This window comes from Hippopotamus amphibius, chromosome 3 (genome assembly GCF_030028045.1).
Source record: "Hippopotamus amphibius kiboko isolate mHipAmp2 chromosome 3, mHipAmp2.hap2, whole genome shotgun sequence".
NCBI classification, from domain to species: Eukaryota; Metazoa; Chordata; class Mammalia; order Artiodactyla; family Hippopotamidae; genus Hippopotamus; species Hippopotamus amphibius.
This window is the reverse complement of record NC_080188.1, coordinates 69,184,189-69,328,367: the sequence shown is the minus strand read 5'-3', so window position 1 is coordinate 69,328,367 and position 144,179 is coordinate 69,184,189. Positions and strand designations below refer to the sequence as shown.

At 36.7% G+C, this 144,179-nt stretch overlaps 1 protein-coding gene and 1 non-coding gene across 6 annotated transcripts; both read left to right on the top strand.

Annotated features, from left to right (window-relative positions):
- Positions 1-33,547: 33,547 nt before the first annotated feature.
- EMCN (endomucin) lies at positions 33,548-140,912 on the top strand. 5 transcript variants are annotated; one of them, XR_009052825.1, is made up of 12 exons: positions 33,551-33,775; positions 81,959-82,021; positions 93,155-93,265; positions 106,050-106,088; positions 117,480-117,563; positions 118,017-118,070; positions 119,917-120,012; positions 124,029-124,053; positions 125,600-125,661; positions 132,786-132,859; positions 133,418-133,729; positions 140,114-140,910. XR_009052825.1 is itself a non-coding variant. In XM_057729334.1 (11 exons), exons 1-10 carry the CDS (start codon positions 33,706-33,708, stop codon positions 132,818-132,820), a joined length of 639 nt encoding a protein of 212 aa, XP_057585317.1. In that variant the 5' UTR covers positions 33,552-33,705; the 3' UTR covers positions 132,821-132,859; positions 140,114-140,906. The 5 variants fall into 5 exon arrangements, 1 of the variants encoding a protein (XP_057585317.1); XR_009052824.1 differs by having other exon boundaries at positions 33,552-33,775; positions 133,494-133,729; positions 140,114-140,905; XR_009052826.1 differs by lacking the exon at positions 93,155-93,265 and having other exon boundaries at positions 33,548-33,775; positions 133,494-133,729; positions 140,114-140,912.
- LOC130850640 (U1 spliceosomal RNA) lies at positions 101,790-101,946 on the top strand. The gene has a single exon (XR_009052999.1). It is a non-coding gene; the product is annotated as a U1 spliceosomal RNA (small nuclear RNA).
- Positions 140,913-144,179: the final 3,267 nt, after the last annotated feature.

Here is a 144,179-nt window from a genome sequence, read left to right as displayed (position 1 = left end):
TGTTATATGGTATAGTTATCTGTTTACACATTTGTCTCTCCAACTTCACTGAAAACTTCTAAAAGCAGGTACTGTGCCCTGTTCATTTTTCCATCTTCATCATTTTAGTACAGCATCTGTTAGCAAATGTTTGTTGAATTGATTGATGAGCATTTCTTTTGCTTCATAAAGTGATCACTACTGTATGCTAAGAGGTATTGAAGCAATTCTTTTGATGATAGCAATGAAATAAAGGCTAAAAATAATGTTTTAAAATAATTAATTAATTAATGATTGTGTTGGATCTTCCTTTCTGCGCTCAGGCTTTCTCTAGTTGCAGTAAGCAAGGGCTACTCTTTGTTTCAGTGCATGGGCTTCTCATTGTGGTGGTTTCTCTTGTTGCAGAGCGTGGGCTCCAGGCACATGGGCTCAGTAGTTGTGGCTTGTGGGCTCTAGAGGTCAGGCTCAGTAGTTGTGGTACAATGGCTTAAATTCTCCGTGGCATGTGGGATCTTCCTGGACCAGGGATCGAACCTGTGTCTCCTGCATTGGCAGGTGGATTCTTAACTACTGCACCATCAGGAAAATCCTAAAAATAATAAGTTTGAACAGTAGGTATATAATAGTAGAGTAATAGAGAATATTCTAGTTATCAGAAAATAAATATGTTTTAAAATCAGATCAGATCTTTCAGCATCCTTCTATAAAGTCCTCACCAATCCACTCCAAAAACAAAAAATGCTACATGTAGAATATGATACTGGGTTTTAACAGGGAGGATTCCACACTTTATTCATGCATTTTAATCAACAAATATTTTTTGAAATTGATATGATCAGCACTTTTTTAGGTGCCTGGGATCTTATGGTGGATCAGAAGGAAAGAGTCTGTGCCCCCACAAAGCTCAGAGCCCCCTGGGGAAGTGGGGCATATGGAAAAGTTACTGACGATTACAGCCTGCAGTGAAGGCTGTGATCAGCTAGCAGAGGGAGCTGGCATAGCATCGGGAAGGCCACCCCTGCCTTCTAGAAGCTCTAGCAGTCACCGCAGTTCACTGTGACACTTGACTCCTCTCAAAGTGGGATCTTATTGCTTGTAATTTCCTCTTTCAGTCAAAATAATCCATCTTCGCTCTGAATTATGTTTTATGAAATTGAAGGCATGTTGGGGGGTTCTATTTTATTTAGATTACTGATTTACTGATTACTCAATTATCAACTGAAAAAAGTAACATTCTTTGAACTGAAGATGGTCTAACCACTAAGTCCAATGTTCTTTAGATGAAGCATTTTAGAGCTAACCCTGAATCACTTTTAGGACTAGTGAACTACAAAATTAAGAAACTTCACAAGGCAATAAAGAAAAAAATCCAACCACATTTTTACACAAATCAGAGAGATTTCCCATTAGAAGTGTTTGCAGCAGACACCCGTCCACCATCTTCCTTTAATTTGATGAGACTTTATCCTCTTAACACCTTCGGCAATAGAGAGCTCACGCTTGGAATTGCTATCATTCCATTTTTGGATACCTCTACTCATTTTAAAGATTTCATTTTATCACATTAAAAAAACATGTTTAACTTCCTTTGAAACTATCAGATAAACAATCTCATCTATCTTTTACATGATAGAACCTCCTTTACTTACAGGCAGCTGTTATCACTCTTTTAAATCTTTTTTCTTTAGAGGAAACTTTTCAGTTCCTTTATCTATGCCCCATGTTACACAGTGTCCATGATTTGCCAATTCAATGCATATTTACTGAGTACAAGTTTTGCTCCAGACCCACAGCTAAGCAGTAGAGATATGGGAGCAGTTAAAATATTCATTGATCTTTCCAGTCTTTGTATCTACCTCTTTTGGGTGAACTTTATTATGGCAATGTCTCACTTAAAATATACTTTGTGTGGTCGTGCCAATGAATAGAAATGGGGCTGAGATGGATCTGTCTACACGAAAAGCCATTTTATACTGTTGTCTACAATTGGATTTGTAATAATAAAAACTTCTAGGACATTTTTTCATATGATGAAATGTTAAGCCACAAATCTTCCCTTTGTTAACACTGAATATTTTAAACTCAGTGTAAAACTTCATATTTCCTTGTTAAATTTCATGTTGTTTATTTGACCTATCAAAATTTGGTCCCATTTTTATTTGGAACCCTATATGTTAGCTGTTCTTCACCATTTTCTGCATCTAAAATTTTTCTAAATATACCTTATGCCTTCATTTCTCATAGATTAAAATATATTAAAAGAGGGTCAGCAACAGAGCCCTATGGCATATCACTAAAAACTTTTTTTCCAGTAATCTTTTGAGATAATTTTCAAGCAGCAGCACATAAATCTACTTATATCATTAAACATTAAGACATCAGAAATACTTGTGTTGAAATATTTGAGATGTGTGGTCAAATACTTTCCTGAAATCATAATCATTGTTTTGCAAATTAAATATGATATGTATGTCTGGAAATCACACAACCTCTTCATGATTACTACTTATTTTTAAGTGTCCATATATCACTGGTGAAAAATCTGTTCTTAAATCTACATTGCATTTGTCTATTTGTAGTTTCTGAAATATATATACATATATAGTCCCCCCTTGAAATAATCAAGTATTTGTACTTTTGTAGTATCTTAGGACTTGCTATATTTCCAATTTTGTAGAATGACAACTGATATTCTACAACTCTACCTGCCATTACTTTTGCACCCTAGGCTGTAACTCATATGAACTTTTATTCTCTACTTACGAGAGAGTCACTGAATAGAAAGGAGAATATACACGGCTTCTAATGTCAGGCAGGGTTAGATCCCCATTCCAGTCTTTCTGTTAAATATGAGTTACATCTGTGGGCAGCTTAATGAACTTCTCTTAGCCTTGATTTCCTCTTCTGTAAAAGTAATGATACCTCTTAAATTCCTAGGAATGCATGAGATTGTGTATAAAATTTCACTGGTGATCAAAGCTTTTGAACTCATGTATCTAATTTACTCATTGCTATACTCCCAGAGAATGTGTAGTAAATTTCCAAAAAAGTAATCTTTGAATAAATGTATGGCACTGGGTAGTTGTCAGTTAACATAGGTTTAATTTCTTCTTCTTCGCCTACCTTGAGCCTAACTTCTTCTTAGCAAAGTTCTACCCTATACAATTTGAAGATCATTGTCTTTCATATGGAAAGTAGAGGTAAAACAAATGTGAACTTGTTCTCTTTTCTCCCTTTTAACATCACAGCATCATGGCCAAGACTAATCTTTCCTTTATGGTCTTTTTTCATATAAAATAGAAAAATAGACATTTTTGTTTTCCTCGTTATGTTTCACAAACCGTAACTTATTCTGGGTTTTAATATGTTTGTGATGAATTTTCTAGCTAGAATATTTCTTTATATTTTTCCTTTGAAATGTGTCTCTTCCAGGATGTTGCATTCTTAGATAACTCTCTGTAGAGCTACACTGATTTCTTTAGAAGTCACCTCCTTTTCCTTATTTAGGGGATTATTTATGTTTGAATTGTCAGAATTTATTTTCTTAGAGATTCTTATCCTTTTTGAATGACCCTCTTCTTTTAAGTTCCTAAACACAGACTCATATTTTTTGTGAATATTTTGAAGCTGCTTTTCTAAAGGCCAGTGCACACATCAGACCATACCCTGTATGTATTCTTGCTTTGATTTTATGCCAATATTTATACACCAAAAATCAGCTCTTCATTTTTTTTTTTGCAATAATTTTTAAAGTAGCAATCCCCATAGTTGCTTCCATCACCTTCTCAAAAATGAATCTATTAGTGAGAAGAGTCAATAATGTATCAGGTTTTCTACTTTCAATGGAATGAGGCTTCCAAGACATCTTTATATATAAGGGCTTCAATACACTTCTGTATCTTTTATATGTTAGTAACACCTCTGTATCCCTGTATTTTGATTGCATTATCCAACTTAGCCAACTCGTCTAATATGTTAGCTTCTAAAATAGCAACTGCTAGTGCTTTTCTCTTCTGTCCTTTATTTTTCACTCAAATACCTTCCAAATTCATACTACCACAATAACTTCATGATTTCCCCTACAGTTGAATGCTACAAATAACCTGAATGAAACTTAGTTGTGAGCTATGTGAGGTCCTTATGCAAAAATGTCAGCAGGAAGAAGCTGGGCCAGGCTGAAGTGACATTGACAAGGCATAATCCACCCAAATTTTAGGGCTGGCCCTCAGGTAGGGATGACACAAGCAACTGAAATTCATTACATAGTTTTTCTTGTAATAAACCAAGCTAGATTTCATCTGGTGGTGAAAATACTGCAGCAGTAATTTCAGACTATAGGTTGAAACTGGAAGTCAGGTGGACAGAACAGAGCCCTTAAGTCTATGACAACATTAACTGCTGCTGAGCAAAGGCGGGAAAAGCAGAGGCAAATATACCTTCTTAGATATGCAAGCATGCCACCCTTTCTAATCAGCTCAGCTCCAGAAATAAAGCTTTCTTTTCTGGTGTCCCTTGTGCACTGTTGGTGGAATTGTAAATTGATGCAGCCACTATGGAAAATAGTATGGAGGTTTCTCAAAAAATTAAAAATAAAACTGCCATACAATTCAGTAATTCTGCTTCTGGGAATATATCCAAAGGAAATGAAAACACTAACTTGAAAAGATATCTGCACCCCTATGTTTATAGCAGCACTATTTACAGTAGCCAAGACATGGAAATAACCTAAGTGTCCATCAATATTGGATAAAGAAGATGTAGTATCTATATCTATCTATCATCTATCTATCTATCTATCTATCTATCCATACATATATTATTCACTTTTATCTTATTTTTTGTTTATCTAAATTATTTTTTCCAGTTTATTGAGATGCATTTGACATACAGCGCTGCATAAGTTTAAGATATACAGCCTAATGAGATGATGACCACAATACGTTTAGTGAACTTTTATCTTCACATGCAGATACAAAATAAAAGGAAAAGAAAATGTATTTTCCTTGTGATGAGAACTCATGATTTACTCTCTTAACAACTTTCATATATAACATCCAGCAGTGTTAATTTTATTTATCAGGTTGCATATTACACCCCCAGTACTTATTTATCTTATGACTGAAAGTTTGTACCTTTTCACTGCCTTCATCCAATCCCTCACCCCACCCCAATCCTTCACCTCTGGTAACCACAAATCTGATCTCTTTTTCTATAAGTTTGTTTGCTTGTTTTTGAAGTGTAATTGACCTACAACGCTAAGTTAATTTTTGGTACACAACCTAGTGATTCAATATTTCTAGTTATCATCTGTCACCATACGAAGCTATTACATTATTACCGACTATTTTTCCCACACTCTACATTTCATACCTGTGACTCATTTATTTTGTAACTGAAAATTTATACCTCTTAATCTCCCTCACATATTTCTTTCTTAGAAATATCTCTCATAGGAAATATCTGCTTATTTATTGAGAAATAGGCATTGGATATAAATTCTAATTTATAATGTGTACTTCTTTGAACATAATCCTAATTGAAACAATAAAACATATTTTGCTTTTCTCTCCATTTTTATACCTGAAGAGAAAATGATGAAAATCTGTGGGCATTATCTTATAGCCAACTTTTGAAGCATTTTTCAGAGGTCTGACTCTATTGCTAATTAACTATTCTTTAGCATTTATGTCACATGTTGACTTGAAATTTTGGTTATGCCATCAAAAATGTGTGCAATAAATCATTTTAGTTATGTGAATACTAATTTTACATACGAAAACTTTTTACATTTAAATACTATAGCTTTAATATTATAATCATATTTATTTTACATTGACATTCATTTGTCCAGTTATTTGGAGTAAGTCTGCTGTGCTAATTAGAGGAACTTAAAAGAATTTGCATGTAGAGAGAGTCACAGGCAGTATACTTTTATAATCTAAGTTATCATCTCATTATTCCTACTCACTATTAATAAAGAAGGAAAACATGCCAGTGAAATTTACACAATGATCTCCACCATGAATTAAAGCTGACAGAAGAGAGAATAAATGTAGAGTGAATGCTGAAATACACTTGGGATATCACCTTCCTCCACTGCCCATTAAAGCTGACATAGGCCCAGAAGAATGAGCTCCTCTTGATCAGAGGAAAAGGGAGACAAGATTTGTGTCTGGGTAGATAGTGATTGCATTTTTCAGTCTTTTGGAAAATTAAAGCCTGACCCAAACATACACTTCTGTTTTGTTTCCTTTGAGACAGCCAAGAGTATGAGATAATAATTCCAAGCATTTCAAATACCAAGAGATGCCAAGACTGATGCATTGTTTCCTATTTCATGAGCTCAGGACAGGATGCTCAGCTCATAAACACATTTAGGGAGCTTTATGGGACACAGAATCACTTACACAGCACTATGAGTCTCAATTTTTAATTCCTCTCCAAATTAATTTTTACGACTTCTCAGGGAATCTTTTCAATTCCCTACACAGGTCATGAAATTTTGATTAAACATTTAATGAGATTCTTTGCATAGATCTGTCTTATTTCCCAAGCTTCTTCATTCTACCATGTCTATCCAATTCAGTGGCCCATCTCTAAAGTAAACTATTAAAAGAAACTCATTATCCCTCCATAGTTTTACAGCATACAGTTTTTCACCCGGCCTCCATAATTATAAGTTTTTTAAAAATATGTTTTTATCTACTGATTGTTGGGAGCATACTGTGTGCTAGTCACTGTGCTGGATGGTAAAAAAAGGGGAGATGAATAAGAATGGTGATTTCTTTTCTCAAATAATTCACAATATATTTGGAGATGTCAAAAAAGGTATTTGCAGTATGAAGGTGAGATGCACACAAATTGCTATGAAATACCTGGTGCACGGTACTTTCTGGCACATCATTTTTTTTTGCAGTATGGTGTATAAACTCACTCAGAAATTTATCTAGATTTATCTGTTCAGTGCAAACAATAAAATTAGTCAGTGCATGGTCTAACTATCTTGACTCTTCTACCAATAAATGTGCAGCATATCACATATACAAATATAAAAAAACTTTATTTTGTATTATTATGGTGATAGTTATTAATGTGTGTCTGGTGTTCAATGTTTCAAGCATATAGTACAGATTTTGATGTAAAAATAAGGTAAAATAATGATGGGAGAAGAAATTAAAGCCTTGCTGATGTAAGAATTGTAAGAAGAGAGAACAGAGAATAGTGAGGAGGAAGCAACTAACTCTGCCTGAGGCTGAGGAGTTAGGCAAGGCTTGACAAGGGAATCACATTGATATTTAGATTCAAAGAAGAGACATATAGATAGACATATAGCTAGCAAGTTAGCTAGATGATTAGATAGGTGATAGATAGATAGATGATGATAGATGATAGATAGATAGATAGATAGATAGATAGATAGATAGATAGATAGATAATAGAGGTAGGAGTTTATGGTCAGGAAGAGATTGGACAGAGAACACCCTGTTCAGTAAGAAGAGTAAGTGTATGAAAGTGTGATAGATGCCAGGGCAAATTTTGGGTATGATGAAAATTGATTTCTGCCAAACTAAGATTCTTTATCATGCAGACAGTGGAGAGTTGAGAACGTGACCTTTTTTCTCTTCTTTTGTCAGAGTTGAAAAAGGATTTATAGATTTGATTGAACATTGTTGAACGACTCTGGTTGTCACTGTGATTTTTGAAGGAGACAATGGCTGAAAGTAGAAGACCAATTACAACACCCTTGCAAAATACTTCACAACCAAGAAGGTGAGGTCTAATGTTTTGGAGAAGGAGGAATGGGTTCAAGAACTATTTGAAATAGAAGGGAAAAAATTTGGCAACTAATTAGATAGGAGGAATAAATAAGAAACAAAAAGTAAGACTTAGTGGGTGGAGATTCTTGGTTTATTTATTCAAAGTAAGGAATAAAGGGACTTCCTAGGTAGCACAATGCTTAAGAATCTGCCTGCCAATGCAGGGGACACAGGTTCGATCCCTGCTCCAGTAAGATCACACATGCCACAGAGCAACTAAGCCTGTGCACCACAGCTATTGAGCTTGTGCTTTAGAGCCCATGAGCCACAACTATTGAGCCCGTGGGCCACAACTACTGAAGGCCCGAGCTCCGCAACAAGAGAAGCCACCACAATGAGGACCTTGCGCACCACAACGAAGAGTAGCCCCCACTCGCCACAACTAGAGAAAGCCCGTGTGCAGCAACGAAGACCCAACACAGCCAATAAATAAATAAATAAATTTATTAAAAAATAAAACAAAACAAAACAACAAAGTAAGGAATCAAAAGAGATTTTATGGACAAAATGAGATTTAAAAATATAACTATTTATAATGCCTACAATGCATCTAAATGGGAATATCCAAAAAGATATAATAAATATAAACTGGAGCTCAAAAGATAGATTGAGGTTAAATATAATGGCTATTTTGCCTTACTAACAGTAAGCATTATAGTTGATGCTGAAGAGAGAAGGCTGATAATAGATCACAAAGCATTTTTTCACTGACCTATTCTATGTTTATTGTTTTAGGCCAAAATCACTTTTCATAAATCAAATTGTTTTAGTCATCTTATTCAAATAACACAGTATTAAAAGCTAGAAGACTGTTGTTTGAAGATTAGTTCAGATCTTTAAATTTTCTCCATCTCAGTTTCCCCCTTCAAAAAATGTTTATAATAATATTTGTTTTACTGAGGTATTCAAATATTCAAGAAAATACAAAATGAGAAAAAAATTACCTAACTAAAATGTCTGCAAGAGATCCATTTTAAATTTAAAATCTAGATATATTGAAAATAAAAAGATGGAAAATGATACACTATGTAAACAGTAAGCATATAAAAGCTGGAGTGGTTATATTAATACCAGACAAAATAAATGCAAGGGAAAGATATCATAAATAAACAGATATTAAATTATAATAAAATGATAAATTTTCATGAAGACATTGCAATCTTATGTACATGCAAAAACTGACATAAGTAAAGAGAAAATGCAAATAAATTCAAAATCATAGATAAAGATTTCAATACTCAACTCTCATTAATTATTAGGACAAGAAAAAAAATCAGGAACAATATAGAAGTTTTGATAACACTACCAACTATTTCGAACTAATTGACATTTATAGAACAACATTTCATCCCCAAACCATGGAGCAAACATTATTTTTAAGTGGACATAAATTGTTCCCAAATAAAATTATATACTAGGCCATAAAAAAATTAATACATTTCAAACTAACGAAAGCATTAAGAATGTGCTTTCTCCCAACATAGCAAAATTAAACTAAAATCCAGTAATAATATTATTAAAATTTAAAAATATAAGATATTTAAACACTCCCCCAAGTATTTTGAATTTAAATAACATATTTCTCAGTAATTCAAGGGTCAAATAAGAAATCACAAAGAATTTGAAAATATTGTTAAATGGGTGATAATAAAATATAATATATCAAAGTATATTACGGGTGCAGCATTAGAAAAGAAGGAAAGTTTAAAATCAGTGTGGTACTTACACTTAAGTGTCCATCTTAAGAAGTGAGAAATGGAAAAGTAAATCAAACAAAACTAAGAAGAAAGGAAATAATAGAAGAAACTAATGACTCATAAAGAAGAAAACTGGTTCTTTGAGAAGATCAAAAACATTGAAAAAAACACTAACAGGGTGATTGAGAAGAGAAAAAAAAAGAAAAACACAAATTACCCATATGAATTACTGATGAAGGAGAGGTTGTCCCTATAGGTCCTACAGATATTAAACAAATAATAAATATTGTGAATAACTTAGGTCAATAAATTTGACCACCTAGATAAAATAAACAATTCCTCTAAAAACCACAACTTTTCAAGATTGATAAAAGGAAAAATAAAAAATGTAAACAGCTTGATACATCTACTGATAAGATTAAATGTTATCAAAAATCTTACCATAAAAAAATTCAGATCCAGATAAATTAATTGGTGTTTCTTACCAAACGTTTAATGAAGAAATAAAAGCAATGTTATCCAAACTGTTGGAAAATATATGAGAAGGGAACATATTCAAAATTGTTTAATGAGGCATGCTTATCTCTATTACCAAAACTTGACAAATACACTGGAAAAACTAAAGTCCGTTATACCTCCATGAACATAGTGACAAATATCATTAACAGTAGCAAAAATAATTCAGCAATACATAAAATAAATAATTCATTATTCAGGGATGCAAGTCAAAAATCAGTCAATGTAACTCACCATATTAAAAAGAATAAAGGGAAAAATACCTAAATAAATGCAGCAAAAACATTGGACACAATTTGAAACATAGTCTTCAAAGTTGGAATCAACAGAAATTTCCTCAATCTGATATAGAGCATCTACAGCAAATACCTATAGCACGTCATATTTAATAGTAGAAAAAGAATGTTTTCCCATGAAGGTTGAAAAAAGAGAAAAGTGTCTGCTCTTACCATTTCATTCAACATTGTATCAGAGGTCAAAATCAATGCAATAAAGTAAGATAAAGAAATAATAGCCATAACATTTAAAAGAAAGAGTTAAAACTCTTTAACAGGTACCAAAACTGTTTACATATAAAATCTTCAAAAATTTTTTAAAAACAAGCTTATAGAACTCAGAAATAAGTTTAACAAAGTCACAGGATATAAAGTCAATATGCAAAATCAACTGTAATTTGTAATGCTAGAGGCAATAAACTGGAAAGGAAAATTTAAAACCCCATTTACAGTAACATAAAATATGTAAAATACTTAGGATTAAATTTAATGAAAGATGTTAAACCACTGCACATTGAAAACCATAAAACATTTATGAGAAAAAATGGAGAGATGAACCATGGTCAGGGATTGAAAAACTGTTGATAGCAATTCTCTCCATTGATCTATAGATGCAACTCAGTCCCAGTCAACATCCCAAGAGACTCTTTTGTAGAAATTTAACAATTGGTTGTAAATTTGTGGAAACACAAAAGATCTGGGATAACCAAAATAATTTTTAATAAGAACCAAATTGGAAGAACTTCATTATCTGGCTTCAAGACTTTCTACCATGCTACTTTAATCATGCTAACATGAAAAGAAAGTGATCAGTGAAACAGAGAGAGTTATTTGTTTTTTAACAAAGGTGCCAAGGTAATTCAATTGGGGTAGAAAAATCTTTTTAACAAAATTTGCTGAAACAGCTAGCTAATAGAAATACAAACAAACACTTGTTTCACACCACACACACATACGTGCAAAATTGGATGGATCACAGACTTAAATGTAAAAGTTAAAACTACTAAGCTTCTTGAAAAAAAACAATAAAAATACTTCATGAACTTTGAGTAGGCACAAGATGACAAAGAAACACTACTACTAAAAGAAAAAAAATAAATTGTACTACATTAAAATTAAAACCTTCTGCTTGATCGAATAGCATTAAAAGAAAAGGGAAGTCATAGACCAGGAAAAGATATTTTTAGTACATACATCTGAAGAAGTCTTGTATCCTGAATATGTAAAAAAACTTCTATAAACCAATTTGTAAAACAACAAGCAATTCAATTAAAAATGAGCAAAATACTTTGTTCCAGTTTTTCTATCACTGAGTAATGAGCCACTCCAAGCTTAATGACTTGAAACAAAAACTATCATTTACTAGGCTCACAAATCTGCAATTTGAGCAAGACTCAGAAGGGATAGCATATAACTGCTTTATATGGCCAGAGCTCAAATGGCATGAAGCCTGAGGGTAACTCAACGCTTGGAGGTTGGAATGAATCATCTGAAAGCTTACTTATTTACATATCTGGAAGTTGTTTTTGGATGGAGATGGTACCTCATCAGGGACTGTTGTGCCTAGCACACTGCACATGTCCTGCCCATGTGGCTGCTTGGCTTCCTCATAGCAGAGCAGTTGGGTTCCAAGAGTAAGCATCCCAAGAGAACATGGAAGCTTCAGGTTATTAAGGTCTACTCAGAAACTGGCACTGTTGAGCAAGTGGCATCTGTTGCCTATTATCAGGAGTAGAAGTTTGAACACGTCTGCCCACCACATCTTGGTATTGAAATTTGCAAGGAAAACACAAAAGAGTCAAGCACTCGTATAGAGAAGAGATAGAGCTTGCTTCAGTAGTGGGTGTCTGTCTCTCATAGCTTGTGGGTTCCTCCTTGCATCCTATGCAGGGCAATTAGCCTGCACACATCCTTCTTACGCTGCAGCAGTAGGATCCCATGCCCTTCCTACAGGTGACAGATATTGCGGTGGAGCTGGCCAAGTGCTGTATGACATGTTTAAGCAGAACAAAGGAGTACACATTGAGTCTCAAACAGGGAAAGATATTTTCACACAAGTTGAAAAGTCCAGCACTAGCTATAAGGAAGGAAGTATTTGGTGAGGAAGGTTTTGGCCCCAAGGCCCGTTCTTATGTGACTAAGTAGTGGTTGGAAGACTGCAGGCAAAAGACTCTCCCAAATGTCACAATGCTTTTTCTGCCTTATAAGATTGATCAAACTGTCACAGAGCCTAGATACAATGGAAGAAGCTATAGAACCTAATGGAAGAAGTGTCAGTGAATTCTGGGACCATGTTTTAAAACTGCCACAGTCTACCCTCTAGCCACAAATTACTAGTATTCCTTCCACAACTGAAATACAATCATCCCTATTTAAAAAACCCTTAAAAACATACCTCATCCATTACTTCATCAGGTTCAACTTTTGTCATCTAAATGAGATATTGGTGAAGACAAGGTGAATTTGTTTTAACTTTTAAATGTGTTTTTTTTTTAAGCTCTTTATTGGAATATAATTGCTTTACACTCTTGTACCAGCTTTTGAGGTACACCAAAGTGAATCAGCTGTATTTATACATATATCCCCATATCCCCTCCCTCCTGTGACTCCCCCAACCACCCCCACCCCCCCGTCCTGGCCCTCTAAGGCATCACTCATCATTGAGTTGATCTCCCTTTGTTATACAGCAACTTCTCCCTAGCTAACTATTTTACAGTTGGTAGTGTAAATATGTCTATGCTACACTCTCACTTCCTCCCAGCTTCCACTTCTCCCTCCGCCCCCCCAACCCCGTGTCCTCCAGTATGTTCTCTGCATCTGCATCCTCATTCTTGCCCTGTCACTGAGTTCATCAGTACCTTTTTTTTTTTTTTTTTTTAAGATTCCGTATATATGCGTTAGCATATAGTATTTGTTTTTCTCTTTCTGGCTTACTTTGCTCTGTATGACAGACTCAAGGTCTCTCCACCTCATTACATACAGCTCCATTTCGTTTCTTTTTATGGCTGAGTAATATTCCATTGTATATATGTGCCACATCTTCTTTATCCATTCATCTGTTGATGGGCATTTAGGTTGCTTCCATGTCCTGGCTATTGTAAATGGTGCTGCAAAGAACATTACAGTACATGTTTCTTTTGGATTATGGTTTTCTCAGGGTATATGCCCAGTAGTGGGATTACTGGATCATGTGGTAGTTCTATTTTTAGTTTTTTAAGGCACCTCCAAACTGTTTTCCATAGTGGCTGTACCAACTTACATTCCCACCAACAGTGCAGGAGAGTTCCCTTTTCTCCACAGCCTCTCCAACATTTATTGTTTCTAGATTTTTTGATGATGGCCATTCTGGTGCATTTCAATATGAAGATCTGTAAACTAAAGAAACGAGTTATCCATCCTGTCCCCCCAAACCCTCCATCCAACGTATACTGGTGAAAGACGCAGAAAGTAACTGAATAACTGCTATGGACACATTCTAATGGAGGGAGAATTGGAGATGCATATCAGTTACCAGTCAGTAGCAATTTGGAGATCCAGCTGGGCATATGTTGTCACTTTCTTGATTAGGGTCAAATACTGCTCCCTGAAAATGATTTTCTGTAACTCCTGGCTTTTTTTTTTTTTTTTCTACTGAAAAGATTTTGTGAAGCATCACCTTAGATCTTTCTGAGCTCTTAACAATGGATCTTAAGGTATCACCCTAGATTGAATCTTTGAAACTTTTTCTTTGAGAATTTCCTGTCATCTTGGAGAGGCTGAGAATGAGGAACAGTTTTATTTTTAAATCCAGAAAGTCTGGGCTTCTTTAAATTTAAGCAGTCATTCTTAAACTCATCTATCTCCTCTTACATTTAATCACAAACAAAAATACATGAGGCAGACATTTCAGTATCCTACCTGGATATCTCTTTAGCGATATGAGGGCAGACTATGTCCTGCAAGATGATATCTATTCTTGTAAACAAAGTTTTACTGCAACACAGTGATGTACATTCGTTTATGTATTTTGTGCTTCTTTTCTCACAACAATGGCATAGTTTTGACAGAGATCGTACAGCCAGATAGCCCAAAATATTTACTTTCTGGCCCTTTAAGAAAAAGTTTGCTGACCACAGACAAACTGATCATGGAGTTCATTTGATAAATTTGGCCAATTTCCTATTTTCCATGTACCCTCAGATGCCAGTATTGCCACATATCTCACCAATAAATTACAAGGGTCCCCTTTCCTCCTGGTTCCAATATTTTCTTCACGTAACTTTAAACCTTCATTGCCAGCTTCTCTTAAGCTTCTGCTTAATGTCTTTAGGATTTTACTAATGTCCTTTGGTCTTCTCTCACCATTTAATCACAAAGCGATTGTCACGTTTTGGTTTTTGTTATAAAGCAACCAAAGTGTATTCTCATGTGGCATAGCAAACCATCCTATAACTAAGTGTCCCCAAACAAAAACAGTCATTTGTTTTTCTCATCAATCTGCCATCTGAGTAGATCTCAGTGGGGACGGCTTGTCTCTGTTCCACTTGGTATCAGCTAAGGCAGTTCAAATGGGGCTGAAGGAACCACTTCCAGGATGGCACACGCACACAATGCAAGTTGGTACTGGTTGTGTCTTCCAATCCACAGGGGTCTCTCCACAAGGCGGCATGGGTTTTCAAACTGCATGATGGCTGGGTTTCAAGAGAGAGCATCCACCAAAAACCAGGTAAGGTGTATAGCCTTTTATCATCTAACCTCTGAAGTTGAAAAGCAAGACTTACACTGTTTCACCTGCTTTTAAGATGAAGTGACATACACCCCTAGTGGCAGGAATGTCAAGATAGCATCGTATGAGAAACATATGTTATGGGAGATAATACTGTGGCTATTTTTATTATCATTATTTTGGAAAATGTATCTGCAACAGATTTCAACAGATCCTTCACAAAAGAAGTTAAATAGATGAGGGGTAAGCCCACACAGAAGGAGATGCTCAATATCATTTGTCAACAGGGAAAAGCATATAAAACTAAACAAGACACCATTTCACAGCTACAACCATTTCATGTGATTAAAATTAAAAAGACTGGTAACACCACACTAAACACTGGCAAAGATATGGAGCAATTGGAACTTTCATATGTTGCTGGTGAAGACATAATACAGTACAGCCACTTTGGAAAACTGGCACTTTCTCAGAAAGTTAATAACAATTCCACACCTACATATTTACTCAAGAGAAAGGAAACATTGTCCAGAAAAGCCTTAGGTAACAATTGTTATAGCTGCTTTATTTATAAAAGCCAAAATACAAGATACAACCCAACTGTCCATCAATAGGAGAATGGATGAGTCAATGTGGTATATTCATACAGGGATGAGAAATAAAAAGTAGTAAATGATTGATATGTGCAACAGTATGAGGTGACTCTCAAAAGCATTATGTTAAGGCAAAGGGTCTAGATACAAAAAAAGTACATAATAATACTTAATATATTCTATGTAATTAAGAACAAGGAAAACTATCTATGGTGATAGAAATTAGAACAGTAGTTTCCTTTGGGGATGAAAATTAATTTGGGGTGATGAATATGGATCTATATCCTGGTCAGAGTGGTAATTGCCTGGGTATATGTATACATTTATCAAAAGTTATCATGAATTTTTTTGCATATAAATACCTCATTAAAATAGTTTTAAAACTCATTGAGTTGTACATGTGATTTGTGCATTTTCCTTTACATTATAGTAAAAACGGTTCAAAGAGAATTTAAGATACATCTGTGAGATTTTTTAAGAAAAATGTGTATAAGGTATGTGTCCTGCCTATGACCCTGATCACCTCTGCCCCCTCTTTAAGAGCTGTGTGGATGCTCCTGAGTTATTCTTGGCAGTTTTATATAATTTGAACTTGCTTTTGAATTCCCAGTCTCTGTGTGATTCTGAACTCTGAACTTTAAGATTTTCAACATCAACTACATCCCTTGACACTGAAATCCCAGCTCTCGCTAGTGTAACACTTTTCAAACTTTATTGTGCTCAGGAATCTTGTCAAACTGCAGATTTTGACTTCGGAGGTCAGGGGTGGGATTTGAGAGTCTGTACTTCTAACAAGCTCCCAGGTGACAGCAGCTGCTGTCCAGAACCTGCCCGTGCGCACTAGTGTGGCTTTCCTCTCTGACTCTCACTGCCCTTAGTGGCCTCAGGCAGGAATCTTCCCCAGTTTCTGGCACCGTAAATACAAATTACCCGCCAGACCACTTCCTATGCCAGGTTAGCCCCAGGTCTAATACAAGGGCATTATTTCACTACTGTCCACATGGAAAGTATATAAGTATCTCACTTATCAGGGTATAAAATTTTCTGTTAATTTTCCAAATAACTGAAATTTACTCTAATCTACATGCAATATTATTTTTGTGCATCTAATTCTTTGAAAGACTCATTACATTTCCCTGAAGTCATATTCAGAGAATACTAAAAATGATTGAATCTTTCATTAGTCAGGGACAATACTAGTCTGAAATGCAGTCATACCGTCTGGAGCTTTTGAAATCTGTTTATCCCTACTTAAGGACATCCTAGACTGCCATTCTTTCTGGGCTTTTGTGCACTTTTGGAAATAGTTTTTTTTTCCCTAATTCCCCAACAGACTCTCAGCTGTTAGTTCTTATTATTAGACTTAAGCTTGCCTGGCTCTATCAGGCATCTTTCCCTCTTCTAATTGCTGTTTTGATTCAATTATAAAATTAAAATAAATGATCAAGCAATGGTATTATTCATTTGCCTAAAATAAAAGTAAAAAGACTCTTAATGAGGACATAAAGTTTCCTCCTGTTGGAAGATGCTGGAGCTTTAGTGTCTAACTTTCACCAGTTTGGTAACTTAGAAGCTAATTTTGCCTTCTTTTTATTATGGGCTATGTTCTACAACAATGTTTGTATTTGGTTTATAGACAACATACAATAGAATCAGCTGTGGCACTTACATAAAATTAAGACTCTAGGGCCCAGCCTTAGAGATGTTACCCACTAGACCCTGAGATGGACCCAGGAGTCTGTGTTTAGCAAACAGCTTGGAGGCTTCCTATGCACAGCAAATTTGAAAAATCACTGTTCCTGTTTAAGTGCCACTACTCAGTTGACTTGTTTGTCACAATTAGGAAGTTTCTTATCACTTAATGACTCAATCTTTTCCATTTCTTGGGAGTGGAAAATCAGAAGGCAATGTACTAACTTACATATCAGTCCTCCACGCCTGGTCTGTGACCCTCCAAACTTAAATGCTGACTGGGTAGAGCATCTAAGCTGCAAATTCACAGATATGCCAACAAATACAAGCTTTTCCTAGATAAAAACAAAACCAAAAACAGATGTACAACTTAAGGTTTAAACTGAAGCTCACCTTGTGGATGTGGAAACAATTCCCTCTATTCAAGATATTTATCATACATTCAACAATTAATAACTCTTGTCTGAATTTTAAGAAGTCCTCTAAAAGTGGCTCATCTTTCATTCTTGTCTGTCTAAAGTTGCATGAGACATAAAAGGAAATCCAAGATTTTGTCTAAGGTAGAAAACGAGAGAAAAGACATCTCTGAGACAGATTCTGGGGGAAGAAAAGCCCTCTCTCTCCCTGTCTCTCTGTGCGTGTCTCCCAGCAATTGACAGCTGTAGAAGGAAATCACATACTCATGGTCACCACCCTCAATTTTGTTCCTTAGTAAGTTGTAATAAACACCTGACTCTCCACTCTCTATAAAAATTCATTTATTCCACAAGTATATATTGAGCATCTATGAGCCAGGAACTGTGCTAGCTGCTAGGGATAGAGGAGCAAAAAAGCAGATGAAAAGCTCTGCTTTCCTTACTTTTACATCATAGTGGGAAAGGTAAACAATAAACAAGACAAAAAATTAAGTATATAATATGATAGGTAATTAATTATAAGTGCTAAGGCAAAAATAATAAAGAAGGGATGGAAATGAGATGTTGGCAGGACAGCTGACATCTTAGTGTGGCCAGGAAAGGCTTCTCTGAGAGGCAATTTTGGGGCAAATCCTGAAAGATGCAAAGAAAGTAGCCACTTGGATGTCTGGAGAAAGAGAATCCCAGGTAGAGGAACTGGTCAGTGCAAAAGTCCTGCACTGAGATCATGGCTAGTGTTTTCACGGAAGGTGGAGCTGAGTGAATAAGGGAGAGAGGAGTAGGAGGAAATCTGGCAGGGAGACCGGGAGGGACAGAAGCGAATGATGTGTTGCACAGCAGGTCTTTATTGCCTGGTTCTTCATCTGAACCAGACAAATCATTGGCGGGTTTGATCAGAGAGATATGATCTGAATTGAGTTTAACAGGATCACTCTGCTGCTACACTGAGAACAAATTGGAGACAGATGAAGGTAGAAGCAGTATGAATGGACTAGAGGTTATTGCAATAACCTGGGCTAGGGATGAAATGATTTCTAATTTTCTGTACTGGTATCAAATTCCCAACATACGCTTTCCCTGCTCACCTTAGTTGATGGTGCTGTCCACTGAGAAGTGTGGCGCAATCTGATGGGAAGTGCCTCACCTTTCCACCATGAACATCTTCATATCTGCAACTGTGGTGAACCTCTCCTCCTTTCTTCTAATCACAATGGAGGAAATTACCTTCTTCTAATAAAAGATAACTGATAAAATACACTGAGTGAATACCAGCTCTGGAAATAGATGCTTGAAATATAATTTTGTCTCCTCCCCTTAAATTCTCTGTGACTTGGGAAAATTCCCTGTAGTTCTGTGCCTTAGTTTCTTCATGTGCAATATGAGGACGATGGTGAAAATTACTTCAACAGATCGTGTGAGAACGAGAAAAATAATAATAGTATATTCCTGTCATCGAGAAGGGAGCCTGGATCATAATTAGAGCTCAGAAAAACTCAGTTTCACTTTCCATGCTCTGGAGCCCCTCTTGCCTCTGTTCTTGAAAACCACACCCCAAAGTTGAATCTCTCTTTCTCCTGCATTTTCAACATTTTCTTCCTGACAAGACCCTTTTCTTCAGTGATTAAATATGCTCAGGTCTCCCCAATCTTAAGAAAAGAAAAAGGCTCCCTGGACTTTTGTATTAGCTCAGGTTTACTGTTAACTAGGGAGCCTGTTACAAAAATTGAAGCACGAATGCCATATTTGAAAGGAAAAGAAAAGGGAGGCAGGGAAGGCATAAAGCAGCATAAAATGAGGGGTTATCAAACAGCTACCCCCTCACTATTAGCTCTGAAGTATGCAGAAGGTTATTCAGCAGATAGGACTGCTTGACTCTTGCACTTTGTCTGGAAAAACTGCGAGAAGAACATGTGTCCCTAGCAGTACTGGGAGGAAGCAAGGGGAGGGACTCGATTTGCCCACCTCTTGTCCGGCTCTCGTTTCCCAGAGGGCAATTCATGGCCGTGGAGGAGGGAATTTCTCTGCCCTTTGGAGTGTGTGGTCTGGTTCTCTGGGATGCCAGAATCCACACTGGAATCTGTGAGTGTGGCTGCGGTTGTGATTCATCCGAGTTCAGAAGTGACAGGAGAAGCCAGAAAATCTGGTGGTGCAGCTGGTCAGCTTGGCTGCCTAAAGTAGCCGAGAGAGAGAGAAAGAGAGAGAGACTGGTGCTTTTAAGGCAAGGGACTGGTCAGGCCCAGACAAGGAACCTGTGTTGGTCAGAGCTATTTAGCTTCCACTGAAGCTGAGCATTTGAAGGGCAGGCAATGCCAAAGGAATATGAGTCACAAAGTATGTATGGCTGATACAGCCTCGTAGCAGCTCACGTTTACTCCTGCCTTCTCAACTCTTTACAAACCTCCTGAAATAGCCGTCCATACACTCTGTCTCTTCTTTCCATCCTATTAGCTCTGAAGTTGGTTTTCACGCTAACCCTAACCGTGTATTCAAATGGCTCCCAGTATAGCCATCAATGACCTCTACAACCCTAAATCCAAATAACGTTTTTCAATCTTTATCTTATTTGATTTTTCAGCATCATTTGCTGCAAATTGATAATTTTCTTCTCTAGTCATTCTGTGCCCTTGGCTTCCAAGACAAGGACCTCTTCTAGATTTCCTCCTATCTTTCTGCTTGCTGCTTTCCTTCTCCTCTACTGCGATTCTTTTAAGTGCTAGAGTTCCTCAGGGTTGCATTCCAGATTGTCGTCTCTCCTCTCTCCACATGCTCTCCCTTAATATCGCATCCGTTCCATGGCTTTATTTACCACATAGAATCCAGAGCTGCCTCCTACAAAACTATACCTTTGGCCCAGTCTTCTCTTCTGAGCCCCAATCTAACTTCTGTTTATTTTTCTTTGGTGTTTTTATAGACATCTCAAACTTTGAGTATGAGATGTCTCATACTCAAAATTTAATGCTCGATGTGGGAACCATCCTTGACTCCTCCGTCTCCCTCTCTCCCTGTGTACAAATAATCACCAAGTCCTGCGAATTTTACTTTCAAAACCTTTCTTGAATTCGTCTAGTTCGGCCCATTTCTTTCCTAGGTCAAGCTGTCTTTTGGCTGTATGGAAACAATGACCTTATCTTTAGTTTCCTCTCATGAGCCACTCCAATCTATTTGCCACACTGCTGTATAAGTGATCTTTTCAAAACTATTTCCTAGGCCCTACACCCACCCCCCAATAATAACTTCCCTTTCCTCTCTTCTTCTCAGCAGAGCAGAAAAATGTGTCATATGTACTTGCAATCTATACTTCCTGTTTCCCAACTCCTAATCATAATTGGCACACTCCGAAAGAGTTTCCATCTCCTAGTAATTCCCTCTCTCTTCTCCAATTCTTCCCAGTTAAACTAAAAAAAAAAAAATTGCTCTTATAATTGCTGTCTACATTTTCTCAGGATAGTTCTCAGTCTTCTAATCATGCATTAAACTGTTCCAAGGTGGCTTCCATCCACATTACTTGCTGAGATGTTGCTAAATCCACAGGGGCAGTTTAAAGCCCTCATCTTACTTAACCTTGTAGTAGTACTCCAGAGTGTGGGTCTCTCTACTTTTCTTGAGACATTCTTCTTTTTTCTCTGTCAGGAGGTTTTAATCTTATCTTTTGGATGTTCCTTTTGTCCTCAGACTCCTCATCATTCATTCGACAATTATAAGTTAGAATTACTGTAGACCCTTTCTTCCTTTTCAATTTTATCCATTGCATTTATTTTAAATGACAATGTGTACATCACATACACTGAATTCACATCTCTAGCTCATGCATTTTCTCTTATCTTCAGATAGATATATGTGTGTGGCTCCTTATACCTCTTTTGAGTATCTCATGAGAACCTAAAACTCAACATCTTCAAAACTAAACTTAGGAGCTCCCTCCTGAAAACTGGTGCATTTTTATGGTTCTTTGTCACTGTGAATGGCATCACTGGTCTTTGAGTTTTGCAAGTCAGAATCTTAGCAACATTTTACTGTCCTCAGTTGTTAATTCAATCCTGCATCAGGTCATCTCAATATGACCTTCTACACATCTCCTTAAATAATATTTTCTTTCACACGGCATCGGACACTCACTCCCCTGCCCAGAATAATCCCCTGAAAACTTTTGACACTTATGGATAAAGTTCAATATCCTTATCAAGGCAGGCTTTTGCATGACCTGGCTCTTGCCCATCTTTCTGATCTAATATTGTATTACCTCCCTCTTGCTCATTTCTCTGTAACCACAATGACCTCTTTGCCTCTGCCTTGAATGAACAAGGTTTTTCAGTTTCTGGGCTTTCATAATTTCCCAACAAGGTCTCTCTTTGCATATCTAAGACTCACTCATCTTCTAGATCTTGAGTTAGTGTCTAGTCCTCAGAGAATTCTAAATTACTAGAATAGAGTTTCTTTGTTATGTATTTTCATTGCGTAATTTACATTTCTTTTGTAACTCTCATTACAACTTTAATTAAATGATGATTTTAATAACTAAATATTTATAATTGTTTTTATATTTTTAATTAAATAAGTGCTATGGACTGAATCACATCCCCTTTCCCCAAATTCATTTGCTGAAGCCTTAATCCTCAATGTGACGGTATTTGGAGATAGGGCCTTTGGGAAATAATTATGTTTAGATAAGATCATAAGGTTGGGCCCTCATGATGCAATTCATGCTCTTAGAAGAAAAGGCACCAGAGAGCTGGCCATTTCTCTCTTGCCATGTGAGGATGTAGTAAGAAGGAGGCCCTCTGCAAGCCAGGAAGAGGACTATCACCAGGAACCCAATCTGCAGCATCTTGATTCAGTGTCAAGAACTTCCAGCCTCCACAACTGTGAGAAGTAAATTTCTATTGTTTAAGCCACCAGTCTGTGGTCTTTTGTTATGGCCATTCAAGCAAACTAATACAATAAATCATTAAATATTATTAATTAACTAAAAAATAAGATTTGCTTTCCCATTATAGATACCACGAGGGCAAGGACTATATCTGTCCTGTTTATTGTTTTATACCTGGTCCCTATACCAGTGATGAGCTCGTAATAGGTACTCAATATAATTTGCTGAACAAATGATGCTTTCATCTTTATAAACTGTTGCATTTCATTTGCTTGATTCTAGTTATTCTGAGAATTCCAAAATTGTCCACAAGTCTTGAACTCCAACTAGTTTTTAAGCCCTGGGTTTATTTTGTGATGCTGAACCTTAATCCATTGCTATTTTAGACCTACTCTCTCTTGCTGGAGTTCCGGACAGAGAATAGAAATGTAACCAGAAAGCACTGGACCAAGAGCAGGGAGGCTGGTTCAGAGCCTGACACTGACCTGGTTAGCTTCTGAGACTTTAGTATGAGTGTTATACTACATGAGGACCTCTCAAATTTATTAGCACAAACTCACCCAGATGAATGTTTTTCTTTTCCTTCAAAGACTTTGTACAAAAAAAAAAAAAAAATCCAGTCACTAGTTTTGTAGATTTTGTTATCTGATCTATTCATTTCATCAAGGAGCATCTTCCTTCTGGTTTTCCCAGAGAAAGCAGAGCCTTTCTTCTGCATGATTTTGAGTTGTGTTCCTAGTCAGCATCTGCAGCATAAATTACCAAGGACAACTGCTCAGAAATATAAGAGGAGTTTAAAGATTTATAAAAAAGTGATAGTCATTTTTAAGAAAAATGTATAAGGTATGAAGGCAATTATTCATTTAGAATAAGAGGAAAAAAGCACAACAGAAGATGTATTTTAAAAGCCAACAAATATCACAAATGTCACAAGAAACAGTTCTGTAATACTTATTTTCTACATATTTTGGCTTTGTAATATTTGATCACTTCTTCATACGACAAAACATTTGTAAAATCATTTTCTACAGGGAGAAGAGAAAGATAATCAGTCTTTCTCCAGCTGGGTTGAACAAAATTTGTTCTAGGTGATTTATAGTTGAGATGCCTGAACCTGTGACTGCACACACATATATACTTGCTACTTGTATTACCAATCTGAGAAATACTGGCAACCTGATAAGTTCTATTTCTCATGAATCCTATCAAAAAAAGAAAAAAATTACATTGCATTTTTAAGTGAATATATGGCATTTATTGTTTTCCTGGCAGAAGGGTACAAAAGGGACCATACGTTCAGCATGTAATTTGATGCATTTCATGATTAGAATTATTCACAAACTACCATTTGACTCCACACCTTTCAAATATTATTTTGCTTCCACAGTCCACAAAATTCCAGTACCAAGAACTATCACATGCATTCCTATCATAATCAGACATATGCCTATCTATGCACAGTACAAACCTGTCAGTGCAGTGACTAGTGAAGACATTCCTGAAAGTCAGCAGTGCATTGAAGCAACTAGCCATAACTTCATTGTACGTAGAAGTGACTGCAAACCACAAAAAATACATACCACCAAATCCTAATCAAATTCCCAACTCAATTTCCCCTAAGCCATATCCTCATAATATCCATTCCAATGCTACCCAGCAGGAGGGGAAAGGAGACAAGGGAAAGACAGACAATAATCCTAACTGATTTCAGTTAGAGCATCTTCCTTTCATAAATTTTACAGCAAAAACATATAACTACATGAAAACTTTGCTAGGTCCCAACCAGATAACTTTGGAATTAGTATATGCAAATGAAAGTCTCTGAAGCATACATTTCATTAGCTTTGTGATAAATCTGCTTCTGGCAGATTTATCTGTCTCTGGTGGAAGTGTCATCCATCTAACTATGGTGTTTCATGCAGAACGAAGACTGTCGGAAGGGCAGTTAGGTAGAGAGGAAGTCTGGCCTCCTGTAGAGTAGAGGTTCCACATGGCCTCTTAAAGGGCCCTTAGTCCTGAGCCTCATATTTTATCTTCTACATCTTTGTCTCCTGGAACATCAAGGGGGAGAAATATGTTTAGTATAGCAGGTGCTTCCATTTTTCATTATTTTCATCATGAAGAAAATCAACAAAAGGAATAGGCACTGCTCTTTCAGTGGTGCCAGGCAGGAGTCTCATAGAGGAAATACGTAATTGGGCCACAATGGATCAGCATCTAGCATTCAGTTTTGTAGACCCAGGAACTCAGATTTGTCAGTTCTGGAGAATTAAACCAAGCTAGTTATAGAAAAACACAAATGCTAAATTTACTAATTTAATAGAACATAATTACTGCTAAGGAGCTGTGACACTTGCCTTATGGGTCAACATCGTTTTTGGTTGTTTTCGTTTTTGTTTTTTTCCCCCAAAAGAATTCTACTTGGGTGGCAAAGGTGTAGTTAGAAGATTTTTTAGGTAGTATAAAAAAACATGGTATTATTAAACTGATTAGAAGGAATGCCATTCTAATGGAATCACACCTTGGTCACAATGTCTCTAATTTGAGTGTTCACAAAAACACCTCAACCAAATAAAAAGGAAAAAAAATCTGAAACCACTTTGAATATAACCATTACTTCAAGAGCTGGTGATATTTTATTCTTGTTCTATAAACCAGGATGCAAATACAATGAGATTTAAAAGGGGATTCATGAACAATTATTCAAGGCAGTTTGGAATGTTTGGGATTTAAGGTCTCAAAATCATAAAAACTAAATATGTCTTTCCATAGACTGGACCCATTGCCACTTGAAAAGATCAAGACAGGCTTAATTAGCTGTGAGTTTGACAATATAAATGGAATCAATGGAGTTTATATTTTAATTTAAAGCAAGAAAAATTCTGTAAAAGTGAGTTTTTGAGATACTGTTGCTGCTTTTCATTTATTTTATTTTATTTATTTATTTATTTTGACTGTCTTGGGTCTTCCTTACTGCGCACAGTTTCTCTAGTTGTGGCAAGCGGGGGCTCCTCTTCATTGCGGTGTACGGGCTTCTCATTGCGGTAGCTTCTCTTTTTGCAGAGCATGGGCTCTAGGCATGCGGGCTTTGATAGTTGTGGCCTGCGGGCTTAGTTGCTGCAAGGCATGTAGGACCTTCCTGGACCAGGGATTGAACCTATGTTCCCTCCTTGGCAGGCGGATTCTTAACAACTGCGCCACCAGGGAAGTCCTGTTGCTGCTTTTTAAATCTTTGTTTTACTGATGTTGAAATGGCCTGCTAAGAGTCAAGTAGAAACACTTACAGATTCTTAAAGCGAAGACTTTTGGAATGGACGCCGAGAGTGAAGACTAGGAAATGTAGCTGCTTCCTTTTAAATAACAGCAAAGATATATTCTTTTAAATCTTTTTTTATAATGACCTAAATCAGTAATGATTAACTGAGGGTAACCATCAGAATCAACAGTATACATATATATATATTTTTCTCATATGTATGTCTGGTCCCCACACTGGACTTCCTAAATAAAAATTTTATGGTTGAGGCTTAAACATATATGTTTTTAAAAAATTCCATAGAGTGATTCTGATATTAAGATTCATGGATAAACATGGGCAAAACTGCCAGTGGTATACTGTCAGGCCAGTCCAGGATATAAGAATCTAAAACCTCCTATGGCAGGAAATTTGGATTCTATGTTTGGAAACGTGCTCAGATGCACCACTCGTCTGCTTGTGAAAGTCATTACTATGTCATTTCCTCCGACCAAAGTCTGGATTTGAAAGAGTGGGTCGAATTATGTCCAGCTTTATTGTTCATCCAAGATATTTTTATCTTTAGTTATACAGGATGGGAAAATAGTAAGCTAGTGCTAGTTTAATGAAGTTGAAAACATTTACAAACAATGTTATTTGGTGATGAAATAGAAATTATTTATTTTGAGATGCTTGGTGCAAACATCATTTGCATTTTGCTAAAAATGTTTGCATTCTGACAAGGCAAGGCATCTAATAACGGCCATGTTCTTAATTATTAACACCATATTCCTAAAATTATTTGCATTACTTTATGAAACATATTCTTAATTTTCAGAAAGCTTAAAAAAATTGTATCTTACTTTCATATAGAAATGAATAGGTTTTAAAATACTTTCATTCAAATCATCTTTAATTTTTGAAATAATACTATCAACTGGGTAATTTCAGAACTAAGAACCATCATTATCGTTTTATATATGAGTAAACTAAGACTCGAAGAAAAATTTATTTCTATCCTAGTGTCATGTGACAGGACTGGGTGTGAGGAGTATCAGCTGTTTTGGGTCATTTACATATGTAAATATCATGTATTACTTTGACAACCCCAGGAAAAAATTATTTTTTCTACATTTTAAGGATGGGAAAATGAGGATTAGAGGGCTTTATTAGCTTGCCCTTAGTCACATGAGAAAATAACAGAGCTAAGACTGTCTGCTCCCCAAAGCCCATGTTCTAATGATATACTAACTCCTTTCAGTAAAATGAGGAAACCTACATAATCTCTAAACCTATCATGACCTCCTCCCTCCCCACACACTTCTCGGGGCAATCAAAGAATCTTCAGTTGGCTCAAGAAAGATTCCATTGCATTTGATTGCTGAAGGAAAAATGGAGAAGATAAATGTGGAGGAGAAAATAGGACTCAATACAAGGCCTTCCTAATAGGTTAGGATCAAAGCTGAGAAATCGATCTAGTTGATACAAAAATTTAATCATCTTGCATCAGGCACTGTGTTAAACTATAGGGACAGATGACCAAGACACATGCTGTGCCATTGAGAAGTTTACTATCTACTGTGGGAGGTTAATGATGTCTGAAAAGTGTGACCAGTTTGGTCTTAATTCTATCAAATCAAGATTTTCAAGAGAAGGTAATAAATAGAATCCTCTGTTCAGAATAAGCTTCAGTAACAAAAGAAACTTGAAATCTCAGAGGCTTAATACGATAAATGTTTATGCGCTGCTCGTGCAAATTCAGAACAGGTCTTTGGTGTTGGAGGTGGAAGTCTCTGCTCTGCACAGTCACCCAGGAACCCACACTGCTCCACCAGGGATACATGGTGTTAAAGGTTGCCATGGAAGGGAGATAAAAACATAGAGGACTCATACCTGCTCTTCTATGCATTGTCCTGGAAGTGTCACATGTTACTTCCCCTTAAAGCCTCTGGTCAGAAATGGTCACATGAACCTACCTAATACAGGGATCTGGACTTTCATTAAGCAATAAAATCTTGGCTACAAATTTTAGCCAGTTTTGACAAGAGTCAGGGTGGGGTGTATAGAACATCATAATCTGGGAAATCTCTCCACAGGTTAGTAAAATGTTGATCTGAGATACAGCATCTAAGGGGAAACCAAACCGAAATACCAGTAGGTACAGGCCATTATGAAGGGGGTCTTCTTTGGTCATTCCTGGGAGGGAAATGACCAAAGAAAACTGGGAACAAAATAGACAAAGAGCAAACAGCAGTTTCTTAATCTCTGGGGAATAGCCCAGGAGCCGTTAGTAAAGTAATTCTTTTACCGAGTTATGTGTAAAGAGTAGTTTATTAAGAAGAATGAACCAGTACAGACACTCCACTTCTGACCTTAAGTTTATATGTTTCTATGAATACCAGAAAGCTGTGCCTGCAGTTGGCTTTCTTTATTTGGAAAAAAGAGAGAAAAAACAACCCAGGTTTTGGAGAATTAACTTCAACTTCCATTTGTCTGGAAGTTTGGAAGGGAGAAATAAATAAATCACCTCATCATGCTTTTAAATTGCTTCAGATCTGGTCCTGTGAAAGATTCCTTTGAGTATTACGAAATGACCACAGAGATGAACAATGCAAAAAGGGTTTTTGGAAACTGAGAATAGGAACTAAAATGGGTAGAAAAAAGAAGTAAAATCTGAATAGGTAAATTAGCTAAGCTGGATGGAGCACGTAGAAACAGCGAAAGCACTTAGATGCCATTCACTTATGTCACACTTTTGTATGAACATATCTGTAAAAAATCTCTGGCATATACTACTCACTCAATTTTTATTAGGTGTCATTTGACATAAAAAAAGAAATTTCCCTAAGATTCTATTTCTAGCACACCAAAAATAAGACATCAGAGCAGAAATCTTGGACATGGGGTAACAGTTGAGCTAAATGGAAAGTTGAGTAAATAATGAAGTACAAATATTTGCCTATTTATTAATATTTCTGAGTTCATTTACATATTCCAGGATTCCAAGGATGTAATCATACCTGTGCTTCATTAGATATAATTAAATGAATTACATTTCATCCTATTCCCCAAAAGTTCTTATAAAAATCTCATTTTCTTATTAATATGATTAATGGAAAAAACCCTTAAGTTCAGTTTTGTACACAAAAAAATCAGTTTATGACAATGATTTCCAAAGCTTCTTAAGGCAGATAAGGATGAGAAATAATGATTGAACTTTTTAACAAAAAGAGTGGTCCAAAAGGAGAACTGCCTTGCAGAACAATGAGCTCCAATCATTTCAACTGTTGGCATGCAAGCTTATTTACCATTTGTTAAGGGGATTCCTGGCAAATGATAGTGTTACCTAAGATTTTGTACTAAGGTAACTTTTTTGTATATCTTATTTACGAGCTATTGTGCTTTTATGATTTTCTCCTATTGATATCCTTATATGTGGAAACTCAAGAGCTTGAACCCTATCAAGTTAGGGAGTTGGTGTGAGGTTGAGAGAATTGTCTTTATATATTGAGGTGTAAAATTATAATGGACCATTGCAGAATGTAAAAGGTAAGCTCTTTGGAAACTTCAAAAATCAGCTTACTACATCTTCTTCTAATCTGAGCAAGAATGAAATAGCACTGGCCCTGGGCAACTGGGAGCTGATTCCTAGAAATACAGTAAGTGAGGAAGATATTTTACTGGCACAAGTTTGGCCTAATGGCTGGGCCCACCCACCATTGATCCTCATATCCATTTTGGCTTTGCAGGAGGGGGACTTAATATCTCCAGTACCATGAACTTCTTTGTCTTCAGCTCTGTTCCCAACACCTTCAGGAGATTCCCCAATTCCTATTTCAGGTAGACAAGTAACAAAAGTGATCTGTTAGGTTCTATCTCCACTGAAGAAAGGACCTGATATTTAAAGAAACTTAAAAGTGGAGCATGGAATAAATAAGAGTTGGGAGTCTGTTTAATCTGCTCTCAGTATTATTTGGGCACTCTTATCATCTGAATACTTCTTAGGAAGCTAGTTAATCACTCTGGAATAACATGGTTTATTTAAAATCCTAACAACCTGAAAGCATACCATGGAACTAAGACTATGTATTTTAGCCTAAACTACAAGTTTAAGGTTTGTTTGTTTGAATATACAATTTTGGAAGACTCTCTGGAATCTCACTTAATTCTCTAAAAACATTTGAAGTTTCCATGGTGATTATCCCCTTTTTTTCATGGGGAAACCAAGGCATAAAGAGGCCAAGTAGTTCAGTCGAACCACGAAGGACCAAAGGAAGGAGCTAGGATTTAAGCATAGAGTTCAAGCTCTTTGCCAGTTCATGATCAACTTTTGGCCTTCCTACCATTTTAGGTGATTTTATTCAGTGACAAGCTGGCAGAGAGCTAGAAGGCAAGTTTAATTTGGGGGCTCAATACTGGTACCACCTGAATAATCTTCTCAGCATCACACAAGTTAATAAATACTCATCAGTGTTGGCATCTTCCTTATACAATTTATTCAGTGTCAAAGATGTCAATGGCAAACCTTGAGATGTGCTGGGAAAGAATTCTGAGATTGCTCTTGCATGACCTCACAGCAGCTAATCTCTCAGATTCAACAAGGAACACAGGACGAATTGTGAAGAAAACAAACGCAAAAATATGTTTTCATTTCTCAGGTTAGGGTAGCTTAATTCTCTTCACAGGTTTTCTTTTATTAAAGTGCTCTTAAATCACACACTGCCAAATAATTAAAACATTCAAGTAGGTTAGAATACAAAATGTTTGTAAAAGTATTCCCTAAAAATATTAAATTAAACAAAAAGTACCAGGTCAAACAAAAGTTTTGTTTCATTTTAACATAGAAATAATATGTTTTACTCTGAAAATGTTTTTTCAGAAAAATAAACAAATACAAGATAAAAACCCTCCACAATCCACTACCAGGAGATAAGCTCTGTTAACATTTTCTATTTTATATATATGTATATGTTCACATATATGTATATATGCATATGTACATATAAATGCATAGGTACATGCAACAAAATATCATGAAGGTGTTTCCACATCCATAAAAATTTCTTTAATACTATTTTGTGGCATAAATACTAAAATTTCCTTAATACTACTTTAATACTATTCCATCTTATTCCCCAATAATTAATGTTGTTGACAAGTGTTTGTAATAACATAAACTTTAATGAGCATCTTCATTTTTAGAATAAGTTCTTATATATATCATTGCAAGTGCAAAGAGTATGGTTCTTTAACATAGATGTATACTGTTTCGATATATCAATAACTTTGATGTATATTGTTAGGTCACACCCCCTGAAAGGTCATACCCCAAGAATAAGACAGTGACTTTCCTGAACATTAATTAAAACTGGGTATTGTCAGAAAATATACCTAATTATATTGCAAAGGGAAAAAAATGCTGTTATCTCAGTTCTTGAATATCCATTTCTTTGATTTATACTAAGATAAATATACTTTTCCATTTTCTTGGCCTTCTGTTTCTTCTACGATGATGTTGTTTTCGGGTGCAGAGTCGTTTTATTATTGATTAGCAAAAGGTCTTTACATAGGAAGAATATCAAATCTGTATTATGCATAATTCTTTCATGAGTTTTTAAATTTGCCTTTTCATCTTGTGGTGTGTTGAGCCAAAAACCTTTTAATTTCTATGTAAGAAAAAAGATCAAGTCTTTCTTTTGTGTACTCTGCTTTTGGTGTTATGCATAAAATGTCCTTTCTACCCCGGTTACATCCAAATAGTCACCCATGTTCTCTTTTAGAATGTTGTAATTTTGTTTTTTACATTTAAATCTTTAACATAAGAAATTTATTTTGATATTTGAAGTAAATACCTAACTTTAATTTTTTTAAGATGGTTAAAAACTTGTCAAAAATCACCGATTAAATAATACATTCTACTCATCACATTTACTATATGTTGAATTCACCTATATCTAATCTCTCCACACACAGATATGGGCAAATATATCTATGTATATTTGTAGATAGCTATATGTATTTCTGTGTCTGTACTTTCTATTTTATGCCATTGATCTCTCTGTCTCTTCTTGCAATCACCACTGTTTTAATGAATTATTTTACCTTAAAAATACCTTCTGATCTATTAAGATAAAGCTGATCCACTGTATTACTCCTATTTTCCCAATTTTTTTTTTTTTGCCTACCCATTTAAAAATGCATTTCTTAGATTTTGTTTTTATTTTTTTAACCTACAGGTCTTATATTTAAATAGACATAATATTCTTTTATCAAGCATTCTTGATAGGCATCTAATTTTTTTCATTGAAATACCTAGCAGGCAGGCATCAAAATCAAAGAAATCAAAATGCTATTGAATCCCTGAAGCAATTCTTGTGACCAACGTCAGGAGTGACCATGTGTGCTGAAAACTCCCGAGTTAAAGCAGAACAAGGAGCAGGAAGTGAGGTAATGTGACTGCTCCACTGTGAGTTCATGGCCACACCCCAATTTATTTCTGGAAAGTGCATGTGACATCTATTCACATACATTGCTATCTTTATACTCTCCAGGATATGCCAAATAAAGTAACAACTCCAAAGAGCAGTCTGTTTTAGAAAATTACTAAGCAGAGAGAGTAAAATTAGATTTTATACACAAAATAGACACTTAGAGGCTCTTCTGAGACTTGGTATAACTTAGGATAAAACAGGCTAGTTTTGAGGGTGTTTTGATCAATCAGCTTGCTCTAACCACTCTTAGAATAAGTCCTTCCCAACACTGTGCAGCAGTGAGATGTGTGTCCTCCTTATAAACGGGTAAAGTTATAATTTTGGAATAGTTTTCTTGGTGGAGCAGATGAATTAATATTGACGCATTGACACTCTTTGTCCAGGTGGCTTCTTGCCTAAAGGTATATGAAAGGACAATTGGCTGAGATTAGATGCACAGCCTGTGGCTGGGGAGAAGTGTAGAATTACCTGGCATACCCAGTGATTTTAGTCAGTGCTGTGGCTGCATTACCACCATGTTTTAATCAATTGCTGCTAACATCAAAGAGATCCCTAATACACAGTGTCTTGACTGATTGGCATTCTGGTCCAAAGATCCCGTCTCTGCCTACCTCACTGATTTGTTACAGAGCATTCCACCCCAGTGCCATTCCAATCACGTTTCCTAGAGAAGAGTATTCACAGGGTATTGTAAGTAATTTTTCCTTTTGCTTCATTGAATTCCAACAATAAGACCTGGAATGACGAGTGAGCATTCACAAATCTTTGCTTAATTCTGTTAGAAATATCCTGAAAACCCTCCATGGCCATTCCATAAGAAGTCTTTTCACTGACTCAAGTCAGAGCATGATCTACTTAATAAACTTGTGCACTCATCTCCAGAAGGTGGTCTTTGCTAATCTGGCTTTCAGGTCTGAAAGAGAGAAGAAAAGCCGATTCTTTGTGGATTCTGCTCTAAAATTTAACCCTCAGGCAGTTAAAGCCTCTTTATCCAAACCAAGTCACTGTTTCATCAGGCCCCTTTATAATCGCTCCAAAACACACTTTCAAAACAAAAGTTGGAAAGCCTGTATGATCCATTCTCAAGAAAGATCTCTTTCTGTTCAAAACCCGTCCTGACCTTTTTGTTGAAGAAGAAGAAAATAATGTAGTAACAAAAACACAAGTGGCTGCCAAAGGAAGAAAAAAAAAAGTTCCTGTAAGGGACTGAAACAATAAATCTCCTCTCTGCTGAACTCCCAAAGGGAGTGTGTGCATTTCCTCCTGTTCTTTATCAGAGCCCCCAAAATAAGTAGGCATGGGCAGTGGCCATTCACATGCAGCACACCTTTTCCATTTGCTAAGAAGACCCTGCCAGGCTGGGAGGGAGTCGTCCCTGCCTGACTCTGGAGAGAGGAGCCACTGTGACGATCCCCAGGCACCATGAAACTGCTTCAAGGGACATTCCTTTGTCTTCTTCTGTCCAGTCTTCGTAGCGGTGTGAAAAACGCAGGTACCGTTTTTCTCATTATTCTGACAGTGCGGATCAGAAATCACTCGTGGGCGGCTCTGAGCCTCAGTTTACCTTCAGGGAGCTTCCCCTGAAACGTAGATGCAGCAGTGCATTTGCTGAGCTGAGTGTGTGTGGGTGGACGGGGAGTGCATGGAGATGGCTCCACAGAGAGGATGTTTGTTTTCACTGAAGGAAAGTGTTTGCTGCTGCAGCGGCCTTGAAGTGTGTTCCATGGCGTTGTAAAGGTACTGGGAATATACAACAGCTTTTTTGGAGAGTAAAAATCTGGCGAGCAAATGCTGGCTGAAAAATGGACCATGTCTCAAAAATGTGCTCTTTTCAGACATAAGTCTAGAAATAACAAGATTGTTATGTATGGGTGAAAGGCTGTAATCAGAAACATTGCTCTGCAGATGCTGGCCTATATTTGTCCCAACTATCTTTTGGCTCTGATAAATTGAGAGGTTGGATAAAGCTGCCTAGGGAAGTGAATCTTCATATCTTGAGCAGGGTGGGTGAGAATGGAGGAGAGTCACTTGATTAAAGTTTATAGATGCTTGCTCTAGAAATAAGCACAGATCTACACATATACATGCAACATTTTGTATAACATTTAAGGGAATTTATAGACATAACAACCCTACCCATTGACTGCAGGTTCTGAAACTTAGATAAAGGATATATATGCACCTACATAAGCCCTGACTATATTAATGACCAGCTGCAAGAAATGATTACATTTGACTTTTAACCCTTCTGGAGGGATTTACTGTAAGCAATTAAATTTAATCAATATTTATTAGGCTCCCACCATGTATTCAGCTGTGCAAAGAATACCAAAACGAGGAAGGCATTGTCCTTGCCCACAGTGGTAAATGCACTATTGGGGGAAATAAGCATGTAATTCTAATGTAAGACAGATTTAATAGGTGGGAATACTAGAGTACAAACTATCATAAAAGAACACAGTTGGGACACATTGATTCTGACTCTGAGGAGCCCTAGAAAAAACTGACAATTCTATTTTCCATGTGCTCTTTTCAAAAGTTTGCTGCTTACAAAATTCCAATTTGCAGTGATTATGTAGGGAAACAATAAGCACAGTCCTTCTTGAACAATATTTATCATTAACTTCTCAAAATAAGGATATAAATTTAGGACAAATACCCAAACACTACAAAATCACATACGATTGATTGCAAGCCATCTGGGAGTTTCCAGGGTTAAGCTGCCATGGGTATCAAGACCAGAAAATTTAACTTAGATCAGTTACAAAGTTTTGATTTTTTTTTAGAATAAAGAATATTTATAGGTGACACAGAAACCAATGCACTAGCTTATAAGTAACTCTTCAGTTTGCATGGGAGAGATTGGTAGGAATCCTGATGCTATGAAAAATATTGCTCAGAAACACATGTCTGGTCAGTATAAATTCTGAACGTCTGGGTTCAGCTGCTCGCCATCCCAGGTCTGCAAACATCAGTAAGTACACTACTTCCCGGCATTGTTAAACTCTGAATGGATTACGTGCACTTCTGAAAGCAAAGTGGAATAGAATCAATAGAAGCAGCCTGCAAAACCTGACCTTAAGGAAGATGGAAATGTGAAGGATAACCTGGCAGATTTTTCTATTATGATAATTTTAGGAAAAATACCAACGTCCTTTAGCTAGAGATCATCTGGCAGATTTTTCTATTATGATAATTTTAGGAAAAATACCAACGTCCTTTAGCTCACTGGTAATGAGCCCTCTCTGTTAATAGTGGCTTCTTTCTAATGAACTATTAATCCAAGTAAGATAATTTCTCATTTGAGCAGAGACAATAGTTACGTAATGACTATCTCCTTCAACCTCTGCCAATGAACCTTTGTTCGTTTAAGGCAAGTGCCTGTAAAATCTACCCCATTTATCCTAGAAAAAGAAGTGCTAGCTCAGGAACATAAATTGGCCATCTGAGTGAGACCTATAAGGAATTGGAAGAGATTTTCCCTTCCACGTGTATGGTGTATGATTTTGTTGCACCTGGTTCTGCCTGTTTTATATTTTCCTTCCCAGATATGGTTCAGGAAATGAAGCATTTCCTAAGCTGATTAATTAAGTTCTTTTCCTAACCCCCTGTACCGGAAACACATTGATTTCAAAGCTTTCTGTGTTCCCCAAGCTTAGAATGCTTAACATATTTCATCAGCAGAGCTGATTATAGGGGTACAGAGGAAGGCATTTCACCCACCTTAAATTCACAAGTTGTCAAGAAGATCCATGCTTTTTTGCATAGTAATTTATTTGTAAATAATGATCTTTAGAGAAATTGACTACTTTTCTTTTTCTTTCTGACTTTTTTGTCAGTTTTAGATTTAAATAAATACAATATAATCTTTTGTGCTCTTTGTGAAAACCAAGGAAATCTCTCTGCATGGCAGTGAGTGACTTTTTCTATTACTTGGTTAGTGGTATAATATTTTACAATTTCCAATTTGGAAAGCTGTTCTATTGAAATATGCATGGGAGGTTCTTGAAAAGGAACTCATTCTTTCCAAACGTTTTCTAAATTGTATTGAAAACTGAACAGACCCCTACAGTGGCTTTTAAGCTCCTTTGGCTTTTAAGTCTAGATCGATGAGCTTTTGACTGTCAGGACTGAGAAAAGTTACATGAAGAAGGATTCCAAGAAAAAGGAGGCCCTGGAAGCAATTTACTTTTCAAGTGCCATTTTCTTTTTGAACTTTACATTAATTTAGGAAAGTTTAAAATGTTTTAAGCATCTGCAGGCAGGAACAAATGTCATTTTATTGGTATCTGAGGAAGAATTTAATTGCTTGTTGAAATTCATTCGTTAGTGATTGAACATTCAATTTCATGGAAGAAAAAAAGGATTGAACACATTATAAGACAGACACTATGCCAGACACTGGAGGTTTATAGAGATCAATAAGATTCAGCCCTTGCCCTAGAAGTGGGGGAAAGAGGAGGAGGAGCCAAATAATTACAGGTTTGATTCTATTGTAAGTCTTAAGTGGTAAATAAAGAATGTTATGGAGAATTCACAACTAGCTTGGTTTCGGGTGTAGGAACATCAGAAAGGTCTTCATATGAAAGTGGAAATTATGATAAACTTTGAAACTTGAAAAACAGGTTGGATGGATGGAATTTCTTGAGTAGGAACTTTAAAACATCCGTATGTTCTAGTCTAGAAATGTAAGGAGTTCACAGGTTGGACATAGGTTAAGTGTTGGAAATATAGCCTCAGGATATGTTGAATACTGGGGTGAGAAATATTGACTCAGATAGTTAATTATTTTGGAGACTCAATGTGTTTGAGCATGGGAATTATAGGATTGGGACTATAAATTGAGAAGATTAATCTGTCGACAGGATATAGATTAGACTATTGCAGTCAGGAGAGATAAAAGCTAAAGAAAATGGTTCAAATGTTATTGCAAGTCAAAGAGTCTGTCAATAAAATGAAAAAAAGGGTCTAGAGAAGAGCTTTAAGGAAGTAGAAAGTTTGTGGTTTGATATATTATTGATTGGCTGTGAGAGAGAAAGTGACTGAGATGTAGAGTGCTATTTGAATAACAGAGGTAGGAAAATGGATTGGGACCAGAGGTAGGGAAAGATTGGAGGAGATGGTTTAGGGAGGAAATGATGAATTGGATTTTGGACATGGTGAGTTTCAAATCTTAGTAAGATATTCAAATAGGTATGTCCAATGGTAGATTACAATTGTCTGGTGGGCAGTGGAATGCCCCTGGAGGTGATGGTGAGGGGATGAGCATTCTTCACACTTTTCTCCCAAGAGTTTTTAGTCCTGTCTGCCCACTGGAAGATTAATAACATAGAGAAACAATTTATTTCTCTTCTGGATGCCCACACTTACTACTCTCTTATGGCACTTATTTTCCAACTTTATCATAGTTATTTGTGCGCATATCTTATCTCCTCTACCAGACTATAAGTACCTTGAAACTGGGCTCATATTTATTATAGTTTGTCTAGTAACAGTTCTAAACACATAATAAGGATATAATAACCTGAATGAATGCATAAATTAATGCTATAATTGCCTATTCATTTTTTTTTTTTTCGTTTTTCATTTCTTCCTCTAATAATCACTTTTTGTTTACTAGCTTATCCTTGTGAAAAGGTTATGGACAGGTATGAATCATAGAACATAACATGAAAACATGTGGATTATTTTTATTCCTGGTCATGAAAGTGAGCACCAAATATATGGAAAGGGGCTTATCAAAGTAAGTCAATTTACATAAAGTATTTGATACCAGCAGAGGAGACGTTGATTGGGATAGGTGGACAATCTAGTACCAGGTGACAGTAATTTACAGCAAATCTGGAAGAATAAACTACTCTGACTATGATCATTAGAAGGAAGACTGTCTAAATAGAATTGATTCTACTTCTCCTCTTTGGATACCAAATACTTTATGTAAAATCTTCTTATGGTTATAAATATTCAAGGAGAAACCTTATTACCAACCAGCTTCTCAAAAATACAAAATGACCTTTTTTCTAAAAGCGAAGTTCATATAAGAGAAGTTGGTGACGCAGTGGTTAAGAATCCGCCCGCCAATGCAGGGGACACGGGTTCCATACCTGGTCCAGGAAGATCCCACATGTTGCAGAGCACCTAAGCCCGTGAGCCACAACTACTGAGCCCTCATGCCACAGTTACTGAAGCCTGTGTGCCTAGAGCCCGTGCTCCACAACAAGAGAAGCCACTGCATTGAGAAGCCTGCGCATTGCAGCTAAGAGTAGCCCCTGCTCGCCACAACTAGAGAAAGACTGCCCATAGCAACGAAGACTCAACGTAGCCACTAAATAAATAAATAAATAAATTTATAGAAAGAAAAGAGAGAAGTTGGAGAAAATTAAATAAATATCATACACCATTAATTCATGGGTTATTTTAGGTAACATGTGAGTTGCTTCATAGCAAATTGTCTTACTTATTACTTCCTTTCAGATTAGTCATTATCAATAGATATTACCTGAAGTGGGTGATCTATTACAGGAAGAGTGAACCAATGTGGAAACAAATTTAATGGGGAAAGTATTCAGTTTCCAAGCCATTTATTTAGCATCCTTTCTTCACCACTCTTTTTTTTCTCTTTGGTGATCACTATCTAAAAGTAGAAGTGATCATTCTAGAATTTTATTTTTTAGGAGATTCATAACAGTTATCACCAGCAAATTGCCTGGCAATTTTATCTTGCTGATTGTAATTATTCAGATATTGAGAAAAAAAGATGAACATTTGAAGGGTTTCAGAACGCTTCTAATTTACTGGATAATTGCCCATCCTTTCCTTTTCATTGGTGACATTATATTTCAAGCTTCATGTAAATATTTTAACTTGTGAATAATTATCTAACCCAAGTTCCTTATATTCTTTTCTTCTTAGTCATCACTTTCCAACTTCCTCTTCACAATTTGAGAACAATTTGAGATGTGTTTTTCTAAACATTGAATGTCAAAGCAGGAATTTACTCAAAACGACATTCCATTCAATTCCTGTGAGGTGTCTCCTTTCCTGTTACTGAATTCCTGTGGGTCATTATAGCTCTATCAGGTTAGGATAATAATGCCTATTGAGTGTTAAAAGAAGCTCTTTCAGTTAACAAGATCCTTTTTCTACTGTTGCACACAATATCAGCAGTAGCATGGGAAATATCTGTGGTGTCAATCATAGCTAGAAAGGCCACTATATGATTCCCAAATTTTGGTAACCATAAAAAATAGTTCTCTAAACTTGAATAGAGGTTTTGTGTCTTGTAGAATGGCATATCCGTAGAGATTATCATAACTAGTCTCTAAATAGAAGCAGCCACCTACATCCTCTCTGGATGTGTTTAGTCTAACCATTGCTATGGCAACCTGTCAGGTATAGCTTGACAATATCTTGTCTTACATGAATATCTCCTGCTTTCCTGTCTGCTGTTGTTCTGATAGTAAGGCGTGCTTCACCTACAGAACCCCACCTGGCACTGTTGTGTATCTGAGCTAGAAGTGCAGGAGCCTTAGCCGTCTATGAGACAGCCTTTGCCCAAAAGAAGAATGGGGCTAGTAAATAAATTCTTTCCTCTTCTATTGCTGCTCCAGTTTCACTATTTTAGTTCTCTACTCCTTTTCTTGAGATGACTTTCCTTTACAAACTGCACACAAACCCTTTTCTCAGGCTCTGCTTTTTGGAGAAATCTAGGATTTATTATTTTCTTAATGGGAACATTTTGATTTGGATGATAATGTATATACATTATACCAGAGTTTCTCTGATACTCTAATTGGTATGCACTACCTTTCTTCCTCTTCACTTCAAAAAAAAAAAAAAGAACTTCTAAAAAGCTTTTGTTGAATAAGTTAAACAGTATTCTAAGCAGGTCCTTTTCTAAGGCAATCATTTGTCTGTATAGAGTCAATAATGAATTATATTGTGAGGCTGGTAGTGAAAAAATGTCAGTGTCATTGATTTTACTCTTAGTGTGCTGCTCATCTGAAATGTAAACTGATTTTTGTTCTGCTTAATCAGTCATATTCTGGCCTAAACTTAAATTAGTTGGGTCAAAAAACAGAGAATGGAGACTTCCCTGGCAGTCCAGTGTTTAAGACTCCACACTTCCACTGCAGGGGGTGTGGGTTTGATCTGGCTGGGGAACTAAGACCCCACATGATGCAAGGTGCGGCCAAAAAAAACCTAAAAACAAAAGTGAAAAAAACAAAACCAACCAACTGACTGACCAAGCAAATAAAAAAACCCAGAGAATGGAGATCACACCTGGGTCTGGTCCAAGTCAACCCAGGTAAATATCGTCACAACATCTACTGACATCTACCATTTGTTGTGCCAGGCATTTTATATATTACTTCCATCACAACATTTCAAGGTCAACTTTATCATTCCCACTTTACTGATTAGGACACTGAGGCTTGGAGATAGTATAAAGTTATGCTAGAGTGATAGTGCTTAAAATCAAATCATAGAATATTATTCTTCAGAATCTTCCCTTCTAGCTTGCTATCTTCCAATGTAGTACAACTGCAGCATGTTGAGTTTTTCTGATGGAAAAGAATAAGGGTAGAGAGCCACTTGAGTAGTTTAGAAGCCCTGCTACCTCTCATAGCACCTTTGACACCTCTAAACTGCAAACTAAGACCACAGTGTTATGAATGAATTTCTACTTAGTGATAATTAGCCACTTAATATCCAGGATTCAATTAATTATTAGGGAATGGGTTGAAAGGAGATATAGGCATTTCCCTACCTACTCACTGTTACGTTGGTTGGAAAAAAAAATGTTCTTGACTCTAATATAAATGTCAGTGCAGCTAATATGGGACCTAAAAGAGAAGGAAAGAAGCAAAGGGGAAATAACTATTAGTGAATTAATTACTTAGTGTCACATTTATAATTCTCCTGGAGCCAGACTGTCTGGGTTCAAATTCCAGCTCTGCCACTTACTATCTGTGTGAACTTCGGCAAGTTACTTAACCTTCAGCTTTCTCAGCTATAAAATAGGGGTGAGTACAGTCTTACCTCATAGGGATATTGGGAGGATTGTGTGAGGTTAATATACATAAACACTGAGAACAGTGTGCAGCCTATAGTGACTCTATGTTTTGCTCAGTTTGGGAACTCCGAATCCTACAGTTTATCATATCCCATTCCTTAGACAAATTTCTTTATCTCCAAGTTGATTGCAATCTAGAATCAACAAATATTTTAAATTACAATGTTGATTCTCATGTAGAGAAAAACCAGCACGTGAAAAATTTTCACAATAGAATTGATGTAAGATTGAAATATGTTTGCCAATTATGTTCTTAATCATAATACATTGACGTATAAAGACTGATATATTATCTGGGATGCCTTTCAGATTTGTAAGTTATTTAACTCACTGTATAAACTAATCACTCAAATTAATAAGCAAAATTGTATTTGTGTTTAATGAACATTCTAACTTTTTAGTCTGAGAGTTGTCAACATCCTCAAATATTATTTCCTATCCTAAAGTATTGAGCATTGCTTACTCTGAGAGGTGGGATACATTAGTGGAAGGAACTTTGGTCTAAATGTGAGAACTAACTTAGGATCCAGTTTCTTAGTATGCTGAAGCTGGCCAAGACACTAAATGCTTGTTACCCTCAGTTTCTTTATCTAAAAAATGAGAAAAATGATAGTTGTTGACACAATATTGATGTTGGATGATAATTGGAAAACCTATTTTAAATGCTCTGTAAGTCATAAGTCACTTGTCAACTACAAATTGGCACTTGCCATCTACCTCTACAAGGATTAAATCATGTGCTGCTGCAGCTGCTGAGATTTTCAACACCCCCTGAAAGGAGTTCAGGGTGGAGAGCAGAAATGAGGCCCTCTGTGCTCTGGGAAAAACTGGCAAAACAGGTCTTCAGATAGGTGTTTTCAGGAGCCGATTTTATGAACCCAATTCTTGTATCTCCTCAAATCTAGAAAAGCACTAAAATCCTTCATGGTGACAACTGCCCCTTGTGACTAGCAGTAACCTGCATGAGACTAGAAGGAACCTTCCACAAAAATATGTGCTTAAGTGTATGTATTCCCCCTTCACCAAAATCACATATATGCTGACCTGCCCCCCCACCACTCTGGAGCAGTTTCTCAGAGCTATCTGAAATGCTGTCTCCCGGGCTATAGTCCTCATTCTGTCCCAAATAAAACTCATAACTCTCACATTGTTCATTTTTTTAAGTCTACACACTATTACAATTTAGTGATTAACATGCAACCTAACATTTAACTCACAGAATCAACAGATAAAGAGGAATGCACTTCATAAATTTGAGAATTCTTCCTTACTGACTGGACCTTTAACTGCCAATCCAGCATTACTCTTTTAGTCATATACCTTTACGTCACTTTTATGGCTGCTACACATTCGAATTGCCATGTGTTGAAATTACACCCAAGTTATAAAAATCACACACACAAAACACAGAAAATCAATTGCATCACACATGAACTTATTTTTAACTGAAGTGGGAAAAGAAATTTGTGTGTGTGTGTGTGTGTGTGTTGTATGAACTGTGAAATCGTCCTCCTAGGGCATTCAGCAAGTATGAGGACGTAAACACTGAACTCTCAGACACTTACCCTAGGGAACAGAGGCCACTCCTGCATTTGTCAGCTCAAGACTATTTTGACAACTCCTCTGTCTAACAATGAGACATCCTCAATTATCTCTCCCACTGCAAATCCAATTTTAAAAAGTGAGAATCAACTTTTTAAATGCACAGAATTAACTAATTTAAAGATGTATTAATAGTAATTGCACTATTGGGATTAAGATAATTAAATTATATGAATCAATACACTTTTTTTCTTTTCTTCTTTCTTTTTCATTTTCTGACAGCTTCCTTTGTTGGGTACAAGTTTTACACCAATTAAAGTTTAAAACTCTATAGATTTGCAAAAGAGAAGAAAAAAAATGACAATGCTGTCAATCATTTAAAAACCTGTTTTTAGAGTCCATTACAACCTAACTGAATATAAATCTCTTGGAAGCAAGGACAATGTCTAATTGATCATTTTTTCCCCAAGACCTATCTTTGAACACATAGGTGATGCTTACCAACTGGCTGTTGCTTTAATTTGGGGAACTGTGTTTTTTCAAAAGTCAGCAGAGTTGAAAACACCCAAGGCATTCTTGGCTTTGTTTTCAGTGACTTGAGGACAATATTTTCCTTGGCCTGGGTTGTGGAGACGCTGTGAGTGTCATTTTGGAATATTCTCTTGCTTGGCTGAACTTATTTGATTTGCTTTATGAAGTTGATCTGCTGTCTTATTGTATAAATAGCAGAAAATGCCTGCCTTTAGTTTATATCAACTGTCCAACTGTGATTATCCGAATATAAGTGTTGAATCATTCCTGTGTCTTTCTCACAAGAGAAAATTGGTATCCTGTTATTTTTGACACCATTCATCAGGTAATCCTGAACCATTTAGGTCAGACTAATCCTCACCCCTACTAAAATAAAATGTAAAATTATGGTAATTCAAGACACACTGATTACAGATTTTACCTCTCCATCTCTGAAGTCTTGGTTCAGAATATTGAATAATAACTTTATCCTAACTAATCCTGTTCAGAAGTAAAGGCATCCAATAATTCAGTTATTCCCAGGTTTTAATATTGTCACTGATCACTAAATAATCAAAAAATGCCCTGAGGGCACTTGACATGAGACTAATAGCTTTTTACTTTGTTAAGTAAAGACACAAAAGTCCTACAATGTATGTGTTTTATGTAATATTTATGAGCATATTACATAAAAGAAAAGCTACTTTAGCTCTCTCCATATATTTGGAATGTAACGACGTTCTTATCTTTTTTCTCATTGATCTCTGGCTCATGTCACAGGCCAACTCTGTGCAGTCGTGGAAGGTGCACTGTCCTCTAAGACATTTGGTTTTAGTCACCAGTGACCACAAGCTCACTGTGTGACTGAGCCAAGTAAATTTTTTTTTAACTTCTCAAGGCTTTAATTTCTCCACCTATAAAATGATGTGGTTTGACTAAATGATATTGAAGTTTTCTTCCAGATCTACAATTGCATGATCTCACTGTAACAAGCAGTTTCTGTACATTTAGCCTCAAGTTATCTTGCTTCATTTCATCCTGTTATTCCTAGATATGTTCATTCTGGAGGAAGATGTTTAATTCTATTCCCTAATGTTTACCTCCTTTGGGCATTTTCAGATAGGGCTATTAGAACGGATCTGCTTTGCATGTGAAAAGCCAATTCTCTGCCATGAGCAACATTTCTCGGAGTATATACCAATAAAAGCTACTTTTTTCCATTTTTCTACATGGCCTTATTTGTATTTGGTTTGGCTGAGGGAGGGATAGAAAAAAGGACTGAGAGAGGGAGGAGGAGATTCATGACATCAGAAAAACATTGAGAGTAAAAATGAGGTTAAAAGAGATGGAGAAAGTGATTGAGACTGGGAGAGAGGGAGGCTCTCTGAAAGGGTTGAGATGGAGAAAGGTCACGAGTGTAAAGTGGCGGGACGCTGTTAGAGAGATGGGGAGACATTCTAAATGCTCTAATGATGCGGAAGGAGCTCTCCCCATTGGCCCTCTAGCCACTTTTACAGATCTAATACCTTATAGAGTTTTTTCTTATCATTAAATCTCATGCCAGTTCTTAATTCCTCCATCCATCGCTTTTGCTGAATGCTGAATTTTTCAAAGCACTTTCATTGACCAAATATCTCATTTAATCCTTGCCATTACCCGGGGGATTGGGCAAGCTGCTGTTATTTGTGCTCATTATCAGAAGAGAAGAGCCCAAGGACGTACACTTTGGACTCAGATCAGTAGCCCTCAGCATTAAAATCTCTGTTAAAGTGTTCTTTCCCAGTGCTCACTCCCAGTGATCTCCAGGTCACTCCCTTTCAGCAAAACCCAGAAAACTATGTTTCCAGCAATTACTGCCGATAATTTTTGTACACACGTACATTGACACACACTCTGAGAAACCCTGGACTGGACTCAAGTTTGCGACTAGTCATCTGAGCTCTCTTGACTGTCCCATACCCACAAGATAATCGGAGATGTTTATCTTTCAGAAAACAGCTAGGGTATAGTGACTTCAGGGCAAATTTTGGTATTAATTCAGTATAATCTAATTTCTTTTCTTTTCCTTTTTTTTTTTTTTTTTTTTTTTTTTTTTTTGCTTACACTAGTTTAGGATAATAGGAAACTAGATTTGGCCAAGACAAATATAAGTGGAAATGTTGAAATCTCCCTAGTCATATAGGCTTAAATTCCAGCTTTTTTGACCGTCTCTTTATAAGGAGATACTCTTTACTCCCTACTCATTGTAAGATCTTATTGATTGCTTTCCATTCTACTATTACTCTCTCTTCTGTTTTCATTAACACCAAAAGACCACGAGGCTCTGCTGTATAGGCGGCTCAAGAAAATTAGCCACCGTGAATAATGGTTTGATTAGGGAAACAGCTACAGTGTTCCCATCAAAGTTTCAAGTGGGGTCAGGATGTGTTTGATAATCCAAACACAAGTATTTCCGGTTCCCAGAGAACTGTTAAGAGCCAGTGGAGTCTGAGAAAGTAGGAAAGATTAAATGATTAGCATTTAAGCATGAAGAGAAATTGAGAAGCTGTCAGGTTATGAATCAGGGCTATATATACAGGAAAACTTCTAGTATTAGAAAATTAGATCTGTAAACTGGTCATTACCCTGCTGTTTCTTAATAAACCAGGATAAGATAAGTTATAGAAAGACGTCAACCGCCTCTCTTCCAGAGTTTTACAAACCAGAAACCGCTGATATCTAACCAGCAGGTGTGTGTTGTTTGGCCACCCAATGTTTTATGACTACAAGGTACTATTTAAAAATCAGCAAGTTTCACAAACCAACAACGGCAACAAAGAAAGAAAGAGAAAATCTTATTTTCAGGTCTTTTGGCAGCTCTGGGTCTCATATTTCCTCACAGTAGCATTCAGTTAAACCTGAGTTATAAGTGCCCCCTTTAAATTGGGGAATGCTCTCATTCCTACAAGTGTATGTGCACTCACACCCAATCTGAGTCCTTCATTTACTGCTCTGCCAAACCCCTGTGGGCATTGGGTTAATCCCTTCACCTGTTTCATAAACCTGTAGGATTTCATCTAAGCACTAGGTATGCAATTTGCAAAGCTATCACCATGTGTATGGTGATTCAATGGATTTTAAAAGGACAGGGTTCTGGGACAATCTTCTACAACTAACTAAGCTTCCCAACTCGGTCAGAATTTTAAAGATGTTCCAGTCTTTTTTTCTTTTCATAAAGATTAATGCTTTTATTAAAATATGCTATAAATAATTAACTTAGCCCTGATTATTCTTCTTGTTTCATAGTGTTTAGAAAGCATAAAACAGAAAATAATTTAAAGCATTTAGAAACCACAAATCATAGAATGTGATTAAGATGCTACTTTATTTTGCTTTCCCATCACTTCTTTACAATTTATTTGGTGAACATAAACTTCCATCTCTTGATAAAAATATTGAAAGCCAATGACTTTTTTGCTCACTCTTAAGAAATGGACATTTCTGTGGATAATTATATTTACAGAGTGTGTCAATTTAAAATTAGAATATATGATCCAAAATTATAACTGAAAATTCTTTCCTGTAGCTCATACCAGTGTGGGATGGAATTCTACAAGTGGCTTCTTTACAAGTTCTCTATTTTCTGGTTCCCTGTTCCCTCTTCAGCCCCTTTCTGATCACTGCACATTGGAAGCAGGGTAAGAGAGGACTGAGACAGTTGAATGAAACTGATTACTTGACCTCACACCATATGTAGTGCCCAGAGCCTGGAAGATGGTTAAAGCCAACAGCAGAATGGTGCATTTTCATGGCTTCCACAAAGGTGTGTTTTGGACATGTCTCCCCTGCAGCATCTTGGTTCATGAGGATGGATCCTAGTCTGGGAATTCAGTGGTTACTCCTTGCATAGCACTGGTAATCCTGTGTTAACTTCATGATGCTAGTGTCCAACTCTCCACATAGCCCTAAAGAACAGGACTCAGAACAGCTCTAAGCCCATTCTCATTCTCGCTCTTCATTTGGTCCACAGGAAAAGTCATATCTCTTTTTTTAATATTCCCTGCCCATGTAGGCTTATTCTCAACACAGTAATAACCCTCCTGGTCCTACACCAAAGCAGCTAGGCAGCAATCCTTCATTCTTTTGATTTCCCAGGGTAAGTCAGATCCAAGGCCACTATGCCTTTCAGCCATAGAGACCACATAGTAAGGTAGATTTGAATTGCAGGGGGACGGACAAGCCTGGCTCTTTAAGGGTGAAGGAAGTTGGAATGGGGTTCAAAAGAAATATTCTACAAAGAAGACCTCCTCTCAAATAATATCTATATATCTCTCTTGACACTTTTATTCTTTTTATGTTATAAAGTAGGTAAAATTCAAAGGTCCACAGATAGGTTTTGGATATTTTATTTGAAATTCTGCATACAATGACTTATCCCACCCCTTTGTAACTTCACATATTTTGGTTCCTGGTTAAAACTTTAATGTTCACATTTTGCACCAGATGTCTTACACCAGCATTTCCTTTGAAACAGCTAAAGACCTGGAAGTGTATTTTCTCTTGTTTATTGTAATTATGCTATAAACCAATATTATAATCAGAACAATGAAATCTCTGTATGTTTAGAAATGAAGATATTCATTTATATATATAAAAAAAAGACCTAGGGATACAGAAAAAAGAATCATGATAGAGATTAGAAGAATATGTTGAATATGAAGGAAAATAAAATATATTATAACAATATGTATGATATAGCTAAACCAGTGATTAGAGGTAACTTTATAGTCCTAAATGCATACATTGGAAAGAAAATAATTTTTAAAAGACTAAAATAAACTCACATAGAGTATAGGGAAAAAATAATAATAAAAGCAAAAATTAATGAAATAGAAAATATATAATGCAAAGAATTCATGTATATATTAATAAGATTGCTAAACCTCTGTCAGTATTAATCAAGAAAAAGGAGAGAAGAAACAAATCAATAAAAATGAAAAAAGAAACAACACTATAGATGCTGCTAAAAATCTAAGTTTAATAGATGTATATTATGAAAAGCTTTATGTCAATAATTTTGGAAATTTACATAAAATGAATATATTTCTAGAAAAATATAGTCTATCAAAACTAACTCAAGAAGAAATCAAAACTTTGGTAGGCCTTTAACTATTAAAGAAATTGAATCAGCAATTGATAATCTTCCCAAATACAAAAATTTTCAGTGCAGTTGGTGTCACCAGAAAATTATACTAATCATTCAAATAATAAATAAATCCAGTTTTACATAAACTCTTCCAGAATAGAAATAAAGGTTTTACTCCCCAGCTTACTTTATGAGGCAAGCATATAGCTGAAATCAAAACCTATCAGGAATATAATAAGAAAGGAATACTATAGGCCAATTTCATTATTTAAAAAAAGATTTAAAAATCTAGTAAAATATTTTAAAAAGGCCCTTAATTGTCCCCAAATTGGGATGATAGTAGCAGTATGAAGTTGGTTTAACACTAGGACATCAATCAACATAATTCCCTACACTGATAGAATATGAAGAAAAATATATGATCATCTGAACAAATGCAGGAAAGGCAATTTTAAGAATTCAATATTTATACTTGATAAAAAAAAAATTAGGAAACAAGCCTATAGGGGATTTTCTTAATCTACTAGGGTGGCTTCAAAAACTACTGCAGTCATCATGCATAATTGAGAAATGTTAGCTTCCCTTCAGGAATGAGAATGAAACAATCTTGCCCAGCAATGCTACTTTTATAAAACATTGTACTAAATATGGTACCTAGTGCAGTAAAACAAGAAACATAAATAAGCAATAATTAGAAAGAAAAAAAATATATATATCTGAATCACTTTGCTGTGATTCAGATTTACAACATTGTAAATCAACTATATTTCAATTTAAAAAAATAAATAAAAGAATGACCATCCTTTGTAAGGCATTCTTTCAAATAAAAATGGTATTCTTTAGGAAAAAACAGAAAGTTCAGTTTGTAACTCAAACTGAACAAGTACTTTTCCTCTAGACACTGTTGTACTTGGTGTGCTACAGAAGTGTCTTATGAATACTTCTCATTTTGTTACAGATAAAAATAAAAAGATGTGCATTCAAGTAATAAATAACTTTTACTGTTCATTAAAGAGACTCTTATGTGAAAAAAAAAAAAAAAAGGAGAAAACCTTAAGAAATGCCAAGAAAAGAAAGCTATGGAGAGAACTGTCAGCAACCTTCTGAAGCATTTTGTGACAAGAACAATGTCGTTTTGGGGAATAAATCTCTATTGTCATTAATCGTACACCGTTTGTGGGTTCTCCATTTCTCCCGCAACTCTGGAACAAATCCCTTATGAAGAGGGAAGACAATGTACACTTTTTAAAGTTTTAATTTAGCTGTTATTGATTTCCTCTCGGTCTCAGTCTGTTCTTTTCTTGCAGGTTGTCATTCACCTTTACTTATTCAGGGTCAGAGACCCTCCATGTAAGACTTGCCTTTCCTCAGGTTTGTCCTCTTACATTGAGGTAGCTTTTTGTAAGATGTTTCTACCTGGAATTATTTAGTAATCAGAGGCATTCACCACATTTAGTTTAATATGAGTAGTTAATTTGTAAATCTTCCCCACTACATCAGTGCTGAAGGCTGACCCTTACATCAGTGCACTTCAAGATCTCTGGTCTCCACCAGGTCCTCTTTGTGAGGCTAGGACCAATCTTCTGAAGTCTAGATTGAAGCTTGTTTTGTATGCTTCGTGGTGTTTCAGACAGGCTGTCATGAGAAGGAACAGTGCTTAATCCTCTTTGGGACTTTAATTTCATTCAAATTTGACTTTCTCCTATCTCCATCTAATTCAGGGTAAGAGAAATACTTTAAAAAAATTTTAGCCATTCTTAAAAACTAATAAAACATTTATTAAAGTACTTAAGAGCAAAGCCATGTGCTTTGTTTTCTATAAAATCATTTCAACACGGTAGCACGTCTGACTTTATAATTTAACAACAATGATACCATATTTGCTTATTAATTGAGATTTTACAGAGTATTTTTACATACATTATCTCTACAAAATCCAAGCAAGCAAACTGGTGTATGTTAACTATTTTCAATTTATGAATAGAGTTTTAAATGCTTAAGGGAGTATAATTAACCAAATGCATAAATGTGATTAAATGTTGAAGAGACCCTAAAGTGATTGCTAAGCTTGCTACATTAATAAATAGAATAATAACATTTGTAAATTGAACTTAAAAGCTTAAGAGAGAAATAGGCTTTTTATTCTGTGAATTAAAAAAAAAAAACCTGAATATTAACTTCCAAAACCAAATTAACCTCTGAAAAGCTTTTCTGCACACAAAATATGTACTTGAGGACCTTTAAAAAACAAACAAACTTACATTTGACAACTTGAAGACTATACTTGCAAAACATTAAATATCAACATCGTAAATATAAGATATATAAGTGAATTCTCTGGATTGGTAAGGGAAATAAATAATTTTATGCCATCACCTAGCACAGCTCTAGAACATAGTAGGCATTCAGTTATCGTCTGTTAGATGAATGAAAAGGGATTCATTAAATATTTGATTGTGTGATTTAAGAATTGCATATTTAGAAATTCTGAGCAAAGGATAGTCACTGTAAATGAAACTAATAAATAAGGATTCATGCAGATAGTACAAATTCAGTTGAGCTTTAAAGAAAAAATTATTTATGTTGTATAAAATTTTATCAAACAAAAGAGGGAGGAATAATGAACAAAGCTACAGAGCAGGAAATAAAAATTCCATGTTTAAGGGATAACAAAGAAACCAGATTATCTACTGGGGAGCAATGGGAAATTTGAGTGTGTAGGTTTAGATTTTTTAAAAAAATTTTGAAGTCTTTTCCAGAATAAATAACATTTTTAAAAATCAAATCATCTTTGTACTTGAAAGTAATCCAACAAATTGTGAGTGATGTGGTAGTCCGTCTCCAAGATGGCCTCCAGTGATCCTTTCCTCTTGGTATTCAAGCAATGTGGGTGGACCGTTCTCACACTTGGTTAGTGCTGAATTGTGTGAGTCTTGGAAGTCTGTGGAAGTGATGTGTAATTTCCAAAGCTAGGTAGTAAAAGACATGGCTTCTACCAAGGTCTCTCAGATTGCTCTCTCTTGGGGAAGCCAGCCACTGTGCTGTGTTGTGAGAACAGCCAGGCAAAGAGACACAGTGGAGAACAACTGAGGCCTTCCTCTGACAGCCAGCACGGGCTTGCCATCAATGGGAGGGAGCCGCCTTGTAAATGGGTCTTCCAGACCCACTGAGCCCTGAGCTGATTGCAGAAACTTTGAGAAATAATAAATGTTATCTTAAGACATGTGCTTAGGAATAATTTATTGTGCAGCAATAGATATCTAATGCAAGGTCATCAAATAAAATTTGTAATACATTTGAGTTTTTGACACGAATTTAATTGATATTCAGATGAACAGAATGAACACCCTGTATCAAGAAAATTTTTCTAGATCACAAGGTAAATTCTTTTCTCTTAAGCTATATCCACAGTAAATGTTAGGTTAATATTGGCTGAATTTATATAATTGATCAATTATTTTCTTGTTCCATAAAGCCAAAACATCTTTAGGATTATACGCCTTGCCTATTAAATTCATAAAGTTTAGAGCTTTAATTTACCATTCAAGAACTGGTGCAGATAGAATTAGAATGATGCTTTATTACCTTTTTGTAATACTATATTACTACTACTAATAGTAATAGTAATAAATTTTATAAGCATATAGGTTTTTCTATTCTTCCAACATAGATAATTAAAAAGTTATACATTCTAAATAGGGAAGTTATCTTGTTATTTTCATGGCAGATATATTTTACTAATTAATTTGGTTTGTACTTTATCATTTGCATTTCTTGATGTGCTTACATGAAAATTAATTTAATGAACTGTATTTGTACATTTATTTTCTCTGGACATTAGTGAACTAGTTACTGATTTTTTTCAACTAGTGAAACAAAAAGGTGAAGTTTTAGGGTGAAATTCTTTTAACTTTCATTCACATTTTGGGAAATTAAGTAAAGAGACAATCGATATTAAAGAAACACATTTGGAAAGGATTAGTTTCAGATATTGTTTGCTCGGATTAAGGAGTAAATCATTCCAACTCCTTTTTCTTCTCCTCCTGGAATTCAATTTACCTCTTTACAAAGTTTCTGTTCTTTGACAATTTTGCCCCTACTTATTTAAACTACAGAGATGGAAGTTGAATTCATGTTGTAATAAGAGTCTGACCACTACTGAGCAAAACAGCAATAGTTTGTTGTATAGCATGATCTCATCATACAGTTCCATTTGCAAGTATAATTTTAAGATAAAATACATTAATTATTCATTTCTTGCTTGGGGTTTCCTTTGCCTTTATACCTTTACCTGATGTGTTTATTCTTATACTGCTTTACTAAATTTGCACATTTTTTGCTTTTGCTCTTTCATTGTTTACTTTATATTTATTCCTACTAAACTTTGTCCTGTAAATGAATACTTTATCTAATTATTTGTATATTGTAAATTTCCTTACTATTATCCAAGATATTAAAAATGCAGCTCAATGCACTATCCTTTAAAAACCTGATTTAGATTCTAACTGGATTATTGCAGGTCATATGGCTCCTTTTTTATATACAGCTGATCCTTGAATAATGCATTTGAACTGTGTGGGTCCACATGTATGCAGATTTTTTTAACAGTAAATACTACAGAATTGCATAACTGGAAGCTGGTTGAATGCATGGATGCCTCAACTACAGAGGTTAAGGAGGAATTGTGGATAAGGAGGGCAGATTATAAATCATGTGCAGCCTTCACGGAGGGCCAGCCCCCCACCCCCACCAGCCCCCCTATTGTTCAAGGATCAACTGTACAGCATTTTCTCCCCATAGGTATTTGAGATGTTAAATAATTACTGATCACCTATTCAGCCCTTAGTTTGTACCTATGTTATCAGTCCCTTAAACAATACTGAGCTTTGGGCCCCTTTGACCCTGATTCTTAAAGAAAGATGGAAATAATGCATGGCAGTATGAGATAAAAAAAAGGAAGGATAAAAATGGAGTTGGGACTGACTTTCTATTATATGGAGATGCTAAAATTTAGTACATTACAAGGTACAATAAGACTTATTGAATGGCCTTAAAAGGCTTGCACCTAGAGCAGTATTTCCAGAGTGTGTAATGGGTACTACTGGTGGTACTTGAGATAATTTTAGGCATAAATGGAATTAAACAACATTTATTCAATCTCTATGATACAGTTATCTAAGTGTATGTTTGGTGTTATGTCTTTACTACGCTGTAACCCTCCCTAATTTCACTTTTCAACATAGGGAGAGCAGGACCCAAGCATGGAACCATCATGGTCAATGATATCTTTATAGAATATGAATTTTGTCAGTGTATTTATTTTTATAGTTAATTTTTAAGTGACTTGATTTTAAGAAAAAGAGTAAGGAACTAATAGATAATAAAGAACATGAATAAGCTCATAAAAGTGGTACAGAAGTGAATGAAATTTTGGACACACTTTACTAGAGATTAAACCTTAGGAGGCTGCTATAGCCAAAATGGCACTTCCTTTTGCCAGCTTTTTTTCCTCACCAGGAAGGTGCTAAAATGGGCAGAGTTTTAAAGACACTTTGATAGTTGGTAAGTGACTGTTCTGAATTTAGCAAACACATTTCACTTCAACCTTTATCACCCAGGAGAATAGGAAGTGTAATGCTTTCAAATGTTACAGAAGTCTCACCGGAAATAAAAAAAATGCCAATAACATAGAAAGTGCCCCATAAATTCTTCCCAGATTTTAAAATGACCCTATATCAGAAAAAAAATCATAAATCCAAGTTTATGCAGCATTAAACACTGTTGCATTCAGAAAGAAAGCAGAGAAATGTTTACAAATAGTAATAAAGCATAAAGGAATAATGACTCACTAACAAATTTAAACAGAAATTTTATTGCAGTATGAAGTTTCAATAGTACATCTCATATGTTCAATACAAATTCAACACGTTTTTACTTTCTATTTTTAGCTAGTAGTAATTCTATTTAAAGTGATACATATAAATATTAATTATAATATTTTGAAGATTTGGGCTATTCAAGTAAAACCTACTTATATTTAGCATATAATAAACAGCCTATTGTCAAGCACTAGTATTGGGAGATACACAGATAAATGTTAATGCCATTTATTAGAATGGTTTGAAAATGGATTATTCTGGTGCATTTTACATAATGATTCTAAACCAATAAAAATGTTTAGTTATACAGAGCACCATATTTCTTAGGCGTCCTGGAAAAAAGAGACTAATTATATACTGATGATAATGCAAGATTACATATATTGGTTTTCTCTTACTAATATCGCTGCTAGGAAAGTAAATTTAATTGTTCTGGCATGAATTCATCTTCAATACCAGAAAAAATCAGATTACAAATAAATGTTAATTGTGATCTGATGGTAACCCTCACACTTAAAAAGCACTTTATTACTTAATACTGGTGTTATCTCAGATTTAACTAATTATCGCTGCTGCATTGAAGTACCTATTCTATAGCTTCATAGTTTATTTGTTCTCATTATCCATTCTGCCATATTTGGGAAGCAAACAATTTATAGCCAACTCTAGAATAATTTGCTATGGAACAAATTTACAATTAACTTCTGCAGCAAACACATAATTGTGACTCAGCAAATTTGATTCTAAGTCTAGTAAACATCGTTTAATAAAATAAGAATAATTTTGTACTCGCATAACTCAGATGGCTCCTGGCTACCTCCACCTTTAATATAAAAACATGTTCAGACTGTAGACTTGCTCGCTGCTCTGGGAAAAAGCCCAATGCCCCACATTTCCACAAATCTTTCGCGGTGGAGGGAGGATTAAGTTCTCACGTTCACCTTCCTTTCCACCTTCCTGCATCCTTCAAATTTTGTACTCCATTTGGTTTCTTGTGACATTTTCTTTAACTTTTCATGGGCAACAACCAAAATGTAGCTCCCCTTTCTTTCCTGCATGGCCAGAAATATCCACTTAACTGAAGTCATGCTGGGTATTTGCAGACTACATGTGGAACAGGTGACTGTACTGAAGGAAGGGAGGTTTTACAACAGAGTGGTGCAAAGTTAAGGATGAGTTTTAGGTATCTCCGTTCTTAAAAGTCTTTTAGATGCTTTACCTTCTTTCTTGGCCTATTCTCTCTCTTCTTCCCCCATATCTTCTGCTCTCTAACCCTCAACGGTAAAAAATAACAAATCGTTTCCATTTTCTTGGGCACAGCAATTCTATTCTCTCTAGCTCTTTCTCTTACATTTCTTACAGTTTTGGACGTCATTTTGAATTTCCAAAATCACTTCTTACAAGTGTACACATGACTGTTCTTAGATAAGAACAAATTTTCTATCCTAGTCTTCATCTTGGCATTTGGGAAGGGATTTTGGAGTGGTTCATTCTTCTAGTTAAATTTGAATGATCTTATGCAAGAGGGCACCGCTTTTAAATAATTAGGCAAATTTGAATTGACCGAGAAATAAAAGCATACAGTTTACTTCTTGCTCTCCTTGTCTTTAAAAATGGATTTCCTAATTTGTTCCCCTGTCAGCAGAGCAGATACTTTCCAACCAGGCTTTGAAAACATATTCTGTAAATATGTGTTGCCTGCTATTAAATAACAAAAATCTGTTGCAGTGTTCAGTGTAAGCTCTTTCTTTTTCCAAAAAAGGCTGCATCTGTCCCACAACGTGCAGAGTTATTTTTAAATGGGTTAGATTTAATTAACCCACCACAAGTGACTCCTTTGATGGCATCTTAAGGGAACGTTCAAAATATTTTTAATTTGGAAAATATATCATATAAAAACTAGTCTCCAAAATCAGAACCTAGATACCTTGACTTCTTCTCTGTTCTTATATAAATACATGATGGGCTTCTGCTGGGCATGTGGTTCAATCTGAGCAAAACTGAGCAGTTTTTCCATCTCCAGTGTGGAGAAACCATGGAGAAACCGATTCACAGGAAGAAAATGTATGTTTTTATTCTAGCACTTAGAACCGGCACATATTGGAAACAAAGAGCTATAAATCCCCTGCTCTGTAAGTCTTTGCTTGTTTGCATCTAATTAAAAAGTATGAGTCATGGGTGTTTAAAGACTGACCCTATTTGCAGGGAGTGGGTAAGACGAGATACAAAATTCTGGCTCAGTTTGTGATGCTATATAAAAAACCTTCAGTCAAGTGAACAAAATTGTACTGTTATTGTTATACTAAGATCCACAAAGAAGTGGTCCCCCAACGTTTTGAAGATAAGTACCTCATTTACATGAAAATTGTGAACGCCTTTCCCAGTAAGATAATAACTGCACCCACTAATGGAGAAAACAGAATGCTGCTAAATATTTAGCAATTTTTAAAAATTTGTATTTCGTTAATCACAATAGAAACGATATAAGTTTTAAAATGGTAGCATATATGTGTGAATCATTTTTTCAATATGCAGACAATATTTACTTTGAATATAGATTCAACAATCCCTGGCTGAAACTCTGTAGATGCCAACAGTACCATGCCCACAGCATGGTAGCAACCGTGAACCTATGGAACTGCAACATGGAAAACCTCTTCCTTCTACTACATAAAACCAACTTCCAAGTTTTCTTCATTCTATCTGCAATCTTTCTGCTCTGTTATTATAATCATAGTTTCTTAAAAGAAATGGTATAAGGATATTAGAAAAAAGATAATACTAAAAGTAATTTATAAAATCTGGCAAAGTGGTTGTCAAAGTTAGGACAATTGGGAGAATCAGGTTATGATTTAAGGAGGAGCTTAAGGTTATTTAGAAAGACTTTACTAGCTTGAACCTACTGACTACGGTGGACACGGCTCTGTAAGTAGTTAATCAAGTATTTAGGGGAAGTATAAGCAAGAAACATCAGTTTTTCTGACCTAATGGTAGAACTCTAAAATGTATCTCATGTCATTGTTTTCAATAAGGATAAATTCAAGTATAACCTAGATGTTAGCTGCAGCTCTCATGTTTTTATATGTATTAATGTTTTGCCCTGCATAGAAACCCTATAGGGTATGTTTCTATAATTTTAAAAACAGAAGCTAAAGAAATTAGATAATTTGGATAAGGTCACATAGCTGGTAAATTGTGGGGCCTGCACTCAAACTGGGTGAAATGACCCAAGGGACATGTGGTCACTTACTCCCTACACTACACTGCCCCTTGCTTTATTCCTTGCCAAGATATTGTTTTGCTTATTTAGTGTCTTTTCTTGCATTCACAGGAGACACTGAATGTATATGCTAAAAAATAATTTGATTCAAAAGAAATAAAGAGAGCAAAATAGTTCTTTGATATGATTAAGGTAAAGTAATTGGTGATTTTGCTATAAAAGTGAGACTGAACAATCATATATTTACTATATCACAGTTGCTTTACCCCAAAACAAGAAAAAAAAAAAAAAGATTTTGTACATTGCCCTAAATCCAGAACAAGTAACAAAATGAAAAGGACACTAAAAAAAATCATATCTTAGAAAGCCCTTCATAAATTTTCTATTTGATATTACAATAAAAGTTAACTTTCTTATTTAAAAATTTTTAGTAAAACTGTTTCACACTAATATTCTAATGACAAACAAGATATCACCTTGAGTGAAGAGATTTTGTTCTGTTTTGATTTACTTAATAATCCCTAATGGATGAGGTGACTGGTCAACAAAAAGCAACCGAGGTACTACTGATGATCAATGCTTTTTCCTTTCAATATTTTATATACCTTAATTAGTCACATTTATTTTCATAAATATTAGCAACAATATGAGAAAAAATTATGCTCTGAAGTACTCTAAATAATACTGAAGTATTAGCACAGAAATACTGCAACCAGAAATATGACATTACAGTTCTAAGACTAGCCAACATAGAGGAAAAGAACATAAGGAATTAGAACATCTGAGTATAAACAAGCCTCTGATACCTTCCACTCTGAGTCTTGACAAGTCACAATTGGACCTCTTCATCTATAAAATGGAGATAACAGTAATGTCTGTTCTACTGTTCTACAAAATTGTTAAAATCAAATGATGTAAGTGAAAGCAATTATTGTTACACATGCTGGCATTCTTGGAATGTCTATCATTTAAAGTTTTTTGTCCCTTCAAATAATTATTTTTAAGGCAAGAAAAGACTGTCTTTGACTTTCCAAAAGATAAAAATAATTTTTTGTCCTTTTACCGCTTAATAACTGAAATTACAGTCTTTCAACACATACAAATTAGAAAGCATTTTAAATCAGCTAGAGAGTTTTTGCTTACATTTAGAGAAAACAACCATAAGAGCAGATGAAGTGATAAATATGACATCTCAAATCCAGCCACATATCATTTTCTAGCTTCAAGTGCAATATTGTAGACTTTTTACAAACAGTTTCATGTAGACATGAAAACACACACACACAGACCTACACACACGCATTGCTGAGGAGTTGTCTAGCTTTTTATATGAGCTCTATTCATTCACGTAGATATTAGTTTACCTATATAAAATATTTCATCATTTGCTCTTCCGTTTTAAAAAGAAAATTCCAACACAAAGTATTCCAAATATCTATTTCAAATTCTGTCTTTTACATTTTCTCACTTCCAGGTAGACTAACACCTAAAGGGAAATACATTTTGTTCAGGTAACATTATCAGATTGCAAATAAAGGTAGTCATCTTTGTGCCTTGTAATACAGGATTCCTTTCAGGGCTTAGATTTCTCCCAGGTGATGAATTTGTAACTCTATAGAGCCTTTGTGTATAACTGCTAAAGTACAGACCTCCTTCGTGGTATGTAGAAGTGCAACTTATACTTCATTATTTGCCATAATAGATATTTATGTTGTGATTTAATCTTAGAGTAATATAATTTTATAGTTGAAGAGACTTTGTTCAACAGACACTTTTCATAGGAAACCAAGGCCCAAAGTGGTGAAGTGGCTCACACAATTACATAATTAGCTGATATCACACTTTGCCAAGGCTGTGTGTCCGTCCACCTCCCAAGGTGTCTTTTCATGTGTGTAAGTCACTCTTCTAAAGTAATGTCACCTGCTGGAGGAAAGTGTCTAGTGACACCTTCCCTGTTCCTGCAGAAATGCCCGGAGAGCCAGTAGTGAAGACCCAGGATTTCAAGTGGCAACACTCTGAACTCAGAGGAAGGCTGAGGGCGCCATTAGAGAGAGAACAGGACCACGCTCTCCTTGGTTATCACTACCCCTACATGGAGCCCAGGGAAGGGACAGAGCAGCGCTGCTCCTCCCAGGACTGAGAGGGCTCTTGGTTGACCCCCTTCCTGAGACAAGCCCAAGAAATGTGCTTGTAAAGTTTGCTGGTGCCCACAAGAATCCGCAAAGCCTAAACATCTTGTTTCCTGGGAAGCTGCTTTTTGGAGCCACAGAACCACAGATCCTCTCAGGGGTCAGAGCAGAGCATGGCGGGAGAGATCTGGGGATGGTGGTCTGAGAGCCCAGAAGTATAGCCAGGTCACTCCTTTCCCTTAGTACTCCCACTCCTATAAATATTAAATGTAACCTTTGCCTTTTTGTACCTCAAGAGCTGAAACTTCCCAAACCTGCTACAGTATAAAAAAGTCCTCTTATAATAGAGTCCACAATCGCAAATATCTCGTTATTATGGAAACTGATTTTTAAAGAATCACCATTATTTTGTGAAGGAAAAATACCTGCATTGGCCCATAATTTCAAACCTGACACCTGGGTGAGTGGAGGAAATTTGCCTTGGGAACGTCCATCCGTTTGTCAGCCAAAACACCTTGAATTCTCAGGTTCATTTTGCAGATATTGTTGTTTTCTGTTTAAGAAACTCACCAATGTAATGCTGCCTTCCTGTTCTCCCCAGAGGGGCCAGGTGGCTGAGACACCTGTCCGTGCTCGAGCCTGCCAGGCCTGGCGCTCCCTGCCCACCTCACAGATGGCTGGCAACCCGAAGAGAGTCCTCTTTCGGGCATAGCTCTCTCCCACTTACCTGCATAGTTTCCTCTTTGTGAGAGATGAGCGTTTCTTCTAACTTATCCCCCAAATTCATTCCACTTAGGAAAGGTAAGCATTCTCAAACCTTTTGTGCTCGTTACAGTGTTTTGTTAGCCTTAATTGAAAAAGTACTCTACACTTCAAATCCTTTTTCTTTGAGTTGCCACTAGCTCTGATGTTTTCATTGAAAATGAAATTTTTCTGTTTTCCTCTCCCAAAAGATTCTGCTTTTACGTGTCTAATATCCTCCAGGCCCTGTTTCAGGCCTTATGTTATACAGCCTCTGTTTTACTTGGCACTATTGACTTTCCCCTTCTGTTTGAATATCCTTTCTTCTTTTTTTACCATGAAATATTTTTTTTTCTTTCCTTCTTGTGCTCAATTATCTGATTCCTCTTCAAATCTGTTCCACCGAGAAAGTGATTCTCATTAACTTAGACACACAGAGAGACATCACCTTACTTTGATTTCACTTAACTTGTATAGAACCAACTATGCATAGTATTAATTATATAGCACCATGTTTAATGGCTACTTAGCATACGTTATAGTTGTTTCATGCAGGTATAGCTTAAGTATCAAAACAAAGTCTAAGTTCCTCTAAGAAAAATATATTTTAAATTTTTGCTTAGCTCCTACTAAATAGATGCTTAATAAATTTTTATTGAGGTAGTGGCTTACTTATGCATTTCATCTAGGATATCATGAAATTTTTAGATCAGTGCAAATAGAAGTCATCAGGAATATATAATCACATAATAATTTCTTTTCTTTTAATGGAGGAAAAAACTTAGCTTCATTTAATTTGGTTGGCAATGAACCAAAGTGACCTTTGCTGTATCAAAGGCAAGGATCACCATTAATGGAAAAACGTGTTGATATGACACTGCTAATCAAAAGGAGTTGGTGCCTTGTCTTTCACTAAGGCTCTGTTTTGATGGGCATATAGAAAGTGGTATCATATTTCACTTATTTATTTTTACTATATTAATATATAAATATATTTTACTTATATATGTTTTTGTATACTATACTATATAATTAACTTTTTAATATATTTTTAATGTGCGAGGGAAAATTGAAATTTTGCACTTAAACTTTGCTAATTTTTTGCTACTTCTTTTCTGACAAATAAGATATAGGGTATATGTTAAACAAAAATTATAATGCTAGCAATTACTGACAAAGAAGTGAATCTATATTCATTATAAGCTGAGATACTAGGGGAGAAGCATCCACAAATGATAACTGAAAATTGGCAGTTACTTTATTTCAAGATAAAATCTGTATAAAGTTTCTAAAAGCCTACGGGGTGGCATATGTAGGAGATGGCATGCATGAAGACAATATGAAATAGAAATATGTTGTAAGCTATTGAAATATAAAATTATCTAGTTTACCTTCAATTCTGTAGCGCAGTTGATCTAGGTTATGAAATTATTACTTAATAATGGTACTTTGACGTTTTAGCAGGCCATTTAGCAGTTAGCATTTTGAATTTAATGTAATTATGTATTTCTAAAGAAACCATTCTTCTGTTTCCTTAAAGAACATAAAACTTTCTTCTGAAGTTGTGTTTATGGTTAAAACTGGCAAAATAAATATTTTCTCAGATAGTTCAAAGGGAAACTTCAGCACTGGCTGTGCCACAATTGCATTCCACATAACCAAATAGTAGAATTAGAAAAAAAATTTAACTTTTTACTAATTGGTGCTATGATCTTTTGAAACGACCTTAAACCCATACATTTTCTAAGCTAAAATAATGTAGGGATTCTATTACATTAGGATATTTTTGAAAAGTTCTTTCCAGATCACAAGTTTTAGAATTCTAAGTTACTGTCATTCAGTGTTTGTGTTGATCTAGAAGAAGCAAGATCAATCTTCTTTAGTAGTGGATTTTCAGTGGACTTTAGATGCAGACTTGGTGGGGAAAAAGATAGCTGGAGAAGCAGCTGCTCATTGTGAGGATGGATGAAATTCTAACACTTAGAGATTATTTGTGAGCTACCTCTAAATGTAATTACAAAGTATGTCTAAGAAGATTGGATTTGATCCCTTGATCATTTGAAAACAGGAGAAAGTATGATACTTGGTTTCTATCCATAAACTGAATTCTCAAAGTTCTTTTGATTTTTATAATTAGTTATTTTATTAAAATCCCAATAATGCACGTCATCCTTTCAATAGAGTAGGAAACTGGTGCTATGGCATCCCTTGTGCTCTCTCAGCTGGAGTGTGTGGGTATAGGGTAGAATCAGGATGAAATGCCATCTGTTTCTCCCAAGAGCAGCACTATCTGGTTTGGCACAAGCAAAGCTGTGAAGCACAGGTCTCCTTGTTAAATTCATCTTTAATCACTTCAGAGATAAAGAGAGGAAGAATGCTACCTTACCATGTCCCATGAACAGAAAAGTACTTCAAAGTTAACCATTTTTCTCAATGGTTTATTATAAGATCAAATCAGACCTAGAAGAGATTTACAAATAATACAGTAAAAGCTTAACTAATGGTTACTTGTACCCTGGTCAATAAAACCTTCAACAGTGGTGGTTAGAGGGAATAATTCTTTTCTACCATATGAGGAGAGAAGGTTTCTATCTGCAGAATTTTTTTAAGCTGAGTAAATCTCTATTTTTATTTTTCAATTATAAATAGTTTTAAAAGATTGGAAATATCTCTAAAGCTTTCAGTCTAATATGGAAACATTTTATATGTGTGTTTATGTATATGTACATGACAGTATGAATGCTTGTTATTTTAAAAAAGTGACATTTTTTTTCTATTTCCTCATCCTAGGCACATAGGGGCAAAACATTGGTGCATCTAGTCACTTCCACCCTTTCACTATCACACCCTGTCAAAGACAGAAAGTAGGTGGAGCAGGAGTATGTGGCTTGGCGTGAAGCCACCTTCCCATGGCCAGATGCGTGATGCTTAAGGGCAGCTTCTCTGGAGTCAAGACGGTCTGGCTTCAAATTCCAACTGTATTACTTCCTAGGGTATAATTTGGGCAAGCTGCTTCCTGGTTTTCATCCTCATCTGTAGAATGGTGGTCTAAGAGTACGAGCCTTGTAGGGTCTTAGAATTAAATGAGATAATCCACAGAAAGTACTCACATGTTACCCGGCACGGAGTGACGCTCAGTATTTTTAGGGGTTGTTTGTCAGTCCTTGCCAGAAGAGGGAATACTCCCAGTTGAACAATCTGGAGCACTGGTAACGAAGGCATTAATGAGTGCTTATGGATTCAGGTTTTACTCAGGGAAATCTGTGGCCAAATGTGTAGAAGGAAGGTGAGGAGGAAAAGCCTCACAGCACATCTCAGTCTTACCATGTTAAGTAGCTAGAAATGTGTCTTCTTGTGGTTTGCCTCAAGTCACTGTACGGGAGAGAACCCACGGATCTCACGTGCTGACTTCAAGAGGGCTGACCATACTGGTGAACATAAAAATGGGGGCTGGCGGGGCTTCCTAGGTGGCGCAGTGGTTAAGAATCCGCCTGCCAATGCAGAGGTCATGGGTTCGATCCCAGCTCCAGGAAGATCCCACATGCCACGGAGCAACTAAGCCTGTGTGCCAAAAAAAAAAAAAAAAATGGGGGCTGGCAATTCAGTTCCATGGGTGTCTTCACAGCCTCTGCCCCACTTATTTCCTCATTTTGGGTTTCCTATGGTTGAATTTCCACTTGGTCACTTCCCATGGCTCCTCACAGACTCATAGGTAAAGTCCCAGGTCTCTAGCTTGGTGTCCAAAGTTGACAATCTGGTCTCCAGAATTTAAAATCTGGTCTCCAGAATTTTACCAGACACATCCACCGTGTCCTGTCATAGCACACAGCAATCCAGCCAAACAGAGCTCTTTGCAGGGCCCTCAGATACCTCTTACTCCCCCACTTTAGACCTTCCCTCATGCTCTCTCCTCTTCCCACGTGAACATATGACTCACGCATCAAGCTCCAGCTCCTATATCAACTCTCTCATGCTCATGCCAGCAGGGTGGTCATTTTTTATCTTATAAATTCTTGCCCCAATTTCTTCTTGTCCCACAGTTTTCAAATTTTTAGCTGGAATCACAGTAAGAAATATGTTTTGCACTGACACACATTTCATTCAAATACACACACACACACACACACACAGTCCTAAACAAAAGCTTCATGAAATAATCCTTACCCTCATTATTTGCAATATTAATCTAATATTGTCTCTTTTCTCTTTCATTTGGGAAAAAAAGCTCCAACTGCAAGGTATTAAATAGATTTAAATTACTCTTTAATTATATCATAATCTGAAGTTTGAAAAACACTGGTCTACACAACTAGTACAGAATATTCTTTATTATTTATTGTATATAGGCATTATGTTCGGTACCAGATTAAAGGCTACTCAAGGATGATACTATGTGGTACAACATAGAGTTTTTGCAGTATCTAATCATGCTTTTTCATATTAGTTACCCAATAAGTGTGTGTGTGAGCAAAGAAGGAAAGAAGGAAGGAAAGAAAAAAAGTAAGGGAGGAATGCAAGAAATATGAAAAATATCTCTGGAGTTGCTGATTATACTCAGACATTAAGGTTTTTGCTATTTAGCAAGTCAACAGAGAGATCGTTCAAGTTATTTACAGGTGAGGAATTTCCCTGGTGGCGCAGTGGTTAAGAATCCACCTGCCAATGCTGGGGACATGGGTTCGAGCCCTGGTCCAGGAAGATCCCACATGCCGCAGAGCAGCTAAGCCCAGGCGCCACAACTACTGAGCCTGTGCTCTAGAGCCTGTGAGCCACAGCTACTGAGCCTGCATGCCACAACTACTGAAGCTCACGCACTTAGAGCCCTTGCTCCGCAGCAAGAGAAGCCACCTCAATGAGAAGCCTGTGCACCGCAACAAAGAGTAGCCCCCATTTGCCATAACTAGAGAAAGCCCGTGAGCAGCCAGTAAATAAATTAATTTAAAAAAAGTTATTTACAGGTGAAATTTCCAGTCCTTGTGGTATATACTTCTTCGAATAACCTCTTCCTCAATCTCAATTTAAACTTAGAAATGTGTTACATCATGGACTCTAGGACAGAAGGAAAGACAGCAAGAACAAAATGACTAATAGAGAAAAGATAACCCCATACAGGCTGTGTTCCTTTTCTCTGCTGAATATTTCGGGGGAGGAGGGGATGGGAGTAAGACCAAGGGTCTGAAGCATATCTCCAGAGGTGAAAAAAGCTTTTGACTTGATTTCTGTAAAGGCTGTGAAAAGCACAGGCTTTTTTTCCTGTTATTCCTGTATGAACACATCGATTTTGTGCTGAATACGTCAAGCAATTTCTGTGTGCTGTCTGTAAACAAAGTCAATGCTAAGCACTAACACTCCCAATCTTCTCAAGTCTATAAAATAAAACAGAAAGTACACTCTATCTCATGACATCTCAAATATTGCTTTTCACTGACTTGCAGGAGTACTGTTATTTTTCTCAGATTCAAAGAGGAAAATTATGGATGAAATTTAAATTTGAGAAGTCACACAAATGACATACAATTACTGTAATGACATACTCAGTTTGACTGGGATTTGAACATAAGTCTTTGTTAGTCAAAGTCCATCTTCTTAATTAACCTGTCGTACTGGCTGTATATACAATTAACCCTTAAACAACATGAGTTTGTACTGCTTGGGTCCACTTATCCGCCAATTTTTTTCAGTAGTAAATACTACAGTGCTACAATCAGAAGTTGGTTGAATCTCTGGATGTAGAAAAAACCTCAGATAGGAAGGGCCACATATAAGTTATACTTGGATTTAGTAGGTGCCCCTAATCCCCAGGTTATTCAAGGGTTAACTGTTCTGTGTACAGACAAAGTAACAACATGAAAATAGTGCTTTCCATGAACAGGAATATTTTTTTCTACATCCTTGGTAAACATTTGTTTGCTGTTTTTTGATCTTCAACATAACAGTAAGTATACAGAGACAAGTCGAACAAATAAGGATTAAAAAAGTATATAAATGCCAATAAATTACAATAACATTATGTGAAACAAATCTTTCCATAGATCACTGAGAATCAAGTCCTGCATACTTCACTTTTAAAAAATAATATTGTAATGGAAGTTTTAAGAATTATTGTAAGATATTGGCTTTCTATTGCCAAAAAATAAAGATTAAAAATAAATATATAACATACATACCAATGTATTGTCTTCACTTCTGTGCCGTTGATTATTACAATTGAGAGAAATAAGTCATTTGAAAAGGCAGATTTATAGTGGCTCTATTGCCAAGAATGTAGTCTTGTTGAAATTGTTGAATTTCTTTAAAATTTATTGTGTCTTTGGAATATGTATATGTAGTATATGGAGAAAGAGAGAGAGAGAGAGAGGGAAGAATGTTATGTACCAAGAAGTGCATTAATACTGAGATTTTAGTATTTAGTAACTTTAACACACTATAAAAACATTCAGTAAAATATCCACTGCCCAGAGAGTGTCTATTTAATTATTTCATCGGACAATGTTAGTTTAGTTGGCAAAAAATATTGTTTCAAACTTATAAATTTATTCCTCACTAGTTTTATCAGATATTATTTTGTTTTAGAACCACAGACTGCTTCTGCCAACCATCTTAAAAATTCATGCCATTGGTGAGAAGCAGATGGAGTTAATGAGTGAATACTTAAATCAAGGCTGAATTCATTACAATTAGAAAATTAATTCCAAAACCATACCCGCTGCAACAGTATACATACAGTTTGCTTTGTTTAAATATACTAGGCTGTTGATTGGCAAAATAAATGTAAATTTTAATACAACTACTTTAACACAATTTACTTTTTTCTGAATGCAAATGTGAAGTCACTTCTGGATCACCATCAACTTCTGCAACAAAATCAACCTTACCAAAAGCAGACGCACTGTCATCACCAAATGTTGCTGAGAACTCAACAGTTGGAGTGACTACTAAAGATAGGATGAACTCTTCCTGAAATTTATTCTAACTTTAGCAAATAAAATTAGTACACCCATATACTTTAATCATAGGAAAATAATTTGGGAATCTTATATCCATGTTATGAAGGTCTGGGTTATTTCACTATTTTGAAACTCATTGTTATTTTGGATTGAATACAGAACCTTGAGATTACAATGGACTTCTTTGATGACATCACTTTGGGTCACTTCCTATTTGAGAATCCTATTATGAAGGTTACATATACAAAGTTTACTTTTAGAAAAGAAAAAATTGTCATTTCTCAGTCATAAAAATATCTTTCTAAATATTCCCCCATTGGATATGTGTATAAAAACAGATGATTGAACCTGGTGTACCCCCAAAAAATAAAAAATAAAAAAAAATAAATTAAAAAAAAATATTCCCCCATTTAAGCAGCACAGCTAACAAGGCGCAACTGTATTGATTTTATTAGTTACACTGGGCTGATAATAGATTAACTTTATAAATTTCAGTAGCAGTGTCATCATTATTGTTACTGGACTGAGTGACAACTGTATCATGTTTTATGGCTCTTGGTATTAAAGGGATTTCCCTTACCATCCATCAAAAGTAAAATGAGCCAGTAGGATCATTCAGTTAAAAATTCAAGAGGTTATCAACCCAGCACATAATGCATTGTCCATCCTGAAACACATGTAAAATGAGACATATCATTCAGGCCCAAGAATCAATGGAGCAGGGGAAATAGAAGTGTTTGTTGATTGCCTATGGGCAGAAATCAGGTTAGCATGCTCAGGTCACAGAAAGACCTGGAAATCATAAACCCTAATGAACTGACATTCCCACTGCTATATTTCTTGCCTCTCTATTCCTCATTTAACTTTCATTCTAAGACACGCAGAAGACTCTTAAGGGTTAGTTCACTAGACTTGAATGGGATGGTGATTCTCAGAGAAAAAGGATATTATGAATATAATTCATTATTTCTGAAATGCTTAATTCTAATGTGAAACCAAACCAAAGGAGAAGCTCTCCTTAGAACTTCTCTACCAAACCAGGAGAAAGCACCACACAGTAAGGGCAGCACAGGGGATTTTATTCTCAGAATGTGATGCAACCTTTATTGCCAACCAAGGGAAACTCCAAATAACACAATCAGGAAGCCAGGGACCATGAGGCCTCTAGCCATGAGGCGTCTGAATTTATTTTGTTTTATTTTATTATTTTATTTTATTTTTAAAATGTTTCTCTGTTGTATGTTCCTACAGTTTAACTGGTGGTATTCTAACACTTTTACAAAGTGTAAATATTTGCTGCTTCTCTCTCTCTCCGTATATATAAATGTATATAAATGTACGCATATACATATATATGAGTGTTAGTCAAAAATTATCCGCACTCTGGCTGTAGAATTTATTTTAATTAACATTTAGAAAAGACAAATACATCATATTTTGATATAATCTCCTTGCTTTTCAATACACTTTGTCCATCTGTCAACAAGCTCTCATATTCCCTCATTAAAAAATGTTTTAGGCTGATTTGCGAGCCACGAATGCACCACTGTCTTCACTTCATCAGAAGAAACTTCATCCTCGTAGGGTTGCATTTCAGAGGACCAAATAGGTGAAAGTCTGATGGAGCAAGATCAGGACTATAGGGAGGATGCTTTAACACCTCAAAACAAAGTTTCTGCAGAGTGGGCAGAAGTGTGCAGACATGCATACCCTCAGACCACAAAAAACGAATCACTGCACACTGCTCTTCTTTTGTGCAAATCACAAGTGGGGCATCCATTTTTCCTCGCACCACAGTTACAAATGAACTGATGTGACATGTTCACACCTGCACAGCAGTGACTGGGGAGACAGTAGCCTTGAACGGAAAGTGCTGATAAGACAGTGCCGCCAACAGAAGTTTTAATATAACTTGAGTGTGGATAATTTTTGACTCACCCTTGTATATATGTATATGTATTATAAGTATATATTATCTCTATCTCTGTCTCTATTTCTCTCCCTCTCTCTCTGTGAGTTGCCAGCTGAGTCCTTGGCATAAAATTTTACTAATTTGGTAAAAGCATATTACTTTTGCAATCAATCATATCACCACAAAAGAACCAATGCAGAAAAGGAAGGTGCTGACGTTGCATGAAGACCCAGAGTTGAAGTTCCACAATTTTTATGTTAACTACTTGGAACGTATGCTTTCTCAGTGGGAAGATCCCTAGCCTGCCTACAATGATCTATGATGAATAGCACTGTCCAAATAATAACACAGGTCCTAACCACTCTGGTAAGTGATCGTGAAAGGGCGGAGGTGGTGGGCTTAGTGAAAGAATCCAGAACTGTAATTTGTGATACCGGGAATGCATCTTACCTTTTTGACTTGGAAGGGAAACTCTATACCTAATCATGTAAAGCATTACTGGGGAGACTTTTATATCAACTTTACCATTGGTGGCTCATATGGAGGGACACGATAGAACGTTTGAAATCATATGTACTCACACACACACAAATTTTCCCTAATTCCTTTTGAGGGGCGCTTTTACTGCTTTATAGTACTCATTTAATAAAAACTAAACTCTAATCTGTCTGTGTTCTTCAAAAGTTTTCCAGATGAGTTTCAAATTATTCACATCCAATTATAAAAACTGTAATAGACCAGAGCAACTTTTCAAAAAATTTTTATTATAAAAATGTCCATATGTACCCACAAATGGAGAGTACTATGATTCATCTCCAGTTCTATCTCTTAGAATCAATAATTATCAGGCTTTTACCCCATTTGCTTCATTTTTCTTTTTCTTTCTTCTTTTCTTCTTTTCTTCCTCCCTTCTTTCCTTCCTCCCTCCCTCCATCCCTTCCTTCCTCTTTTCCTCCTTTTCTTTCTTCCTCCCTCCTCTTTTCTTTCCTTCCCTCCTTGCTTCCATTTTTACCTTTCTTTTCTCTGTTTTTATTTGGTTTTCAGATAGTTTGAAGGGTATTCAGACTTTATGCCATTTTACCATTGCACATTAAATGTGCATCACAGAAAAATAAGGACGATTTATTACAAAGCTACAATGTCATGATCAAATCTCCCAAATTAAGAGTAATACATTAGTATTATCTAAAATCCATTTCAAAGGGTTTTCAAGGTTAAAATCTAGTAACTATGAACATAGCAGTGGGAGAAAGAAGGAAATGAGTACATTCTGGGGTCTCTTAGGAAACCAGCTGAGAGAGTGATGGTGGAGAAGAGATGAGGAAGGAAAAGCAGACTCTGATATCCACAACCTACTGCGATCCAGGATAAGAAACAGGAAGTCTGGCATGGTGGAAGGGGCGGGTGGAGCCTCAGGCAGCTGGGGGGTCTACTGTGCTTGTAGGAAGATGAGGGAACAACGGTAGAGAAGAGAAAGGAACTCCTTTTTGCCTGGGTTACTTGATCACCATTTGTGTATTAAGGGTGTAGGTGGGTTGGGCTTTATATACTGATATTGCCCATGTTCCAAAGACAATATAATTAATACACAGAAAAGGAAGACTATGGAAAATTTGCCTCAAATTCTCATATTCTAATCAGTATATCAGGATATATGGCTTTCTGACTTCAGACTTGTGAGGAGTTTTATATATTGTCTCATCCTCCAAAATAACCATTTTTAGATTATACAATGATATCATAAAAACTATATCTATAGTAAAATGATTCTTTATTCCCCCTTCCTCATGGCCACCATGGTCAATTTAGACACAAAGGATTTGCCACCAAAAAAAAAAAAGAAATACAACATGGAGAAGCGTCTTTATTTTCATTTTAAGATTTCCCAATCAGAGTTTCTTCTTAAAGAAAAATCACATTTGATTTAATAGTGCTTATGTCTGTCTAAAACGTGCGTTTTCTTTCTTCTGACAATGGCATAAATTCTGTCATCAGAAAAATGGAAAATGTGCAACCAAGATGGTTGCAGCAACATATCACGGTGACAGAGGTGACTGGTAGAGCTTTGCCCAGAAAGCAGTGGTTGTTTTCAAAGGTTTACCCAATTAGAGGGATGGGACTTTATCTATTTCTAGATGTGTATCAACTACTCAGACCATTTAGTTCAAAGGCCAAGTAGCCAGAGTTAAAAAATCAACATTTGGCTGACATTGAACATCGTCATTATAAAAGGAACTTCTAAGATTTAAAAATAAACCTGAATTTTTTTTTGTTAAAATGTAACTATTTACTTAACTCAGTATGACAATCTCTAGGTCCATCCATATTGCTGCAAATGGCATTATTTCATTCTTTTTTAATGATTGAGTAATAGTCCACTGTATACATGTACCACATCTTTTTTATCCGTTCCTCTGTTGATGGACATTTAGGATGCTTCCATGTCTTGGCTATTGTAAACAGTGCTGCAATGAACATTGGGGTGCATGTATCCTTTCAGACTATGTTTTTCTCTGGATACATGCTCAGGAGTGGGATTGCAGGGTCATATGGCAGCAGGGAACTCTGCTCAATGTTATGTGGCAGCCTGGATGGGAGGGGAGTTTAAGGGAGAATGGATACATGTATATGTATGGCTGAGTCGATTTGCTGTGCACCTGAAACTATCACAACATTGTTAATCAGCTATACTCCAATATAAAATACAAAGTTAAAAAAAGTAACTATTATTCAGCTTGATTTTTAAAACATTTAATAGTCAAATATTTTAATGAGCTGAATTATAATGCAGATATAAAAATTTCTCAGCACTGATACTTCAATTTTTTGATACTAAATAGACATTTGACTTCAACTGAAGTCAGTAGAGGGTCCAGAGATTTTTGGCCATCTGTTCCCTATAGGACACCTGTTATGGTGATGTGTAAGATGCACGTCTTCTATGGAAACTAAGATAAAACTACAAAGAACAGACTCTTAAAAGGCATTCTTGTAAATTTCCTTGTATGATTAATGGGGAAAAACAGGTTTGGGGACCTCATTTTTCTCCATATCTTTCTTCTTTTATCCATTATCTTTATATTCCTTGTTAAGGAATTTGAATTGAAGATGAACTACCTGGGATATCTTTGTATGTGATTTAAAAATTTTTCCTTTTCTTAAAATTTTGAAGTGGTAAAGGTGACATTTTGCTTTTAGTTTATCTTCACAAGGTATGAAATGTTCCCAAATTAGACACTTTCCTAAAACACTTGTGTCCTGAATGGAATTAAACGCAACTCTAAAAGATTATTTTGGAAAATGTTATGAAAGGTAGTTTACTAAACCATTTTACACAGAGTAGAATTATGATATTCTTACAATTTAATCTTTTATAAACGTTTGTTGATTCAATGATGTATCTCTAGGAGATATATATAGCTATAGTATTCTTTTATTGTTCATATTAAATTCAGCCTATTTCTTTTAACTATTTTATAGTTTTAATCAGTTTTGTGCATAAAATTAACAGAAATCACAATCCTCATTAGTTATTGCAACATTTTAATTTTGCAATAATAAGGATGCATTTATACCTCAGAATTTTAACATTTTAGCACATAAGGAACCCAGGAGCAACCAGATAGGACCTGGGGGAAGTCAGGGGGGTGGGGAAGGGGAAGCCGGAAGGGACCAGCGCCCCTGGTGGCTGGGTGAGGGGGGAGGTTCCTGCCTGGAGGGACGGTTGGGGACTGGGGAGATCTGGAAACCGCAGCTAGGTTTCTCCCACCAGGGAGGCCAAGAGGCCTGCTGAGCTCCTGGGCTTGGGGGGCCTGCTGGGCTCCCCAGAGGGGTCCTCCACCCTCCAAGGGCCCCTCCAGGCTGCCTGGGTCCTGGGGCTGTAGGAAGGAGGGAGGAGGGGTGAAGAGGTGGAGAGGCAGACAGATGGGGATGGGGGCTCTGAGATTGGGGGACGGGGAGGCAAGAGGGCGTTTCACCTGCCATCTTGGCCAGGGAGGCCAACTGGGCTCCTGGTCCTGGCCCTTCACTCTCCGGGCTACCCTCTGGCACGAGGGTCCTGGGGGCATGGGGGAGAGGGGGTGGGAGAGAGGCAGACAGTGGGGGTGGGAAGGGATCTCTCTTTGTCAGAAGAATAGAGGAGGCACCACCAGGTATTTCTTCTGGGTGGGTCCTCCAACTCCCAAGGCTTCCCTCAGCTGTTGGTCCTAGAAGTACAGGAGGGAAGTGGTGGGGGGAAAAGAAGAGAGGCAGAAGGGGGGAGGGACCCTCTGGGATCAGAGGATCGGGGGAAGAGCGGAAGGCATTTCCTCTGCACACTGGCCGGGGAAGCCTGCTGGGCTCCTGGGCCTGGTCTCCAACTCTCCAGGGTCCCCTCCCAGATGCATTGATCTGGGGACACTAGAGCATGGCAGGGGAAGAGGAAGAGAGGCAGACAGGTGGTGGGATGTTCCAGGAGCAGAAGACCAGGGGAGGTATGGAGGACCTTTCCCCTGCCCACTTGGGCCCGGCGGGCCTGCTGGGCTCCTGAGTCTGGTCCCTCGGTCTCTCCAGCTGAGTGGGTTGTACAGGCGTGGGAGGGAGGGAGGAGAGGAGAAGAGGAAGAGAGGCAGACAGCAGTGTGGGGGGGGTGCCTTGCAGGACCGGAGGAACAGGGGGGACGCTGCAGGAAATCTCCCTACCACTTGGCACCGGGAGGCCTGTTGCACCCCCAGGCCTGGTCTTTGGTCCTCCAGGGGCCCCTCTAGGTCTCACTGGTCCTAGGGGTGTAGAAGGAAAGCAGGGGAGAAGAGGAGAGGCGGGCACGGAAAGGTACCTTCTGGGATTGGAGGATCAAGAGAGGCAGAGAAGGTATTTTCCCTGCCCACTAGCTTTGGGAAGCCTGCAAGGCCCATGGACCTGGTCTTTCACACTCCAGGGCCCCCTCCAGCTGCTTGGGACCTAGGAGAGTGGGGTGTGGGGGAGAAGAAGAGAGGCAGACAGGGACCCTATGAGACTGGGAGATCTGGGGAAGTGCCGCAGGCGTTACCCTAGCCCAGTTGGCCCTGGGAAGCCTGTTGGGAGTCAGAGTCTGGTCTCCTGCCTTCCAGTGCCCCCTGCAGCTGTGAGGGTCCTAGGGGAATAGGAGGGAGGGGGTGGGGAAGAAGAGAACCCAAGGGGGAGGGACCCTCCGAGATTGGAGGACTAGGGGAGGTGCCAAGCATTTCTCCCACCAACTCAGGCCCAGGGAGCCTGTGGGGTACCTTAACCTGGTCCTTTGCCACCAGGACTGGAGGCATTCCTGGGCCCCTCTGCCCATTGGGCCTAAGCGCCATTCCCCACCACCCCCAGGGCCTTTTCTAAGTGTAGGCCCTGCCCATTGCCTAATTCCCCCTCCCACCCTCCCACTCCCACCCTTGTCAAAGCCCTGCCCCCACAGCCAAGGCCTTTTCTGGCTTTTTTTTCCCTTTTCTTTTCTTTTCTTTTCTTTTTTTCTTTTCTTTTCTTTCTTTTCTTTTCTTTTCTTCTCACCTCCTCACTTAGGCTATTGCAGTTGTTTTACCTTTCAGTTGTTGCTCCACCTTTTTATAAAAAATTTTTTCTGATACATCTGTTAGTTTCCTATTATTGTATTTTTTATCTTGCTATTGTTCTGCTGTTCTCCTACTTTTTTTTTCATTTTCCTGCTCCACAAGACCTGTGGGATCTTAAGTCACAAGCCCAGGGTCAGGCCTGAGCTCCTGAGGTGGGAGCTCTGAGTCCAAAACATTGGACTAACAGGGAAACCCAGTTCCCAGGGAATACTCATCACAGTGAGGTCTCCCAGAGATTCTCATCTCAACACCAAGACCCAGCTATACTTAACAGCCTATAAACTCCAGTGCTTGAAACCTCAGGCCAAACACCCAGTGGGACAGGAACACACCCTGTCCATCCAAAGTGGGGGGAAAAGGAGATGACAAAAAAAATGTCATAGATGAAGGAACAAGGTAAAAATATACAAGACCAAATAAATGAAGAAGAAATAGGAAAATTGCCTGAAAAAGAATTCAGAGTAGTGATAGTAAAGATGATCCAAAATATCAATAACAAGATAGAGAAAAAACAAAAAACAGTTAATAAGGACTCAAGAACTAAAGAGCAAACAAACAGTAATAGATAACAAAATAATTGAAATTAAAAATACTCTAGATGGTATAAACAGCAGAATAACTGAGGCAGAAGAACGAATAAGTGAGTTGGAAGATAGAATGGGAGAAATAACTGCCACAGAGCAGGAAAGAGAAAAAAGAATAAAAAGAATGGAAGACAGTCTCAGAGACCTTGGTGACAACATTAAGCATACCAACATTCAAATCATAGGCATCCCAGAAGAAGAAGAAAAAAAGAAAGGGTCTGAGAAAATATTTCAAGAGGTTATAGTGGAAAACTTCCCCAACATGGAAAAGGAAATAATTAATCAAGTCCAAGAAGCACAGAGAGTCCCATACAGAATAAACCCAAGGAGAAATACACCGGGGCACATATTAATCAAATTAATGAAAATTAAACACAAAGAAAAAAATATTAAAATCAGCAAAAAAAAAGCAACAAATAACATATAAGGGAAAACCCATAAGGATAACAGTGATCTTTCTGCAGAAATTCTGCAGGCCGGAAGGGAGTGGCAGGATATACTGAAAGTCCTGAGAGAGGAAAACCTACAGCCAAGAATACTCTACCCAGCAAGAATCTCATTCAGATTTGAGGGAGAAATCAAAAGCTTTTCAGACAAGCAAAAGTTAAGAGAATTCAGCACCACCAAACCAGGCCTTACAACAACTGCTAAAGGAACTTCTCTGAGTAGGAAACACAAGAGAAGGAAAAGACCTACAGAAACAAACCCAAAACAATTAAGAAAATGGTAATAGGAACATACATGTCGAAAATCACCTTAAATGTAAATGGATTAAATGCTCCCCCACCCCCCCCCCAAAAAAACAGACTGGCTGAATGGATACAAAATGGATACAAAAACAAGACTCTTATGTATGCTGTCTACAAGAAACACACTTCAGACCAAGGGAACACATATAGACTGAAAGTAAAGGGATGGAAAAAGACATTCCATGCAAATGGAAGTCAAAAGAAAGCTGGAGTAACAATACTCATATCAGACAAATTAGACTTTAAAGTAAAGACTATTGCAAGAGACAAGGAAGGACACTACATAATGGTCAAGGGATCCATCCAAGAAGAAGATATAATAATCATAAATATCTACACACCCAACATAGGAGCACCTCAATACATAAGGCAAATACTAACAGCCATAAAAGGGGAAATCGACAGTAACACAATAATAGCAGGACACTTTAACACCCCACTTACATCAATGGACAGATCATCCAAAGAGAAAATAAATAAGGACACACAAGCTTTAAATGACACATAAGACCATCTCAACTTAGTTGATATTTATAGGACATTCCATCCAAAAACTACAGAATACACTTTCTTCTCAAGTGCACACGGAACATTCTCCAGGATAGATCACATCTTGGGTCACAAATCAAGCCTTGGTAAATTCAAAAAAACTGAAATCATATCAAGCATTTTCTCTGACCACAATGCCATGAGACTAGATATCAATCACCTGAAAAAAACTGTAAAAAATACAAACACATGGAGACTAAACAATATGCTATTAAACAACCAAGAAATCACTAAAGAAATCAAAGAGGAAACAAAAAAATACCTGGAAACAAATGACAGTGAAAACACAATGACCCAAAACCTATGGGACACAGCAAAAGCAGTTCTAAGAGGGAAGTTTATAGCAATACATTCCTACCTCAAGAAACAAAAAAAATCAAATAAACAACCTAACTTTACACCTAAACAATTAGAGAAAGAAGAACAAAAAACTACGAAGTGAGCAGAAGGAAAGAAATCATAAAGATCAGATCAGAAATAAATGAAAAAGAAATGAAGGAAACAATAGCAAAAATTAATAAAACTAAAAGCTGGTTCTTTGAGAAGCTAAACAAAATTGATAAACCATTAGCCAAACTTATCAGGAAAAAAAGGGAGAAGATGCAAATCAACAGAATTAGAAATGAAAATGGAGAAGTAACAACGGACACTGCAGAAATACAAAAGACCATGAGAGACTACTACAAGCAACTCTATACCAATCAACTGGATAACCTGGAAGAAATGGATAAATTCTTAAAAAAGTACAATCTTCCAAGACTGAACCAGGAAGAAATAGAAACTATGAACAGACCAATCACAAGTATGGAAATTGAAACTGTGATTAAAAATCTCCCAACAAACAAAAGCCCAGGGCCAGATGGCTTCACAGGCGAATTCTATCAAACATTTCGAGATGAGCTAACATCTATCCTTCACAAACTCTTCCAAAATATAGCAGAAGGAGGATCACTCCCAAACTCATTCTACAAGGCCGCAATCACCCTGATACCAAAACCAGGCAAAGATGTCACAAAAAAAAGAAAATTACAGGCCAATATCACTGATGAATATAGATGCAAAAATCCTCAACATAATACTAGCTAACAGAATCCAACAGCACATTAAAAAGATCATACACCATGATCAAGTGGGGTTTATCCCTGGAATGCAAGGATTCTTCAATATACACAAATCAATTAATGTGATACACCATATTAACAAATTGAAGGATAAAAAACCATATGATAATCTCAATAGATGCAGAGAAAGCTTTTGGCAAAATGCAACATCCATTTCTGATAAAAAACTCTCCAGAAAGTGGGCATACAAGGAAGTTACTTCAACATAATAAAAGCCATATATGACAAACCAACAGCCGACATTGTTCTAAATGGTGAAAAACTGAAAGCATTCCCTCTAAGGACAGGAACAAGACAAGGGTGTCCACTCTCACCATTATTATTCAACATAGTTTTGGAAGTTTTAGCCACAGCAATCAGAGAAGAAAATGAAATGAAATAAAAGGAATCCAAATTGGAAAAGAAGAAGTAAAATTATCACTCTTTGCAGATGACATGATATATACATAGAAAACCCTAAAGATTCTACCAGAAAACTGCTAGCACTAATTGATGAATTTAGTAAAGTAGCAGGATATAAAACTAATGCACAGAAATCTCTTGCATTTCTATGCACTAACAACGGAAGAGCAGAAAGAGAAATTAAGGAAACTCTCCCATTCACCATTGCAACAAAAAGAAGAAAATACCTGGCAATAAACCTGCCTCATGAAGCAAAAGACCTACATGCAGAAAACTATAAGACACTGCGGAAAGAAATCAAAGACGATACAAACAGATGGAGGGACATACCATGTTCTTGGATTGGAAGAATCAATATTGTGAAAATGACTACCTTACCCAAAGCAATTTACAGATTCAACGCAATCCCTATGAAATTATGAATGGCATTTTTCACAAAACTAGAACAAGAAATCTTACTATTTGTATGGAAATGCAAAAGACCCTGAATAGCCAAAGCAATCTTGAGAAGGAAAGACAGAGTTGGTGGAATTAGGCTTCCTGACTTCAAACTATACGACAAGGCCACAGTGATCAAGACAGTATGGTACTGGCACAAAAATAGAAAGGTAGATCAATGGAACAGAATAGAGAACTCAAAGATAAACCCAAGCACATATGGGCAGCTTATCTTTGACAAAGGAGGCAAGAATATACAATGGAAAAAAGACAGCCTCTTCAATAAGTGGTGCTGGGAAAATTGGACAGCAACATGTAAAAGAATGAAATTAGAACACTTCTTAACACCATATACAAAAATAAGCTCAAAATGGATTAAAGACCTACATGTAAGGCCAGACACTATAAAAATCCTAGAGGAAAACATAAGCAGAACACTCTATGACATCCATCAAAGCAACATCCTTTTTGACCCACCTCCTAGAATCATGGAAATAAAATCAAGAATAAACAAATGGGACCTCATGAAACTGAAAAGCTTTTGCACAGCGAAAGAAACCATAAACAAGACAAGAAGGCAACCCTCAGAATAGGAGAAAATACTTGCCAACGAAGCAACAGACAAAGGGTTAATCTCCAAAATATATAAGCAGTTCATGCAGCTTAATTCTAATAAAGCAAATAACCCAATCCACAAATGGATGGAAGACCTAAATAGACATTTCTCCAAAGAAGACATACAGGTGGCCAACAAACACATGAAAAGATGCTCAACATCACTAATCATTAGAGAAATGCAAGTCAAAGCCACAATGAGGTATCACCTCACACCAGTCAGAATGGCCATCATCAAAACATCTAGAAACAATAAATGTTGGAGAGGGTGCAGAGAAAAGGGAACTCTCCTGCACTGTTGGTGGGAATGTAAGTTGGTACAGCCACTATGGAAAACAGTTCGGAGGTTCCTTAAAAAACTAAAAATGGAACTACCACATGACCCAGAAATCCCACTACTGGGCATATACCCAGAGAAAACCATAACCCCAAAAGAAACATGTACCATAATGTTTATTGCAGCACTATTTACAATAGCCAGCAACCTAAATGCCCAGCAACAGATGAATGGATAAAGAAGATGTGGCACATATATACAATGGAATATTACACAGCCATAAAAAGGAGTGAAATGGAGCTATATGTAATGAGGTGGATAGACCTAGAGACTGTCATACAGAGTGAAGTAAGCCAGAAAGAGAAACACGAATACTGTATGCTAACTCATATATATGGAATCTGAAGAAATGGTACTGATGAACCCAGTGACAGGGCAAGAGTGGAGATGTAGATGTAGAGAATGGACTTGAGGACACAGGGCTGGGGTGGGGGGGCGAAGGGGAAGCTGGGACGAAGTGAGAGTAGCATAGACATATATACACTACCAACTGTAAAATAGATAGCTAGTGGGACGTTGCTGTGTAACAAAGGGAGATCAACTCGATGATGGGTGATGCCTTAGAGGGCCAGGGCAGGGAGGGAGGGAGGGAGTCACGGGAGGGAGGGGATATGGGGATATATGTATAAATATAGCTGATTCACTTTGGTGTACCTCAAAAACTGGTACAAGAGTTTAATGCAAATATATTCCAATAAAGAGCCTAAAAAAAATTCAATAAAACCTATTATTGGTAACAAGATTTCCAAGAATAGTGATGAAGTGAAAACAAAGGTACCACATCTGGCTGGAGGGGACACTTCATTTATATTATTAACATCTTTACCTTAAAAAATAAACAAGTAGACAAAGAAAAACAATCTCTGTCTTAAGGTGTTGGGATCATGTGGGTGGGCAGTGCAAAATCTCAAACCTGACTCTTAGGGATTATGTTTCCTTTGTTGGTTTCTTCCTTTAGAATATAATCACATATGAGTGTAGAAAACTTTAAGCAAGTCTCAAATGCTCTCCACATTATAATTCACAGAATCTGCCTATTACAGCCACTTTCCATTGCTAGAATAACCTATATCCCCCAGGAAGCAGTGAAGACAGAGGAGTGAGCAGTAGACAAAAGCTTCACCACCTGCTTAGAGGTGCTTGTCCTCAGCAATCCTCCAAAGGTCTTATCTTCCTCTTATGGTTTCCTAGTATATTCCAATACACAGCTCCATCCAGCTTACCCTTGTAAACTTTCCTGTGAACTAGGGTTTTAAAGAATTGAGTAAACCGTGCAGAGCCAAATAGTTCCTCTCTTAAACACAGCGTGAACATATATATATATAAGAACCAAGATTTTATAAATGTGACATAGTAAAAATAGAACCTTTGCCCTAATCACAAAAGGATATTCTAACATGTTTTAAGAAAAAAAGGGAATACTATTATGTGTAGCAAATCAGGAAGTTGTATTCACTATTTAAAGCAGATCTTTATCCCTTTGTTAGTCCCCCTGTCCTGTATGAGTGCCATCATATATGAAACAATATTTACTACATGCCCACTCTATGCCAGGAATTATTCTTCATACTACGAAGATTAAAAAGATGACTAAGGGCAGTCAGAGCGTGAGGGAGCTGCAGGGAGCGGGAGGAGGGGCATGGGGAAAAACAGATGATTAAGAGATAACTGCGCTCAGAAGCCTAGGAGAGGGCCTCGTACAGAGTGGGAACTCAATTAATTGTTTTGCAAATGAAAAAAATTAATTAGTTACAGGAGTTTGCAAGTTCCTTTATTATTTCTGTTTATTGGAAGTTTCAAAGTCACAACAAAGTCAACAAAATGAAATTTTTTTTTTGGGAAAAAAAGACACATTACTCCTAGGTCCTATTGACTAGGTAATTTTTCCCACTAGGAAAAATAAAATGATTTTAAGTCATTCACTTTTAAAGAGACCCAAGTAACAATCTGCAGTAGAAATTTGCATTGGGGGCCTAGCATACAAAAATGTGTGTGTGTGTGTGTGTGTGTGTGTGTGTGTTTAACAGGCCACCCAAGCACTCAGCACTTACATTCCTCATCTTGAACAAAAGAAGCTGAAAAATGGAAACATTAAAGATAGGAAAAGGTTTACCCAGTATCAATAGAAGGATTTTAGTTCCCTTTCAGATTTGACTTACTTTTGTTTACTCCTTGACAGGCGAGATGATATTATAATTAATAATAATGTCATCTATCTTATCAAACTAGAAACCTCACAAACGACTCCGCTGTCAACACAGTCTTCAGTAATCACACCAGCTAAAGGTGAAGGTGAGTAATGGGTCTGTTTTACCACCTTTTTTCTTTTATGTATATCATTCACGTACCATAATAGTCATGCTTTTAAAGTATTCAATTAAGTGGGTCGGAGTATATTCACAAGCTTGTGCAACTATCTGGAACATTTTCATCACCCCAAAAAGAAACCTTACATCTATTACCAATCACTCCCCATTCCACCCTTCCCTTAGCCCCTGGCAACCACTACTTTCTGTTTCTATAGATTTACCTATTCTAGAAATTTCATATAAATGGAATCATATGATAGATGATCTTTTGTGTCTGGCTTCTTTCACTTAGCATAATGTTTAAGGTTCATCCATGCTGTAACATGTATCTGTGGTTTATTCTTTTTTATAACTAAATGATATTTCATTGTGTAGATAGACCACATTTTGTTTATGTATTTATCAGTTGGTGGGCATTTGGGTTGTTTCTACTTTTTGCCTATTGTAAATAATGATGCTAAGGACATGTATGTACATTTTTGGGGGGGACCATTTGTTTTCATTTATCTTGGGTACTGTCAAAAATTAATAAACAGGAACCTCAATATTTTAAATAGAGTTAATGAGCCAGAAGAGGGAGGTCTCACACTCTGGGATAATAGCAGAGCCCTACAGGAAGAAGGAAGACTCCTCTTCTTTCCTGTCAAGGACTCAATCAATGAAAAGCCATGGACTCTGTTTACTATAGCCCTTCCCACTTCTTTTTCCCCTCTATGAAAATGTTCTTCCCTTGCCATGTGGGAACTTGCATGTGATTCGTCATGATTGCTGATCCTGAATTGCAGTTCTCTTCTGATCCCAAATAAATGCAACTTTGCTGGAGAAATATCTGGCAGTCCATTGGTTTCAGGTCAACAGTGAATACCTTGAAGTGGAATTGTGGAGTCATATGGTAACTCTATGTTTAACTTCCTGAGGAACTGATTTCCAAAGCAACTGCACTATATTACATTCCCACCAGAAATGTATAAGGGTACCAATTCTTTATTTTCTAGCCAATACTTGTTGTTGTCTGTCTTTTCTGTCATAGCCATTCTAGTGTGTATGGAATGGTATCTCACTGAGAGGTCATGATTCACATTTTCCTAAGGACTAATAGTGTTGAGCGTCTTTATAGATGCTAATAGAACATTTGTATATCTTCTTTGGAGAAATGTCAATTCAAATTATTACCAAAAAAAATTGGGCTATTTCGTTTGTTACTGTTGAGCTGTAAGAGTTTTTATTTAATGTATTTTAGAGACTAGACCTTTTTTGGATAGATAATTTGCAAATATTTTCTCCCATTCTGTAGGCTGTCTTTTAATTTTCTTTAAGGTATACTTTGAAGCACTAAAATCTCTAATTTTGATAAAGTAAAATTTACTTGTGTTTTCTTTTGTCATGTAGAGGAGGCAATACTTTACCTCTACCGATCCTAGGTTTCAGATGGGAATTTTGAAGAAAAAGACTAACTAACAAGAGAAAAACAGTTTATTAACACATATAGTGCATATCACTTAAAAAACTTAAAACACAGAGTAAGTCAAAAGAGTGGCATAAAATTTCAGTTTACATAGCATCTTCAATAAAAATTGTAAATTTGCAAAAATAAGACAAGCCAAAGGAAAGCAGTTTAGGCTTCCAAGGTGGCAAACTAAGGGAAGGTCAATATATGGAAGGAAACTAAAAAGTAAGGTTTGTTTGCTGATTCCTCTGTTGCCTTCTCTGCACTGTCTGTCTCTAGTAAAAGGAAAATTCATATCCTGCCTTTTTCTGCATTTGCTACTTCTTAATTGCATTCAGTTGAAAATAACTTTTATATCAAATATGCATATTTTGGGGTGACATGTTATGCTTTCCTTCAGTAGTTTGTGCAGTGGATCAAATCAGAGAAATAATTGCTCGATTCAAGATCACAAAGATTTAGACCAATGTTTTCTTCTGTTTTATTCACTCTATTGCTAGTGTAAATGGAATCATTTTCCTCAATTCTAGGTCATTTGAATTTCAACAATCCACTCATAGGGGTTTGGTTAAGTAAATTATAATACATGGATTAAAAAGAAGGAAGGTAGCTCTAAAATACACCATCATAAAAATATGTCTAATGTATGAAGTGTTTAATGCACTTTGCACAATCATACCTCAATAAAGTGTTTTTAAAAAAATAAGTAAATAAAAATGAGTCTATTTTGTCTGTTATGAGTATTGCTACCCCATCTTTCTTTTCATTTTCATTTGCATAGAATACACTTATCCAGTGTCACTTTCAGTCTGTGTATGTCTTTAGATCTGAAGTGAGTCTCCTATAGGCAGCATATATGTGGGTCTTTTTTTTTTGTTTTCTGTTTTTGTTTCTTGGGTTTTTTTTTAAAGCTCTTTATTGGAATATAATTGCTTTACACTGCTGTACCAGTTTTTGCTGTACAACAAAGTAAATCAGCTGTATTTATACATATATCCCCATATCCCTTCCCTCCTGCGACTCCTTCCCACCTTCCCTGTTCCAACCCTCTAAGTCATCACCCATCATTGAGTTGATCTCCCTGTGTTATGCAGCAGCTTCCCACTAGCTATCTATTTTACATTTGGTAGTGTATATATGTCTATGCTACTCTCTCACTTCGTCCCAGCTTCCCCTTCGTCCCCACCCCAACCCCGCCGCATGTCCTCAAGTCCATTCTCTACATCTGCATCTTTATTCTTGCCCTGTCACTGGGTTCTTCAGTAACATTTTTTTAGATTCCATGTATATGAGTGTATATACGGTATTTGTTTTTCTCTTTCTGGCTTACTTTGCTCTGTATGACAGACTGTAGGTCCATCCACCTCCCTACAAATAACTAGTTTTATTCCTTTTTATGGCTGAGTAATATTTCCATTATATATTTTGTTTTGTTTTTTTAATCCATTCAGCCACTCTATGTCTTTTGATTGGAAGCTTTAATTCATTTACATTTAAAGTAATTATTGATAGATATGTATTTATTTTCATTTTGTTAATAGTTTTCTGGTTGTTTTGTACTTCATTTTTTCCTTTCTTCTTCTTTTGCTCTCTTATGATTTGATGACAATCTTTAGTGTTATGTTTGGATTTCTATTTTTTGTGTGTCTCTATTACAGATTTTTGGTTTGTGGTTATCATGAGGTTTATATATAACTTTTTCTCTCTATATATATGTTTAATATTTTTGACATCAACTTTTTTGTTTTAGGTATCTCTTAAATACTTACTGTTGATATAGATGATTTTACTGATTTGTCTTTTAACTTTCCTACTAGCTTTATAAGTGGTTGGTCTACTACCTTTACTGTATGTTTTCTTTTACCAATGAGATTTTTACTTTTATAATTTCCATATTTCTAGTTGTGGTCTCTCCTACTTCACTTAGGGACGTCACTTTGACATTTCTTGTAGAGCTGGTTTAGTGGTGCTGAACTCTTTTAGCTTTTGCTTGTCTGTAAAACTCTCTCTTCTTCAAAACTGAATGATATGTTTTCCAGTTAGATTATTCTTGTTGTAGGTTTTTTCCTTTCATTACCTTGAATATATCATGCCACTTCCTTCTGACCTACAAAGATTCTGCTGAAAAGTCAGCTCATAATCTTATGGGAGTTCTCTTCTATGTAACTAGTTGCTTTTCTCTTGATGCTTTTAAGTTTTTCTCCTTATCTTTAACATGTCATTTTAATTATAATGTTTCTTGCTGTGAACAACTTTGGGTTCATCTTATTTGGAACTCTCTGTACTTCCCAGACCTGAATACTTGTTTCCTTTCCTGGGTTAAGGGAGTTTTCAGCTATTACTTCTTCAAATATGTTCTCTGCTTCTTTCTCTCATTTTTCTCTTTCTAGGACACCCTATAATGTGAATGTTAGTATGCTTGATCTTGTCCCAGAGGTCTCTTAAACTGTCCTAATTTTTAAAAATTCTTTTGTTCTTTTTTATGTTCAGCTTCAGTGATTTTTCACTACTCGGTTTCACTGATCGGTCCTCTGTATCATCTAATCTCCTGTTGATTCCTTCTAGTGTATTTTTTATTTCAGTTATTACATTCTCCAGCTCTGTTTGGTTCTTCTTTATACTGTCTTTTTATTAAACTTCTTACTAGGATCATTCATTCTTCTCCCAAGTTCATTGAACATCTTCAAGACCATTACCTCGAGCTCTTTATCATGTAGATTGCTTAACTCTATTTCACTTAGTTCTTCTTCGTGGGTTTTGTCTTATTCCTTCATGTGGAACACATGCCTTTGTCTCTTCATTTTGTCTAATTCGATATGTTTATTTCCATGTATTATGGAGGTTGGTTATATTTTCCAATCTTTGAGAAGTGGCCTTACGTAGGAGACATCCTATGGGGCTCAGCAGCACACTCCCTTCTGGTCACCAGAGCGATATGTTCTAGGGGTGCTCCCTGTGTTGACTGTGTGGGCCCTTCTGCTGCGGTGGAGCCAACTACTGTAAACACACTGGTAGGCAGGGCTGGTCTCCAGGCCAGTTGGCTGCCAAGCTGAAACTCATGTGGTGGCTGCCAGCCCACTGGTAGGTAGGGCCAGGATCTGGCATGGCTGGCTGTGTGACCCAGGAGGTCCCAAGGCTGGTACCTGCCTGCTGGTAGACAGGACCAGGTCCCAGTGTGGCTGGCTGTGCAACCTGGGGAGTCCCAGGGCTGGTGACAGCCTGTTGGTAGGTGGGGTTGGCTCCCGGAGCAGCTGGCTGCAGGGCTCCAGGGCTCTTGGAGCTGGTGCCTGCCCGCCAGTGAGTGGGTGAGCCCTTGGCACTTAAAGGCTGAAGGGAGGACTCCAAAACTGTGCTTGTCAGCACCAGCATCCTCATGGTAGAACAAGCTCCCCGGAATGTTTGCTGCAGCATCTGTGTTCCTAAGGGGAGTCCTAGTTGCTTCCTGCCTCTCTGTGGGGCTCTTTAAGATCAGCAAATGAATCTAACCCAGGCTCCTTTCAGATTACTGCCTCTGTACTGGAACTCGGAGCATGTGAAATTTTGCGTGAGCTCTTTAAGAGTGGAGTCTCTGTTTCCTATAGCTCTTGGCTCTCCATACACAAGCCCTGCTGGCCTTCAAAGCCAGATGTTCTGCGCACTACTCATTTTTCTGGGAGTGCAAGACCTGCAGGCGACAGAGCCCAGTGTGGAACTCAGACCCCTTGCTCCTGGGGAGAACCTCTGCAGATGAGATAATCCTCCTGCTTGTGTGTCACCTCTCTGTGGGTGCGGGTCTTGCCTACACTACATCTCCACCTCTACTACCTGTCTTGTTGTGGTTCCTTCTTTGTCTCTTTAGTTGTGGAAAATCTTTCCTGCTGTTCTTCAGGTCACTTTCATAGATAGTTGCTCTGTAAATAGTTGTAATTTTGCTGTACCTGCAGGCAGAGGTGAGCAGGATCTTTCTATGTCATCATCTTGCCAACACTTCGGGATGTATTATCATTTTTTAAAGATTATTTTTAAATTATTATTTAAAACCAAAAAAAAAACCCCCCTGAGTTTCAGAAAGGTTACATGACAACAAAAAAAAGCACAAAATTCATAATAACAATTTGGAATTTGAAAGTTGGTCTTTTAATTTCAAATGTTTCTCTCCATTGAACTAATTCATAATCAACTATTACTTAATGAATATTATTATTTTAATCTCAGTTATTTACAGTTGGCTATTAAATAGTGAGCCCCTCAGGTATTAACAGTGCTTATACAGCATCTTTCCTTCCTACACAAAGTAGTCACAGAATTCTGTAACTTTTTGCCTTTCTTTTCTCTTTTTGGTGTATGCTCTGGTTCTTCCTCTGCTTTTAGGCTTTGGGTAGGATTTCCAGCCTGTTATTTCTTTTATGTTGCTCCTTGAAGTGAAAAACATATACACACAAATGTAAACACACACAACAAACTTGTTAGCATTGTGTTTAAAAAGAGAGTAAATAAGTCCAAGTGAAAGGTGATATTCTTGAACATAGTCTAGAAACATTATTAGCACATGAATTTCACAATAACAAAAATTCTTGTTATTTCTGCCTACCCTGATGTTGTTCATCTTACTTTCAGACAAGGTCTGATTTTAGGACCCTCATTATTAAGGCACTGAATTGCCTAAAATTGTTTGTAATTAGCAGAAAAGTTTCCTCATAAAATCTTTTGAGGAAGTCCAAAATGTGAATCTATCAGACAAATAGAAGTTGAAACGCCCAGTTTACAGTAGTGTAGTGGTGGTATATGTAGTGTGGGATGTTAGCCATTTCTCTCTCTTACCACCAAAGACAGCCTGTGACGCTTCCCCACTGAGCCCTTAGGGCTTTAGTAGTACAGTTAAAATTTACTGAGATAAGTCATTTTTTTGTTTATTTAAATTCTATTCATAATAAAATTAAAAAAGAGCATGTATCCTACAACTGGAAAACAAACAAAGCAACTTTCTATCACCTACCACCTGAGCTGGGAATAACCCCATTGGTAATTGTGAACTACAGTTTTCAAAAGGGTCAGCTCACATGTTTGAGAAGCTTTTACTGTCCTCATAAGCATTGTGGCTGGATTTTCACATGTAAGACCTTATGGATAAATACGGTCAATAGATATGAGAAAATAAAGAAGATGCTCCTACCAGTATTTGCTCTGGCTCCAAGAAACATTATTAAAATAGAGTTTAAAGAAATAGAAAGTCAGTATCTATTCATTAGTGAAGTTGCTAAAAAAGAAGGAAGGGATTAAAATATTACTACATTGCTCCGAGGTCAGCAAATACCCTGACCCACTTGATTTGGGGGATATATAATGCAAAAAGCCACTCTAAGTACAGATGTAAGATTATCAATGACCTAGGATCAGTCGCAAGTTCCTATATGAGCTTACCTTGGTAAATTGGGTTAGAAAATCAGTAGATCTGGAGACACCTAAACACCCTATCAGGGCAGGCTTAAGCAGCAGGGAGCTCTCAGTGGTCCCCTCTGACCTACTTTCCTGGGGTTATACTTCATGGTATTTGATGGTTTTGCAAGAGGTAGGACAACGCCAAACACGCAATTCCAAAGGACCCTTCCTTAATCTACCCTCTAAATAATATGGAAAAGAAAAAGGTAATAGAAAATTTACATAGAGATAAAACTTTGCCCTCTTCTTGTCTGCCACTGAAAACTATAGTCCTACTTCACCGTCACCATTTTGTGCTTCTCCAGAACCTCTGGGGACCCAGTACAATCTGGTTTCATGATGAGCCCCTCTTTCTCAGGACTGAGTACTGGCGGAAATGCCATCTTACAATCTCCTTGAATTGTTGAGGTGTTTGGCGAACACTCCCTCACATCATCCCCCTTGGCCTTAGCCTTTTAACTTATTTACATTCTGAGGTAATCCTTTCCACTCCAAGGGAGGTGTTCAGAAGAATCCAAGCAAAATCCCTTATGAAGCTTCTTTTCTAGTCTTTGCCACTGTTTTGACACATCTCCCTAGGACCATTGGTATAAATATTTAGGGTCCTCACAATCTTTCTTTGGACTCTTTAATATTACCTCAAAAATCATTTAAATGAATCAGGACATTAATTAAGTTTATCCCAGCTACCCTCATTGTTATAGGTACATAATTTCTATGAAGCACTAGTCCATAAAATGATCCCTGAAAATGGAGCTACTTGGGCAATTGTTTTCGAAAATACTACCCTCCTGGGGTTTTACAGTGCACAATAACATTTTAAAAAATTCTCAGTAATCCTAACACAAAGACATTCAATTGGTGTTTTTTAAAAATCTATGCAGCTCCAAATAATTTGACTATAAAAGCATTTTTTAACATAAACAAAATAACATGCCAGAGTACCAGTATTCTATAGCACATGTTTTAGTAAATGTTACCTTTGTCAAAAATTCACTTATCCCATATTCTATTTCTGCAGATAAAGTGACCACACAAGAAGCTTTTGTTATGTGCATTGGATAAAACAATACTGCAAGTCAAATTATGTAATTTCAAAGGAATAAAGCTGCTTAATCCCCTTTCCTGCACAATTTAACTCCATAAATCCTCCCCTTCAAGTTAGTCTGTTGTAAACACACCTTAAATTCTTAGTATAATTAATGTCCACATTTGTTGCTTACTCCCAAAACTTTAATCTCCCAAAACATACAAAAGGAATCTCACATTGATAATACCAAGACAGATTATAAAACAGCCCAGGGCTTCCTAGGTGGCGCAGTGGTTAAGAATCCGCCTGCCAATGCAGAGGTCATGGGTTCGATCCCAGCTCCAGGAAGATCCCACATGCCACGGAGCAACTAAGCCCGTGTGCCAAAAAAAAAAAATAAAATAAAATAAAATAAAAAAAAAAAAAAAAAAAAAAAAAACAGCCCATGTTCCTCACACTCAATCTGCTTAGTTGTAGCCGCTGGTTCTAACTTAAGGCTCTGGTTGGAGTCAGATTCTCTTCTCCGCACTTATACTCTGGTATTGATAAGATTTTCTCAAGCATCTCTTGTATTAGATTCTCTTTATTCCAAGTTAAATATGGTTTGAAAATTCCTTATATTTTGTCTTTCATGCATTCCACTTATACCAGTTCTAAGATCTAAAAGAACATAAATTTTGAAAACACAAGTCCTAAAAGGAAAGCCACTATTATCTTGATGTTGTTATTTAAATTAGTATTTCTCAAGTAAAATAATGTTTGTCAAATCTAACACATGTATTATTACCTAGACTTACAGTGTGATTAACACCTGTAGACCACAGCTGATACATAGTGTTTTCTGGGGGAAAATATCCAGACAGAAAAACTGAAAGAGAGCAAACCCTATAAGTTTAAAGAACAGCTTTGAGATTGGTTTCCTTTTGCTCTGAGGGGTCAATCACTTCTTGGCAGAAGTGCAGAATCTACTACCTATGAACCTGAATGCAGTTGGGAACATTTTCCCAAGAAGATGTTAATACTAGACTTGATTCTCATATTTTAATAAATGTCAGTTACCCGTTTTCTTTTCTTCTGAGATTGGGACTTGAAACATTTAGTACACCAGTAAAATTTGAAAATTTATGGCTGTGGCAGCATTAGTCTGCACATTTTTCATTCTATTAACTTTTCATTCAATTCATCTTTCATTCTATTCTATTTTCATAGTCCACCATGGATATTTCTAAATATTTTGATTACTTTCAAAGCATTCCTGTCTCCTTCCATTGCCTAACTGACATTGTGTAATTGACAACCTGTCCTGCATTGAGTGTGGGCTCTAGTTCTACTCTCATTTGTAAAGTATATTCCAGATTAATAATAGGCAATTCTCTCAGTAAAATTTTTGGCATTGTATCCCCAGCTATTCCATTATCCTGCTCTTCTCTTTTTATTTTCGTAGATTGGCAGCTCCTCGCATCTTCCTTAGCTATATATTCTTTTTTTTCCCATCACCAAGCCTGTTGAGTCTGCTTTATACTAGGGAATTCTTCAGGCCATCAGGATAGCTTTTCCATGGTTTCCAATTTTAGCTCAGCAGAAGAATTCTTCTCTGAAGATTTCTGAAGTACTCCTGTTCTGATGTTTTCCAAGCATATGTTCTTGGAGTTCCAGTCAGAAGCAAAATCTTTATCCCCACATTCCTCCATCCTCAAGTGTTGAGCTTTTGTACCTTTCCCACTTCCATACAAAGATCAATTTCTGCTTTCCTGCTATAACAAGACATTTCTTTACTTCCTCAAATATCTCCCTCTCAATTTAATACTGCAAGATTCCTCTGAAGTTTGTGCCCATTTTCACTCATTCTTTCTCATATGCAGTGTTAATGCTATAGCCTATATTCAAATTTATTCACTTTCTTTGACATACATTTCCTAAAGGATTTTGCCTGAAGACATATTTACCCACTGCCTATGAGGTCTTCCTGCAAACTATCAACTTCTCCAGCATGAATCTCTCAATTACACTAAGAATTTGCATTACACCATAGATGCTTATTGCCATAGAATGAAAGCTGATTGGCACTTCTGGAAGGCATCAGCAATTCAGGCTTCCAGACCTCTTTGTGGTGGAAATCTATTAAACTACCTTCTCCCCTCCCCCACCCCCCAGAAGCTGGGACGAAGTGAGAGAGTAGCATTGACATATAAACACTACCAAATGTAAAATGGGTGGCTAGTGGCAAGCTGCTGCATAGCACAGGGAGATCAATTCAAAGCTTTGTGACTACCTAGAGGGATGGGATAGGGAGGGTGGGAGGGAGTCTCAAGAGGGAGGTGATATGGGGATATATGTAAACATATAGCTGATTCACTTTGTTGTACAGGAGAAACTAACACAACACTGTAAAGTGATTATACTCCAATAAAGATCTGAAAAAAAAAATGAAAAAAACTACCTTCCCCCTCATCTCCAGCCAACATCATATCTAGCTAACACTAAGCGTGTGTTAACCGGCATGCCTGTCTTTTGTTTAATAACTCAGTGTTCTCCATGCTAGACTTTGAAAATACTGAAGGTCATCAGTCATTTTGTTTTATAATATTTGTGCAAATATAGATTATTTAAAGTAATCTTATTCCAATGTTTTTTTTTTTTGAAAACTCAGCTTAGTTTTTCTTTGTTGTTAAAATTCCTTCCCCACCCCCACCCACCAAATGAACTAAATATGATTAAAAGTTTATTCTGTTTACTTACTGTTATCTCTCTCCTCCTGGCTATTCCATCTAGCTGAAAATTCTCTCCTAGACTGCATGGGAACCATGGTACCATTATCAACTACTTTTACTGCCTTATCACCCCCTTTCTAGGGTAGCTGAGCAACTAAGTTTTACATCAGAAAGATTTGGCTCTCTGTGACTGTGGGAAAATTATATAACTTTTCTGAGTCATACATAAAGCTGTGATCATAATTACTACTTAATTCATAAATTACACTTATGATCAAATGAAATAACCTATTTTAGACATATAGGAGAGAAATGTTCCTCCACTTTTAAAAATGTAGTTAACTGACTCATCAAAAGGCAGACATTAAAACACTGGACTTCTATATCTTGATCAGAAGACTTTAAGTAACAAATTTTCAAGTTGTAACTGGATGTTTATATTAATATTAATGATACTATCTAGTGATTGGTTATACCCCTGATGGCTACTCCTTCTTTTCACATAATTAGGATCTATAACCAAAGGTGTCACAAAGACTGAGTTCATCACTACAACAATAACAGTGACAAATTCTTCAGTTTCAAATGCTGTTTCAACATTACGAAATTCCCAATCCACGGGTAAGTACAAGAATTTGTGCTGAAATGTATTGGATAGAACTAAACTCAGAATGTTTTCCAGCCCACAGCTACCAAAAACCATACCTCACTTATATTCTCTCCTAGTCTCTACCAGATGGGACAACCATTTGGCAAGTTTGCTTTATACAGTGATACTTATTCCTCCATAGCCACAAATGAGTGGATGCCAAGGAAGATCAGTTCAAGCCTGGGCAATAATCTATGATATCACCTGGCACAAAAGGCTGAGCTTGGCCAAAAAACTAGACAACTTCAATGAAATGGAATAATTCTTAGAAAGAAACAAATTGCTAAAACTGACTCAAGAAGATAGGAAGATTAAAAGACCTAAAACAATTTAAGATTCTGCATTAGAAATTTAAAACGGGCCCATGAAGAAAACTCCAAGCAGGAAGGCTTCAAGTGTGAATTCTATAAAAATATTCACAAGAGAAGTAATACTAAGTCTTCTCAAACTCTTTCAGGATGTAGGGGAAACAGTACAAATAACTACCTGAGGCCAGTATTACCCTATCACCAAAGATAGAAAAGAATGAAAAGAAAAAGCACACAAAGAAAACTACAAGCCAATAATCTTCAGGAACACAGATACAAATATCCTTAATAAAATATTAGAAAAAAAGCAGCAACATATGAAAAGGGATATAAAACATGAACAAATGGGATTTATCCAGGAATGCAAGGTTGGTTTAAAATATGAAAACCAAGTGATGTAATACAACATATTAGTAGACTCAGTAAATGCAGAAAAAGCATTTGACAAGATATAACACCCACCCATAATTAAAACTCTCAATTAACTAGAAATAAAATGGAACTTCCTCAAACTGATAAAAGATATTTAGGAAAAACATACAGCAAGTGTCATATCTAATAGTGAAAGACTAACATTCCTTTTAAGATCTGGAACACAACAAAAATGTCCACGTTCACCAATTCTACTCAAAATTATAACCAGAGGTTCTAGATAGTACAATAAGCTGATAGATAGATAGATAGAGATAGATCCATTCATCCAGATTGGAAAGGAAGAAATAAAAGTGCTTTTCTAAGCAGACTATATCATTATCTATGTAGAAAACCCAAAGATTTCACAATAAAGCTACTAGAACTAATAAAGAGTATTCTATAGCACAGGATACAAGATATGCAAGAATAAATCATATTTCTTTATGTTAGCAATGGCAATTCAAAAATATTAAAGAAATAATTCCATTCATAATAGCATCAGAAAGAATAAAATATTTAAGAGTAAATTTAATAATAGAAATGCAAGATTTGTATACTGAACTATAAAAACACTTCTGTGAGAAATTAAGTAGTTGAAATTTCTGAGTTGGTGAACATGTGAAGATTTGAGGAGCGTGGTGAACCAGGAGAGGACGTGGAAGCTCCACGTCCTTTCTCCATACCTTGCCCTGTGCATCTTTTCCATCTGGCTGTTCCTGAGCTATATCCTTTCATAATAAGCCAGTAATCTAATTAGGTACCAGAGTGAATTATCAAGAAAGATTGTCCCCCTCAGTAGGGCTACTGGGTACCAGAATTAATAACTTTGCAGATCGGATTCCTTGCCCTGTGCTCTTTACTTTGTTCCGTGCTGCCACCTGCCTGAGTTTTTCGTCTTAGGTCAGATAGTCACAGGAGCATAACTGAACTAAGTAAGGCTAGTCAGTGGCACATCATCTGGAAGGTCTCTAATGGGTGTCTGGGACCCCAAAAAAGGACACATCACAGGGTCAGTTTCCAAGAAGAGGAGCAAAAGAACTAAGGGATCCCCAATGCCAAAGCAGAGCTGAGCCCCTTCTGATGACAAGCTGTGGACATTCACAGTGTGGAGCCTGGCATCAGAGCACATCTGGGAGATGTGGCAGGTGTGAGTCTGCCGGCCAGACTGGGAGGGGAAGGCAATTTGTGCACTTTTAATGTAATGCACACACAATTTAAATAATACATTTATTGTAGCATTACGTGAAAAGACCACTAGTTAGTGATTCAAACAAGCCCACTAAGGATCAAAATAGAAAAAGTTTTATTAGTACAATTACATCTGGTACTTGAGCAAAGAAATCAGTTTTTCCTACTGCCAGTGGGAAAGTGCTAATGAGACACAAAAATGGCATCATTTTGATTCTAACTTCAGCCACACAAAGCCATTTCAAGGGTTCATAGGAAAGAGGGAATCCCGGGGTGGGGTGAGGGGAGTAGAATGTGAGTACTGTTGCTGCTGTATGTTTAAAAATTTTTTAAAGCCAGTGAATAAACGTTTTGACCATTTGCTCCCTTAACTTTTATACTGTAATAATCTACCGTCAATTTTCATAACAAATATGTTTGTTTCTAAGTATATACTCATCAACAAAGAGAGAAATAGAGAAAAATTAAATGCAAACAGAAACATTTTCCCTAACCATATATTAAATTGTTAATAAAGCACACAAAAAACCCAAAAAGAATCCAAGTACTTTAAACAACACCGTCTTAACTGCACACCCTCCTCAGTAGAACAGATAAAGAGTCAGGGAGAAAAGAAAAACAATGCAAAGAAATCCTGAAATTCTCTTGATGAGTTTGTTTTATTGAAATGAATATAGCAAATCTAAATACTTGGCATAAGATTGAAAAAACATATAGCTGTGTTCTCAAGGTGAAAAGGGGAGATACAAATACAGAATGGGGGAAGGAAAAAAACACTGCATTATCAGATTGAAACTGAAGGCATCAGAAAACCTCATGATTAAAATACAAATATATATTTAACATTAAAAGAATAAATAAATAAATAAATGATAAATAAATAAAAATAAACAAACATTACAAGTTCATGGATTGGAAGACTTGATATTTTAAGATGGCATTTCTTTCCAAGCTGATCAATAATTGATAAAATAGTCAATGCAATCCCTACTAGAATACCAGCAAGTTTTTCCCCTAGAAATTGATCAGCCAATCCTAAAACATATATGGAAATGAAAAGGACCTAGAATAGCCAAAAGGCTTTTGAAAAAAAAGAACAAAGTTGGAAGATTCAAACACAGCCAATTTCAAAACTTACTCTAAAGCTATCGTAATCAAAAACAGGGTGTGGTGAGTTAATGTGGTAAGAACAGTATTATTCATCACAGTCAAACACTGAACACAATCCAAATGTCCATTAACTGGTGAAACAGAATATCTCATTGGCTTTTCCATTTGGAATGCATTTGAAATATTCTGCAACATGGGATATCCATATAATAGAATACTATTCAGCAATTTAAAGAGACAAAATAGTGATACATGCTGTAACAGCATAAATCTCAAAAACATTATGCAGTGGAAGAAGCCTTTCACAAAATCCAATATATATGATTCCATTTCTGTGAAATATCCAGAAAGGATATTTTTATAGGAACAGAAGCAGATAAGTGCCTACACCTAGAGATGGGCCTGGGGATTGACAGCAGAAAGGCTCAAGGAAGTTTTTTGTGTTGAAGAAAATGTTCTAAAACTGGACTATAGTGATGGTCACACAACTCTGTAAATTTACTAAATATTGTTGGGTTGTATACGTAAAATGAGTACATTAAGTGGTGAGTTTCCAAATAAAGATTTGTTTAAAAACAAAAAGAAAGAAAATGTTGATCTAGGCCAATCAGATTTCCTTCCTGGGTAATCTGAACTAGAAAACCCAAACAAACCAAAAAGCAGGGGGAACTGTAGTAGCAAGGTTTTAGCAGTGTGTGTCTGAGACAGCCATGGTGATTCGTGTGCACCACTACGACATGAGGAGGCAGGTATTATGAGTAAGTAGAGGAGAATGAGTTAGTAGAGAGGAATGGAGAGAGATTATGTGGGGAAATGGAGAGACCCCACGAGCAAGATTAAGCTGATCAGCAGAGACAGAGGAAATAGCAGGACCTGGAGATCCCCTGATTCCTGACAGTTTTCCAATTCCAGTCCACATGTATCTCCACAACAAGCACTTCCTTTATTCTAGCCTCCGTGACTGGAAGTAATCTGTACTTTTAATCAAAATATCCTGACTAGAAAAGCTAGTAATCTTCTATAAGAGCCTTATCAGATCTTGTTCATTATAAATAATGGATGTATTTTTGGCATACCCATAACCCTTAATAAGAAGCAGCTACAGGTGACTCAGTCTCCAAGCCTCTTCTTGGGAGTCCTCTAAGGTAGAAGGAGACAGCAAATGGGAACCATGGACGTCCAAGGCCCGCTCTTGTCTAGAAACATATTGAGAACCTTCATTTTCCCCTTTTTTATTGTAATCATCTAAGGCACGACATAAAAGTTTATCCAGAAGGAGTGTAATTTCACACCATAATTGTAAACTGATAATTTTACTTAATAAGTCACCACATAAAGGAATTGGAAGAGGAGGGTCATTTTTCCTTCATAAGAAGATTTCTTTGTGGTAGTGTTTTGGGCTCTGATAACTAGAACCTATTTTGTAGGCAATATATGTCTGAAAAGTACCTTTGGCAGACCAAAACCTCATCCATCTCATAACATGATTGCCCCCAATACAAACAAGAATAAAAAGTGAATCTGCATCTGTGCAGCAGCTGAGGATTACACTCAAATAATTTGTACTTTGCACTAACACCCAGCCAGTTAATGCCTGATGCAGAAAATGTCATTCAAGGACTATGGTTTATTAAAACTAGCACTTTTACAGAAGTCTGTGGTCAGTTCCATGGATCACTTAAGATCCCTATTTCTGCCTCGGTTCATGCAATAAAATGGCCTCTGCATCTCAGTTCTGGGGACTCTTGTATTTATTGAGCCTCTAAACACAATTTGAAGCGGCTTTCTTCCAAGTACTTAAAACAATACACCCACAAAGCCATTTCTTAAAAAATGAAACACCCTGGAAAGCAAGATACTGAAAGAAGGGTATTTACTGCTGCTCTTTGCATTTGCCATTTGATTAACCAGTTCTATATTAAGTTCTTTAGATATTTTGTTACAAAACTCATTCCTTGGGCAGCCATCTTCCCTAGATCTTTCTCATTCCTCAGAGTGCTTCCTGCTAAGCAAGGACTCCACTTTTTATAATGAGTTTGCACACATTTCCATCTGCATCTGATGAGACTAGGAGTCTGCCCAGATTCCTGGTTAGCAGGGAATGCTCCCTTTCCTTCTCCATCCCTCAAACACCCAAACATTCAAAATTAATGGAGCCAAGACAGAGAAGCAGAAAGAGAACAAAACAATCTATTGGCAGGGGAAGGTTGGACACCTCTTAAACATATGGGCAATGGATCCTTGGATAGTGACTATCAGATAAAAGCATTGCGAGTTCATTATCTCAAAAGCAGGCTTGATTTAGAGAAGAGTTACTGAGGTCTGTTGCTTTACTCCCTAGAAAGGTAGAATGTAGATCGAAAAAACATGTCAAAACATTTCTAATTATTACCCATTCTCTTAAAGTTGTATGTAGTTCTCCCGTTTTATTCTTTTATTCTGCTTGAAAAAGACAAATTTCTAGAACACAAGGACTTTTAGGACAGAAATCCTTATTCATTCAGTGATCTGACTTTAGAAAGAAATGAGGGCCCTTTGGATTAATTAGTGAATTAATTTATTCACTAAAAAGCTTTTGGAGAGCATCAGTGACCTGACAGGCTCCCTAGCTTCTGGAAATTGCCTTGGCTTATAGATATATCACTGTAATCTCTGCTTCCATCTTCACATTGCCTTTTTCCCTGTGTGTCTACACGTGGCCTTCTTCTCTGTGTCTCCTCCTCTGTGTCTTCTCTTTTTATAAAGATACTTTCATGGGATTTTGGGCCCACTCTAATCTTGAATGATTTCATCTCAAGATCCTTAATTACATTGATAAAGATCCTTTCTCTAAGGTCATAGTCACAGGTTCCAGGTACACATATCTTTCCAAGGCAGCTGGGGGAGGGGGATGTCACCATTTAACCCACTCCAGCCCATGTCCTGAATTTACCCTTGTTATCACTAGATTTTGTCACCCATGTACTTGTCGTTGTCTATATGTGGGACTACCTCACTGGGCACTGAGGGGTGATTCAAAAGAAATGTCAATCACGGGAGTCCCCATCTTCCAATATCTAAACTGTGAAGAAATTGAATGTAAAACTCTGTTGTAAAACTACAAATCTTCTCCTCTCCCTGAGTTCCCTGTTTTTGCCAATGGCTTACAAACGTGGCAACCTCTCTGACTCTTCTTTTTTCATTTCCATTGCATACCTGATGGTCTCTGAAGAGAGAAGAGAAAAGTAAGAGGAAGATGGAGGGGAGAAAGCAAAATAGATGCTTTTCTTGCTGGAAACTTAATCATTCAGATATCTATAACCAGATTTGAAAGTAGGCATGGTTCATACTGTAAGAGATTGATAGGGACGGAGAGACTGTTGCTCTTTCTCCTTTTAGTGGATTCTGATTTAGCTGAGAAAGAATGTGGAATAAGATTATAGGTAGAAGACAAATTGAGATGGGCAGGTGCCCGTACATAACACTATTAAGGCAAGTGTGCAGATAAAAATACTTCTAGGGGTTTGTCACGTCAGAGCTTCTGCTGCCACAGGACATACAATATTACAGACTTGAAATCTGAAGGGAAAATCTGACTTTTGTTAAGTAGAAATGAGTAATATTTGTAAGTAATCAGTAGGTTTAGTCAGAATTAATAACATTTATATGTAACAAATAATTTATCATATATGTTTCCTTTTTGCATAATTTATCCTAGTCTAGTTTGGAGTTTAAGACAAAATCATATATAATTGTATAATAAACAAGTAGCCACTTTAGATATACTACTGGTTGAACATGAGAATGGCCTCTGCCGCAGCCTGTGCTTTTCAAGGCACCACACCCTTCTTAAAATAAATAAAAGGGCTCTCTGATCATGCCAAAAGGAAGTTAGTTTATTGATTATGAACAATGATTCTGAAATCAGATAGCTTAGGTTCAAATAATAGCACAACCATTTATTTGGACTGTGGCCTTTGGTAAGCTCCTTAACTTCTCTGTCTTTCAGTCTCCTTGTCCATAAAATAGCTGTAATAAGACTACATCCTTACAGGATTCATGTGAAGATGAAAAGAGATAAAAACATGTAAAGCTTAAAACAGTGTCTGGAAAGTAAACAATATATTTTAGTTATTATTTTATTAATGACAATCCTTACAAAAGCCAGGCAAAGTTGGTATTTATGATACCAGTTTCACAAATAAGGAAAGAGTTTCAGAAAGATTAAATGACCCGGCCAAGGTTAAATTAAAAGATGAAATTCAAACCCTGTTTTTCCTTGCCTTATATCCCATACCACACTTCTTCTCATTACAGCTATTTTACATAAGGTGTCTAAAGGAATTAGAAAACAACTAGCTTTTAATTGGGTGCATCATATGCTTGACAAGTAGGAGTTCAACAAATATAACACGAGAGACTGACGGACTGATGGGCTGACTGAACATAAACCTGTGGTTCTCACCAGGGTGGTTCTCTCGCTGTTGCCAGATTTATTCCTGACTGTGTGATTTGTTCATCCTGCCTTCCTCATCTGTATGGTCCTTCCTTCATCCCCTTGTCCTTCCTCCAATTGCTTATCCAAATTCTACACAACCGTCAAGAGCCTCTGCAAGATATTACCTCAGTATTTCCCACAGCTTAATAAGTGTTGCCAGATATGTACACCATCTGCACTGTTATTTATTTAGTACTTTCTTGAAATTGATGCACTTTTTATTCTTAAATTTGTTTGACAAGAAAATCATCATAAATGAAAAACCAGTTTGACTTGGCATAAACAGAAGCTAGAAAGTCACTATGATGTAAGCAAAATAAAATAGAATTCTAGCTAGATTTTATGGCTTGCCAAAGGCTCTGAGTTTGAGGCGTGCTCGTCCTTGTTTAAGAAATAAATCAGAACTTCATAGGTAGCGCAGTGGTTAGGAATCCACCTGCCAATGCAGGGGACACAGGTTTGATCCCTGCTCCAGGAAGATTCCACATGCCTCGGAGCAACTAAGCCCGTGCGCCACAACTGTTGAGCCTGCGCTTTAGAGCCCCAGAGCCACAACTATTGAGCTTGTGTGCCACAACTACTGAAGCCCATGAGCCTAGAGCCCATGCTCCGCAACAAGAAAAGCCACTGCAATGAGGAGGCTGCACACCACAACGAAGAATAGCCCCTGCTCGCCGCAACTAGATAAAGCCCGTGTGCAACAACGAAGACCCAACACAGCCAGTAAATAAATACATAAATAAATAAATTTATAAAGAAAAGAAGAAAGAAGGAAAGAAAGAAAGAAAGAAAGAAAGAGAGAGAGAGAGAGAGAGAAAGAAAGAAAGAAAGAAAGAAAGAAAGAAAGAAAGAAAGAAAGGGAGAAAGAAAGAAAGAAAGAAAGAAAGAAAGAAAGAAAAGAAAGACAGAAAGAAAGAAAGACAGACAGACAGACAGACAGACAGACAGACAGACAGAAAGAAAGAAAGAAAGATAGAAAGAAAGAAAGAAAGAAATCAAATACTTACCCGGCAGGGGAGATACCAGAATCATGAAGGTCATTTTCCCCCACTGGGGCTTATCCATTGCACTCTGGATGTGCTGACCCCTGCAATTTCTCCAAATGTAGGAAACTACATAATTTGTGGTTGTGCAGGACTACATTTGCAATTCCCCTTGTGGGGTGAAAAAAAAAGAGATAAGCACATGCTAGGTATTAATGACATATTTGCATCAAATTGAAATTTTGAAACTTCTTAATTGAAATAATTAAATTAACCAAAAAAAGCTGAAAAGAAAATAACTTTCTCACTTAGTGTTTCAATCTTATTTAATGCCACTTTCCAGTACTGCCTCATAGAATTTCTAATACAATGCTATGCATCTCATACTTTGGAAAACACTAATTTATCTGATCACCCAGGCTCATTATTTCTCTTGTGAATGGCACCATTTATCTATGACATTTATTTGGGAACTTAATTACAACTTTTCTTACATGATATTTAATTAGTTTGTATCATTTCATGTGGGCAGATAAAAGAGGAATCCTCAGGATAACAAAGTCTTAGTCACAAGTCATGGTTTAGCCAAATCAGAACTAATCTCAAGTACAATGACTCAGTCAATGCTTTGTTTGGAAGGCGGGGGAGGGGGGGTGATGAGAAGGAAAATTTGAATTGGTCATAGCAAATTATTTTTAAGCAAATCAGAAAAGGATTATATATGGGAATGGCTGTGTATATTTTTTCTCCTGGGCCTGTTAATGATAAATCACGTTCTGTGTGTAGTTATATACAGCTATATATAGTTGGAAATACAATGGTCTTCGTAAGATAAGAATATTTAGCAAAGGTACTTGTATTATTGCTTAAGCTTTCTGTTTTAAAAGCTGATAGTTTAAGCAAAGCTTAGTTTTGGATTAAATTGTGGATTAAAGCTTAACATTTCAAAGTTCATTTGCATTTCATAAGTCTTCAGTTTCATATTAGAGAGTCAAAGTCAATGAAGAGATTTTAAGTTGCCAACCAACCTGATTAAGGATTTGGATTTTACTAAACATCTAAATTTGAGTCTAGGTTAACAGAATACACTATACTTATTTGCCATTTGACTTCACCTACTTCCTTTACAGATCAGAGTTTGGCCTTCTCTTAAAACACACTTGCATTATGAAATTTATAAATTAAAAAAAAACAGGAACAATTGTAACTGTCTTCACTTTTCATTAATTTCCACAAGTTTAGCCATATTCACTAGCATTTATCTCTATTAAGACTTTACATCTGCAGAACTGAATCCAAATTTGAAAATAGTATGCCATATGAAAACACTTTATTAGCTTAAAAATAATACATGCTTGATTTTGAGATAAAAAGATATATATATATTCCAGTATTGATTAAGTATTTAAGATTTACAGAATTTTGTCCTCAGAATAATAATATATTCATTCATGTATAAAAATCTGGACCTCTTAAGACTCAATAAAAGGATTTTGAATTATTATATGTTACTGTTTGATATTCAGCTACATCTTTAAGGCATAGTTTTTTTTTTTTTTATGTAATATGTCCCTCTAAAATCATTATGCATTTGAAGGATGAAAAAAATGCAAAAAAGGATAGTCAGAAGGTTTTGTCTGATATGAGTTTAAAAGTTTTTCATTCTCTATAAAGTCTATCAGCAAGAAAGGTTATGACCTGATATTAAAAGCAGGAGGAACAAAAGGTTTTGATTTCATTTGTATTCTAATCCTCTGGCAGCTGATAAATATTTTAACTGCATCTTCCAAATACAGCATTATGCCATGTTCAAAGTATTTTAACTAGTTATCAAAAGTAGGAAATAATTACATAAGCTTTCCACTCAGAACAGTTTAGTGTAAGGAAAAGCTGTCTCTTTTAGTATAAGAGGATGGACCTTAGAACAAACAGACCTTAATTATAATCACGGTCCTCCCTTTGAGAAACTAGTTTCACTTCTTTCAACTAATATTTGCCAATCTGCAAAATGGATATAATAACATCTTTCCTGTAGGCAGCAATTAATATATGGAACTGATCATAAAAGTTGCTTTAAAAATAGTAGCTATCATCATTCAACTAGTAATTTTAAGTAAGGCATTCATTTTCCCTTAAAAATTGAATTCAAATAGGTAGAATTAGTTTTATTATTATTATTTTCTATTGTTATTCATTCATTCCGTATATTTTTACCAGAGACCTGGGAGTAGGCTCTGTGTAAAACAAGAAATCTCTGCCCTCCTGGAGTTACATTCTAAGTGACAACAAACATATTTTTAAAAAATAAATGTCCCTGGAGTGATAAAAGTACTGTTGAGCGAATGAAGAAGAGTGGTGGACTAACGTGGAGGGAAATGAGGCAACAAAGTTAGATAAGGTGGTTGGAGAAGACTTCTCTGAATGATGATACCGGAGCAGAGCCGTGAAGGGCAGGAAGGAGCCAGTCTAGGCCTGAGAGGACATCACTGAAGCTTAGGGAAGAAAAAGCAGGGATGCCTGAGGCAGGAGGAGTCCTGGGACGTTGATCTACCACAGAGACCCCAGCAGGGTGAAACGTCTAGAGAGAATTCAGGAGCAAGGCAGGAGCCATGTCCTGTGAAGAACTGCCAGCTGTAGTGAGGAGAAGAATAAGGAGCCCTTGAGGAGCCAAATTTACACTTTAAAAGCTTTTTCTAGGTGGTTACTGCAGGTACTAAAGGGAGAGAGACACTTGCTAGATGAACAGCAGTCAAGTGAATGGTGAGATGTATTTGGAATATATTTTGAAGCTAGAGCTGATAAGGGTGAGAAAAGGAAGTGAGTCAAGAAAGGCCACTCATTTTTGGCATATGCACCTGGGAGACCATGGTACCATGCTTTGATCTAAGATTGTGAGGGGGTGCTGAGTTTGAGGATACTAGTCAAGAGTTATGAACAGTAAAAGATGCGTATATAGATACAATGGAATACTAGTCAGCCATAAAAAAGAATGAAATAATGCCATTTGCAGCAACATGGATGGACCTAGAGGTTATCATGCTAAGTGAAATAACTCAGACAGGGAAAGACTAATATCATACTATTGCTTACATGTGGAATCTAAAACAAAAAGATACAAATGAACTTATTTACAAAATAGGAATAGCCCCACAGACATAAAAAACAAACTTATGGCTACCAAAGGGCAAGTGGATGATATAAATTAGGAGTTTAGGATTAACATATACACACTACTGTATATAAAATAGACAACTAACAAGGACTTACTGTATAGCACACAGAGAATTATACTCAATATTTTATAATCTATAAGGGAAGAAAACTGAAAGAGAATAGATAGATAGATAGATAGATAGATAGATAGATAGATGATAGATATAGATATGTATCTGAATCACTATCACTGCTCTGGTCACCTGAAACTAACACAACAATGTAAATCAACTATACTTCAATTTAAAAAAAAGATTTCTGTTTTGACTATGTTAACTTTGAGATGCGGGTAAGACAGTCAAGTGAAAATACAAAGGAAGCAAGTAGATATTTTTAAAGTATCATTATCAGGCTTCTATTTATTTTAACTTTTTTCTATATTTTTTCATTTGGCAAATCTTAGTTTATGGTGCAAACACTCTAAGTCATTGAAGTGATCTTTGATTATAATTCTCGCAAGTGATTTTACTTGTAGAAAGTGCTTCTGAATGTTAGAGGAATTCCCTGTTTCAGAGGTACCTGTATGAACAATTCTGACTCTTCCTCAGGTCAGGAGATGCACTATATCCTAGTGGGAATATGACACACGGCAGTGCCACTCATGAAGTACCTACAGAAGTTTCTGTAGTTGTCTGGGTTATCTTGGCGTATTCAAGATATGCGGTTGTACCAGGTGCTCCAGAGGGGGATTCACCCAACTATAGCTCACAGGCCAAATCCAGGCCCCCACGTGTTTTTGTAAATAAAGTTTCATGGGAATACAGCCATACCTATTCTTTAGGTATTATGTAGAGCTGCATTCACACTATAAGGGCAAAGTTGAATAGTTGTTAGAGACTTACGGCCCACAAAGCTTAAAATACTATTTGGCCCTTTAAGAAAAAGTTGGCTGACCTCTGTTCTGAAGTTTCTTCTAACCAGGAAGCCTCATGATTTTATGATGTGAGGAAAGTAAATCAGAAATGAGCTAAGATCTATATCCATTTACCATCTGAAACAATTGTGAGAGTATATTTGATATTCAGCATTTAACTTTAGCAATTTTCTTTTCTTTCCTCTAAAGCTGAGAGTCCGAGTTCAATCAAAACAATAGAAGAACCAGGTAAGTTAATTTTCTTTTCTCTGAAAATATTCCTGGATAAAATCCCAAGAATGAGACAAAGTAGATCAATTAGTATGAGGGCAGGGTGAAATAGTACAAAGGAAAACATCACATGGCAACTAAAATATTTAGGAAACCTCGTGTTAAAAAAATGCAGACCAGGAGAATATACAAAGATATGCCTGAGTGCTCTGGGGCTGGGGTTAGTGGAACCAGCTCTGGTAAATGCACAAAGCCTGTGGAATTTTCCTCTGCCCAGAACCTACTGTTCCTGGTCTGTTTCTGTGGTCAGCTTGCCCTCTCCTAGAAGTATACAGTGTGTGTTTGTTGTCTTCTCTACTTTCTAACAAAGCCTGGTCCTGGCATCTGAAGAGATGATGTTATAAACCACAGTTAACAGCCTAAATGTTATCACTTCAAGAAGTGCTCATGCTTTGCCATCCTTAGTTTTAAACTGAATAAATTCTGGCTGATAGAGCAACAAAAATTGAAAAAGATTATTGAGCAGAGGAAATGGTAATGTTGACTCTTCCTATTGTTTTGATATTATAATTGTTTGGGGGATTTTTATCTTCCTACATCCTACCTGGTACTTATATAAATGACAAATCTCTTAGGTTCTCAGTAATAACCATCTTTGATATATATAAAATGAGAAATACATGAAATAACCCTGTACGGTCATGAAACTTTTTAAAATATTGGGGGAAAGAAAGCCATTAAAATTATGAGTGACTGATAACATTTCCACAGCAAATGTCCTAAACAATCATCAGCATCTACCTTCAAGGAATTAGAAATGGAAATTATTATGCTTTTAACTTTTAATTATTTATCTTCTACATAATATACCAAATGAATAAAGAAGTTATTTTATGCTGTTAACTCTCTCTATTTCATCTTATCACCATATTTTTTATTCTTATTTCCATCTACATAGTCTAGAAATGCACTAGAAAAAACATTGGGAAAATGCAAAGCAAAACAAACCATAAAAAGAGTGCATCCAGGCAAAGAGGGTAGCTTTATGTTGGCTGATGCTTTGCACTGTTCTAGAGAAGTCCTGCCCCTCTGCTTCAGTATTGGTTATGGAGGAGAAGTTACAGATGGAAGAGAATTGGGAAGCTGTCTAAGTGTCAACTCATTTTAAGGAGAGACTGAGGCATCTTTTATTTTGTTTAAAACAGTGGTATTTACAAAATGCCAGCTTTAACCATAATTAATTTTAAATGTAATGAAAAGCTCATTTAGACTTTAATTTTGAGTTATAGAAACTAATTCTCCTAAAACAGATAATAGACAAACCATTGATATGACTAGAAAGAAATGAGTCTGATTCTATCAGCTTCAAGAAAAGTCAGTCTCAAACTTCAGATATATGCTGTGGTTAAAGACTAAATTCAGATTCACTCAAAAAAATTCTCAAATATTCATGCATATGATCAAGGAGAGGCATCTTTGTTAGAATAATTAGCATTTCTCTTTTAAGTAAAGTCAAAGTAGACCTCTTGCTCTCAGAATTATTAGTACTGCTTCCTTCCATAAATATAAGCTAAATATACATTTAATCTTTAACTAGAACATAGAGTTCTCATGTTTGATATTTTCTTTCATATTATGCATCTGACTTTAATTTTCTTAAAAAAATATGTTTTTACCACTCTCTTCAAAAACTATTACTAAGATCTAGAAATTGGTGATTGTTTTATGTAGGAATTCAAGATAAGTAAGGCAACTATATATAAAATGTGAATTATAAACAATTATACATGGATATGACATTCCATTTCATGTATTAAAGATAAAAGAAAGATAGTCATAGTTAGATGGAAATCAGCAGTCAAGGTCAGAAGACGTGTCCATTCATTCCATTTAACAGTGCAAAGGTAGTATGAACGGAGAGCTGTGTTTAACGATGCTAAGCACGAGGAATTCATGCCCAGTACCTAAAGCATGTGGGAAAGTCGAACTTCACCTGCCCACTGTGACACACCTGGTGAGACTCCAAATTTAGTATAATCCTTGCCAAATACACAGAATGGTATATTCAACCAATCACCACTAACCAAGGTATTCAATAAGTATTCCTTCTGTTCCATCACACATAACACTAGCTAAGCGTTTGAGTGACACATGGAGCCTGCCATTAAGGGTTATTAAAGACTAGTCAATATTATAAATAACTGTAATAACTCTAGCAGTCACGTAGGTATAAAGTGATGTGGCATAGATGAGCCTCAGATAACCTTATGTTGAGATCAGAGGAAGAAGAGCTGTGGTTGTGGTATATACACTGGGTGGGAAAATGCAGTGGAAGAAAGATGAGGATAGGGTTCATGAAAAAAGCAGCCTTCTCTCTGCCAGATTTTTCTGCCTACTCATTTTTTTAGCTCTGAGTTCAGAGCTAATGAGGAGATGGAAAGACCCACTAAAAAGTGATGAAAGACTGTTTATTCCCTAGAGATATATGCAGACATCATGCAGCCATTACAACAATTTAAAGCAATGATAGAATTCACTTTTCTTTAGCCTTATCATTTTCCCGCAGACAGGCAGAGCTAATAACTTGTCCTTGAAAAAGAACCTCTTGATTTCTTTGATAAGAGACCTCAGCTCCAAAGAAAAATGGACCAATATGCCTGTGTATTGGGAAAGGAATAAACCATCTGCCCTTAAGTTTCTGAAAATACAACTATATTTGTCAGGGTTTTCCAGAGAAACAGAACAAAGAGAATATACATATATAAATATGTATTTATATATACATATGGAAATCTCTAAAGAGATTGATTATAAAGAATTGGCTCATGCATTACAGAGTCTGAGAGTCCTAAGATCTCAGTTGGCAAACTAGAGGCCTGGAAAGGCAAGAGAGTGGATGGTGTAGTTCTAGTCCCAGTCCAAAGGGCTGAGGACCAGGAGAGCAAATGGTGTTAGTCTGAAAGTTGGCAAGCTCAAGACCCAAGAGCAGCCAATATCTCAGTTCAAAGGCAAGGAAACACTGATATCCCAGCTCAAGGCAATCAGGCAGAAAGAGTTCTTCTTACTCCAGGGAGACTTTCTGTACTATACAGACCTTCAACTGATTGGATGAGAGCCACCCTAATGGAGGATAATCTGTTTCACTTAGTCTACTGGTCTGAATGTTAATCTTGTCCAAAAACACATTCACAGGCACACCCAGAATAATGCTTGACCAATATCTGAGAACCCATGGCCAAGTCAAGTTGACACAGAAAATTAATCATTACAACAACATTCTCACAGTGACCAGCACAGCTTGTGAAAGTTCTCATTGTACCCATCTTCTTTACTTTCTCAACTGTGTTTCAGGACCTCAGTTGTATTGTAGACATTAATTTTGATGGAAAAATCAGAAGCCAGTACAGACAAGTGCCATCAAAACTGACTACTGGCCTTTGGAAAGGAGGATGCTCTGTTCTGGTTCATTCATTGTGCTCGACATCTTACATAATGCCTGGGATTTGTTATTGATCACTAGAAATTCATATAATGCGAAGCATGAATTATTTTATACAGAGGATTACTTACTTGAATATTCTAACTTTTAATGACAGAATCTGGATACTATTGTTCAGTTAAAATGCACTCAAACTAGAAATATACCCATAGTGAAGTGATATCCAGAGTTGTTTTTATTAACTTGGAAATTTTATGATGTTTGAAAATTAGTTGAGAATAAAGTAACTCAGTTATGGAATGAAAAATATATCAATATTTATGTGATAGGGTTTGGCTTAAGTGATTCCTCCTCTAATTCAGGGATCTGATAAGTCTCTAAGAAGTGCTCAGCCCTGTTCTTGCGGCTCTCTAGTCTACACCGAAAGATCATAAAAACTCACAGTCTCAACAGATTAGCTAGCCAGCACTTACTTTAAGAACCAACACATTTCAATGATATTACCAAGGGTGTGAGCTCATCTAATAAACTCTACAATGTGCTTTATTTAGTACATTAAAAATAATTCTGTCACTTTGTATGTGTCTGCAGAGTCTGGTTTGGCCTATTGAAGCAAGGAGGTGTTTGGTTTGTCTTGGTAGGAAGAATATCTTCTTGATTGGAGCTGAAATTGACATAGATGATATTTCATGTAACAAAAATAAGAGGCATGTACTTATAACTCATTCCTACTGAGGGGCAGCAGCTTGGGCAGCAGCTTAGGCAGCATAGAGTAGTAGTTGACAGAACGAAGTCTAGAGTCTGCATTCAAACCCCGGCTCTGTGTGACTTTGGGCAAATTATTTAAGCTCTCTGGGCTTCAGTTTCCATTTTATGAAATGAAAATATTATTAATACAATAGTGATTGTAAAACACTTACAACAATGCCTGGCACATAGTGTCCCATAAGAGTTGAAACTAAAATCCTTTTTAATATTTTCATGTCCATATTTTGGGTGGCTTTCACTCACATTCTCAGAAAGCACATGACACAGGTACAGTTACATATTGAAAAGCTTCTCAGTGTTTTCAGGTCATACTATCCAAATTGTGAAGTTAAGGTAAGATGATGCATATATTTTGGGAAGGAGATGACAACATTCTAAAACTTTCAGAATGCTGAGAAAAAAAATTTCATTCATCTCATTGATAATGATGCCATTAACTAGTAAGATGAACTCAAGTCTCTTAAAATCGGTTGGTTTCATGGCATAATGGAAAGGAAAGAGATAGGGTTTTGACTCATTCTTGGCTTATGTCTTAGCTCTTCCACTTGTTGTCAGACATGTTACCTTATCTCTCTGAGTCACAGTATCTCTCATCTTTAAAGCACAGAATAAAAATGTTTAAGAATAAGGTGGGTTAGCACATATGGAAGTAATTAGCACAGTACCCCATTCATTCCTTGTGTATTGTATATAATTTTCTGGAAATTAACAACTATTTATGTTAAATCGCAAAAGAAAAATATGTCCTCCTTCTTCAACATATATTTCTACAGTTACCCTAAAGTAAACAAATCTCTGCCCACGGTTATTACTGGGTTAGAGGATGCTATTACTTCTGGTTAGTTATGCTAATGATCCAAAAGCAAAGTGAAAGAATTTTGAGATAAAAATTGTTTTTGCATAGCTTGGAGAGTACAGCTAGGTCAGAAAGGTCAGGTCTGATGAGAGCAGAAACTAATTTTTATCATGCGAAAGCAGGAAAGTTTCCTTTTGATATTTTGGCCATTAAGTAGATGGTGGATCCCGTTAAAGGTGAAAATGCAGACTAGCTATGACAAAATCTGAATTGAAAGGAAATCTGACAAGAATCTAAATCTTAAAGCTAGAAGAGACCTCAGCATACTCCCCTCCCAAAACACAGAGTGGGACCAACCATACTTACAGCATATATTGACCGGACCACTGATGTGCCACTTACTTATGTAAGAGACCATTTTCCACTCTGGTAATGAAAGCCTAGAGTAAACCATGCTCCCTTTCCCTGAGTGTCAGGATGCTCAGAATCAATTCTTATGGCCAACACCAGCAACCATATTGATGCTTGGTATTAACTCTTAGAAGGAGCTTATTTGTTTCTTCAATTTTCCTTTGTTCTGATTTCTCATTTCTATTTTACTCATTTATGGCATATATCATTGCTTAAGCATCTCAAATCCTTTCTGTTAAGAATTAATTTATAAGTAAAATTCAATTAATGATAACATGGTATCTCTTATTTTGATCCCTGACACACTGTTTTGTCATTTTTCACATCAATCAACTTTGTGCAGTTTACCTCCTCTATGAGAGCTCCTTAAATGAAATAACTATCTCATGTACTCTGCTGTATTTCCTTCAGCATCTACTGTTGGACCCAGAGTAGGTGTCTATTATTTTCTATTATTTCCGAATGAATGAAGAAAATTGATGAGAATGATTTTAAATAAATACCAATCCTAATATTAAGGCATAAAAGGAAAACACATTAATTAACTTCCTCCTCAACAGAAGTTGCTTCTGCCAAAAAATTTGCTTGGCCAGTCAGCAAAACTTACATTCGCTACTTCCACACACTGCTCTAGTGTTTGGGAAATATCAGTGAGCAAAGTAAAGATTCTTGCCCTCGAGGATCTTATATTCTAGTGGTGGAGACAAACTATAATCAATACACATATTAATTAACCAAATTATAAAGCAAGTTAGGAGGTGATAAGTGCTGTGAGAAAGAGAAGTTGTAGAGCAGTGTAGGAGGGAGGGATTATAAGTGCTGGAGAGATGGGGCCATTTTCAGTATGGAAAAGTGGTCAGGATAAATCTTATAAAAAAGGTTTGAGAAAGTACAAGAAGGAAGTAAGCCACCTAATACATGGGGGAAGAGTATCCACACAGAGCTACAACTTGAGGAGAGGTCTGGTGTGTTTACTAAACAGGGCAGGGAGAAAGGCAGGGGATATACCAGGCAGATTACCTAAGATCTGGTGGGCTATTTCAAGGACTGTGACTTTTTCTGTAAGTGGAATGGAAAAACACTGGGGATTTTGAACAGAGGAGTGACATGATCTGACTCATGTTTTATAAGTATAACTCTGATTGCTGAGGAGAGACTGTCAGATGAAGCATGATTGTCTTTTGCAAATTTTCCAAGAGAGAGATAATGGTAGCTTGGACCAGGGAGGTCATAGGGTCATAGAGTGGCATCCAATCTCCAAATTCTGAGTATATTTTGGAAGTGGAACCTATTCTTGATGATTGCATTTGGAATAGGAGAGAAAGAGATGAATCAAAAATAACTCTGAGGATTTTGGCCTGAGCAATTGGAAGGAATATCTGCCATCGACTAAGATAGGAAAACTGCAGGTGGAGCAGACATTCAAGTTTGGACATGCTGAGTTTCCGATTTTTATTATTTATCATTATTATGAATCGGAAATTTAGGAAAGAGGTCTAGGCTGGAAGTGTAAATTAGGAGATCATGTGCATTGATATTCTATTTAAAACCTTGAAATTGATTGAAATCACCAATGAAATTAGTGTAGTTAGAAATGAGGACAAAGGACTGTGTCTTGGGGCCCTCCAAGACTGAGTCAGAAAGAAGAGAAGAAAGCAGCCACGGAGACATAGGACAGGAGAAAAACCAGTAGTGTGTGCTCTACCGGAAGCCACATGAAGGAAATGTGTTAAGGAGGAGTGAATGAGTTAGTATATCAAATGTTGAAAAGTTCTTTTTAAAAGTGAGACATGAATCCATCAAATTGCAATTAGAGACCAGTTGCAATTATTCATAAATAATGAAAAGAATTGATAAGCATTCAGTTCAATTGAATCTATCCCCTCAGACACATATCAAATGTGCACATATCAGAAAGAAGTATAGGAAACATAGTGAAATGAAAATAGAACACATAGTTTTATTTTCTTTCTTACACTAGAATATTTTATTCTCTACTGCCTCTCACACGTTCTCTCCTGTTGATATCTACATATTGTATGCCTTCCCTGAAGGAAGTTTCAAGAAGGTTATCAGGGATGCCTCCAGCTCAAGTCCCTCCTCAGAGAAGTCCCTAGTTCCTAGAAGCAGGCCTGCTTTCATGCCCTCGTCAGCCTCATCAGGCTCGTCAGGCAGAGAGCAGCCTGCGGGAGGTATGACATTAGCACACACACAATGATGGAATTCAGAGAGCACGTGGGGAACCTCGGTCAATTACACTGTCTGTCGTTCGCCTTCCATGAGATGCATTCGCATAGCCACCAGAGGTGCCCTGGGACATTAGTAAGGTCTTCTGTCTTTAAAACTTCCCATGATTTATCTAGTAATTGTTTTACAGCAAGAGCCAAATGTGTACCACTGTCAGATGCCAATAGGGTAAATTTGGATACACATTATTACAATGAACTTGGTTCTGCAGGTCTCTTTATTACAACAGACTTTGTTCTGAGGGTCTCTGCCTCAAATAGCCTGCTGCAAGTTCTGGCCTGAAGTTTGCAAACTAAATTTAGGTCATAACATATCATATCCACAATTCAATAATCATTACAATCAACAAACTCAAGGTCTAAGACCAAACCTCTGTCATCCAAGAGCACCATATACTCCAGTTTTTCCAGTTTCTCTTTGCTCTCTGACCAGAGCAAAGAAGCTTCTGAAAACATTTACATGTCTGAAGAGTTGTATATGTTTACACTTAGAATATCTGAGAAAATTAGATAAATTGACTTTGGTTGAAAGACACAACTCTGTAGGTGCCTAATCACAATATAATAATAGGATATTATTATAAGGTAATATATTAATATAATATAAATTAACATGCTTTAACATATAAAGTAATATATTAGTATAATATAAATTAACATAATTTTATAGTAATTGTATATATATTATAAACATATTATCAACTCTTCAAAGCAATTTAAATTTATTTTTACTCATTTAATTTTCACAACACTATGATGTAAAAAATTACAATCACTATCTGTAGATGTGGAAACTCAGACACAAAGAGTTTAAGTGTGCTGCGTAAGATTCCACAGCAAATAAGTGCTAGAGTCTGATTTGAGCCCAGGGACTCGGTCTTCAGAATCACGCTCTCAACAATCCACTACAGCTCTCCTCCACCTCCTCTGCTGATGCTGCATTAGTAGTAATGTGGGATGATAGAGTCTCAGTGACATCCACAGAAATCACACCATAGCTCTGAACGTACCATGGCTCCCTCTATCTTAATTGCAGGAAGAATTACATTAAACTCACAATTTATGAATTCAGCCAAGACCTGTAATTTCATCAATATGATCATGCTAATGGACAGGGTTTCTCAAAGTGTAAGTTAATTCCCATTAGTGGGTCATGACTAGTATTTTTAAAAATATATTGAAAGGGGGCTTCCCTGGTGGTGCAGTGGTTAAGAATCTGCCTGCCAACGCAGGGGACACAGGTTCAAGCTCTGGGCCGGGAACATCCCACATGCAACTAAGCCCGTGCACCACAACTACTGAACCTGTGCTCCAGAGCCTGTGAGCCACAGCTACTGAGCCCACGTGCTGCAACTACTGAAGCCCGCACACCTAGAGCCCGTGCTCCGAACCAAGAGAAGCCACCGCAATAAGAAGCCTGTGCACTGCAATGAAGAGTAGCCCCCACTCTCCACAACTACAGGAAAACCCATGTGGTGCAGCAACGAAAACCCAAAGCAACCAATAAATTAAAAAATAAGAAATGAAAAAATAAATAAAACAGTTCTTTAAAAAAAAATGAATTAAAAGAGACTAGAAGAGAAAACACCAGAAAGCATTACATGTAGTAGAGGTGAAATTGTGTGTGTGTGTGTGTGTGTGTGTGTGTGTCCTGGATTCAGAAATGATTTATTAACCAAAGGTTGCAGGGTTTTTTTTTAAGATTTATTTTATTATTTGTTTATTATTTATTTATTTTTGGCTGCGTGTTGGATATTTGTAGCTGTGCGCGGGCTTTTCTCTAGTTGTGGCGAGTGGGGCCTACTTTTCATTGCGATGTGCGGGTTTCTCATTGCGGTGCCTTCTCTAGTTGCGGAGCATGGGCTCTAGGTGTGAGGGCTTCAGTTGTTGTGGCTCGTGGGCTCAGCAGTTGTGGCTCGCAGGCTCTAGAGCACAGGCCCAGTAGTTATGGAGCACGGGCTTAGTTGCTGTGTGACATGTGGGATCTTCCCAGCCCAGGGCTTGAACCCGTGTCCCCTGCATTGGCAGGCAGATTCTTAATCACTGCGCCACTGGGGAAGCCCAAGGTCGCAGTTAAAAGAAAAAAAAATCAAATCTTTGTTCAAGGAGCCAACAAATCCTCTTTTAAGAAGGGTTAATTGTATTGCCTCCCTGTGGAACATTAGCAGTCATGGCACTGGACAGTCAACATGTTTTAAGCAGGAAAGCTTGGAGTTTCATCTGAACAGGATAGGTTATACTCAGAACTGTAGCTGCCACTTAGCCTGTCTATGAGAAGGTAATAAGGTAGAATGTGGAGTCTTGAAAATGAACCCTCATGAAACCCCAGGGGGACTAATGCCATTGGTTATTTAATCAGCCATCTCCTTCTCTACCAACACAACCGGATGCTCTGGGGAGCATCCATCCTCACTAGAACGCTTGACACTGGGAAAAACAACTAAGTACCAAGGTTTCAGCTAGTTCCCACTCATATTTAAGATTCCTTTTCCTGCCTGTTCTGTGCACTAGCCTGACGTTTTTCTTTGTTCCTATGGGCATATATCTAGCTTCCTCCCACAGCTCTCTTGCATGGGAAGAACGGTGCAGACTCTTCACATTATTCTTCCTCCACAGATGTCAAAAATGCATAAGCATGCAGCGCATGCTGGGCTGTGGGTGGCAAAGAAGGAAAGATCCAAAGCAGTCATGGGCAGTATCCATTTCTTTCATGCAATTATGCGTGGCCTTCATGTTCCTAAGGGGGCCATAATTATAAGAGATGCCGCTTAGCTTACCCAAGCAGTCAGCTACATTTTCCTGCACACCCACTGTGGTCAGAGCCTCGTGTGGTGGATGGTGGGAATTACAGCCCTCACACTCCAGGAACTCAGTGGAGAGACAAGGCAAACAGGTGTGATTAAAAGATATTACTTTATATTTCAAGAAAAAGAGAATGATTTTTCAAAACATTTTCCAAATACAAGTTATATTTTATTACAGATTCACAAGAATAAATGCAGTACACTTCTAAAACATTTAATTATCTATATTTCCTTGAAATTTATTGATTTATGAATTTTGAATAATACATTTTTATTTTTTTTGTTTTAGTCCTTTTGATTAAAGATGGCAAATGTTACCTAATGCAAACAAATGATAATCAATTTAAAATTCACATTTTCCATGGAAAAAAGAGCATGGACAGTGGTGGAAATGCATTTAAGCAGCAGTTACTCTAGAGAAGGCAGACGAGGGTAAATCACTGCTGAGCTGTAAAGATAAAAATGAAGGGATCTTCTACTTTTTTTCCCCAGTTCTTCCAACCAAAACCTTAAATGCAATCTTTCTCTTTGACCACTAAGAAACACTACAAAATCGGAAGTCCTGTGCATTTATGTCTATTTTAAGTATTTATAGTGAAAAAAATTACTATCATTCAAAGTTGTAGTGTCTAAAATGTGATTAATGCTTTTGTGTTGATTTGCATCCCATAAGAACTTCATGCAGTAAGTGATGCAGTTTGTAGCCTAAGATAAGAAACTTGCTCAAGTGCTTTTGGCCAGTTCTTGAAGATACAGTACTAACACACAGGTTTTGTCATTCCAAATTTAATCATCTCTATAGGAGAAGATAGATGAACAATAATTTATTCAACAATAAAAAGTTTTTACAGATCATTAGAAATGCAAATTGTTTGAATTTGCAGAGAAATCCAGTAAGAAGAGCAAGTACTATAATCTGACTCTAGATATATGATTTTCCTACAGTTAACACTCCACGATCAGATGCATCACATTCCAGAAACTCTACATTATCCACGATATCAGTAACTTCAGAAAACAAGTCTGAAGGTATGACTTCTGTGTGTATGAGTGGAAGCTTGCTTCACTTGACCCCTCCTCACCAAGAAAACCTCACCAATTTAAAAAAAAGCTTATTGAGGTATAAGTGATATACAAAAAAACTGCACATCCTCAAAAACGGGAAGGGACATAAGGAAACTTTTAGAGGTGATGGCTATGTCTATTACCTCGATGGTGGGGATGGTTTCATGGGTATATGCATATGTCCAAACTCATCAGATTGTATACATTAACTCCCTACCAATCTTGAGTCATAAAACAGAACTCTTTCAGAATGAGATAAAATGTTTTCACTCAAAGCTTCATACCTAAATGAGGCTTCATACCTAAGGTTTATAGTGAGGCTTACCTAAATGGGGAGTGGGGAGGTGGGAGGAGAATTGTGAGAATTGGCACACATTAACCAAAGGTGACTTGTTTTTTTCTTTATTAAAATAATAGACACCGAGAATGCAGAAACTATAAGCTCTTCTTCAACCAGTCCCTCTTATTCCAGTGAGTAACACGTGTATCTTCATTCAAGGCAGTAGATCTGCAAAATGTTTGAATGTTACCAACACGGGAAGGGATTCAACTTCATGCAGCCTTTTCTCAACTTTACTGAACCTGCAATCCCATTATAATCCTATGTAACTACCACCTGCTTTGAAAGTTTCCTCCTATTGAGTCTGGTTTTAATATATACACTTTGGGGATTTTTTTCCTTACCTTAGTGCTAAGCAATGACCACCAGGGTTCAAGGTGAATTGATGGGACTAGTCTCAGATAAGCCAAAGTGCATGGGCAGAGATCTCCATAAAAATGAATTTTCACCTATACAGAACTTTATCTTAATGTTAAAAATGGCCTTTTAAGAAATGCTCCATTTTAGCAAAAACATATATATGTCATATAACATATTGTGTACGCTAAGACTGAATAGAGAATATTCATTAATTTCCCTGAACATTGAGAATAAGATGACTATATATGAAGCTGTGATGATAAAAGATTATCTTAGGTTTAGGTTAAGTCATTCCATTCAGTAAGTCAGCATTGTGTTAATTGAGCTGCTGATTCATGGCATCTTCATTTTGGGAGGCACTAATGATCTCATGCAAGGTCTAACATGAACCCAGCAGGACTTACTTAAAACAAATATTTAATCATAACAGTGAAGCGTAACCCACCCTACAATGAATTGGATGTCTATTCTCAACCCCTGATAAATATAAGGAGTACATATGCAAGCAGATGAGAACACCTAACTAAATAGTTACTATAACGTCTGTATCTCTATATATTCCTATGACAGCTTTTTCCTTTTGTTACTCTTTTAACCTGGGAAACGACTGTCACAAAAGAATGCAGATGCTAAAACAAACAAACAGACAGCGAAACCCTTCTCTTCATGAGAACAGGAAAAACTCACCTTAATTTACTGCAGCAACACCACTCCCCCAAGCAGATATTCACAAATACACACATGCTTATCTTTCTTGGACCATAGTGTTCCACTATGATATCCGTTTATATCCACTTATGTTATTGTGTGACTTTTCTAGTTCTAAGATATCTTTACAGGTAGATATTAGTGATTTTTTTTTAGGAAGCCAGCTTTATGACTAAGAGCATTTCCAATAGGACTAGTAGAGGATATATTTTTTTCCTTCCAGTTTTATTGAGATATAATTGACATACAGCACTGTATGAGTTTAAAGTGTATGGCATAATGATTTGACTTACATATATCATGAAACTTATCACAGTTTAGTGAACATCCATCATTTCATATAGATACAAAATTAAAGAAATAGAAAAAAATTTTCTTGTGATGAGAACTCTTAGGATTTACTCTCTTAACAGTTTTCATATATAACATACAATGGTGTTAATTTTATTTATCATGTTGTACATTACATCCCTAGTGCTTATTTATCTTATGATTGGAAGTTTGTACTTTTTGACTGCCTTCATCCAAGCTATGTATTAGTAACTTCATTATAAAGTAATAAAGAACATAAAGCGTGAATATGGGTCAGACCATAGGGGACATCTTCTACCTGGCCAGCCTCCCATCTTCTCATTCCTTCAGTCACCAGGAAAGTGGGAACTGCCTTCCTTAGGTTTGGAGTTTTATTTCAGAAAGGCTACAAGACTGACATCAAGTGGATAGATCAGAAATGACAACTGGAGCAAAACCCATGAATCAGATAAATCTTCTTTGCTTAAAATGTAATATTTTCAATAGAATGATGTTTAAAGAAGAAAGGAAGCATACAAGCTTTTCCTCAAGTTCATAAACTATTTGTCGTGAAATTCAGTAGCCACTCTAACTGACATTGTCTCCAATACTTTTTAGGTATTATTTTGCCTGTGGTTATTACTTTGATTGTAATAACACTTTCAGTCTTTGTTCTGGTGGGTTTGTATCGAATGTGCTGGAAGACAGACCCAGGTAGGTAACAGTGTTTTGTTTCAGTGTGTCTTCCTAAAAGGAGAATATACATGCTCAGTCTAAACTTGAATTTAAACACTTAAGGGGAGAGAGGAATTATACACAGAAACCAAATGCTGTATTCCTTGATCATAGAAATAGAGGGAAAGGGGCAGAGAAATCTGTTGAATGCTGGTGAATGTGAGGAGTGGGAATTAACTACCAATGGCAGATAGTATCGAATATGGACAAGTTCTTTTTAATGAAAAAGCCCTAGTTTTGTGGGTAGTCAGGGGAATATGGTGATAAAGAAGGCATAAAGTGACACGCCTTAGCTATAGTGAAGATTTGTTCCATTTCCGTGTAACAGAGAATAGAGGCAAGTACTGCTAAGAATTTCACTTTGGGACCCAGAATTTCAAGAAGAGTGTTTTGTGGCTTACTTCCCTCCTGGGGAGCATAGCTTCCTTCCTGTGGAGGTATCTCCCACAGCTGTAGGTTCTGCTAATTGAATCAGTGCCTCAGGATTGAACACTGTTGCAATTTTTAGAGGGATTCTAGTCTGACAATTTTTTATTATCCTCCTTAATTTCTCCATTAGCATTGAAAAGTCTTTCTTTTTTCATTTAAAATGACACTGCTTTCTTTTACATTCTCATCCTTTGTTTTCTTCTTTTTGCTGTTTCATCTTCTTCTCTCTGTCTCGAATATTTATGGTTCCCATAACTGCATTATATTTTAAAGTCTTTTTTAAAATAAACTTTTAAACTTTAGGATAGATTTAGATTTACAGAAAAGTTGTGAAGATAGTTACAGAGAGTTCCCATGTACCCTCATTATTAATATCTTACTTTAGTATGGTATATTTGTCACAATCAATTAACCAAAATTGATACAATATTAACTAAAGTCCCCATTTTATTCAGTCTCTTTCAGTCTTTATTCAGTCTTTTTTCTGTTCCAGGAACTCAAGCTCTTTTTTTATCTGATGCTTCATCTGAATCCCCCTCCAGTTCCCAGGAACTCCCCTATCTTAAACTTCAATCTATCTTTCCATTTCAGATGTCTTCCTGGTTGTATAATGTGGTGCTGTGTATTTTGCTTCATCCATGTTATTCCTCCTCTTAGAATGTCCAGCCCACTGCTTAAATTTATAACACACCTAATCTCCATCTTATCCATTAGGATCCAACTTAAAAACAAACAATGTATATTTTTTAACATCCCATCTCTTTAAGCATAGTGGAGTCTTCTCCTACTTCTAATTCTACAGAACTTACTGATATTGTTCATCACACTCTAATATACTTACATCTCTATAACCCTGCTTCCCCTGCAAGTCAAACGTCTTATTCTGTTTAGGCTGCTGTAATGAAAATGCCATAGGCTCGGTGGCTTAAACAACAAACATTTATTTCTCACTGTTCTGGAGGCTGAGAAGTTCAGTCAAGGCACCATCAGGTCTGACGTCTGATGAGGGCACTCTTCCTGGTTTTCAGACCGGCCTGTGTCTTCACGTGTTAGAAGGGACAAGAGGACTCTCTGTGGTCTCTTTTATAAGGGCACTAAGCCATTCCTGAGGACGCCGCCCTCATGACTTAATCACTTTCCAAAACCCCAACATCCTAATACCATCACATTGGGCATTAATATTTAACATACGAATTCTGAGGGGACACAAACATTCAGTCCCTAACATCAGGCACGCCCTCCAAGTCACAAACTAGGTACGACTCACATTGCATTGCGCATAATATATGGCAGAGGGAACCTTACGATATGCTTGTTGAGTTAAATTCTGTAATTGTCAGTAAAATAGAACCTTTCCTTTCCTCACTTTAATTCTAAATAGTTCACTAACAGAACTCTACCTAAGTCTCATATATTGTTAAAAAGTAAAAATCAATCATTTTTATAAGATATGTGAGCCACGCTCGTCTTTGTTTACCCCCGGACAATGTGCCCCCAGGACACTAATGAATGCTGTCCCTGAGGCCAGTCCCTGACCGTGCAGGCCATGGACAGTTTGGCGCCTAAGCGTGACAGCACGAGGGAAAGTAATGAGATGAAAACAGCAATGCTCATTTTAGCTCTCGCTGGAAAATAAGAGGAAAACAAATCAATGTCTTTCCCTTTGGGAGTTAGTGAATAAACTTCTTAATAATGTCTGAAATATGTTTCCTCACTCAGTTTCCAGAGGGGAAATAGCATTTTTATAAATCAGTTTAATTCCTCTAAGTTTCTAAACCACCAATCTTATCTTTTATGGGAAATCAACCAACTAAGTTAAAGACAGTGGGTGTTGAGTATACAGGACAGAGAAAAAAAAAATTGCAGGCTAAATCCATTAGTAAAAATACTCTGTATTGAAAAATTGCTTTGCATAGGAAGATTTGCAAATAAGTTATTTGAAAAGTTGACATTTTCTATTAAATAGGACTTTATAGATAAACTGGATCATTCAGAAAAGATGTATAAAATTCCTACCACTATGGAGAATTATTCTGAAGACTTGCAATAGTTTATAATCAAGTTGGGCAATTGTACAATTAGCCAAATCTATTTGATTGCTGTCAGCTTTGTTTTCCAAACAGAATTTACAGCATTGCTATCATTAAATTAGCGCCATTAAACACCCGCAGTTAATCACTCTTCAGGTATGTAGGTGAGACTTCATTAAGTTCAGAAAATTCGTAAACCCACTCTGCTCTCTGGAAGCCAGTGTGAATCAGAGATTTCTGTATGAAAGTAAGCTTATCTGGATAACGTTGACAGTAGTGTGAGCTTTAACCCAAATAAGAATGGCATACATGCAGAAAGTAGTCTGCTGGTATGCATCTATCTGCTAATGAACATATGTTACAGTATTCTAAGGAAAATTACTAAAACAGGCATACAAGAAAATATCTGCCACTCTGAAACAAGGCTCTACAGAGCAGTACAGGTGATATCATACATAATGGTTACAAGGGGAATTTTTAAATGCTGTTAAAACCCTACTGATGGTAGGGAAGTTGAGGTTAGATCTTGTTGGTGAACAGCATATGGTACCATGAATTAAATTCTAGGGATTAAGATTCATGTTGGAGTATCTTAGCCAAGGTGACAGAAATAGAAGTAGCCAAAATTTTAGCGGAAATCAAAGTCTTTATAAAACAATGATGGTCAAAGTCAGGAGAATGATATTCAAACCTATCCGGATGACAAGAGCTACTTTAGAGATGAAAGGAAATCCAAGAGACAGGAGCCGAGCCACGGAATAAAATTACAGCAAAATCCGGAACAAAGCGAGGACCTTAAGCGATTACATTAAATATTTTGCCTAATAGGCCACAGATTAATGAAAGGTTTCTCCAGCACCATCTGCTCCCGAGAAGCCATGCTCTTGTGCAGAATGAATCACTCTGTGTTCTCACTCTAAGCCCGACTTGATTTCTACCAGACCCTTGTGGAACAGCCTGGCAAAGCAGACGGAAGATTGGTTGCAGTTAGTAGGCTCAGTGACATTTTGCAGGGCACTTTTAAGAGGCTGAATCCGTGGGCTTCAGATGCAATTAGAAGCAATAGCAGCATTGTGGCTCACCACAAATACAGAGATTTAGATCCCCAGAGAGAGAAACTTATAATGAAAGGCCAAAAATTCAATTCTCTGTTATAAAAAGGTAATGCAATACTTTAAGAAGAATTTGTTTTCAGAGATACTAAAATTAGCTGAGACCTTTTTTGGTGTCTGTAGGATGTACAATAATGGATAATAGTTCCAGACAGCAATATGAAACTATAAGATTAATATTAGTCCAGAACTAAGTTCATTGGAGCTGGCCTGGTTGAGACTATGCCATGAATGTATTAGCTGTGACTGAGGAATGAGTAGTAGCCATGTCTGAGGAAATGGTCAGTGGGATGAGGAATGAGGGGAGAGATTGAAAAGTTAAAAATTGGCTACAGAAACATCTTTGAGCGGAAGGTGGCAGGGGTCTCAGGTTTTTTGCAGCCAAGTACCTCACAACTCTAATAACAATTTCCTCCTCTCCTAGGCACACCAGAAAGTGGAAATGACCAGTAAGTAATGCTGCACCCTTTTTTTTTTCCTAGAAGCTCTAATCCTATTGTTTATATAGGGGAAAGTATTGATGCTCTACGCATACTTTTTCTTTTTTTGTTTAAAGCATTTGTGTAGAAGACACAATGTATGGGGTTTGGCTACCTATTTGTCAGAGAGCTCTCTCATTCAACAGAGAAATTTTGACAACTAAAAGAGAAGATGGCTCTTAAGCTTGGATAAAGTGATAAAATCAGAAATCAAAAGCTGAAAAGGAGGACAGAGGAATGAATATAACCATGAGGAAAAAACCAGAGAAAAACATATCTAGAGTTTTAAAACAGTTTTCCCATTGAAATTTTCAATATGCTTCTCACAGGGAAAAATCACACCTGCACCTTGAGATGGCTCTGAGTGGCTTTACTTTAACAGCAGATGGTTATTTTGCTTTGACTTTATTAAAACAAAACAAAGCAGTTGTTAGCAATCCAACCAACTGTTACAATCAAGGTGCTGCAAAGAGACAAACTATTTGAATTTCAAAACCAAATTCTGTGATTAAGTTTTCTGTGTTGACCTGACTTTGTAGCCTACCTTTTTGTGGGCGTTTTTGTACATTCATGTAGGGACCTTAAGGTCCCTACACCACCTACCCTTCTTAATTAAAAGTAGAGGTTCTTGAGATGTCCGAGGAGAGAAACTGGGGTTTGAAACTATTTTGAGTCTGAGAAGGGGCAGGTGGGAGCTCGTGTTGAAATAGTTCAGACAGTATACTGCAGTATCCATGACCTCATGAAAAGGACTTACCCAGCACTCTGATCACTCCAAAAGGTTTGGAAACATTTTTGTGTCTTCCCCTCACAATTCAGAAATGAAGGCATGTGCAATATGGGCCTCGTGACAGGTGTTTTGTTGTTGTTGTTGTTGTTTGTTTTGTTTTGTTTTTTCTTTTCCTGTGCTGCTCAGCATGCGGGATGTTAGTTGCCCAAGCAGGGATCTAACCTGTGCCCCCTGCATTGGGAGCGCAGAGTCTTAACCACTGGACTGCCAGGGAAATCCCCATATGACTGACCTTGATGTTTAATTTATCTGATGATCAGATGACAGAGATTTATTGGCTTGATTCCAGAAGTGAAAGTGCTATAAAAATATGTGAAAGTCTGACTACCAAATGTAAAATAGATAGCTAGTGGGAAGCTGCTGCATAACACAGGGAGATCAACTCTGATGGGTGATGACTTAGAGGACTGAGATAGGGAGGCTGGGAAGGAGTCACGGGAGGGAGGGGATATGGGGATATATGTATATACACAGCTGATTCACTTTGGTGTACAGCAAAAACAGGCACAATAGTGTAAAGCAATTATATTCCAATAAAGAGCTTTAAAATATATATGTGTGTGTGTGTGTCTCTGTATGTGAAGAGACACATTTTGCCATGGAAACACAAAAAAATATATACGCATCTGTATTCTCTTCTTTCTGTTTGTATCATGTTTACTTTCCTTCACAGGTATGTAATGCTAATTACTGTGGTGCTAACTTAATGTTTTCTGACCCAAATAGACCTCAGTCCGATAAAGAGAGTGTGAAGCTTCTTACTGTTAAGACAATTTCTCATGAGTCTGGTAAGCTCCCAGATTGTTGATTAGATGAAAAATGGTTATTTCAAAATCTAACTTGGATTTTGTTCATGTGAACATAACCAAAAGGCATGACTTCTTTAGAAAAAATTAAACATTAACTCCCAAGAAATACAAAATTCTCCTATGAAGGAAAAATGAGCCCTAGGAATATCATTTTTGGTAAGATTATTAGACTATCTGGCTTTTGGAGGTTGCAAGTAGATGTTTCTAAAGAATGGGTGGTGATGGGTGCTGCCTTAGAGGGCCGGGACGGGGAGGGTGGGGGGAGTTGCGGGAGGGAGGGGATATGGGGATACGTGTATAAATACAGCTGATTCTCTTTGGTGTACCTCATAAGCAGGTACAAGAGTGTAAAGCAATTATATTCCAATAAAGAGCTTAAAAAAATAAAGAAAGAATGGGTGGTGACAAGAGGCATTTTCTTCTGCAGTAGTGGCAGAATAAAACATTAAGTATGCCACAGGGTTTTTTTAAAATTATTGCTGTTGGGTTCATTTTTGGTAATGGCTGTGTATAGCCAACTGGAACTAGGATTTATCAGTTAAAATGTATATCATATTTTATATCACTTCATATAATTTTAATTGAGCTTCTCAATGAGGACAAAACACAATTTCCTGTTGATAAAATTTACATTTCTTTTTTTCTAGTTTCTTAGGTTTTGATTTTGTTTGGTTTGAAATCTAAAAAGCTTTTCAAAACATGGATATGATTTGTATGAATTATATTTGTATTAAAAGCAATGAAAAATGAGATGCTAGATAGTTTTTAAAATTTAAAAAGAGCACAGATTACATTTCTGTTTTGGATAGATGAAATATTTAAAACATTGATATAACAAGACAGGTGAATAAAAAGTATCAGTTTTTTGAAGCCGTTTTATGGCTCTAATTTAAGTATCTAATTTAAGTATCAAGACATTTACAATATTCAGTTCCCTCAATTTTACCTATGCAAAATAGTCCCAGAATACATATGTTATGTAAAGTGAGAGCTATCAGATGAAAAACATTATAAATATGTAGCAAAAAACAATTTTGTAAAACAAAAGGCTATAAATGTAGTCCCAATTCAAGAGCAAGATATCAAAGGCTGAACGTGGTCCCAATTTCACACAGGAGATTCTAACTAGAACAAACTACAACAGATAAACAAAAGAGTTGAAAAGCAAGGGCACCCAAAACCTGCAGAGCCGTGGCCACATCCCTCATGGGAGCCATTTTCCCTTAAGAGATACTTTCATCTTGTATCTCTTGCTCGTTTCTTTATTCCCACAATGCTCTCTTGAAGGTAACCATACGAATGAATGAAAGAGTAAAATTCATCCATAGGATAATTGGAAACCACTCACCAGTTTCCCCTGGCTGTTCACCAGCCTCAACTAAGTAGCTGAGCCTGTTTTACTTGGTCAGAGAAAAGGGCCAGGCAAGCAGCCTAAATGTAAACTAGTCTTGAGTAACCTCATGAAGGACCCGGAGCGTAACTACATCGTTTATCAAGAAAAGTTCTAGAATCTGCCTGTGACTTGTGAACAGGATTACGATATGTGATTTCACGCACCCACCTTTATTCCCTAGGGAATTTAACCAAACACTCGGCAGCTTCTGAGGCTCTCCAAGCTGTGGACTAGGAGCCTCAGTATAGGAGTCCTTGGCTCTTCTGGTGAGGGGGGAGGCTGAGCTCAGGACCACCTGCTCTACTACCCATTTCTACCAGGGAAATGACAATTGATACCAGAATGGAGGCTTTCAGGAGGGGAAATCCCCAGAGAACCTTGTGTTTCTTGGTTGCAAATTTGCTATCTGATTCTTCTTTAAGGCCCAAGGATAAATCTGTGTAAGCTTATACCTCCCACCCTTACAGTAAATGCAATAATATGTGGGTAGACCATGATGGGATAGTTAACGAGGCCCTTACCTCTCCAAATTTCCTTTTCTTCGTAAGTAGCTTTTTGGGTTATAGGTCTAAGGAGGAAATATTACCATGGAAATAATAAGATCTAGTCTCTGGTACTTTTATTTCTGCCAACCTCGAGTTAGGAAGCATGCTTCTTTTAATAACCTCTCAAAGGTCCACCTAGCTAATTATAGAAAATATTTGGTAATAGGGCAAAACTGAAATGGGTGACTCAGAGTTGATTTCAATAGCTTAGAACCATAGTCTAAAACATAATGCTCTCCAAATGCTCTTTGTACTACCACAGTCTTTATTAAAGTCTGTCCGCCATTAACAGGATTTGATGACTCCTAGAACACCTGCAAACAAATCTCTTCCCAATGCCTTTCAAAACTTACTCAAATATGCTTTCTTTATGAAACTGTGCTCACTACACTCAATAGAGGTTACATTATTATAATTATTTTTATTTAAAATAAAATCTTTTCCCTGATAGTGACAGCTGTCCTAAAATATAACTAGAATAGTCTGAAATTATTAGGTGTTATATAAGTTCATAGGCTCAGCCTAAATTTCCACTATCTCCTATATAAAAAATTTTAAATAGTTAAAAAATACAGAAAAGAATTTGTTAGAATGGATATGTGACTACCTACCACTCAGAATTGATGACCGTTACATTTCATATTATGTGCTACATGGCCGAAGGAACATAGTATTAATTATGTACCAAGGTGGGTAACAACATGAAATTTGAGATTCAATGGTCTTAAGAATTCATTGGATCGGTCAGTACATCAATTTATAAACTCTGGTCTTGTACCTCAAAATAAATTTTGCCATTTTAGAGGTCAATAAATCATGTTACTAAGGAAACAAAGCTCTGCAGCAACCCACCTTCAGGGCAAATACCAGTGTACGCTAAATTTTCTAGGTTTTTACAAGCCTCTATATGTAATGGTTATTGTTCCGAGTATTCCCTTCTGATAAGATAATTCCTTGCCTTAAATTCTCCTCCTCTGATTGTCCATGATGTCCACCCATCCACACTTCTAAATATGTTCTCTCTTAAGCAGGGTTCTTCTGTTGAAAATGTAGCCCATAATGTTTAAAATTTATTTCAGTTGGGAACTTTCTATAGAATATAAAATGTAAAAGAGAAAGCCTACTAGGGTATACACAAGAATGTGCTTTCAGAAAAAAAATGAGCACCAAACATAGAAGATCACAGAGTCCTTTATGAGAACATATAAGATCCCACTCAGGTTTAGTAAGAAATCTTGCCAAGGTAAACATCCTCATGATCAACTACAAAATATACATGTGACATGATGCATTTTAAACATGATTCCCATTTACACCACTTCTCAGAAGTTACTGTACATTATCTCATTTTTAACATGTAAGGCTATACATATATGAAGAAAATTGCCTAAATTAAGGAATACGTGATTCCACAAAAGAAAGAAAACACAGTATCACTGAATTTAATTTCAAAGCATTACTTTGTTTTGAACCATTTGGAGGAAGAAAAAGCAGATCTGAATCCATTATAATTTTCCTTTGCTAGGAAAACTTTAAGTCTGTGTTACCTAAGACTAAGTTCCAACACTGTAGCATGTCTACAAGGCCTTCCATGATGTGCCAGACTTCTCTTGCTCAAATTCTGAAGCACTTAATAACACATATTCCACAGATGTCACTCATCTCCTATCCGCTGTCTTCCTCACTGAACGCAAGCTCTTTTGAAGGAGAAAACACTGCCTTGGTCTCCTTTGTCACTCCCACCTCCCCCTCCTACTTACTGTGGTAATTACACATTATTCATATATTATTAGTATACTAATACGAATTAGTATGTTATAGTAATTACTCATTAAATGTACAGTCACTTTTCTGCTTATTTTACAAACAGAAGTTTATTAACAAATAGAAATGAACATGTGCAAAGGTGAGCAGAAGATTCATAGATGTATAAAGCCATACAGAGATTCAGCATCTGTCTTCTTAGCCCTTTGATGTTTGACTCCATCTCGGCATTTACACCAAGGCTTCCTTGACCGTTCCAGCTGTGCGTGGTCTTTCTCTCCTCTGTTGACTGGCAAGTCAACACGCACTACTGGAATTTCTCTTCACGGCTTAAACTGCCATTTTAATATTTGATCACATTATGCATAATCGAGAATGGAGAAAAATAGAGAATAGAAAAGAATTAAAAATTACTTATGAGAGAAAACCTTGATATGGTCATTATTGGCATTTGCTGTGTTTCTTTCCAGTTGTTTTTTCCTAGGGATATAAGTATGCATATTTTGTTTGTTTTTACCCTATATATCATTCTTGTAACTGTTATTTGAATCATATGGTTATTGAATTTTTCCACACTTTCTATTCCCAGTTAGACAGACTTTGGGAGAGATTAAGAATTGTAGTGATTTTCATATGATTTGTTTTATATGACTTCTGGCAGACAGTAGGGGTTCAATAAATATTTCTTTTGTTTACTTCTTATTCTTGTACTGTATAGCCATGGGTTCCAGGAGGTGCTGGGCCTTTTGTAAAATAAACAATAGTGAGCAAAGGGTTGTGCTGGGGCAGGGGCTGTGAGGGCCATTACTCTGAGCCTGACATTTTTTTTTTTTAACTTTTAATTTTTAATTTTTTACAATAAACTGCATATATTTAGAGCGTACAATTTGGTATCCCAATCTCCCAATTCATCCCCCCCCAACCCTCTCTGCTTTCCCCACTTGGGGTCCATATGTTTGTTTTCTACATCTCTGTCTCTATTTCTGCCTTGCAAACTGGCTGATTTGCATCATTTTTCTATAGTCCACATATATGTGTGAATATGCGATATTTGTTTTTCTCTTTCTGACTCACTTCACTCTGTATAACCGTCTCTAGGTCCATCCATGTCTCTACAAATGTCCCAGTTTCATTGCTTTTTACAGCCGAGTAATATTCCATTGTATATATGTACCACATCTTCTTTATCCATTCATCTGTTGATGGACATTTAGGTTGCTTCCATGTCCTGGCTATTGTAAATAGTGCTGCAGTGAACATTGGAGTGCATGTGTCTTTTTGAATTATGGTGTTCTCTGGGCATATGCCCAGTAGTGGGATTGCTGGGTCATATGGTAGTTCTATTTGTAGTTTTTCAAGGAACCTCCATACTATTTTCCATAGTGGCTGTATCAATTTACATTCCCACCAGCAGTGCAAGTGTGTTCCCTTTTCTCCACACCCTCTCCAGCATTTACTGTTTGTCGATTTTCTGATGATGCCCATTCTAACTAGTGTGAGGTGATACTTCATTGTAGTTTTGATCTGCATTTCTCTAATAATTAGTGATGTTGAGCAGCTTTTCACGTGCCTCTCGGCCATCCGTGTGTCTTCTTTGGAGAAATGTCTATTTAGGTCTTCTGCCCATTTTTTGATTGGGTTGTTTGTTTTTTTGATATTGAGCTGGATGAACTGTTTATATATTTTGGAGATTAATCCTTTGTCTGTTGATTTGTTTGCAAATATTTTCTCCCATTCTGAGGGTTGTCTTTTCGTTTTGCTTATAGTTTCCTTTGCTGTGCAGAAGCTTTGAAGTTTCCTTAGGTCCCACTTATTTATTTTTGTTTTTATTTCCATTATTCTAGGGGGGGCATCAAAAAAGATCTTGCTGTTATTTACATTGAAGAGTGTTCTTCCTATATTTTCCTCTAGGATTTTTATAGTGTCTGGCCTTACATGTAGGTCTTTAATCCATTTTGAGTTTATTTTTGTGTATGGTGTTAGGAAGTGTTCTAACTTCATTCTTTTACATGTAGCTGTCCAGTTGTCCCAGCACCACTTATTAAAGAGGCTGCCTTTTCTTCATTGCATATCCTTGCCTCCTTTGTCATAGATTAGTTGACCGCAGTTTATCTCTGGGCTTTCTATCCTGTTCTACTGATCTATATTTCTGTTTTTGTGCCAGTACCATACTGTCTTGATCACTGTAGACTTGTAGTATAGCCTGAAGTCAGGAAGCCTGATTCCACAACTCTGTCTTTCCTTCTCAAGATTGCTTTGGCTATTCCGGGTCTTTTGCGTTTCCATACAAGTTGTAAAATTTCTTGTTCTAGTTCTGTGAAAAATGCCATTGGTAATTTGATTGGGATTGCATTGAATTTGTAAATTGCTTTCGGTAATATAGTCATTTTCACAATGTTGATTCTTCCAATCCAAGAACATGGTATGTCCCTCCATCTGTTTGTGTCGTCTTTGATTTCTTTCATTAGTGTCATAGTTTTCTGAGTACAGGTCTTTTACCTCCTTGGTTAGGTTTATTCCTAAGAGCCTGACATTTCTTGAAACACAAGACTTAAGGAGCTCTTGGAGGGGGGTCCCAGGTTTGTTTTTCTTGGGTCTCCAGTACTATTTATTATCCCCATGACAGTGCAGTAACAGGTGACATCAACGGAGTCCCCAGAAGACTGGTGTCTTGACTGACAGATAAAAGCTGGAGCAAAACATGGCATTTATTCTCAAAACTCGACACTTTGACCCATATTGCTTTTATATAATGTAACTGATGTTGATAGTTGAATCGACATGATAGACACAGGTAATGTGAAATGCTTTGACCACAAATCCAAGATCATGTAAAAATGCTTGGGGTCTCTCAGCTTCCCATTATCCTAAGTTAATATTTACCTTTATATTGATAATGTAAACACCACTGTTATTTGAGCAATGTTCCCTGTGCTGCTTTGTATGTCATCAAGGTATTCATGTTGGCCTATACATTCATTTTCACAAAACTCTCACTGAATTAAACAGAGGGCCCTAGAATATTTTCCTGATAAAATGGCATTTTAAATATATGACATAGTTTTGCTTAAGCAGAGCCAGCTTACAGAACAAGCAAAATTCAATAACTCATTCCCTAGGGTGCCTCTCTTGCTATCACCTCCCAACTCACATCCCCTATCTGCAGGGAGTGAGTTCGCATTGCTCCTCTAGGGTAAGAATAAACAATGGCAAAAAAAAAAAGCTCATAAATCTTTGTGAAAGATTTCCAGACAATACCAAGAGGTAAATAGTGGCTCTCATGACATTCTTGAAGGGAAATTGGACTTTCTTTGAAAAACAAAAAACAAGCCAAGAAACTTTTATTTTCATCCTTATTCACTCTCTGAGCTTATAGATCAAAACATATCTTCTGTTTTTAGGTGAGCACTCTGCACAAGGAAAAACCAAGAACTGACAGCTTGATGAATCCTCTCCACACCTGGGCAATAAATATGTAAGTTCCCTAATTTCATTCACTGAGATACTCATTAATATCTGTTTTGTTAGCCTGCTGCAGCTCAGATTATTTTTAAAGACTTTTATAACCTGAAAAGTTAATGGCTTGTGTCAGTGAAACCATCATTTTCTCTTTGTCTGAAAACAAACTCGAAGAAAACTTGCCAGAGAAATAAATGTCTTGGGGGCTGTAGGAAATTCTTGCAGTTGCCCTGCCTACCTTAAGAATGATACAATTCATTCTTTCTGCCTGTTGGTAATGTTTCCTCATAGATGCAGTTTGCCTCTGCCTGGGTCAGCATATACATACCTAACAGTGGCAGTTAGACAGGGTTCTATTGCTAAGGAGGACTTGCAGGGCCCAAAAAGAGTTTACAAATTTGCGGTTTATTGTTAAACAAAAAAAGGATATGACACAGCAGCTGCGTGAAGGTAAGGATGCGCATCACAGCCAAAGGCTGGCTCAGGGAGAGGGGTCCAGAGATGCCAGGTGGGAGGTCCCATTGTCCTCTTTCTGTGAGGACCATACCTGGATGTACTTTCTCTCTGGGGCCAGGAACCATGGATGTGTGCACAAAGTACTTCAAACAAGGTGATCCAAAATGCACTCTCAGCTGGTGTTTCCTTTACAGTAAGTTCCCTACGTGTGAACCTTCAAGTTGCAAACTCAAAGATGCGAACGTGCGTTCCATCAACACCAGGCATGAGTGAAACTGCAGCTTGCCCTCCGTCTCCTATTGCTGATGATCCTTCAGCTCTGCCACCTCCCACCTCCTCTCCCTCCTCCAGTCTGTAACTCTTCTTACCTGTTCACTTGATGCCAGCCCCTGTATGCCAGCTGTTGTACTGTACTACTGTACTTTTCAAGGTACTGTAGTATAAGAGTAAAAATGTTTTCTTTATTTTGTGTGTCTTTTTTTATGTATTATTTATGTGAAAAGTATCATAAGCCTATTACAGTTCTACACAGCTGATTGTGTTAGTTGGGTACCTAGGCTAACTTTGTTGGACTTAACGAACAAATTGGACTTAACGAACGCACTCTTGGAACAGAACTCGTTTGTATATAGGGAACTTACTGTACCCAGATGTTCATGTAGGCACATTCTTGCTATATAACTAGATGAGTGACAGAGCCCTCCAAGTGCCTCAATGAAACCAGATTCAAAGTGATCAGTCTCATTACACTGATTATTAATCATTGAATAATTGAAACCTCTTACAACTATGGTTACAAGCAACTGCTATTTCTGTGTGTTTCATTCTTTGACCAGGAGTCAGTGCAACGCAGGTACATGACTTATTTCAGTAAAACAACTTGGGCCAATTTCAGGCCTGCTGGAATTGACCTTCCCAGCTTAGCATGGGATTGTCTTTTGCTTTTCTAAAATTGATTAAGAAAATTTTCTTGACTTTAGTTTTCACAGGAGGCCTTGATTAAGTGACCTCACAATTAGTGTTTGATAATTTTAGAACCTGCAGAAAAATTTACCCTTTGGCAACTAATGGCAAAAAAGCAAAAGAAAAGATAAATAGGTGTATGCCCAGAATTGGCCTGACCACAATTGTAGTCACTGTGGGTATTGTCCGGGGGAGAGGGGTTGCATATCATTGTTATGCCCACTACCTATGCCTACTTCCTAGCACTAAAACAATGCTGTTATGGGTACTCAGCAGTGTTTATTGAGTAAATGATGCCAGCCATGCTTCTCTGGCCAGGAGCAGGAGAAGTAAACAAAGGAGTGTCATCCAGACATATGCATCAGTGTCAGAATTTCATCCTTCTCTAGCCAGCAAGTGGTGGGTTAGGATGAAAGGAATCTGGGAGTTTGCCTATCCTTTTGCAATGGACTCTTTCAGATGCGAGATTCGAGAAGCTGAAAAGTGTGAGAAATTCTTGGAGACATGTGGTCCAGCCCTTGTTAGTGCATGGAAAGCTTCCTCCATATCACCTGTGGTTTCTTTGCAATCTTGTGGCTAGTAAAAGGATGCTTTCCAGTTTATTAAAATGCTCAAATCTTACTAATTATCCAGTTTGGAGGAAGACGAAGTCTTCTTTTTAGTTGGAAAGAAAAGGAAACGTCTCTATACAGGGGACAGTCTCTACACAGTCTCTGTGCAGGAGACAAAGAAGAGTACTGATCCAAACAAGTTCAACAAAATGAATTATTGTCCAATTTCCAGTCCTTTCCATTTTTGTGCTTAAAAAAAAATTATTCCTAGCCTCTAATTTCAGGTCTTTTGATTTGCAGAGGTAAATGGCTTCTGCTGCCTTCTGAGTAATTGTGGAATTACATAACAATGTTCTGAAGAGTAAAGATGAAAGTAATGGAAAGAAACATGTTTGACATCAGTCAATTCTATTGTCTATTTGTCTTAACCTTTTTCAATATATTTCTCTTAGCAATCATTGTATTTTAAATGTAGTAACCAGTAATTGTTTTCTAAGCAATCAACTAGAAATTAGATATCAACTCAGAAATTCAGGCTAAATAGGAATGCATTTATCAGAACTACAAGTTGAGAAAAGAAGTTTAGAAGTCTTTGAATCTGTACGCAACAGCAAACACTGATATGCAGTCACTCGTGTTAGAAATTTTCATCTCAGTATAAATTTATAGATGTATTTAATGCCTGCTGCTTCATATAATGATCACCAATTTTGTGCAGAATATTATATTTAATGGAATTCCAAAATACTTTTAATCTATGATCCTTGTCCTCTCTGCAAAGTTTTGTCTAGAACAAAACTTGAGAACATGAAATCACACACAAGAAGTAAGAAAATAGAGAAAAAAATTAAAAAGCTATATGGGCATGATTGGTACAATTCATCAATTCAATCTGGCTTTAAAATCTCTTGAGACTTTTATGTCAACAACAGGAAGGTTGATAGGAGTTTCCAAAAATTTTATCCTCTCACTGCAGATTTATTGCTACATTTAGGGACCATAATTTCTTTAGAATAAGAAAACGATTAACTTAGGTTAAACTTTTCCTGTATAATTCACTTTGCTCCCAGCTATTAGCTGATACCACCCTCAAAAATGGCTATTAGTGCAGAAATAACTTGTGTTAAGCTTTGAGGGCCACTGGCATCAATGATTGGAGATATAGGAACTGTATGTATTTCTACGCATATTTGTGCTCGTTTACAATGCAAATATTTTCTGTTACCTTCTTCTGAAATTAATTTTCTCATGACAAGGAGTGACAAGGATGACACAGCTAAAGGAATTGATTTGCTGTTACATAGAACGTCTGCTAAGGCCAGAATTTCTATGCAAAAATGTAGAGCAGGAAAGTATATCCTTTTCTTATTGATGCCAACAAATGGTCTGAACAAACTGTTTAGCAGGGAGTGTGAAGGGACGTTGGCCAGTAATATCTATGTGGGGAAAATGTATAAAGAACTAAATGTAAAAAAAAAAGGAGAAGAAAAATTAGGCTTCATTATGTGTCTGATTAAGAATTTTCAAACCATGAAACAATATAAGAAAATTCTTTGGAAAAGATAGGAATTCTACTACATCATAACTTAAAATTGCCAAACATAAAAAAATATCATAAGGAAAAGTATAAATTACAAATTGGGACAATATTGGTCATAAATATGAGGCCAATTAGTATTCAAAATATACAAAGACATTTATACAAATTGGAAAATTTTTAAATGAGGAAAAGCCATGAACAGGCAATTCATAGAGGAGGAAGTAGAAATGGTAATATAAAATTATAGAAGAGTTCCTATACTATTACTAATCAAAAATGGAATTAAGAGCAAAAAAATTATAGCCTTCAATTTACTTGAGCTTTTCTTTTTCTAATTTTTAAAAATCATATTGGTGAAGCAAATATTTTCATATGCTGCATTTGACAGTATAAATTGGATTAATCTTTCCAAAGAGCAGTTTGGTAATATTCACTAAGAGACTTAAAATATTCACATTTGTCACCTACTAAATTCACTTTTAGGAAATTTTCATAAGGAAATTATTTGAAATGTGATTAAAGATTAAATACAAAGAATGGTAGCAAACATTTAGAAACAGTATGCCTAGTGGTATGGAAATTTTAAATAAATTAGATTTCATCCAATCAATGACATTACACAACTAGCACAAATGATGCTTAAGACAATTTTTTAATTGAGTGTAAACATGCCCACGATCTATCTTAACTGAGGGGGAAAACAATTTGAGGACTGAACAGAAAGGTTTTTAATTGTTCTGAGGCTAACCCTGTGCAGGGAGGGGACCTGATGCTACCTGACTGCTCTCTTGCCAGTAGGTCTCCTGTCCGCTCTGTTCTAAGCCACCTGCCAGTTTAAGAAGTGAGGGGAGTTTCAGATCAATGAATAACCAAGGGGTGGCAAGACCAATAATTTATATGAAAGTCTCATCTCACACATCCTCAACAAAGTGAAATATTACCCATTTCTAATTTCTCCCAGAAATAATTCACTGTACTTCTGTAATTTTCTAAATGATACCCTTGATAATATAAAAGCATCTTTGTGATCTTCCAGAAGATTTTAACACGTTTTTCAATTATTTATTCTTACATTTTAGAATGAATAGTGAGGGCTACAAAACAAACATCACAAGTAAAAAGAGATTTATTTTCCAATCCTAGTCTATGGCCTGGAACAAATTTCTTAATAATGCTTTGCACAGAGTTCCATATATATAAAACCAGGACAGAATGATATTTTCTCCTAAAACCATCGTGCTTCTTTGTTTATAAAGTGTTGTCAATATGGTTAAAAGAATCTACCATGATCCTTTATTATTAAAGTGATTATTAATTTTTTGTAAGAATCACAAATGTACAAAATTTTAGGGCTGTGAGAGATTCAGTGACCATAAAGTCAGCACATTGAATTTTAGAGAGACTATAGTGTTAGAAAGAAACCGTATGCTGGTATAGGCATTCAAATCGAAATGTCAACTAATGAATAAAATCATCAATGAAGCAAGCAAAATTCATTTCTGGAGAAAGATTGTCAATGTGGAATACACTCTGATGAAAATTCCAGTTTGTTCCTATACTGGTTTCTGATCTTTGAGAAAAAAAGATCAACACAAGATTAATTATGAGCATTATCCTACCCACGTAAATCAAGATGTTCACCTAGCTGACCTCTGCTGCAAATGCTTAGCTTCACTTGGAAACTCACCTACAGAGGATTATGGTTCAGAAAAAGTGACAGAGGTCTTACGCCTTGCCAAGTACTAGACCAGGTATTAAGAGGGACATGACATGGTTGCTGTCCTCAAGGAGCTTAGACAAGTAGACAGAAATACATGAATAGAATATAGTAAATAAGAGAGTGGTATGTAAAGATAGCCATGGTACCTTGAAGTTTAATGGTAAATTTCTTAGAGAAGATAGTATTTAAGTTGAGACTTACTGGATAAGAGAAAAAAAAGTAACCTGGGTTTTTCTAGGCACAGGGAATAGCATATGTAAATACAAAGAATAGTGAAGCTCAGTGGTATATGAAAAAAATTATAATTGTTTAACCCAGAGTTGCTCTGTATATAGCTGCTGCAGAGTCTGTGAACCATTGATACTGCTCCACAATGAGATTGAGCACAGAAACTGAGCATAAGCATTTAAAAATTGTTATAGCAATCTGCTATTGCTTCAACATCTTATTCACATTATTTTATTTTTTAAAATATCAGTTTGCAACTGATTAGAAATTTTTGAAAACCAACCTGGTCCATAGATAACTTGGGAAGCATGGGCCTAGAAGATACAGTTCAATGCCAGAAGGGCTGAGAAATGAGGCTGAAGTGGTGGAGGGCACCAGATTGTGAGAGGTCTTGTGTCCCATGCTAAGCTAAATCATAAAGGATGTCACATGGCGAGGATGAAATACTTTCTTTTTCTAAGCAGAATAAAATCAGATTCTTTCCTTTTTATGAATGCCATTGAGAAGCCATTTATTCATTTTGGGAGACTCTCTGATCTTGAATGTCAAACACACTCAGGAAGTTAGTCCAAAATTTGAGAGTGGGAGCTGTTTCACAGTAAACATTGTGCTCCTTCTAGAGCTACGCCGTGCCCTGGCCTGTGCTAGACCATCTGTCAGCCACTGTTGCTCTGGGAGAACATGAGAAATGCCCTGCTTTAACGTCTTTTCCACAGACTAAGGCTTGACGTGGATCCTGTGTCCACTCTCTGCTCTTCAAACTGCCCCACAAACCATGGTAACCAGTCCATCTTCCCTCACTGCAAGGCAACACCACAACATTAAACACAACACCAAAGGTCCTGCCTCCACCAACCATGCCATGAGGGAGCAAGATGCAGGTCTTCACCCTGGTCCCACTGTCCACCCTCACCCCCACTGTAGCATCCTCCTCCCAGACCCCAGCAAACCACCAGCACTGCCATCAGCAGCCTGACAGCACCCAACACCTGCCATGTCGGGCATGTGCCCCTTTCCCAATTAAAGGACAGCAGCTTCCATCTCCTGCTCCTGTGTTGGACCAATACAGAAAGTTGTTTCTGTACTACAAGCAAGAAAACCCTAAGTAATAAACCAAAGCCCTGGCTCTCCTTCCTGTGAAGGAGAGGTGGAGAGTTGCCTGTCCACTCTTCTCCCTGATATGTACACAGCAGCAAAGCATGAAAGTTGCCAATATATTTCTTAATTACTCACATTGTTACCCCAAGTAACGGACCTCGAATGATGTCCCATTAGTGACAGGGTACAGTGAAGGACTTTAATCAGAAGAGAAATGTGATGAGATTTATGCTTGAGACACATCACTGAGTGTTTAATGTGGAAGGTTAATTCAAGATGAGTAAGACTGGAAGCAGAGAAGTCAGAGGACTATTGCAGTATTCCCCAGGAAAAGGACAAGGGCTTCATCAATAAAGAAATGTCTGGAAGATAAAATTCTCCAGAGGTGGTGATTGTGTGAACGTAGGCACTGGAGAATCAGGACTATTAGGGGTCTAGATTATGCCGACACATCTAGCATGAGTGCCTGGATGGATTATGGAGCTAAGAGCAAAGACTGGAATTATGGAGCAAGAGGGAATAGGTTTGGGAGGCAGTCTAGTGAGTTTCCTTTCAGACTTGTTGAGGTTGAAGTGCCAAGGAGACATTCCAGTGACTCTACTGGGTGGAAAAATTCAGCTGGTCACTAACATTTCTTACCAAGGGATGGTCTTCCCCAGCATCTCTATTTCTTCGCTTTCTTGGAATCTGAACTTTTTTGTTTTTCCCCCACAGGCTTACTCTTCTGCTTCTGTGCTCCAGGGGTAGAAAGTGAGAAAGCCCTGTGGATTCAATCCTGACTTCCAATACTGCCTGCCAGTGTGCACCAGTCACCTGTCCCAATAAAGCGATGTCCAGATGACATGCAATAATCTAATAGAATCAGAAACAATCCTGGGCCTCTCCTGTCCTTTAAGATGTGAGAAAGCACATTACCACATTTTATAGGAACATTCCTAGGAGAGTGAATTTTAGGAGGGGCATCTGTAAGCAGTCAACCTGACAGCCCAGGTAGGTGGCCTCACTGATGTAATGACTGTCCCTTGAGTTTAAAGTTTTCAGAACCAACAGTTGTTATCCACAGAGACTTTCCTACTTTCTCAGTGTTCTTATATTACCTATTGTTTGTATTTATTGTTTTCCACTATGTTAATGCAGGGAAAATTTGCAAGTGTATTATTAAATATTGGATCGAAATCCTGCTATGCCACTTTGTACATAAAGATATTTTATTCATACCTCCATGTGTTACTTTTAATAAATAATTGCTGTGCTCAATACACTAAAAATATAATACTGCGACTATGAAAATGACAATGATATCGTCTTCCCATAATTATGAGTATTTTGGGATTGATTATTAGAATATGAGCGCTCATTAATGAAAGGCATCTATTAAGTGAGAAAGGGACCAAAGGATTCCCATACAGATCCTGTTCAAGGGAAGTCAATTTACCCTATCTTTGGTCTTTCTCTTTGTAATTGGCACTGTGTGACAGGGATGTAAGGGCATTTATGACACTCCATACTGCATTCATTAAGAAGATAATAGGACTGAGATTTTTCATACTCTGATTGATACTATCTCTGTGCATTTTTTATTTTTTGAGAAATGTAATGATTTGTTCTAGCAATCACTGTTAAATCTCCAGTTTGTAGAAACCAAAATTTCATAAATACATTATTGTGATATTAGTTTTCAGTGTATCACTTTCCTAAAAACACTGTATGATCATAGCTGCCACTTGGTCAGGGGCAAATTCTTCTGCTGAAGGTTGACTGATCAACCTTGACCACTCCTTGGACACAAGGGATCAAAACACCATGTTGGTTGAAGTTCTGTGGAAAGCTTTGGGACAAACAAGCTGCAGGTGGCAGCTCTTTAACTTTTATGATTACCTAAACTGATTTCGGTGCTAAATTATCTTAGTGATATGTGAACAATGTAGTAGAGACAGAAGGGTATATTTAAAACTACCTTTTGCAATTTATTTTGTTGCAGTGTATTTTTAAATGGTCAGCATTAAGGATTATGTGAATAGTCATTTTGGGTTTTGCTCCCTGATGTCTGGACTACTTCTAATCAGACACCAAACAAGCATACTTATATTTCTGACTGGTGTCTCTTTATGTTTCTTTGAGAAGAAAAATGGGTAATAAAAAAAAAAAAGAAAAAGAAAAGCAATGGGGTATAGAAAAAGGCAAGGATCCAGTACATACACTTTTCCTTGAGGGATGCTTTGCCCATGCTTAACTCTAACCTAGAAGTCTTTAAATGGGTGCAACAGTGGCTAGAGCATGCCAACCGTGGAGCATTTGTCTTCAAAAGGAAAATATTCCAACACCCCCAGAATGCCTTACATTCTCCTCAGTAAAAGCACTGTTACACAGATTGTACTAAAGATACAAATGATTCTGCAATTTAAATTACTGCAAGTGATATGTTACTCTGGCTTCTAGAAAAACCATTTTCTTGACCTTTAATAAGCATTGTTGGAAGAGAGTTTACAAGGATCAGGATGAGGGCTAGCTTTTTAATCATAATGAAAGAATGAAATTCATTCTAGTTCAAGAATTATACGTAAAGAATATGCTTTATACTTACAACTATAGCATTAAATCTTTAAAAAGTCAAAGTGATAAGAGGATTGAGGAATTTGCAGAGATATTCATGGCATTTTGTAGTGTCAATCTCAGAAGTAATGTCTGCATTTTTATAAGTCAACTTGAACTTCTGTTGTAATAGGGCACTTGATTTTCAAGCCAAAATGATCATTAATCAGATGTTTTTTAATTACATGATTGAGATGATCTACTTTTTTTATGCTTGACTTCTTACAAGATTTTTATTCTGATATACAGTTCAAATGTCACTGCAGCAAAGGAAAAAAATGTATTTAGATCAAAGGCAAATCTTTCTGTGTGTTTGTTCTGCATGACAATATGAATATAATTTAAGTCTATCAATAGTCAAAACATAAACAAGAGCTAATTAACTGGTGCTGTTGTCATCTGAGAATAAGCGGATGTTGTTGGCTGACACACTGGTTGTGATCAGCCAGCAGAGAAAGACTTCTAAATTCCCCTTGCTGAGCTAAAATTTTCTCTTACATATCTGACAAATCTGTGACTTATTTCTTGTTTACCTGCCATACTTAAGTTCTTGAGGATCAACTTAGGACATCAACAAACCTTCAACAATGAACATGTAGCTCTTCCTGATTTTTCTCCATCAAGATTTTATGGGGTTCTAAAAAGAAAAGTGGAGAAGTCCTTTAAAAGTTGTGTTTTGAGTGGCAGTCTCAAGACTAGGAATTTGTTAATTATTGCCTAATATTGAAGATATGCATCTTGTGATTTATTAACTAGTAAGTACCCTGAACTGAGACTATGTCATGGATTATCTACAAAATTTCTGGTCAAAATTTCCCCACAAACACAAATGAAGCTTCTCATGTTCCTTTAAATGAGTATACTTTGTCTTTTCTTCAAGGGGATTTATCCTATGGGCCTGAATACACCTTTTTCCTGTTCTAGATACTTTTTAAAGGAAAAACAGTTTTGATAAATAATGGTAAATATCTATCTTGTTCGTCGATATTACATTCTTGAACTTGAAATCAGAATTCTACCAAAGTGATTATGGATAGCATCATTGGTTAGCGACACTGCATCTGAGACACTGTGCTAAAACCTTCACATCCACCACCTCAGTTAATAAAACAACAATGATAAGATACAGTTTCTAATATTACATTATATTTGTTTTATTATTTTTATCAGCAACAGCATATTCATTTTAGATATATGGAAACCAGGAAAGAAAATTAAATAATTTACCCAAGGTTGTACAACTAGTAAACAGTAAAAGTATGGATTCCAGTCTAAACCCCAAATCCCTGCTCTTCATCACTTTACTACTTAGTTTTTCTAATCTCAGTTTACTTATATATAAAATGGGGTTAACACATGCTCCTGGCTAAAGTTAAAACAGAGACCACTTTATCATCCCATTATGAACAAAGATGAAAAATCATGCATTAATCCTATGAAATCTCCAAAAAAGCTGCCAAAATTAACAAATCAATTTGTAATAGTTGCAGAATATAAGGTCAATATACAGAATCAACTGATTTATTTTATTTAGTCACCAAAAAATGAAAATTAAAAACATATATACCATTTACAATAATGCCAGCAAATATAAAATTCTAAGGGATAAATTTTACAAAATATGTTCATTCCCTACACATTTAAAACTGTCAAACTTCTAAGAGAAATGAAAGAATACTAAATCATGGTTTAAAAGAATATTATTAAAATGTCAGTTCTGTTTGAATTAATCTACAGATTTATTACAGTTTCAGGCCAAATCCAGTTTTTTTCTTTGTAGAAATTGATAAGATGATTCCAAAGTCTATATGGAAATAAAATGGACTTAGAATAGCTAAAACATTTTTTTTAAAGCATAAAGTTGAAGGACTCACAATACTAGATTTAAAGACTGACTTTAAATCAAGACAGTTCAGAACTGACCTAAGAATAGAATTTAATCAATGAAATAAAACAGAGATTACAGAAAGAATTAAATGTATGCTTTTCCCCTATATACACATGAATATATGGTCAATTGATTTTTGGCAAGGGTGCCACAATAATTCAATGGGGAAAGGACAGTCTTCTCAACAAATTGTTCTGGAACTCACATTCAGAAGAAACAAAACGCAACACTTACCTCATACCACACACAAAACCAACTCTAAATGTGTCATAACCTTAAACATTTAATCCAGATGTATAA

Bases quoted from the DNA above. Each gene is read 5' to 3' on its own strand.
- EMCN (XM_057729334.1), top strand. From the start codon at position 33,706: ATGAAACTGCTTCAAGGGACATTCCTTTGTCTTCTTCTGTCCAGTCTT. The intron at 33,776-81,958 runs GTACCGTTTTTC...TTATCAAACTAG, and splicing joins TAGCGGTGTGAAAAACGCAG to AAACCTCACAAACGACTCCG. The intron at 118,071-119,916 runs GTGAGTAACACG...AATACTTTTTAG, and splicing joins AACCAGTCCCTCTTATTCCA to GTATTATTTTGCCTGTGGTT.